The following is a 131,995-nucleotide window of genomic DNA, read 5'->3' as shown; positions in this document are numbered from 1 at the left end:
GTGGTAAGGGCTTCCTTACGCCCCTGGCCCACAGCTGCCTCGAGCTCTGCTTCCTCTTCCTCTGTGTCTTCTCGCCCTGCTCTACCCCTGAGCCCGGTGCTGCTCATGCTGCCCAGAGGGTGCCACACTGCCTTCAGCCTCTCTGCCCTTGAGCCCAGTGCTGCCCTCTCATGCCCATGAGGGGTGAGCTGTGGTGGTCTCGAGGGCCATTTGCTCTGGAGGAGGGCCCAGGGTGATGAAGCTGGCTCTCCAGGCTGGGAGCGACCCAGAGCTGCAGGGAGCCCTGAGTGGCCACAGCCGACCCCTTGGGCCTCAAAATAGGGGCCGGGGGCTCGGGCTTGTGGGCATGACAGGAAGCAGGGCCCTGGCTGTGCTGGCATAGTCACAAAGCAGAAGAGCCTTTCTCTCCAGGGTCTTTCATCCCCTGGGCCCCTCCAGGGCTAGGGTCTGACCAGCTCAGCACTGCTGCCAGCTGGCAGGGCCTGGATGTGTTTCTGTGGAGGTCAGGGGCACACTCAAATGGGCAGGGCAGGGGGATGAGAGCAAACCAAACTCGCCACATCAGCAAGAGCTGGCTCTTCCATAAACTGCACTGAACGAGCAGGCCAGACAGCCCAAGCCTGCTGTGTGCCAGGAACGGCACCTCATCACTGCAAATGGGAGCCCCGCGTGCCCAGCCCTGCACCAAAGCTGCCACGTTAGAGTCCTGTTGAGTGGAGCTCACTCCACAGGTGATCCTAGGGCCATACAGGCCCAACTGTCCCCATCCCAGCAACCTGTGGAGTGGACCCATGGGCAGGGCACATGGGCAGAGTCTCTGGGTGCCACTGACTGACTACAGACCTTGGGACAGTTCCTCACTTCATCTGGGCCTCAGCTTTTCACCTGCAGGAGGACCTCCTAGTCTTTTGTCTTTAGGTTCCTTCTAACCTTGCTAGGCTGTACTAGCTAGTATGACTTATTTTGCGCTGGGCACCTCAAAAACATACTCCTGTCTAAGGCCTCAGGGACTGTAGCCACCAGCTTCCACATATGAGCGTGGCAAGCAGGTGACAGTCATCCACAGTTTTGGGGGTGGACTCCATCCCAGGCCCAGTACCAGGCACAAGGATTCATCAGTTACCCCTTGTCAAACCTGATGGCCACATTGCCTAGAAGTTTCCTGCCAAATCAGGACCAAATAAGCCACTTCCAAAGTCAAGACAGACACTTTTGCACATGCAGAACGACAGAGGCAGAGGGACCCATGGCAAGGGAGGGCAGGGCTGGGTGGGAACACCATCGGTCCCCTGCAGAGGGCGCCATGCTGCCTTCAGGCCCTCCTTTATAGCTGAGACTCCAGTCAGAAGACTCCAGGTTTATTGCCAGACAAAGACCAGGGCTGGTGCTTCTGCATGGGCTCCTTTCCCTCACACCTGGCTGAGTCTCACAAGTGAAATTTCTTTTTTGATGAGACAATAAATATGAAAGAGTCAGAAAAATCTCTGCCAAAGTAGAGTCTTTCCACATGATGAAGTGTAAGGCAGTTCTTTAGGACAAGGAGCCTTTAAAGTGATGGGTGTCAGGCAGTGGGATGGGATGGGATGGGATAGGATGGGATGGGATGGGATGGGATGAGATGGGATGGATGGGATGGGATGGGATGGATGGAATGGGATGGGATGGGATGGATGGGATGGATGGGATGGGATGGGATGGGATGGATGAGATGGGATGTGGATGGATGGGATAGGATGGATGGGATGGGATGGGATGGGATGGGATGGGATGAGATGGATGGGATGGGATGGATGGGATGGGATGGGATGGGATGGGATGGGATGGGATGGGATGGGATGGATGGGATGGGATGTGGATGGATGGGATGGCATGGATGGGATGGGATGGGATGGGATGGGATGAGATGGATGGGATGGGATGGATGGGATGGGATGGGATGGGATGGGATGGGATGGGATGGGATGGATGGGATGGGATGTGGATGGATGGGATGGCATGGATGGGATAGGATGGATGGGATGGAATGGGATGGATGGGATGGGATGGGATGGGATGGGATGGGATGAGATGGATGGGATGGGATGGATGGGATGGGATGGGATGGGATGGGATGGGATGGATGGGATGGGATGTGGATGGATGGGATGGCATGGATGGGATGGGATGGGATGGGATGGGATGAGATAGGATGGGATGGATGGGATGGGATGGGATGGGATGGGATGGGGTGGGGTGGGGTGGGTGGGGTGGGCAAATGCAGTCGGAATCTACATCCCATCTACAGAGCTGACTCCTCCCTCCAATTTGCCCTGGTCTAGGCCACGATCCCTTGAGACCTCCTCCCTGGTCCCTGGCCTGCTGCCTTTATCTGCACCTCCTCCAGGCAACACTCATTGGTCTCTAATCCCACTTGGCCCACATCAGCCTTCAATTCTCAGTCAGCACCTGATGGTTCCACACTGTTTCTAAGACTGGGAGCAAAATCACCAGTCCCCTGAGCCAGCCTCTTTCCCCCCAGTGCCGACACTGTGCTCCAAGCAGACCATGTGCCTTGGAGTCCCTGGAAGGTAGCCCTGCCAAGTGAATGCCTGTGCCTTGGCTTATGCTGGTCCGCCCACCTGAAATGCCCTTCCAACTCCCGCCAAGCTAAGCCCTGCTTCTCCCTCAGGGCCCAGCACGTCGAGGCCAGCCCTGCTCCTACTGGGCGCTCCCCTCCCCTAACTCCCACAGCCAGGCACAGATCCGCAGACCCAAGTCTTCCCAGGCAAGCCCTGCTCCTCCCCCAACCTCAGCAAAGATCAAGCCCAGGCACCCTGTGACAGCCCAGCACACCCCACCAGGGAGTGATTGCCTGAAGCCACCTACCCCTGCTCGGACCCAGGTCTCCTCCCAGACCCCCTGTCCCCTCCCCTTGTCCAGCCCTTCACAGACAGCAGGGCAGAGTGGCCCTCCACTCAGTGACAGCCAGGAAGACCCTTGCTACAGATGTAGGCAGCCTTAAAGGATGGAATGTGGACCCCTCCAGAGGTGGCTTTCTGGTGGCTCTTGTGGGAAGGGAAACGAGGAATCTTTCGACAGGATAAGTTTCTGTATGTATCAAAAGGCTTAAGAGCAGGCCCGCTGGTCCAGTAATTCCCCTTGCAGCCAAGTAGCCTGAGGAAGAAATTGCACGAGTACAACAAAGATGTATACGAAACGGGTGTCATCACAGTGTTGAGTATGATGGCGAAAATGTGGCAATAATCTACATGCCCATCAATCATATTTAAACATATTATAATCTATCCATTCAAGCAAATACTATGCAGCTATTACAAATCATACTGAGACATGTAGTATTTAACATGCTTTATAAACCTGTATTGTGTACAGTTTCTATACATCACTCAGTGAAAAGCAGCCTGTAAAGCAGGATGTGTATGATGGTGTCATCTAAGTCAAAATATATTTACATAAAAATGCACAGGGGAAAACATCTGTAAAGATATACACGAAAATATTTTGCTCCTTTGTGTATTTCTAATCTTCCTGTCATGAACGTGTATCTTCTGTGTGCTAAAGATGAGACCAACAGTGGTTTACCCAAATGAAGTGGAAGTGGGGTATGTTTGGGCAGCCAAGAGATTGGTCTCAAGAGTTGATACCAGGGCCGGACGTGGTGGCTCATGCCTGTAATCCCAGCATTGTGGGAGGTCAAGGTGGGTGGATCACCTGAGGTCACGAGTTCAAGACCAGCCTAGCCAACATGGGGAAGCCCCATCTCTACTAAAAACACAAAAATTAACCAGGCATGGTGGCACGTGCCTGTAATCCCAGCTACTCGGGAGGCTGAGGTAGGAAAATTGCTTGCACCTGGGAGGCGGAGGTTCCCGCGAGCCGAGATCACATCACTACACTCCAGCCTGGGCAGCACAGTGAGACTCCATCTCAAAAAAAAAAAAAAAAAAAAAGGGTTGATGCCAGGCGAGCAGTGCCCAGGAAGGATGGGAGGTGAGGAGAGTGAACAGATGCAGGGACTTCTCTTGCTTGCTCACTCCGAGGAGGAAGTCCCCACAGCAGCAAGGGCAGGCCCTCAGCCTCTGGGGCCCAGCTGTGCTGTGCACCTCTTTGGGCCACGCGGTGTTGCAGCCTGGGCCTCTTCCCGGGGCCTCTTTCCTCTTTCCCCACAAGCTGGGGTGGAGAAGGAAGCGGAGAGCAGGCAGGGGTGTTTCGGGCCGGATGCCAGACAGAGGTTGCAGCGGCAGTGGCAGTGGCGGTGGCACCCCTGGAAGCAGGAGGCCGGCTTCTCCGTTCACACATGTATGGGGCCCAGGGGAGAGACGACAGGACAGGAGGGCGCATGAGGCCCACTGATGGCTCCTCTCCCACCCCATGCAATCCCGCCCTGGCTCCCCAGCCCATGGCAAGTCAGCCAGAGGGGCCTCCACAGAGAGCAAAGTACTCCAGGGGGCAAGGACAACTCCCTGCTCACGAGGCTCACGTCCAGAAGGTCTGAAGAGCCTGGCGCAGGGACTGGTTATGGCTCAGGTGTGGACATGGGATGCCTATGTCTGCTCTCATACGGGTGGCAGCAGGGGGTGGGGGGAAAGGCCCAGTCTACCCAGGGAAAGAGCACCTACCACAGAGGCTTGGCAGATAAACCCTCTGGCCACCATGGCTGCTGCCCCAGGACCACCCTCAGCTCTCCGCTCTCCTGGGACAGTCATTAGCGGATGTGAACCCCATTTTGGAAGCCAGTGAAGCCTCCAGAGCCTGTGTGCAGGACTCCCACCCTCCCCAGGGCTGCACCCAGGTCCCAGCAAAGCGGCCAGAAGACCCGGCCACTGGGACGGTGGCCTGGGCTCTGCTCTGCGATGAGAACCATGCCTTCCTCTGGGAAGCAATAACAACACTGGCTTCCCTTGCTGGAGCACCACTCCTGTGTCAGGTGGGCACCCTGCGCACACACTCCTGGGATCAGGTCTCAGAAAGCCAGCAGCACCGTGTGCAGCTCGCGCACAAGAACTGTGCTAATGCTCCTGCTTCCCCTTCAGCAGAGTCAGCCAGGAGTGCGGCCATGTCTGGCCCTGGCAACACTCCCAGGGCTCTGAGCCCCAGCCACGCAGTGGCCCAGGTAAGCCCATGCACGATGGCCTCGAGTGCTCCTGGGGCACACCCACTGCCACTCACCTCTATGGCTTCCTCCAAACCGCTGGGCCCCAGCAGCAATGCTCACCCGCTGGAGGGAGGAGACTCTTCAGACTCAGGCCAGCTGCACCATGCACGTCTGTGCAGCTTGGCCTGATGCAGCCACAGAGGACTGCCACATGTGACTCCAGGACCCCATGAAGCAGCCCACCCACTCCCGCAGCCCTACACTCTCACTCCCCATCTGAGTCCATTATGTCAAGCTCTCTCATGCCTCTGGGCTTGTGCCTGAGAAAGATTCAGAAAAAGGTCCTGAAGAAAAAGAAACGGCTGGAACTGGGGTTCCCTGCACCTACCCATTTGCCCTGCCAAGAAGATGGAGAGCAAATGTTCCTTCCTTAGCCACCTTTGAAAGTGGTGCCAGGGGCTTGCTACCTGCCCAAGTCTTCCAGTCTTCCTCTTCCTCTGGGAACTCAGGCTTCTTTCAAAGTCCATTAGCCCCGACACCCAGAGAGGCCACACAGCCCCAAAGCAAACACTGTCCCCATGGGCTGTGGCCTGTGCTTACATCTCTTCTCCTCTTCCCTAAGTGGCCTCACATGGCTGTGACATCCCACTCTCCGAGTCTAGGTCTCCTCATCTGTAAGGTGGCATCTGTGGGCCTGCTCACTGGGTCTCTTCCTGACAGGACACACTAAGCTAGAACACGTGCCTCTCTGGATTTCTCATGCCATGACACAGGTGTCTTGATGGCCTGTGTGGGCACATTTCTGGTCAGGACAGCCACTCTAGGCCTTTTCAGTACCATGGCCCTCATTTCTACCTTGATTGGGAGAAGACTTCTGGTTTTTGGAAATCTCCTTATCATCCCGCTTAGGACCTGGCCTGGGCCACCAAAGGAATGGTTGGCTTTTCTGACACCGTCTGCATGAACTGTCCCTCGTGGTGCACCCCTCTCTGTGCTGACTCTGAGCAAAGCCTTGTACTCAGGCAACACCAGCCTGTCCCAGGGCAGTTCAGGGCCAAATCCAACTCTTCGTGCACAGGCCGGGCCACCTCAGACACCACGCAGATGCCCCGGCCCACCCTTCATCCCCTTCTTTCTCCCTCTTCCTGCCTCGGGCCAAGTGGGCTGAGAGATGGCAATCCGGGGAAGTGTCCCTGCCAGGGCTGGGTGGGGGAGATGGGGACAGGCCTTCCCTGAATTCAGATGGCCTCCAAATGCCCATGGGCATGTTCCTGCTCTACCTTTCTCCCTGCTACTGTGGCCTCTGAAGGTTGCCCAGCAACCTCGAAGGAAGGGGCCCCTGGCCCTGATTGGATAGATAGGAGCGAGGAGCCAATGAGGTGGCTGAACAGAGCCTGTTATCCCGACCACAGCAAGCCTGGTGTCATCAGCGAGTGGAGTGAGAGGGGAGCTGACGCAGGGGGCTGATGCATGCAGATCCCCGTGCGCTGGAGGAGCGGGGGCGGCAGCAGGCAATGACGCAGGTGCTGGAGCGTGAGGAGATGAACACAGATGGGAGCGGCAGGAGAAAAGGCTCCCTCTCACACCACAGGACGTGCTCAGCCTCCAAGATGAGAGGACTAACTCAGAGAAAGTTTTGTAGAACTTCCCCGCTGCCTGACTCCCCGAGGGCGGCACCTCCCAGAGAAGCTGGCTCGCAGGGGATTAGGATGGCTCCCAAATTGTGCAGAAGGGAAGTAGGATGCTAGGCAGGGGCCTCCTAAGCAAACTGGGAGGGCAAGGGAGCAAAAAGCCTTCAGCCTTGCCTTCCCGGAGCACTGAATATTGCTGCTCATGGATGAGATGCAGCCAGATGGCACGGGTGTCAGGGCTTGTCTCAGTGCATGTGTGCTGGGCACTGGCGCCACGCACAAGCAGGAGCGGGTGTGCCACAGGCAGAGGTGCAAGCAGAAGGGCTTCTTTCCCAAAGGTGAATTGGGATGCTTTGCACCCAGGAGCTGAGCAGACACCCAGCTCTGCCACCCCACATGTGCCAACCTCAGCTAGGCTCACAGGGATCACTCACATCTCGGATCTGTGTGGACCCCTTTGGGGTGGGTCAGGAGTCAGCATAAAGAAACAGCTGGACAGGGCAAGAAGGGGGACACAGCCCAGAGTGCTGCCCTTGCAGTCGAGTACAGGGACCAAATATGGATCTGTCAAGTACAAGTGGATGAAGCCATCAAGACTTGGGCTGCCCACTGCAGAGGCTGATTGCTATGTTTTAGGAAACCTCTGGCTACGTTTCAGAAAAGCTCTGTCTGCAAGCACTTTCATGTGGCTCTGGGACAAGGAGCTTTAATGGAGGCAGAGGCCCAGCATATAGCTGGGAACCAGCACTTAGGCCTGCCCCCATCACTCCAGCAGAAACATAAGTACTCCCATCTGGTCATGAGGTAAGTGGTGAAGGGATAAGTCCCTTGTGTCCCAAGAACTTGTTCCTACAGCTGGGTGGACCCAGGCAGTGCTGATCCCTCGGCTTAGATGCCTGCCGGGGCTGATGCCTGCTGGAACCCTCAGAGAAGGTGGCTGCTCTCCGGGAAGGACACTCATCCCAGCTTTGCTGCCCTGGGCAAGTCGTTTTTCCCCTCCTGGTGTCTTGGTTCCCCACCACTCGATAAGGGCGGCAATGACCAAACCATGGAAAAACACACGTGGAAGGGTGACCCCAGCTGCTACACCTTTCCCCCCAGTCCTACAAGAGCCGGAGTTGGGCTTTACAAACCCAAGGCTCCAGGCTGCCCAAGCCCCAGAGCCCAGCCAGCCCAGGTAGCTCCCCTGGCCAGAGTCCCTCCACCCCTCCATTCTGGTCCAACTCAACCTGGGGACCACCACCACCAGCACCAAGGGGTGAGAGGGAGGCAGTTCCCTCCCAGGCTGTGACCGCCCCCTCCCCAAGCCTGTCTGACAGCTTCATTTGCTGGAGGACTTGCCTTGATAAAAGAGGGGTGGAGGTCGAATTCTGCATAGGGTGGGGATGTCGAGGCTTCTGTCCATTTCTCACTGTAAATGTTCCATTTGGGCAAAGAGCCTCCAGTGGACCTAGTGTCAGGAAAAGGACTCAAAGAAAAGTCCCCATGTCTGAGGTCCTCTTTTGCTGTCTTTCAAGCAAATGCCTGTGAGCTCAGAGTAAGGGCCCTCCAATGAAAGACCCTTCACAAACCCCTCGCAGTGTCAGGAGCTGCCCCAGGAACAGGGCGGTCTGGGTGACCAGGAGAAGGGCGACACTGAGATAGTCAGAGCTGGCTTGCTGGAGAATGCAGCCTGCTAAACAAGGGGCAGCAGGTGGCTTCTCGCAGCCCATTCTCCTTCCTTAGAGAGCTTCCCTCTCTGCGGCCAGACTGCAGCCCTGAGCCAGATGGGGCAGCAGAAACAGATGCTGAGCGGGTAGTAGGGGCACGACATGTTCAGAAGGCCCCAGCACAGAGCCAGCCATGCTTTATCATCTGTCATGTCATGAGACGGGCACAGTGGTGCCGTCAGAGATGTGGAGGGCTTGGTCAAGGCCACAAAGCCACACATCCATGCTGGCTCTTCCAACTCTGGAGCAAAAGAAGGAGTACTGACAAGGAGTCCAAGGACCTGGGTTTTAGTCACTGGACACGTCACTCACCCTCCCTGACCTTCACTTCTAAACTTTGAGGTAAAAGAGAATGCTCTGTGCCCATGGGAGGGGGAATGGGCTTAAGGAAGCCCCATTCTCAAAACGCTCCCTGGCCCCTGCACCTGGTCGTGTGAGGAAGGTGTAGGCTTCAGTGCAGCCCCTCCAGTCATCACCAAGGCCACAGGACCCCAAGCAATGATACTTCCCGGGGAGGGGGCTAAGGTCAAAGGCCTAGCGCAGTGGGAACAGACTTGGCTGTGGCACAGACTCCCCCTGGAGGCTGCCATGGGAAGTGCAAGGACAAGCCTGCACGCTCCAAGTGCCAGTCATGGCAAGGAGTGAGGGGGCTGAGGAATTATAAAGTCAGGAAACACGACCTCCACCCCCGCTCAGATGCCCTCACCCCGTCCTTTCTCAAGGCACGCACTTGGCTGACTCAGTTTGGACCCAGGCTGATTTCAGCCGGTGCGGGTGCTGATTTTCTGGACCAAAAGGGTTGGAATGATGAAACGTGGCCAGGTCTGGTGAATCAGAACATTCTGATTCCAGGTCTCCTGCGCTGGAGTCTCAGCAGCTGGCAAGGCAACAGTCAGCAGACAGGTTGCTTTCCTCTGGGAAGGGGATGGAGCAGGCACCGCCACAGGCACCGCTGCAGCGGCTGCAGCTGCTGTTCCAGGAGGTGCTGAGATCCAGGGGGATGGGGCCCTTCAAAGGTGATTTAGGGACCGTGGGCAGGGCTGGGCAGCTGGATCCCATCTGAGCCTCCTAGTCTGCTGCTCAGCGTGCAGCTCACAGGAGGCCTAGGCTGGGCCCCTCTTGCCAGAGCCAGAGTGCACGATCTGCCTGGGATGCTCCAGTCCCAGGGGCTCTCGCCTGGAGGCCAACAGGGTGGCAGGAAAAAGGCGCAGCAAGTGGAAAAAAAAGAGCTGAAAAAGACTGGAGTTGCAGAGGGGAAAAATAGAATATGGAAAAAGAACGCATGGGGGGGGTGGTATTTGTAAATGTGCTTTACAGGTAAATGACTTCTGCATGAAAGTCTGGAATTTCACCTCTCCCCATCCCACCCCTAACACCCCAGCATCTAGACTTCTCGGCGTCTGCGCTGGAGGGGCCCTGGGAGGCAGACTTTTAAGGCAGGCCAGCTCCTTCCCAAGGTGGTGGAGAGCTGGGGGTGAGGAGGAGGGGAGAAGGCAGCCCGGCCACCCACCACTCCTTGGGGCCTCCGGATTCCTCCTGGCTTTCATGCACCCATTTTCTCGTTCTCAGAGAGCCAGATACAAGCGACTGTTCAGGGAACTGGGCCATTTCAGTGCTGGCTTGGCTTCAAGGGCCCTCTGAGATGTCTCTGAGGAGAACAGAGGGCTGGGCAGGGACCCTCTTGTAGGGCCCTGGCTGCTTCTGCACCCCTCATCCTGCAGTTGTCTTTGCAGCCAGGGAACCAATGTGGTCTTAAGTCAAGCCCAGTCACGCAGAGATGCTAGTCCCATTTGCAGACAAGGCAGCCAGTGGGATCAGAGGAGGCTCAGAGGTCGTGGAGCCCACACTTCAATCTCCACAGCACCTCTCCCTCTCCCCCTACTTTCTTTTTCTTATTTTTTTTGAGACGAGTCTCGCTCTGTCACCCAGGCCGGAGTGCAGTGGCATGGTCTCGGCTCACTGCAACCTCCGCTTCCCAGGTTCAAGCAATTCTCCTACCTCAGCCTCCCTAGCGACCGGGATTACAGACGCCTGCCACCACACCTGGCTAATTTTTGTATTTTTGATAGAGACGGGGTTTCACCATGTTGGCCAGACTGGTCTCGAACTCCTGACCTCAAGTGATCCACCCGCCTCAGCCTCCCAAAGTGCTGGAATTACAGGCGTGAGCCACCGCACCCAGCCACTTTCTTTTACCCTCTTTCGCTCTCCCCTAGGAACACCCCCCCTACACACACACCATTGCTGCCATCCATTCAGTCTTTGCTGGAGCAGGGCCAGTGACAGGAAGTCACTCCTTCTTGCCCTTGACTAACATCAGCCAAAGCTAATTCCTTCTGTCCTAGATGCAGGTGATCACTAGTTAGGAGCAAAAGGAACAGAAAGAGCCCGCTGCCTCCCCACTTCCCCCAAAGCTCTGACTCCCTATCCTCCTTCTCCCCTCCCACAACCCTCTTTCTCATCTTTCTGCCCACTCTAGACCCAGAGTCCCCTCAACTCCACCCTTACCTCCAACACTGCCCCTATTTTTGGATAAGAATAAGGAAGTCCAGAGAGAAGAAAGCACTTGCCCAAATCACATTGCCGTGTATGCAACAAGCATTTTCAGAGCGCTAACCGCCAGGCTGGGTGCTGGGGGGATCGGCCTAGCGGAGTGTTGCCAGAGCACTGCATTTCCCAAGGAGGTGCCTAGGCTCAGGCCCAGAGGAATGAAAGTATGAGTAAGGGATCGCTGGCACAAGCGGTGAAGCAAGTCCTGGTTTGGGGTTTTGGTTTTTGTTTTTGTTTTTTTTTTTTTCAGTTTAAAGCAGGCACTGCCTGGTGTAAGCATTTTCACCAGGGATGCCGGTTCTTGTGATTAAAATCCTTGTGCTTGCTCTCTCCATAGCAACTCTTCGCCACATCAAGCTCTCTGGGAAACTGACCTAGTCATCAGAAAGTGGCGTGCTGAGTCAAAGATCACAGGGACCAGACCAAGGGGCCCGGACTGGGTGCCCGAGCTGGGCCTACAGATGGGGCCGAGGCCAGGGACCACCACCAGCAACCACCAGCAGCCTAGGGCTTGCCCACTGGCCCCAGAGGTTATGTCTCCTCTCTGCCCCAGGGCGTGGCTTCAGAGCTCTGCCGCCATCTCAGCAGCAGCAGCCCCAAGGGCAGCTCTGCGGGAAGAGGGATGGCTCAGCGGGCGTTAATGAGTGGGTGAGGAATTGCTCTCTTGGCTGGCCTGGACCCACCTCCCTGCTCCAGGCAGGCACCCTCCCAGTTCCTAGCTCCCTTTTGAGATGAGAAATGAGCATACTCCCAACAGGAAAAGCCTAGACCGTGTTTCTGAACGTGGCCTCTGGGAGCCTTTGGCAGTCAAATTCCCTGGGACACATGCTTAAGCTGCAGATTCCTTCCTGCATTCCGCCTCCGACATTGAGAGTGATACCCACAGGGCCTCTTGTCTTTTCCTTTTCCAGCCTCTTCTCCACTCAGACCTGTCCCTCCCACTTCGCTGTTAGTTCTCAGTCATTTCTGTGCCCCAGCGCCCAACACAGAAAGTGATCAAGAAAACACCTGCCAAATGCATCAATATGTGTCCCTGAGAGAAGTTAATCTGGCTCAGTTTCTAATCAATGGCACTTGAGCAAGCCCCCCTCTGTGCCTCAGTTTCCCTTTGGAAAAATGAACTGACACCAGCCCTGCCCACCCTCTGACCCATCCAAAGGCTACAAGTGAAGAAAGCTAATGAGAAATGTGGCAAAATGTTAACAGCGGGAATTCAGATAAGGCTTCAGGAGTTCTCTGCACGATTCTTACAACTTTTCTGTGAGTTTTAAATCAATTCAAGGTAAAAAAAAAATTAAAGATAAAAAGTAACAACAGTGCTGGCATGGTGGCACTCGCCTGTAGTGCCAGCTACTCCGGAGGCTGAGGCATGAGGATCGCTTGAGCCCAGGAGTTGGAGGCTGCGGTGTGCTATGATCATGCCTGTGGCTAGCCACTGTACACCAGCCTGGGTGACAAGGCGAGACCCCAGCTCTAACAAACAAACAAACAAAAAAAAAGTGAAAACAAAAAAGAAAGCGAGTCAGACTTTAGTAGGCATGAGAAATCACCCTAAGAATTAAGTGTTCTTTAGTGAGTCATTTTAAATGTGGGTAGATACTGTTTGCATCATCAGCAGTAATTTCTAAACTGTTTTCCTCAGGTAGGGGCCCACATCCCAGTCAGCGTCTCTCTCTCCACCTAGTCCCATTTCACTCCTTGCCACCACAGCCCTGAAGGAGGGCACCATAGTCCTGGCTCAGCTACCTTCCGTGACAGAGCACCTCTGTGCCAGGCACCCAGCACTTGCAGGTACCCAGTGCAGCAGGTGCTCCTGGCTTTAGCCACCCTTCAGTACTGGTGAGAAAACAGAGGCCTCAAGGGCTTGCATGAAGGGCCCAACTTTGCACAACTGGATGGTGGCTGAGATGGGGTTTGAACCCAGTCTGACCTCTGAGCCATTCTCTTAATCACTAGGCTATGAACATGCCACCCTCACCTGCCACACACCTGACCAGGTGTGGGACCGTTCAACCCCTCCTCCTCTTCCTGGTCTTTGGAAGCAATGATGGCAGCCTCTCCTGAGCATCTCTCAGGGACTGGTCCCCTGATGGCACTGCCCTTGTCTTGGCATCAGCCGGTTCACTATGGGCACAGTGGTAACGAATGCAAAGTCCCTGCACTGACGCTAAACATGAGAGCCCAAAGGCCAGGACTGCAAGGGGTTGCCGCTCAGGGTTCCAGGGCACTGGAAAGCAGCTCTCCTCTCTGGCACTGGTCCTGTCCCACATGCCGCCAGGGACTGGCAGTGGGGGCAGCCTCAGGGCTCAGCAACAGAAGGAAAGCTTGTGTTACATGTGACCTGGCACCTTATGAGTTGTGGCTTGAAGCAAAACCCACACCAAAGGGGTCAGTCACCTGTGGAAGCTTGAGTAGGGAAGGAGGAAGGCAGGCTTCCGGCTTCCAGAATGCACCGAGCCAGAACTGGGGGAGTTTGCTTGGCATGCAACTGAAGACAGTTCAGGGAACAGGTGCCGACGCCTACCATGGCCAGGTCCTGGGCCCAGTGCTGGGGACCCAGAGTCCCTGCCCTGCCAGATCTCAGGAGGCCTTGGGGCCACTGGGCAGGAAGACAAGGAGCAGAAGTCAGGCTAAGGGAGGCTGAGCTGAGGCGCTGGCTGCCCCTGGCCTCACTGGCCTCACGTGGGAACGGCTTTTTCTGGAGTCTGGACTCAAGCTGAGCAGGAAGTGAGGTGGACAATCACTGCTGCCATTTGGATTCAGATGGCAACTTCTTACTGACAGATGGCCTCTCTGTCACTCCTCAGGGCAAGGCATGGAGCTGATTTCTCTGTGGGCCCCCATATGCAGGAGCTCAGCAAGAAGTGGTTTACGATCTTTCAGGAGTAACGGGGAGGTTAGACTCGAGCAGCTCCAAAGGACGTGCGGGCCTTGACCTGGTGGCCACCGAGCTCCTCCTCCTGCTTCCAAGCCCTTCTCCTCCGGGAAGCCTTCCCTGATCTTCCCAGCCAGGGGTGCCTCGCTGCTCCAGGACTGAGGAACCCCTAATGTTTTCATGCTACTCGGAGCTGCAACATCCTAAGTGGTCCTGGGCCACCTCTGCTGCTTGACTCATGAGTGTCCAGAGGATGGAAATGAACAGATCTTGAGCACCTGCTGCGTGCCTGGCCCTGCACTGAGTGCCTTCCATCTGCTCCACGCAGCTGAATGTACAGCATCCAGCCAGGGGCTGGGAATTGCTGGAAGGAGGGGCAGGTGAGAGGAGTCTGTTCCTTCCCATCCTGAAGTGGCCTGGGAGTGATGAGGGGAACAGCGGAGGCACCAAGGCCTGCCAGAAGGCTGGCCCCTCATCTGTGCATCTGTGTCTTGGCCACTTGCTGGCCTCTGAGCTGCCCCTTGTTTTTCAGATGAGGAGCGGAGGTCCTGGGAAGGCAGGACCTCCCGCAGCCTACCTCTGCAGCTCTGTTCAGGCCTATCAGCCTGTGCACCCCTGCCTCCCGCCCCCAGCCAGGTACGACAGCCAGAAGTCTGAAGGGCCATGAGACCAAGGCAGGACTTAGTCCAGGTACTGAAGCCTCGAGCACTGCTGGACAGGGTGTGAGAGGTCCTCTCTCGGGGCTCACAGCTTTGGGTCCTGAGATGCTGCTGCACAGCCTTCCATGATGTCAAGGCTCCGTGCGGACGGCTCAGCAAGAACACAACTCCCACCATGCCTCAGATGTCCCAAAGCCCGGACACACCCACCACCTACCTTATCTGAGTCCCCAGCAGCCCTGGGTGGGAGGCAGCTTGACGTGTCACCCCCTTAAACCTACAGAGTACCCAGGTGTCCCCAGCTCAGAAGTGGCAGATCAGGCAGGAGCACCTGAGCTTTCGGCCTTTTTGTAAGGCCAGGTATCCCTCTGCCTTTCCAAAGAGGACAGACTCTTGGCTCCCTCTGCCCCCATCAAAACAATCCAGCCACAGAGCTGGTGCAGTGCCGATCCTGTCGATAGCACCCAGTGACACCTGATTCGGTGCCTTCTGTCTGAGTGTGAGCAGCCACCATCCTCATGGCCCTCCCCAAGATTGCCCCGTACCCAGCACATGCACATCACAGGCCCCAGGGCGATTGAGGGGATCCACTGGATGAGCCAGCCTCTGGGTCTCAGTTTCCTCATCTATAAAATGGACACAGGGGGACGGAGGGATATGAGATTGCCTGATTCTTAAAGGCCTGCAGTCAACTCTCAGAGCATCCTGGCCCCTCGCCATTTACTAGCAATCAAACCGTGTCTTTCCTAAAGGGCAAGACAGAGGGATCAGGCTGGCAAGGGGGACCCTGGCCTCCTCTGCCTGTCAGTCTTTTCACTCACAGCGAAAATCAGAAATCCACTGACTCCCGGGGGAAACCCGAAGAGAGATGCTTGGAGCCGGTAAGGGTTATGGATGGGGAAACTGAGGCCCTGACTTGACCTCAGCTGGGCACGGACTGGGTGCCCCCCACTGCCTCCCCGCGGGGCCGCGTCCGATGGCGACTCGACAGCCCTACCTGGCACAGGTGCCCGGCTCGTGGGGCGGGTGGAGGGTCGGGCAGTCGCAGGGCGCGGGCTCCCTCGGGTGGACAGCGCCCGGCCGGGCCGGGCCGGGGAGGCAGGCGCGGGGCGCGGGGCACAGCGGGGAGCGCGCAGGGAGGCGAGGAGGCGCGGACTGGGCTCCGCTCGCAGGAGAACAAACAGGTTTTCTCCGGCCGCCCGGAGCCTCGCCCCTCGCCCCTCCCCTCGGCCGGCCCCTTCCTCTGCCCCTCCTGGGGTAGGTAGAGGCGCCTGGCACATTCCGCACATTCTCCCGCCAGCGTCCTCCGCCCGCCCGCCCCTTCTCCGCCCCGCCTCGCGGGGCTGTTGGAGAAATCAAGTCTGGGGCTCCCCTTGCCGAGCACGGGGCGAACTCCAGAAGGCTCTGCCGTGATGGAAAACTTCCAGGCAAATTCCTCCGGGCCCGTGGCCCCCAGGCCGGGAAGCCTCCGCCACGTGAAGGGCCCCCGCTCCTAGTTGCGCGATCTGGCCCCGGCACAGGGCCAACGACTTCCACAGATGCTGTCGGGTTGATTCAGTGGAGAACTACCATTCCTAGATCCATTTTACAGATGGAGATCCCAGACAGGGGCGGGGAGGGGGGCGGGGGGCTGGCGGCTGAGATCATCCAGGAAGTCCCGCAGGCAGGAAAGGAGGAGAAGAGTGAGGGAGCCGCTCACCGTGGAAGGCCATCCTGGGACGGACCCGGGGCTCACAAGGCACAGCAAACGGGGCTATCTCCCAGGCTGGGCGACGAGATACAGCCAGACTCCCAGAGCCAATGCGGTTTGATGTACCTGTGTCACGCGTTGGTGCTCACCGAGTGCTTATCGTGTGCAAGGCCCTGGGCTGGGGCTAAGGATGGAGAGAGCATGGAGGAAAGACCCCTCACCCCACGGCCTCCCAAACAGGGAGACAATTAAGCCAGCCCAAGAAATGGCATGGACTTGGCCAGGAGTTGGCCTACCAGGATGGTAGGCTCAAAAGAATGGACCAGCTGCTTCTCCTTCATCAAGGCCTGCCAGTGTGGTGTTTCCATGGCCCTCCAGTCCACCCACTTCTCCCTGTGCCTGCTGCCACAACCCTAGTCCAGACCTGGCCCTGAAGACCAGCCTCCCTGCTGGTGTCCCCCTGCCTCTGGTCTTGCCTTCCTTCCCCTCAGTCTCTACACAGAGGTCTGGTTAAAAGTTCACATGTGTCAATATGATCAGGTGCTCTGCTGCTTGCAACTCCTCCATGGCTTCCCATTGCTCTCAGGGTGAAAGCCAGACTCCTTGAGACGACCTATCCCTGCAGGTCCAGCCACTCTTCCCTTTGTTCAATACATTACAGCCACACTGGCCTTCTTCCATTGTCTTCTGAATACATCACATGGCGCTCACCTTGGGGTGTTTGCTCCTGCTCCTTGGACTCCCTAGAATGCTCTTCATCCCCGTCGGGCTAGTGAGCGCTTAGTCATTCTTCAAGCCTCCACCCAGTGTCCAGAAAGCCTCCCCTGCCTGCCACCCAGTCAAGCTGATCACTTCCTTCTGTGCACCCCTTAGTTCCCTCAGATGACATCAGTCCAGCATAGTGGCTGTCACCCTCTATTGTTCTAGATCCTGAGCTCTGGGAGGGCAGGGCCCCTTCTGATTCATCACTGGGTCACGGAGACCAACACAGGGCATCTGAAGAATTTGCAGAAGGAAGTGATGGATGGGTGAGTGAGGCTGTGGAAGCTGTCCTCATCCTTTTCTTCTTGGGGTTCATGAGATAGGGAGGAGGCGACCCTGTGTGTGCTTAGGGGGGGTGTATATAAAGTCACTTCTGTTCATGTCCGTCTCTTGCCAACAAGCATTTTTCTGCTTCCCATATTGTATGCCCCGTCTGGTGGCCAGCAACTAACAGCTCCCCTCCTCCACTGTGGCTACCGGTGGCCATGGGTTTGGCTTGGCATCTTACCTCCTAAACGTGTTTACTGTATGATTTAGGCCGTATCATACTCTTTGTCTGGGCCCCAGTCCTCTTCAAGAGCCCCTAGTTTGAAGGGGCAGAAGGTAGAAGACATCATGGTGGGTGAGTTGTAGGGCAAGGAAGAGGGAAAAGCCAAACTCGTTCAAGAGCCCTGAGTCAGGGGTGGGGGGCCCAGCTGGAGGGCATGAGCAAATGTGGTGTCCAAGGGCACGGCCAGCAAGTGAGGACTGCCCCAGGCTGGGCCGCCCCAGGGCCTCAAGCTCTTCCCATGTCCCAGGTGATTCAGTCTCTGCCCAGGCCAGATCTGTCACGACTGCTCCAGCCAAAGAGATCAGCCTTCCCTGAACCCCTCCCTCCCTGCCAGGCTGCCAGGCCCTGCAGCTGATCTTGCCTGCAAACGGGTTTGACTTGAATGGTAACTGCCCTGCCCTGCCCTGCCCTGCCCACCTGTCCACTGCCCCAACAGTCTTCCACTTCCACGCCTGCCAGGGCACCTCTAGTCACCTCAGCCAGGCTTCAGGCACCTGCTGGCTTCTTCAGCCTCCTCAAGCACCAGACATGCCCAAATGACATGTACCCAGATAGACCAAGTGCTCAAACACCACCAGGACGCTGCACAAGATGCTCCCTTTGTTTGGAATGACATTTCCTCCCCAGGGACACCAGGTGGCCTCCACTTTCTCTCAGCAGTAACATTATCTCCTTCATGAACCTTCCCTTAGACCTCCCTCAAGTTCTAGGCCAAGGCTGTGGTGGCTGCTGGCTGCCTCCAGGCTGGGCTCTGTTCCTACCTGGCCTGAGCTCGGCCCTATCCTTTCCTATTCACATCTCCTCTTGCACTTTACCACCCATCTGCAGCTCCAAGACAGGCCAGCTCCCACCCCCTGGCTCTGGCAGAGTTCTCCTGAAGTCCCTCCAGCTTAGGCAGCAGTGCCACCTCCAGGGGACGGGACAGTCTCTTCCCACCAACAAGCAGGCCCTCAGCAAGGCTCTAAGTGAGAGGTAGGGGCTTGAGGGTGGGGCCAGCCTGGGCTGTCTGGGCATGCAAGAGGCTGAAAGGTAGAGGCAGGGAGTGGCAGGCGGTGAGCCCTGTGCTGGAGAAGCCATAGCTCACAAGCAGGCAGTGGGGGCAGCTTCTCTGGGAGGCTGCATCTAAGCAATGAGATGGGTAGCAGGACAGGTGGCTGCTGGGAAAGAACTGGCCAGCAGCACTCCTCAGCCCCAGGGGAGGCCCCATTCTGATCTCCAGGGCTGGGAACAGAACTCAAGCAAGGTGATCTAGCCCCAGAGTTGCCAGGCTAGGAGCTGGGCACAGTGGCTCACGCCTGTAATCCCAGCATTTCGGGAGGCCAAGGAGAGAGGACCGCTTGAGCTCAGGAGTTCAAGACCAGCCTGGGCAATATGGCGAGACCCCGTCTCTATAAAAAATACAGAAAACAAAAAGAGTTACCAGGCTAGACGGGGGGAAAGGGGGGTTGGGCCCTGAAAGCTGTCAGGCTGCAAAGCTGACCCAGGCAGTGTCCTCAGCTAGAGGGGACTAAAGACAGGCAACCAACCTCAACACTTCAGTTGTACAAATGGGGAAACAGAGGCCCACAGAGGGACAGGATGTTGCCAGGATTACACAGCTAGTCTGAGGCACAGCTGGGCTTAGAACCTGGGGTTCCAGCTGCTCTGGATGGAGCCCCTGCCCAGCTGGAGAGAAGCTGGGGTGCTCAGGTTCATGCGTGGGGAGGGCTGGGCTCCTGTTTGATCCCTAATCCCCTCCTTCCCGGGGCCCGCCCTGCCACCTCATCCTCTTAAGCTCTTCAACCGGTTTACACTTGCTGGGTGACTCTGCCGACTCCAAGCAGGGTGGATGCCCTGGAGGCAGGGGTCCCCAGGTGTGATTACAGGTAGGATGGGTCCTTTGAGCCCCGAACCTGTGAGGCCAGGCCCTTGTGTTTGTAACCAGCTCTCCTGCTAGGAGCTGGTCCAGCCTCTCAGCATATGGAGTGGCTGCTCCTCTGTCCCTGTTCTCAGCCTGCACTCCAAGCTACGGGGTTGTGGTCCCCCTCTCTGGAACACACACACATTCTTACTTGCCCCATTGCACTGCCACCCCAACCCTGGCCAAAGACCAGTCAGACCCTGTCCTGGCCTGTTGCGGCTCCCAGTTTGGGGGAGGAGGCAGCCCAGTTCTACTCCAAGGGACAGCAACCATGCCTGGGGATTGTTTGCTGTGTGAACAGTGGCCTCATTGGGAGCAGTGGCCTTGTCACAAAGCAAGGAGAGAGGTGGTCTGACATCTGCCACGCCCATAGCTTGGATCCCCACTGCCGTTTGAATCTACTGCTTCGAATGAGCCCAGGAAACTCGCAGCCATCAGTCTTGGTCTGTGTGACCTGATGCCCACGACACAGGCTCTGCCTTTTGTCTCCGGCTCTGAAGCAGCCCCAGGCCAGGCCTCCTGAGCACGAGTGCGCGAGTGAAGCCAAGGCCTCGCTGGCAGATACTCCCTGCATGCCCTGAAGAAAGGCTTTTTGCTGCTTTAAGAATCATCCACAGATCGGAAAAAGAATGTTCTAATTGGAAAACCTCCCCGCCATGGTTTTCCGGAGTTTTAGTACAGTTGGCCGGCAGGGAGGCTCCTGGGATAAGGAGGAAGGGAAGCCATGAGAAGAAGACAGTGGGCTCCCTGCCCAGCACCCCCTCATCCCCCCAAGCTCAGCTCAGCCACTGCCGGCAAAGGGCCGTGCTGAGGGCCCCCGCGGTCCTCAGCCTGGAGACTCTGGAGGCTGTCTGGCCTCAGCTGGGCGCTCCTCCCCCAGAGCTGGGCCCAACCCCACCCCGCAGAGGCCCTGCTGCTGCCCCAGAAGCAGCCCAGGCTCCTAGGACCCTCTGGCAGGGCTGATGCTCAGTGGGCGCTGTGAGTATGCGCCTGGAAGAGGAAAGGTGTGGAAGCTGCCACATGCTCAAGAAATGGGAAGGTCAGAGTCAGTGTTGGGGTCTGTGGGCACCCCCCAGACCTCTCTGGGGCCCCAGGCTGGGAGGTCTGGCAGAGAGATGCAGGCTGCAGGTGAACGCTAACTTCTGAGCAGCTAGATCTGTCCTGCGAGGGAGAGGGAGGGAGCTCCGACTCTGGGGCCCTGCTAAGCCTGGCCTGGCTAAACCACTGGCTGAGGGAGCCGAAACTACAGCAACCAGAGGGTATGTCTGGCTCTGAGAGTTGCAGATTTGTTTCTTTCTGTCTTTCTTTCTTTTTTTTTCAGTCTGTCACCCAGGCTGGAGTGCAGTGGCACAATTAAGGCACACTGCATCCTCAACATCCTGGGCTCAAGCAGTCCTCCCACCTCAGCCTGCCTAGTAGCTGGGACTACAGGCACGCACCATCATGCCTGGCTAATTTTTGGTAGAGATGAGGTTTCACCATCTTGCCCAGGCTGATCTTGAACTCCTGGTCTCAATCAACTCATCTGACTTGGCCCCCCAAAGTGCTGGGATTACAGGCATAAGCCACCATGCCCAGCCTTGTTCCTCTCGGTTGGGCACTGCCCTTGGCTTGGGAAATGCCCACCTGGGAAGAGGAAATGCAGTGGATCCCTAAGATACCATTGCAAATCCGAGTCCTCTTCACACAGGAGAGGGAAGGTTACTGGGTTTCACCTCTTAAAGCTTGTGTGCTTCTTTATGAGTTTTTCCCAGAAACCTCCCTGGGTGCTTAGCTGCCTTGATTTCCTCATGGAGAGCAGCCTTTGAGAGATTAGAGGGGAGAACAGCTCAGAGGGTGCCCCTTTGTTCAACTGAGCAGGACTGCGGTCCCTGACCTTTGGAGTCAGACCTGCTGCTTTTCTCCTTCTTCTGCCCACATTGATGCTGGTCAAAGCCTCACTTGGTGAAAACTCTAATTTTCTCCGCATGGGGGAAGGGGCTGGCTCTCATCAAAAAGGATTGGACCAGCCTGGCTGGGGGATGCATTTGGCTCCCGTTGATTGCATTTGGCCCAAGTAACCTGTACTTGGAGACCTTGAACTCGACCAAATAAATCTAGCCTTCCTGGCATTGTGCCATGTGTTCCTCCTCTCCTTCTTCCCCCACCTGTCCCTTCCCAGGCCTTGGGGACTGCAGCTCTGTAACCTGTAACCAGCACATGTCTCTAGAAATCCACTGGTTACTACAGGTGCCACTGGCCACATGTGGCTATTTAAATTTCAGTGAATTACAAAGGAATAAAATAGGAGATTCTGTCCCTCAGTCACACTGGCCACATTTCAAGTACTCAATAGCCCCATGTGGCCAGTGGCTACTGTGTTGGACGGCACAGATAGTGGACATGTCCATCATCACAGAAGGTTCTAGGATGGCACCACCCCATATGCTGCCCTTCTTGGAGGGAGCTATCCACTTCCTCCTAAACTGAAGCCAGGCACCCTCCCGGCAGCCCAATCCAGAGGAGGCTCTTCCTTCTCCCACACCCCCGCTACCTCAGAATAGACCAGTTTGCTGTTGGATGAAAACCTCCCCTCCTTTGAGGCTCAGGCCAACCAGCAACACCATCCCCCACCTGACATTCAGGCAGGTCTTTGCCCTGGATGTGAGAAAGTGACTGGGAGGGTGAGGGGGAGAGCAGTGAGGTATGGTAGTGAGTGTGTGACTTCAGCATCCATGCTTGTGGCTTAGCTATCCCCAACCCTCAGGCTCCCCAGGCATCTCCCAAGACCCTGTCAGCTCCACCACAGCCGCCTCTTCCCACAGGTGCAGCCTGCCTGCTGTTGCTCCCTCCAGAATAGAGAATGCAGGCTTTCCAACTTCTTGCCCCAACCTCCTCTCTTTCCAGCGGGCTTGTTCAACCACTTCTGTGACAACTATCTTTCAAGCTCCCAACTGTTGGCTGCTCCACTTTCTATCCATCCATTAGTCCTTTCCTCTCTTCATTTCCCTCCCTATCCAGCTTACTCAACCACTGTCTTGTGAACATCCTAATCTTCTCACCCTACTGTCTCTTTGTCACCTCCACCTGATGATAATGGCATCAAATCTGGACAGAGCTAAATGTCTATATTCTTCATGCTTGCCCCAAGGCAAAGAACCATGCTGGCAGACGTCACGCAACTATGCAGAATGGTGCCAATATAAACTTCTGGATTCCGCTCCTTCTCCCCTTCATAGGCTCTTCCCTCTTTATAATTATCCCTTTCTCTTCTACATCATAAAAATGTCCGTTTCATTTGGAGCTTTCCCATCAACATAAAAAAAAAAAAAAAAGAATCTCACCTGACCACACTCCCACCTCTAGTTACTGCCCCATCTCTCCACTTTGCTATTGAGCAAAACTCCTCAAAAGAGTTGTCTAGACTCACTGTCTCTACTTCTCCTCCCATTCTCTCATAAACTCACCCGGATCAGGACTTCAACCCTACCACTCCCTTCACATCATTCTTGTCACTAGTCATCTCCATGTTGCTAAACCCAGCGTTCACATTTCTGCCTTCACTTACCCCGTGGCCACAGTTGATCACTCCACTTTCCCCTTCTGGAAAAACTTGCTTCTCTTGGCTTCCCTGACACCCACTTATCTGGAGGCATGAAGGCTATGAGCACAGACTTTGGAACTGGACTGCGTGCAAATCACAGCTGTGCCAATTAATATCTGTGTGACCTTGGGAAAGTTGCTTGCCCTCTCTGAGTTTCAATTTCTTACCTGTACAATAGAGATGAGAGTGCCAGCATCTACCTTCATAGGTTGTTGTGAGATGACATGGGATGGCGTGCATAAAGTGCTTGGAATAGAGTTTGTTACATGGTGGTGCTCAGTGAATGTTTACTATTGCTACTTTTACTACTTAAAATCACCACATGAATGTCTGAGTCAATCCAAATGAAACATGTTCAAAACAAACTCTTGTTCCACCATCCTTCACCTTCCAAACCTCTCCTCCCTCAGTGTTCTTCATCGTCAAAGGCACCTCCCAAGGCCTAGGTGTTTAACTGATTTTCTTCTTTCCCCCGTCTCCCATGTCCAATCCAGCAGCAAGCCCTGACTGCAGCTCCAAAACATATCCACTGCCACTGCCACTATCCTGGGACACAGTAGTGTCCCCGATCACCTCCTCCCCAGTCTCCTGGCTTCCGCTCTTGACTCCTGCATCTACTTTCTGCAAAGCAGCCAGAGCCATCTTCCCCTCTGCCCTGCTTGGGTGATAAGGTGACTCCATGTCCAGCGGTCCAGGCTAGAAACAGGGGCACCATCTGAGACTCCTCATGCCCTCTGCCATCCAAGTCTAGTACCTGCTATGGCTCCAGCCTCTTCACGCTCCAAGCTCCTGTCATATGGAAGCCATACTGGACTTCCTGCTGATTGCCAACATAGGCCTCCATTCTGTCTCTAGAACTTACTGCTGACTGAGGTCCCTCGCACTGGTTAACTGCTACTATACTCATGTCTGTTTAGAGGTCATTGCTTTTACAAGAAGTCATCCCTAACCACCAAGACCCAGCTAAGTGCCTCTTCCACCGCCTTCCACCCTAGCACTTATTAACCTGCAGGGTCGCTATCTCCTGTGTCTCCTCTCCCTTCCTCCTGGATGTAGGAAACACACCTCATGCTAGTATGATGCCTGAGTAGGCACACAGGAAGCAGCTGCCAAATTAATGAACGGAGGGATAGAGGGTAGTTTCAAATGTAGTGTGTGATCAAGGTGGCATTTTGAATCAGTGGATTAAAAGTGTATCGTTCAAGAGATGATGTTGGAATAACTGGCCATTTGGAAAAAGAAGCTAGATTTCCTACCTCACTCTCCACACCAAAATAAACTCCAGATGGCTCAGAAATTTAATGTAAAAAAAATGAAACCATTAAAGTATGAGAAAGAATCCTGGGGTGGGGACGGCCTTTCTAAGTAAGTCATGAAAACCAGAAACCATAAAAGATGGAGAAATTAAAAACCTCTGTATGGCAAAACCCACCATAACTGTCATTAGACAAACGACAAATGAGGAAGAGTTATTTGAACTGCATATGACAGCGAAAGGCTTAATGTTCCGAAAATAAAAAAGGACTCCTTTTAAAGCAACCCAGTAGGAAAATCAGCAAAGGACCAAGGAAGGGAACAGATAATCACAACAGAAGATTTGCGGGTCACCAATTAGCATATGAAGGAAATGCAAAGAAAGTCAACTGCTTCCACCCCTGCCCCAGGTATGTAAAACTTAAAACTAATCTGCAAAACCCTGGGTTACCTAGCGTGTGGGAAATGGGCTCTAAGAGTGGGAGGATAAGTCAGGGCAACCTTCTGGGTGGTGATCTAAAAATATGTCACAAAATGAATGATGGGGTAGCCCTTGGACTCAACAATGCTAACATTTTAAAATTCTTTTTATTATCTGACATACAAAAATAGTACATATGTGTATTATATTAAATGAGATGCATATAAACATCTTTATCCCCTGCCTCCACAGCACCATTATCTATACATTCTGCCCCATCCTGGTACAAGAGGACGATGTGTCCTGAAGCAGATGAAAGGTCAGGTTTCCTGCTTGTGCCCTAAATCCCATGTGTTGCCTACTCAGGAACATCTTGCTAACATTTCTCCCTTTCTCCTGCACCATCAATTATTCCCTCTTGACCGGATCATTCTGCTCAGCATGCACACACGCTGGAATTCCTCCCACCATTTTAAAAAACCTTTCTCTTGACCCCATACACCTTTCTAGCTACTGTCCATTCATTCCCCTTCTTCCCTTTACAGCAACAATCCTTCAGAGAATTCTCTACACTTTCTCAGAGTCCTCTTCCTCCCTTCTCTTTCACTCCCATCACTACACAGAAATGGCTCTTGTCAAGGTCATCAACGCCCTCTATGTTACTAAATCCAATGATCAGTTTTCAGTTTGCATTTTACTGGACATGTCAGCAGCATTTAACATTCCCAGATGTGGAGTGGGTTTACTGGGATGTAACTCCATCATAAGTCCAGAATACCCTAAGTAGAAAATGCATTTAATACACTTAACCTACCAAACATAGCTTTGCCCGGCCTACTTTAAATGTGCTCAGAACGCTTACATTAGCCTATAGTTGGGCAAAATCATTTAACACAAAACCTATGTTATAATAAAGTGTTCAATATCTCATGTAACTTATTGAATACTGCACTGAAAGTGAAAAACAGAATAGTTGTATGGGACTCCAAGTTTGGTTTCTACTGAATGTGTATCACTTTCACATCATGGTAGAGTGGAAAAATCGTAAGTCGGGCCATTGTTAAGTCATGAACCATCTATATAATATATCCTGGGGCAGAATTGCTGGGTCACAGGGTATGTGCATGTTCAATCTGACAGCAGAACACTGACTTTCCTGCCTAAACAATTCCCAGTGCTACATATCCTTGCCAACACTTGGTGTTGTCAGATGTGTTCTATTTTCTCAATGCAGTGGATACAAAGTGTCAGCTCAGTGTGGTTTGGGGTTGTATTGCCAGTACCCTCGCATCTAGGCATTTATCCTCGGGTAGTAACTGCATCAGGGGGAGATAACTAAGTACATATATCCTCATTGCAACATTATTCATGATATTTTAAAAAAACTCGTTACAAGATAAGTTTCTATCAGAAGATCCATTCCAAAGTTATAACAGGATACTATGTGGCCAATCAAGGTGATGATTTTAGATCTCTAGTTAGGGGCATGAAAAATGCCAATAATATATTGTTGAATGAAAGAGAGAAATAGCAGTATGCATTAAAGCAAGTTACATGGCAGCGTAAATAGTGTGATTTCACTTCTGTCAAATTGCCCAAAGGCTTTGAGAAACACCTCCCAGAGTGTCAACACTTGCTATCTTCTAAGATATGGATTTTGAGAGCTGTCTTTTCCTTGTTTTTATTTTTTGTGTTTTATTTTGTGTTTTCTGTAATGTTTGACTTTTTAAAAAATGGGCATATACTTTTTTCCTTTAAAAAAAGCAATTTGCAAAAAATGCACTTACATTTGTTATATTTGCATATGTATAAAAATTATATTAAAGGTTTCACATGAAACTGATCATAACTGCTGCCTCTAGGAAGTGGGTTTGTGTGGGCTGAGTGGGAAGATGCTTTGAGCCTTCTCTTTATTCCTTTCTGTACTCTTTGAATTTTTATGGCAGTGTATTACTTTCGTAATAAAAAAGCACTAGTAAAAACAACAACAGAAAAGAGTTATTCTTAACACTTAAGCCAGCCCTGCAAGCCCCTGCTGCTGTGGGCCCAGCCCACTCAGCCATTCTGAGGCCCGCAAGTACTTCCCAACAAGCCCGTTCAATCTGTGCCAGACCTCCTCTGGCTGGGGAGCTTTCAAGCTGTTGAGCCCGTGCCAGTCACTGGGCTGCCCAGGAGAGAGTTCCTTCTGCTTCTGGGTGGTGCCTTGAGCCAAGAGCAATGTGTCTCCCCTATAAAGCATGTGGGAAGGAGAAGCCAGCCCCCCAGAAGGCCCAGAGAAAATTGAGGAGCACAACCAAGGAGCCAAAGGGGTGTCAGAGGCCAAAAAGCTCCAATAACAAACAACCTATGTTTCCAGTGGAGCATTTTTAGGTCTGTAAAGGTGAGAGCTAGAAGGAAATAAAGACTGCAAAATCAGAAAGGCGTAGCGACACTGAACGTGAACTTATCTACTGCACACTTGTATGGCAGAATCAGGGGCCACTCTGAACTGAGAAAGAATTAATTTTATCTAAAACAAACAAAGACTTCACTCAGGTGAAGGGACACAGGCAGGTGCTGCTGTACTTGGTGTCAGTGTAGAGAGGTTGTTTCTCAAAGACCACCAGAAGAAAATGCTTCCTCCCCATGGCAGCCCATCTGAGCTACTGGGGACTGCCAAGCCAACACACGTGGCTCAGTCCCTTCATGAGCACATCATGTGGTGGTGACTGGGTTTTCCTCTGTCTACCTGACAGCCCGTGAGCTCTGGAAGGCAGAAACCAGCTTATATTCCTCCCTTAGTCTTAGGTAACAGGTACGGGGTCTGGCACGCACCAAATGCTCAGTCAGCATTGGAGGGAACGGAAGATGATCATTTCCAGGACAGAAAGAAACCAGAGATGCCATTTTGCAAATGCCCGTGTTTCTAAACTCAAGGTAGACAGTCACACCTAGATGTCTCCCAGTATCACCACCCAATCTGCAATGGCCCAGTATGCCAGGCTCGGGGCCGGGGTGTGGGGTGGCAGGTGAAGCTTGCTCATGCTGTGTCTCCAAATTATGGAGGTGACAAAGTCCTTTGGGTTCTAGGCTAAGGCAGCCTCTTTGGACAAGTTTGTCTCCTCCAAGAGGGTAGCTTTGGAGGAGGGAACATGATGGCATTTAGCCATTCTTAAGGTTTGGATGAAGACAGTATTTGTTCACAAGTACGAACCTGGTAAATACCTGGTATATTTTAAAGACAGGTTAAATCGTGTTTTTACATGACATTTTAAAAAGGCACACATATTATTTGTTTTAAAATATCAGAATCGTAGTGGATTGTATGAAGTCACTCCTGCAGACAGTTCCTGAAGCCCTACTCCCTGCTCCCTCCCCACGATACAGGGCTTCCAGTGGCCCATACTTGTGTCCTGAGCACCTGCTTTGAGCCAGGCCTGGACCCTGAGGGGTTCAGTCTGGTAAAAAGCCACCTAGTACTGAGGCAAAAACTGGTAGCCAGAGGATGGAGGAGTAGCGGTGATGGGAGAGGGAGTCAGTGGAGGGCCAGAGGGTGTTGAGGGAAAAATAGAAAGAGATGGTCCTCAGAAAAATAGACTAGAAGGGGAGCCTGAATTCTGCAGAGACCATATCCATTTAGAGGCGGATTCCACGATCTGTTGAGCCTCAGTCCTCGCCTACAGCTTGCATCCTGGCATGGTGAAATGATGTCTACCTTGGGTGGCTGAGAGCTCCTCCAGTCACAGGTATTAGCCAGGGCTATGCCTACAGGGCAGTTAAGGAGGCTGCTAGATGTTTAGAAAAAGAGGGAAGGAGGGAGAGATGGAGATGGAGAGGAAAGGAGGAAATTTCTTGTCAGTGAAAGTCAACCATCAGATTGAAGTTGTTTGTAGTTTATTCTCTACTTGTAAAAGTTGGACTCGGTTTTTTTCCAGACAAATAAGTCTTTATTCCTTTCTTATATTTCCCCAGAGGAAAGGGCAGAGGAAGGAGAGAGTGTCATCATGTACTTCAAAAGACTAGAAGGAAGAGATAAGAATCTCAAATGCTATAAAGTCAACCCCAAGACCCAAGGGGGCTCCTGCTCAGCTTGGGAAAAAGGGGTGGGAGCAGGAGAATGGCACAGGCAGGCCCTTCCCTCCCTACACGGTCAAGATTCCACATAAAGTGCAGTAAATATGGACTCATATTTATCCATCTTCTATTAGCTCATCTTGTGGCCACTTTGATGTAGGTTTCTTGCACCAGCAGAAATGTTCCTACGTGGCTGGGATATACTTTCATCTCCCCGTTCCCTGGCCTCCACTCCCATCTTCGACAAGGGAGACCTCTCCTCCTAAGACTGGAGCGTTAAACTGTTTGCCCCAGCCCCAAATTGAAGGACAGGTGTTTGGTGTGCATAATAGCGAGGAATGAGCTTTGCCCAAAGGGAGTCTGGGCTGGGAAGGAGAGACAGAGGGACCTGCTGCCCTCAGTTACTTGCACAAATCTTTTATCCAGGAATTAGAGACTCCACGGGCAACAGTTGGGGGAAGGGAATAGAGTAGAGATCTGATTTTCACTTGGGAGACAGTGAGGCTGTGGGGCCCGTATGGCAACCAAGTGGATAAGATGAGCTGACACCAGGACATCACAGGGGAGGAGCTCAGAGGAACTGTCCAGGGTAGAGGCCAAGCTTGTGGGGCCAGAGGCAGCTAGCAATGGCCCCTTGAGGCCACGGGAGGGCACGACATCACCTAGGCAGTATGGGAATGGTTGAGTGTGTGTTGGATGATCACAGAAGGCCAGGAAGGAGCTCCAACCAGCTCCCCTCAAAGAGATCCCACACGCAAAAAGAGCCTACAGGAAGGTGTCAGGAGTCACCTTTGTTAAGATGCCTCTGAGGCAAGGAGCAGAAACCTACTCAAGTCTCAAAGAACCTTCAAAAGGGCTCATGTATTTCCCCCACTCCTCCCCCTTTCCCATGAGACAGCCAGTGTCCTTTCATTTTCCCAAACATGGTAGGGTGGCAGGGTAGGGTGGCAGCCAGGGGCTCAGGGAAGCTGCACTGCGTTGGGTAGGGAAGAGTGAAACTGAGTCTGAGATTGACATTTTAATCTGGTCTGAGTTTTAACAACTGCAAGACACCAGTAACTTCTGAAACTTGCTCAAGATTCTGTTAATAGATGGGCAAGGCCGATTTGAAAAAGCTCAGCTGACGGGGGTGATTTGAGGGTCCATGTTGACTTAATGTTTTTTATGTCAGGTGCTGTCCCAAGCGCTCTACTGAAAACATCTCATTCTATCCTTGCTACAGCCCTATGACATAAATACTATTATTATCCCCATTTTACAGATGAGGATGCTATGGCACGGCAGGGCTAGTGAGTGATGGAGCTGGGATTTGGACCTAGGCTGGCTTCCTCTAGAGCCCAGACTCTTAACTTCCAAGATTATTACCCCACTGGGTTCAAGTTGCTCAATTAAGCCACTTACATGTGGCATCGGGGACTGTTCATGGGAGCTGTGCTAACAGTACTAATAATGAAGCTACTATTTGTTGAGGGCTTACTACATGCTAGGCATGACGGCCAGTGCTTCTGTCAGTAGGTGTCCTGAGAAAACCCTCCTTGAGGTCTTGATCCTCTTCTTTCTGCCACTTTGTAAGGAGACTTTCTTCCTTTGGTCAACATTAAATTATTGGGATCCTGCAGGCCTTAGATATAAGAGAGGCTGATGCAACCTGCTGCTTATGCCAGAGTTTAAACATCTGTGCAAAATGACACATTTGAAAGAAAACATGTGATTGGCTTTTAGCAGGATATCTCTAGAAGGATCAGAGGATGACTTGAACTTGTCAGCCTCACTTTGAATGTTCGGCTGCTTGCAAGGAGAGCAAGGACTTCACTCCACCTCTCCCCAGCAGGAAATGCCCCCATGGTGGTCTTTCTTTCAGGGAGATGTGAGCTCAGCCTGGCTGCTCCTGTTGACCCTGCTGAGAGCCTGGCAGAAGTGCGGCTCCTCCTGGGGCTGAGCAAGGCAGAGCTGTGTTTCCTGGACTCAGGCTGCCCAAAGGATATCCTCCCTTGCTCCCCACTGGTTGCTGCCCTTACCAATGCGGCACCCTGCATGGTGGGCAAAGGAGCTGTGACTCTTCCCTCCCCTTTGGGCTAGGGAGGCTATGTGGTTCACAGGAGGATGCTGAGCCTCAGAGCAGGGAGGTCATTTGCCCAAGGCCATACAGCTGGAAAGTGGGTGAGCCTAGATACCAATGCAAGTCAGCTGGAACCTTTCAGAGACGTGAGTCCACTAGGTCAACTAACCTGCCCCAGGAGACAGTTCCCATTTTTCCCAGGTATCCCTGCAGACTCAGGTGTGCTCCAAGGATTGAGGACTACTGCTTCTCAGTGAGGTGGACACAGTGAGACAGGGAGTTTTAGGAGAGAGATGTGGGGGTGGAACCAAATCAGTTGTGGGCCCAGGATGCTTCCTCAAGCTGGTTTCTCAGCTTTGGGTCCTGGGGCAGGAAAGTACCAAGGGTAATAAAGATATGAAGACATTCAAGGAGAGGACATTGAATTAAAGTGCATTTCATTCAAAAGTTTCACTGTTGGTCTGCCACTGTTCTCAACTGAATTTCATCATTTCCATTAAGATGAGTTGGCCTGGCAAGGCTTGGTTTGCAATTGCAGTGTATACCAACATGAACTTGGTCGTGGCATAAGATCCTTTGAATACTTGGCTAAGATTTTGTAGAGTTTTTTTTTTTTTTAATCTATGTTCATGATTGAGATTAGACTCATTTTCCTCTTCCATTCCATTCCCATTAGTGAAGGTTCCCTCTTTGCCTAGTCTGTGGTGAATGGCTAGTGAATTTACTATTGAAACCATTTCGGTCTTGTTTGGGAGATGGAGGCATGTATCAGACAGGGTTCCACCAGAGAAAGAAAACCAGTAGGAGATACATATTAAGAGATCTATGACAAGGAATTGGCTTATGTGGTGGTGGGGGCTGACTGGGGAGGTCGAAAATCCGTAAGGCAGGTCATCGGGAAGGGCATGCAGGAATTCCTGGACGTGGGCCCAAGCTGCAATCCACAGACAGAATTTCTTCTTCCTCAGGGCAGCCTCAGCTTTGCTCCTAAATCCTTTCAATTGACTGGCTGAGGCTTGCACAGATGATCTAGGACAATCTCCATACTTAGAGTCAATTATGAAGGACTTTAATCACATCTGCAAACCACCTTCACAACACTACCTAGATAAGTGCTTGATTGATAACTGGGGTCTGAACTGTTTTAACTCATTAACACTTCCAACAGCAAATCAGAGAGTTAGCAAGTGCTTGAGAAGCTAAAGATACACTAGCACCACAGGGCAGGGCAGTAGGAATAGGATTGGCCTTTCAACAAAAAGCGCTGGGTTAATTGGGTTCCCATATGGAAAAAAAATGTCTATGAATCCTTACTACACATCATATAAAAAGATCAGTTCCACACAAACTGCAGACCTAAATGTGAAAGGTAAAACAATAAAGCTTTTAGAAGAAAAACACAGGAGACTGTCTTTGTGAACTTGCAACAGCCAAAGATTTCTTAAGTGTGACACAAAAAGTGCTGAATGTGACCAAAAATGTGATAAATTGAACCATATTAAAGTGAGAAACTTCTGTTCATCAAAACACACTGTTAAGAAAGTGAAAGGATACTCAACATGTGGGAGATCTTCACAATACACATCTTCAACAAAACCCTCATCCAGAATACATCAAACAAATAAACAACTCCAGGCCGGGCACAGTGGCGCTCACCTGTAATCCCAGCATTTTGGGAGGCCGAGGTGGGAGGATTGCTTGAGCGCAGGAGTTTGAGAACAGCCTGGGAAACATAGCGAGACCCTCCTCTCTACAAAAAACTAGAAAATAAAAAAGTAGCCGGGCATGGTGAAGCACGCCTGCTGTCCCAGCTACTCGGGAGGCAAAGGTGGGAGAATCGCTTGAGCCCAAGAGTTGGAGGCTGCAGTGACCTGAGATCGCACCACTGCACTGCTGCATGAGCAACAGAGTGAGACCCTGTCTCTAAAAATAAATAAATAAACACATACATACATACATACATAATAAAATAAAATTAAGAAGACAGAAACTACTAATTGTTGGCAACTAGAATACTCATATTTTACTGGTGGGGAGGGTACGTTGGTACAACCACTTGGGAAACTCAGCTTACCCACTGAAGCCAAATACACACATACTTTCTGACTTAGTAATCCCACTTTCAGGTTCCCACTCAACAGCCTATGGATGTTTTTAAAAACATATACCCAAGAAATACCTAGAGCAGAACTATTTGTTATAGCCAAAAGCAGCCCTAATGCCCATCAAGGTAGAAGGAACAAGTAATTTGCGGTGTCTTCACACAATGAATGCTCTACAGCAATGACAATGAGTGTAGAAACAAATGGATGCAGCTCACAAACATAATGTTGAGGGAAGAAAGCCAAACACCTAAGAGCACATATAGAGTGATTTCTTGTTTTTAGTTTTTATTTTTATTTTTTGAGACAGAGTTTTACTCTGTTGCCCAGGCTGGAGTACAGTGGCGCGACCTCTGCTCACTGCAACCTCCGCCTCCCAGGTTCAAGTGATTCTTGTGCCTTGACCTCCCAAGTAGCTGGGATTACAGGCACACACCACCACACCCAGCTAATTTTTATATTTTTAGTAGAGACACGGTTTTGCCATGTTGGCCAGGCTGGTCTTGAACTCCTGACCTCAGGTGATCCACCGTCCTCGGCCTCCCAGAGTGCTGGGATTACAGGTGTGAGCCACTGCGCCTGGCCGATTTCTTTTAAATAAAACAGAAAAACGGGTGAAACTAATTTCTGCTGCTAGATGTCAGGGTAGTGGCCATCTTGTTTCTTGGTTTGGGTGCTTTGACATGGATATGTTCTCCTTGTGAGCAGTCATCAAGCCTTATACTTATGTATGACATGCACTTTTCGAAGTGTATATTATGCTTCAATACAAAGTCAAAAAACACGAGAGCGTGGAACTCTGAGGTTTTGGGTTTTTTTTTTAGTTTTTTGATCTTTTTTCATGATCTGAAGGATTGAAAGATAACTGAGCAGGAATGGCCTTTCTTTCTTTCTTTGTTATTGAACAAAGACGGTCACTGTACTACCCATCATGTTCAAGTCCATCCCCTGGGACACATGGGTGAGGTTTTTAGTGGTCAGTGCCAGGAGCAGATCTGCCTGGTGCATGGATGGTGCTCCTGGCCACAGGGTGGAGGATGAAGGAGAGATCCCATGGAGTCAGGGAGACCTGGAATGGGCCTGTCACTGTTGTCCAGGTTAATGAGTGGCACAGTCAAAGGCAGGATTCTAACCCTCGTCTCCTGACCCTGTCCACTGCAGCATGCCTGCTGTCTGTCCGCCAAAGACCCTGCTGTGGTGGGGACAGCCCCAGCCCTGCGCCTCCTCCTCACGCCCTTCCGGCCTTCATTGGAATCTCTCTCAGCTCTGGCTCCTGGCTCAGACGGCCTCTGACTTGCAGGCTCTTGCCTCCAGGCCTTGCACGCAGCTACTTGCCCAGCTCAACTGATTCTCACCCCCTGGGGCCCTGGATGCAGGGGGATTCTTCTTGGTTCTACAAGGCAGGGGGTACACAGGCCCTCAGGATCACAGGGATGCATTCTGAGGAATATTCGAAAGTACACATGTATTTGTAAGCTTCTGTTTAGAACGGCCAATAAGACAATCTCAGTGATGTGCAGAGTGCAAAGGTGTGTGATTAACACACACGCACACACACACCCACACAAACTCTTAATCACAGAAACCGTTTGTGTTATGCGTGCTTGATTGGCCAAGTGTGCCCACAGCTGGCTGTTTTCTGAAGCCCATGGAGCTAAAGTGAGTAGAAGGCCATCCCCAGCCATGTTTTCATGGGCACAACATGTTCCCACATGACAAGGCTCATAGCCCAGCAGTCCCAGATTTCGCCTGTGGCTAGATCTGGGCACAGGATGGAGATGATGTCATCAGAGCTTCACATTCTTTCATCCAATTAGCTGAGAGTTAATTAGTATTTCCAAAGGGCTTTGAAGACGAGGAGCACTGTTTATTCACAGTTGGGGCGGTGGCAAGCCTGGAGAGGTAATGCAAGGAGTTGACATTAGAATGAGAAGACGGAGCCAATGCTGCCACCTCTGCCTGGCTGCGAGGCTGTTGTGAGACATTTGTGAAAGTGTCTGTATGAGTTTGCTAGGGTAGCTGGAACAAAGTACCACAAATTGGGTGGCTGGAAACAACAGAAATGAATGATCTCCCAGTTCTGGGGCCAGAAGTCTAAGAACAAGGTATGAGCAGGGCCACGCTCCTTCAGGAGCCTCTAGAGGAGGATCCTTGTCTCTTCCAGCTTCTGGTAGCCCCAGGTGTTCTTGGCTTGTGGCTGCATCACTCCAGTCTCTGCCTCCATCTCCATGTGACTGTCTTCCCACATGTGTCTGTGTCTCTGTCTCTCCTTATGAGGACACCATCATGTTGGATTAGTGCCCACTCTAATGATCTCATATTAACTTGATTATATCTACAGAGGTTCTCCTTCCCAATAAGGTCACATTCACAGGCACTGGGTGTTGGGACTTCAACATATTTTTTGGAGGAATACTATCCAACATATAATGGTGCCCATCTGATCTCCAGTGGCCAGTGGGTGCTTCGTTCCTGTGAGTTTCCCTTCCTCACTCCTGTTCTCAGCACAGGAACCTGAGAATGACTGAGCGGGCCATGCTTTTCTAGGAAGAGCTGGAAAGAAGACTCTGGGAAGAGATAGAAGTTGTAATAGCTCTTCTTTCATGAATGGGCATTCCTTCTTCAAAGACCTTGGCCAAATCTCAGCCCCTCTTGGAGTCTTGGCCCACTTGTGTAAGCAATGCAGGGCTGACCTACGTGCCCCGTAGCCTGCTCTCTCAGCTCTAAACACTGAAGGAAGAAGGCCAGGCTGAGGAGGTGCTGGAGGCTGGCTCCAAGAGGCCTCTGGGCAGGGCCTGCTCCATCCTCAGGCAGTCCCAGGCCAACTTGGATCCACAGAACTCGGATTCTGGAGGATTCCTTTAGCCCTGGGCCATTACTGTTTTCTCATTATTCCTGGGCTCTCAAGCCTCCTCTTGCTCACCCCCAGGAAGCTTCTCCCTTCTCTTCAGTTCTATTCAACTCATGGCACGAATGCCTGTGCTGGTACTGCAGGGTCACAGGGAGGCTCCCAGCAGGCCCTGCCTTTGAGGACTCCTTGGTCTAGAAAGAGGCAGGTCCAGAGCCCCTCGACACAATTGTTAGCTGGTGCCAAACTGGACAGGCACAGAAGGAGCCTCACTCGACCAGGCTACTAGCCCATAGACATACATGTGGGAGTCAGGCAGACAGACAGGGCAGAAGGCATTGCAGAGAGAGGCCCCCCAGTTCAGCAGGAGTCCCTCTAAAGCTCCTAAGCAGCCCATGCTCACCAAAGGCAGTGTCTCAGCACCCAGGGTTCTGAGCCGGAGCCGGCTTTGAAGAAGAGAGCAATCAGACACTCATGCTAACAGAACAGGGACCTTGGGAGCTCCTGGTTCCACAGTGGCATGACGTGCCCTCACCTGAACAGCCTGCAGTGCCCTGGGGCCTTGCCTTGCCTCTCTCACAGGGCCCAGTCTCTGCAGGCTTGGTCTCAGTGCCACCTAGGACCATGTTGGAAGCCCCTTTGTTTGGGCTGTGGCTAGGTGGCCTTTGGCTGGGAGGCCTTTGAGATTAGTCCCTGAACTTCACTCCCCTAAATTCTAATCCCAGCAGCAAACAAGGTACAAAGAGGATGTGTAAGTCTGAGTCCCTCCCCTGCAGGACCTGAAGTCCAGACCCAGGATTGGAAGCCCCAGTCCCGATCCTGGAGGCAGTGCTGCGACAGGCACTTGCTCACCTGGGCCGCTGGATTCTCGGGCCTTTTTGAATCTGCCCTGCCTATCCTCCCACATTTTCTAGCACTAAGTTGGCACCATCCTATTGGTGACTTCTGTTCAGTTTTCACAATCACTAGCTGGTGCCAAACCAGCCCAGTGAGCGATCTGGATAGTTCTGGCAGACAGGGCTGTAGGGATCTAGCAGAGTTTGCTCAAGGTCCTCAGCCTATTGAAGTCAAACAGGGTCTTTTGAGAGGTGGCGCTTTACCCAAGGGCTTGCCTGTCTTAGCCAGCTTCATGTCCACATTCTAACCCCTGAGACCTGTTACTCTTCTTACCTTATATGGCAAAAGGGACTTTGCAAATGCGATTAAGTTAAAGATCTTTAAATGGGGAGATTATCCTGGGTTATCTGGGTGGGCCCTAAGTGTAATCACAAGTGTCCTCATAAGAGAAAGTCAGAGGGAGATTTTACTACAGAAGAAGAGCAGGAAATGTGACCATAGAAGCAGAGATTGGAGTAACGTGCTTCAAAGATGGAAGAAGGGGCCACAAGCTAAGGAAAACAAGGGGCCACCAGAAGCTCAAAAGAGGAAAGAAAATGGAACTCCTCCCTTGGAGCCTCCAGAAGCCTCAGAGCTTCCAGCTCCTGGACTTTAGCCCAGTGAAGCTGATTTTGGGCTTCTGGCCCCCAGAACTACGAGATAATACATTTGCATTGTTTTAAGCCACTCAACTGGTGGTAATCTGATACAGCAGTCATAGGAAAGGAATACATCTAGTGTTCCCAGCCAGTACAGAGGCAAGGAGTTCAGGCCACTCAACATTATTCCAAGAGAGTAGAAGGCCATTGAGGAAAAGGATGCTGTCCCTAACTCGCTGTGCATCTTCAGAATGCCCCTTTCCCTGTCTGAAACTTTGGGCTTCCCTATACAAAGTGGGGATATTGGGAGACCTTGCTGGACTCAACAGGCTTGTTGAGGATCCAAGGAGAAAGTGCTTGACCACCTGGGAAGGCGCTGACCGGCTGAGGAGGCACTCTCCTTCCCTCAACCCTGCTCTTATCATCTTGCTCAGCATTCATCTTTTGTTTTTCCTCTGATCCGCTCCCATCAAAACCACTCAACAAACCTGTAGTGCCCACGGCCTGGCTAGCACTGTCTGGGTCAGAAGCTGGAGGGGCCCCCAAAAGGTCTAAGAAAATCTATGGTTGAGAAGAGCACCATCAAGGAAGAATATGGAAGGAAGGATGAAGAAAGGACACAAGTCCATGAGCAGGGTATGAAAATCCACGCTGGGCACAAGTGTACTGCCAAACAGGCTGTGCTCCAGCTGCCCTGGGGCCGCTTAGCTCAGCTGGAATCAATTGTGGTTCTTTCCCTTAGCTAGATCAGGAGTTCTGGAAAGGCTCTTGGATAGACTGTCTACCACGGTGGCTCTTACCCCCAGCACAAGGCCAGTTATAAAGTGGGTGTTCAGTGTTAGATCTCAGGGACATTTCCTTGCTCAGTCTTCAGCCTTTTTAACTTCCCAGCACCACCCACGCTGCTGACCATCCTCTCAAGCTTGATCCCTCCTCCCTAGCTTTCCTTGATGCCTGGGTATTTGGTTCACTTCTTAATTCTCAGGGTCCCATTTTTTCATCCTCCTGCTTTTCCTGTGGCTTTCGGTAGCAGCAATAAGCCAAGATGTCCGAAATAACTATCTCTTGCCTTCTAGACTTTTCTACCTGGAAACTGCAAGGTTCATTCAACTCATTATGGCCAGCATGGAATTCGGCTTCTTCCTTGCTGCTACCCAAATCTCATCCTCTCCCGGGTCCCTAGCTCAGCAGAAGGCATGGCTGGCCACCAATTCTTCTAAGCTTCAGCGTCCTAATTCTCTTTATCCCTTCCCCTCCCTTAGCCCCACATCCAATCAATCGCCATGGATGGTCCATTCTTGCACAGAATCATCTCTTCATTACGTCTGCACCATAGCCCCGTTGCCTGTTCCTCAGGACAGACACACTCTTATCGTCTCTCCCCTGGACTAGAGGTAGTTTCCCACTGGTGCCCCACCTCTGGTCCCTCTCCCTGCACTCTCCCCACCATCCAAACACAAATGTCACCATGTCACCCTCCAGGGAGTTATCAAGTCCAAGCTCTATCACCCAGGCTGGAATGCAGTGGTGTGATCTTGGCTGACTGCAACCTCTGCCTCCCAAGTAGCTGGGATTACAAGCACCTGTCACCACACCTGGCTAATTGTTTGTATTTTTAGTAGAGACAGGGTTTCACCATGTTGGCCAGGCTGGTCTCGAACTTCTGATCTCAAGTGATCTGCCCGCCTCAGCCTCCCAAAATGCTGGGATTATAGGCGTGAGCCATTGTGCCTGGCCCATTTTTTTGTTTTGATAGTAGCCATCCTAATGGGATGAGGCGATGTCGCATTGTGGTACTGACTTGCATGTCCTTAATGATTAGTGATGCTGAGCATCATGTGCTCATGGCCTCTCAGTCACTATTGAGCAGAGGTTGACAAACCTTTCCTTTTCTCCTTTTTTTCTCTGACTTCATTCTTCCACCACAAAACCTTTTTCTATGAAGGGCAAGAGAGTCAATATTTTGACTGGCTTTGTAGGCTAGATGGCCTCTGTCATAACTACTCAACTCTGCTATTGTAGTGAAAAGGCAGTCTTAGACAGTATGTAAATAAATGGATGTGGTTGTGTGACAGCGAAACTGTATTTACAAAAGCAGGTGGCAAGCGAGATTGGAGCCTGAGTTCATAGTTTGCTGACCTCTGCTCTTAAAGGAAGGAGCGCTTGGGTTATTAATTTCTGCATTTCATTTCTTCTATGGGACTGGGAGCTCTTTGAGGGCAAGGGCTCTATGTTGGTCACTTCTGCAACCCTTTGGAAATGGCAGGTGCCCAGTTAAAATTTTTTGAATTGATGTTCCCCCTGCCCACCATGGAGAACAAAGCCAGTGGTGTGCATGTCTCCCAGTACCTGCTACAAGAGGCATCCCAAAAGTGCTGCTGGGAGCCAGGCTGTGATACAGGACAAAAGAAGCTGAGAGGCCTCCATCCTCTTCCCTCCTTTTCTCCCCTACCCCAGTCACTCTAGAAAGTTCTTTGGGAAATTCTCTGGGCTGAATGAGTTAATATGAACAGACCTCCTGGAGCCAGTAAGAGGCAGAGCTGGCAAAGAGTCTCGACTTTGGGTCCACCATCCTTTGGAGCCTTCCACGATCAATGAGTAGGCAGTGCTGGTGAAAAGAGATGCTACTGGAATGGAAGGTTCTAGCGTCTGCCAACATATCTTCTTTCTCACAGTTCCTAATGATCCATTTGTGCTTTTTCAGCCCTTCATGTTAAGAGAACCTCAGGTTGGCGCCCATATCCTGACTGCCTCCTTCCCACATGGGCACCTATGTGGCATTAGGCTGCCTGGATCTGAATGGGTGACCTGGGGTGCGCTGGCCTGGGGGATCAGGAGCTAGTGGTCCAGCCTTGGCTCTGCTAACTGCCCTTGAGTGCCCTTGGCCATGGCCTCTTTTCTCTGGGGCTCCCCCAGCTGGCCAATGAGTTGGTGGCTTTCTCCTGTAAATGCCCTTGGAGTCTTGGCACACGAACTGGGCATGCTTACTTCCCTGGAACAGGTAACGAATCAAAAGCCCTTGAGGAGCAAAGCAATTCGTAGAGCTCTATCTGGGCAGCTAAGTGGATGGTTGCCCTGTGATGGAGGAAGTGCTTTGATGGAGATGTAGGCCAGCCATTGGATGAAGCCAGAGAGACCTGTGGGGGACAGCTGCAAAGAAAAAATGTTGGTGGAGATGGAGTTTGAAGAAGAGCGGCTGGCCCTGCAGGACCAGGTGCCCTGAGGCAGGTGAGCTGAGCAGAGGACGGTGCTGCTGATGAGCTGCGGGATACTGGAGGGAACAGCACCTGTGTAAGCTGCACTTGCTGGGGTTTGGTGAGGGAGGAAATGAGGGAGGACAAGGGAAGTCACATCCAGTGGTGTTTCAGTTCAGCAGAAGGTAGAGCTTTCTACCAGCAAGGGCTGTCTCATCCAGAAAGCTAAGAATCTTCCAGGGGCAATGGGCACCAGAGCCCAGAGGGGTGGGGCCAGAGGCCTCAACCATTGCCGTCCTGCCTGGCGAGCCCTCCTCCTCGTGGATTCCAGTGCTTGCCTGTTTTGAAGCCATGGACCCCATGATGGAACAGCCAGCCACACACACAGACAGGGGTGACGATGAGGCCTGGGAGCCTCACTCTGCCCTTGGCATGTCTCTCCTGGCCCCTCCCCCGACAGCTGCTGGCCCCCTCCACTCACTAGTTTTTATTAGGTCACAGTCCTCTTTGAGAAGCTGGTGAAAGCCATGTGCCCTTTCATGCCAACACACACACACCCACAAACACACACACACCCACACCCCCAAAGGCTGCATCGAATTTATGGAGTTCACAGACTTCTCAAGTCCCCATCTGAATGTCAGGTTGGGAACCTTTCTCTGCTTCAACCCAGTCTCATGTGCCTTTCCCCATTCCTGGGACCATTTTCTTTTGTTGCTACTGCAACTCCAGGATTCCAAGACAGGGAGGTTTCCTGAGCACCCACTATGCTGTGGGGACACTGGTTGCCTCTGTCCTTAAGAACTCCTGGCCTGGTGGGGGCGGGAAAAAGCACAAATAGGAAACACAAAATGAGGCACAGGTCAGGGGCCCCAGGCTGGGAATCCAGAGAAAAGAGGTGGTTTCCAACTGGGAGGATTAGGCATGGCTTTTTAGGGGAAGGGAACGGGCCATTCTGGAGCTGGGACACAGCGGGGAGAGGACATTGCATGCAGTCATGACAGGCTGAGCAGGGGATGCATGACAGGGTGTGAGCAGGAAACCGTGGTTCCATTTGGCTACAACACAGCAGGTGTGAAGACCAGTGGAAGGAGCTGGAAATGTGGGCTGGGGGAAAATCGGGCCCTACTTTAGTGTTTTTAGCAGAGAGACAGGATACCCTAGGTGTACACATGGCAGCTGGATGGGAGGAGGGGCGAGAGTAAGCAGACAGATCAGGTCAGCTGTCCCAGGACACCTGACCTAGGTGCAGATGGGGTCAGGTGCTGAACTAGGTCAGTGTCGATAGGGAAGGGAAGGAAGAGGGATTGAATGCGATCATCCCAAAGGACACGCAGCCCTTGGCAATAGGGCTTCTAGCTGTCCCCAGTCCGGGAGAGAACTGCCTTCCCTTGGCCTCGATTCTCCAGATGGGATGTGACATGAGGGACAGACATAGGCCTGGGTCTGCACTCCAGGGTGCCATCTTAGGGCGGTGTACTGCAAAGCCATCAGCTGTCGGGAAAGAAATGGGTGGGGGTGGCCCCCAGGTCCTGGGCCTGTGAGTAGGGCAAGTTCAGTCTTGCAGCGGCCAAGGGGAGGTTCTAGCTGGACTCAGTGATCTGCAGGAAGGCTCCTTCACTGGTCAGAAACCATCTGCAGGGCTTGTGAAGAGAGTGCTGGCCCAAGCCCAGGGTCTCGGTTCAGTAGGTCCGGGGTGGGGCCTGATGGTTTCTAACAAGCTCTCAGGGGGTACTGAGGTTATGGTTTCCTGGTGGTTAGACTTTCTCCAAACGGGTGGGTCGAGATGGGTCTGGGTCAGGAATGCAGGGAAATACAAGGAGCGGCCGGGAGGTCGTCAGCTTGGCCAGCGGGGGGCTCAGGGTCTCTGTGCACAGCCTCATCTTTCGGATCTGAGCAGACACTGTTTCTGCAACTGTTCTGCCGTGATCGCCGCCTGGGCCAGGCTTGCTTGCAGCCCTATGTCCCTCTCATAGCACCCTGCACTTTTCTTTTTTGGAAACTTCAGCAGTTTTGAATAACACATTGGTCTGTGGGCTGCGTGTTTTGTTCACCACTGAAGCGCGGGGCAGGGCCCAACGATTTTCTGTGGTCTGAATGAGTGAACAGAGAGGGCAGAGAAGAGGTTCCATGAGGGACGTCTTTGGTCTAGATGGCAGCTAGTATTTTTCTGAGCGAGTGGTTAGGTCGAAGCTGAGGGCAGTTTGGCCCTTGGTGCTCATCAGCAAGGTCTGCTGGCCTCACCCACTCTGGGCCCGACACCATCCTCCCACCAGCTTAGAGCTGCTCTGCGGCTTCATTCCAGCCTGAGTGGCCTCCTCCCCCTCTCACTCCCCACAGCAAATCCGGTGCTGAGCTCGGACCCCTTCCAGGCCACTTCTTGTAAGGATTCATCTCTACCCCCAACCCTACCGCCCCCGCCCAACTCCAGCATTGCGTGGGCCTTTGTTGCTTCTTGTCTGAAGGTGCCACGTAAGAGCCACGATGGTCTCCTCGATTCTTGGCCCCCACTGCCCAGGAGATAAAAGTACATCCCCTTCAGCTTTGCACCATCGGTCTGGCTGGCTTCCCCACCCCAAAGCAGGCTGGCATGTCTGTCCTTCACTGAATCTAAGACGCCGTTATCTCATGGACCCCTAAGAAACACAACGTGCTGCTAATTAAACTACGACATGCCATTGACTGTGACACTCTGACATCTTTAGCCTGAAATGCCAACTTCGACAGTTAAGTCTCACTGCTTATCCATTCTTCAACGTCCGACTCAAGGCATCACCTCCTCGACAGAAGCTGAACATTTACTACTGCGTCTTAAGTGTGTGTATCATGCCCTGCCTGGCATTACAGGGGCTTGTGAACATATCTTAAGACCATGATTCTAAGTGCCTTAGGGGCAAAGGCTGTCTTACTTATGTTTATATCCCCCTGCCCCATCAGCAGAGGGCAGCACAGTCTCTCCTCATTCCGAGGAATTATCCTCTACGCTATGCCCTTTGGAAACTGGCCTGAAGGGTTCTGAGGGTGAGCTGCAGGGAAGGAGCCCCTTCTGCTCCCTGGCTTACTGTCACCCAGCCCAGTGTCCCACATTAGGAGAGGAGCTGAACATATGAAACAGCGTGCCACTGGGCTGGATCACTGCCTTGTCTCTAAAAACAACAAAACTCTGTTGATAAGAGAAATGTTTTGTGAAAACAGTGCAAGCCTGGTGTGGCGGCGCACATTTGCTCTCAGGAGGCTGAGGTGGGAGGACTGCTTGAGCCCGAGAGTTCAAGGCTGCAGTGCTTTATGATTGGGCCTGTGATGAGCCAGTGCACTCTCGGCTGGGCAACAGAGACACACTCAGACTCTGTCTCTACAACGACAACAACAAAAAACAATGCAGGCAGGCACAGCAACGGACCTGAAAGACAATGTGGAAGCATGTAAGGAGCTGAACAAGCAACAGAGACTGGGGAGGAATTACAGTCATTTCAGCTTTCAGCTTTTGCTCTAAGCTCACTGTCAGTATGAAATGTATATGTAAAGTCTCACCCATGTGTTAACAACTTCTGTTTTTCTTCTGGGATATTCTGAAGATAGAGTATCTTGAACAAAGTCTAGAGGCTTCACTCTAGTATTGGTCTGCATGGAAACGGTTCTCCATCAGAACTAACAAATGGGTTGTAGCTTCCTACAGCTTCCTTCATTATGTATAAGGACACTGGAATGAAATGTATAACCCAGAAGAGGGGGCAAGGGAGGGGGTAAACAGAGAGACACAAAAAGACAGAGAACAAATCAGTATAATATGAAGCTGCCTGCTTCAAGAAATCCAAATCCAATTCCATGAAGGAAGAAATGCCTGTTTTTGCTGCCCTCATCGTCACGGAAAGAGTAGGGTGTGCTCTCTGCCTAGCAGGAGGAGTCCCAGGCTCAGAGCAAACTCATTCGAAGGATGTTATTTCATCAATCCACAGGGGAAGGCGTGACTGGCTGAGGAACGGGTCGAGAGAGCCCAGCCTCCAGTGTCCCTCACTTGACCCTCCGCAGGTGGCAAAAGCTCTGCACGGTCCTCTCCATAGCATCATCCATGGTCACTAGTGGCTGGTAGCCCATGGCCTTTTTGGCTCTCTCGCAGCTGTAGTAGTGGAATGTGCCAGCCAGTGCGACCCGCATGGGTGTGAAGGTGGGCTGCAGCTGGATGACAGGACTGACCACCATCACCAGCAGGGACAGCAGGAGGGCCAGGTAGTAGGCCACCCAGTAGGGGATGTGGTACTTGGGGGCCTCATAATTGAGGCCTGTCAGGATGCGAGACAGGAATGTCCAGAAAGGGATGGGCTCATCATTGGTGATGTGAAATGCCTGGCGGGAGAACAAGAACAAGAAGTGAGAAACACCACCCCCACTTGCCCAAAGTTGAAGCATCTATTAAGCCCGTGCAGATCGCATCCTCACTGCCTAACTGCTGCAGCTTTCCATGAGGCCTGCCCTCAACTGCACAACTGCTAAGGCGTAGAAAGGGCAGACGATGAAAGTTTCATCTATGGGCCAGGATTTTAAGTGAAGCATAGATTGCACTTGGAAAGGCACATTTGTTAATTTGATAATCGTTAATCATCATAAAACTCATCTACATATCTTTGGATGCAATGAATTGCTCATATTACATTTCTTGACGGTGTTGTGCTTGTTTTAAATCAAAAGCCACACCCGGGCCAGGCGTGGTGGCTCACGCCTGTAACCCCAGCACTTTGGGAGGCAGAGGCGGGCAGATCACCTGAGGTCAGGAGTTTGAGACCAGCCTGGCCAACATGGTGAAACCCCGTCTCTACTAAAAGTACAAAAAATTAGCTGAGCGTGGTGGCTCATGCCTGTAGTCCCAGCTACTTGGGAGGCTCAGGCATGAGAATCGCTTGAACCAGTGAGGCGGAGGTTGCAGTGAACTGAGATCGCACCACTGCACTCCAACCAGGGTGACAGTGAGACTGTCTCAAAAAAAAAAAAAAAAAAAAAAAAAAAAAGGCACACCCACCCTATTCCCAACTTATTTGAAGGTCATCAGTGGGAAAACGGCAGAGGTTCAGGAGAATAAAAGAGGACCAAACAGCAAGGGAGGGAGAGACCTGAGGAATGAGTGGGAGAAAGGGTGAGGAGCAAGCACCCTGCCCAATCTACGTGGGCTCCTGTCACAAGGAGCCATGCCAACAGGTGGGCAGCCAGGTCAGGGGACCATAGATGACCGTGACCTGAATGTCTGTTCAATCCCAGCTCATCAGCTCCCCAATTTTGGCTGCCCGAGTGATGTGACGCTGCAGTGACACCACATGCTCTATCAGAGGGGCTTGATCTTGGCACGGGGGGTCCTAAGGCAGATCATCCATGATACAGGATCACAGGAGCAACTTGCTAGCAAATCCAATGGCAAGGAGAAGAAACCCACAGAAAGGCACCTGTGCAGAGATGGGTGCAGCAGGCCTTACCTTCCCACCCAGTGTCGAGTCTCGGGAGAGCTGCTCTGCAGCCAGGATGTGTCCATGGACCACGTTCTCCACAAAGGTGAAGTCCACCAAGTTCTTCCCGTTTCTGCAGGTGCACAAGGGATGATGGAATACGTGCTGGGAGCCCCTGCACGAAGGCCAGGGCCACTCCCAAGTCCTGGCATTTGAGAGACTGTGACCTGCAGAATGGCTGCCACCTCACTTGGCAAGGCCAGCCCAGGCACTCATGGATGCCTGTACTGGTTAAAGATGTACACTGGGCCGGGACTCCTGGGTCTTCAGGGTTAGTGGAATCTGAAAGCTGGGGGACCTGCCCACCCATTCCAGCATGGCCAACACTGGTGCTGTCTCTCCTGCCCCGATTTGGGTAGCAGCTTTTCAGCCCCTTCCCAGGAGACACGGGGCCAACGCCTTGCTCTGGTCTCCCATTTATTGACCAGTCTCCTTGTAATCCTTCAAGGTGACAAGTCAGGGTAGCAGTGAGGCTGAGTGAGAAACAGGAAGGCAAGGCAGAGGGAAAAAGGAGGAAAGAGAGAGAGGAGAAAAGGAGGAAATGAAGGAAGAGAAGGCTTATTTGGGAGAGAGCCACACTGTTGTCCCCTGTGGAGGCCCCTCTACCTGCGCTTTCCCCGAGGAGAGATGTAACGCCCCCATCTGCCTTCCCAGATGCAAGCAGAGTCAAGCCCTGGCCTTTGACCCGGGGCCCATTGTTTTCCCTCTGAGTCTCAGTTTCTTCAGTTTCCAAACGGGGTCACAAATACCTTCCCAGCCTACCTGAGAGGGTACACTGGATTGAACAGTATCCTCCCAAAGCTTCTGTCCACTTGGACCTTGTGAATGTGACCTTATTTGGAAATAGGGGCTCGGCAGATGCAATTAGTTAAGCTGAGCTCATACTGGAGTAGGGTGGGCTTTAAATCCAGGGAATGATGTCCTTATAAGAGGGAAATTTGGACACAGAAAGCAAGGAAGACAGCCATGTGAAAGGGAGGCAGAGGCCAGAGTGATGCCTCTCCAAGCACAGAATGCTAAGGATGGCCGGAAGCCAGCAGAAGCTAGGGCAGAGGCCTGGAACAGACGCTCCCTGTGAACCTCCAGAAGACACTAGCCCTGCCAACATCTTAACTGCGGACTTCTGGCCTCCCAAACTGTGACAGAATCCATTTGTTGTTTTAAGCACCTACTTTGTGGCGAGTTGTTATGGCAACTACAAGAAATGAATACAGAGGACAGTAGACAAGGTCACTGCTATGCTATGGCCTGAATCTTTGTATCCCCGCAACATTCGTACGTTGAAACTTAACCTCCAATGCAATGGCACTGTGAAGAGGGACCTTTAGGGGGTGATTAGATCATGTGGGCTCTGCCCTCAGGAATGGGATTAGTGTCCTCATAAAAGAGGCCCAAGGGAGCCTGTTTGCCCCTTCCACCATGCGATGACATGGTGAAAAGCTGCCACTCATGAGGAACAGGGCCTCACCGGACACCCAATCTGGGAACGCCTTGATCTTGGACTTCCCAGCCTCCAACCTGTCTGTTGTTTGTTACCCAGTCTTAGGTATTTTGTTACAGCAGCCTGCACGGACCAAGACAGTCACATAAGAAAAGAGCTACGATGCCATTTGGCTCCTGCCAAGTGTTCTCTGAATGCGAGCATGGACCAGGAAGGACTAGGGAAGAGCCGCTGTGGGCTGACTCACCCAATCACAAACTTCATCTTGCCGTTCCTGGCTGCCTCGATGAGGATGGGTACCAACTGCGGGTCCCTTGGGCCGAAAATGCCATGAGGGCGGATGGCTGTGGTTAAGAAATTCTTCTCAGGATCGTTGGCGCCCAGGACTGCCTGGAGGAGAGTGGGAGAAGGGGCACGTCCATTGCAAATTCCTAGGCCCAGGCCAAGAGAGTGCCTCACTGGGTGAGAAGCACCACTCGTCGGGGACAGACAGATGACACACTCTGCTGGCATGTGGCCACTGAGCAGTGGTCTGCCTTGGGCTGACAACCTACATCAGTGGCTGGTATAATTCTGGGCTACCTCTCTACCCCATCCACTCTCACACCAAAATCTGAAAATGCAGGACAGACAGCTGGGCAAAAACTGGTAAGATCAAATCAGAAGGCCCTGGTTTGAGTTCAAAGGCTAAAATCCACCAACACTGCCAGAAGACATGCCTCGGCAGCAGTTTGTGGAAAACATCCGAAGGTTCTGGTGAACAAGTTAGCCGTGAGCCTCCAGTGACTTGAACTGCATGTGCCACCCACGTTTCCACCAGGCCGGGTCTGTTCCAGGCAATTCTGAGTACCACCTCCGAGGGAAGGGCTCTGAGAAACCCAAGTGGGCCCAGAAGAGGGTCAGAGAAGGTGAAGGGTCTGAAGACCATGCCTGGGGAGAAACAGGCCAGCAGCTGGGGGGCAAAGGAGGCCGAGACATGTAAAGTCCTCAGAGCAGTGCCTGGTCCAGAGCCAGTGCTCCTTTTGCCACCGTGAGGAAAAGGTGACTTCTGTGTGACTTCATGGACAAACTAGAACTCAAGAGCCTAAAGTACAGCGAAATGGGTTTCGCCTCAAAAGTAACAAAACTTTCCAGAGGATTTGTTTTATCGTGGGTAAAAGTGGTGATCATAAAGGTACCTACCCTGACGGGGCTGCATGCGAATTACACGAGATGGCCCATGTGAGTTGCTTCAGTGCGTGTCTGTACGCTTGGTAAGTACGGTTCCTGCTGTCATGTCACTTCGGGTTTCTACTCTATGGTAGCAAAGTGCTGGTCTATGTTTTGGCCCCAGTGATCTTAAGCAACTCAACAACGGAAAAGCTGCCTCTTTCAACAGATTCCCAGAGCTGGCCCTCCTCTTCCCGCCAGGCCTCTGGTCCCCACAGCGATGGAGGAAATGACTAAATAAACCCTCAAATGGCCTCCACCAAGGCTCATCTCTACTACTAAAGGGAAGAGAGGTGAAGGAGTCCTAGCTCCCCATCACATTTGGTTTATGATCAGTAGGAAGGTTATAAAGCCAATAGTGGATGTCAACCTCAGCTGAAAGGAGGCTTCAGGTGAGTTACTGCTGGAGTCATCTGCAGGCTTTGCTTATTTCTAGTTGAGAACCCAAAAGCTGATATAAGCGAGACACTGATGGTCTGGGCCAAGGCCATCATTTGAAGCTCCTGAGCCTAGACGGGCTCAGCTGTGGTGGCAATCAGTATCGGGCATACTGGGTTGAGAATACACAGGGTCTCCATGGTGACTGAACTGCCTGCAAGGCGCAGGGAGGCTTTAGTACTCCTTGGGCCAAGTTCGAGCACATGAGTGCTCCAAGGAGCGAGACAGCACAGTCTGGAGCCAGGACTGTGGCTTGCCAAAGGTCAAGCCTCCACCCCTGGTCTGGGTGGCCCTTGTGTCTCCCTGTGGACCAGCTCTGCCAGGACTTTGTGAGCTGAAGCAACAGCAAACAGGCTGGGCGCGGCGGCTCACGCCTGTAATCCCAGCACTTTGAGAGGCCAAGGCGGGCAGATCACCTGAGGTCAGGAGTTCAAGATCATCCGACCAACATGGTGAAACCCCGTCTCTACTAAAAATACAAAAATTAGCCGGGCATGGTGGCACGCACCTGTAATCCCAGCTACTGAGGAGGCTGAGGCGGGAGAATCGCTTGAACCTGGCAAGTGGAGGTTGCAGTGAGCCGAGATCATGCCACTGCACTCCAGCCTGGGCAACAGAGTGAGAATCCATTTCAAAAAAAAATACGGCAAACAGCCAGGAGGCAGCTGGCTCTCAGGTAGCCAGGTCAGTGTTCAGCTCCAGTTCAGTATGTACTGGCTTTGAAAGAAAACCTCAGTGGGTGTGACACACTGCACACACCTGGGAGGGGTACACTTACAGCTACCCAGCTAAGGCAAGCTATCCCAGGCTCAGGAGCACTCCTGGCCTGCAGCTTAGGATGGCCTCAGGGTGACAGTCCCCATCTGCAGCTAGCAGTTGTCAGGGGCCCCACAGTCCCAGCAGCCTAAAGGCTTGGTAGCGACAGTGGCTGAATCCAACCATACTAAAATCAGGTGCCCTTTGATGAAGCTGTTTTGCCAAGTGGAAAAGTACTTTTCCTTAAAATGAAGCAAGATCCTTCCGTTGTTTGTTTTTCTAAGTAAGGGAGGGGGGGTGAGAGTGCCACTAGGAAGGTGCCTCCAGCCTGATTCCTGTCTGCACGCTTGCAACTGCTGTAAATTCCCACAGCAAGCGAGGAAGCTCCCATGGCACTGAGGGTGGACTGTAGGCTCTGGAGACAGACTGCCTGGGGTCAACCACCTCCTAGCTGCACAGTTTTAGAAAGGTTCTGAGTCTCTCTGTGCATCTGTGCACCACAGTCTTCATCTATAATCTGGTGATGATGCGATAATTGTGACCTTTAAACAAGGAAAATACTCCTGGAAAACACTCAGAACAGTGTCTGGCCACATAAAGCTGTTCTCATAGTAATTTTTTTTTTTTTTTTTTTTTTTTTTTTTTTTGGGAGACAGTGTCTCTCTCTATCCCCCAGGCTGGAGTGCAATGGCACAATCTCGGCTCACTGCAACCTCCGCCTCCCAGGTTCAAGCGATTCTCATACCTCAGCCTCCCAACTGGCTAGGATTACAGGTGCCTGCCACCATGCTGGGCTAATTTTTGTATTTTTAGTAGAGATGGGGTTTCGCCATGTTGGCCAGGCTGGTCTCGAACTCCTGACCTCAGGTGATCCACTCACCTCGGCCTCCCAAAGTGCTGGGATTACAGGCGTGAGCCACCGTGCCCAGCCTCTCACAGTATTTTTAAATTTAATTTCACCCACAAATTTTACATCTCAAGTCAGGTACGTAGGCCTCAGAATACAAACTTCATGAGTTCATAAACATTTTTCTTAGGATTCTAAACCCTTCAGTCTGCTCACTCAACCAGTTCCAAGGTACATACCCTCTCCTGTAAGATCTTCGTCTCTGTGTAGTAGTCAATGGGTTTTATGGCATAGGGAAGGTCTTCAGTTCCATTCTTGATATCGACGCCCTCAAAGATGACACTGGCACTGCTGGTTAAAATGAGTTTCTGACAGAGGAAGGTTAGAAAAAATAAAAGTCAGAAATTATCACAATTCAAACAGTGCGATGATCCTGTATGAAACAGAATCAAGGGGCATCCCTTTGCTGACCTCGCATTCGAGGCACTGCAGAAATTATTTGCTGCAATGCCTTTGCTTTTCATGCCTTCTTAAAATAATCCAAAGATCACCATCTTCTGCAGCTATGTGGATTCCAGATACACCATGCATTACATTCTAACCAAGAATCAAGAGATCTTGGTTCCAAAACAAGGGATAACACATTTTTTTCTATCCCATCACACCTGAGAGATAGAATAGACTTTCATTCATGGTATCTCACTATGACGGTGATTCTCTGTTGTAAGTGAAGGGCAGCCCGCAAACTTCTAGGAAGATGTCTGTTTGAAAAAGATCACTGGCTATTCTGATAATGACCTGGCCATGTGAACACACATAGGAATACACACACCACACAACCTCTTAAGAAATGCTATTCTAAAGGAAGATGTTCTCTTATGAGGGTCCCCAGTGTCCAGCCTGCTGGTTAAGAGCAGCTCATCCAACACTGGACACCATTAGCATGAATCATGTCGTTCCCATTCTTATTCAACATTGTATGAGAAGCTCTAGCCAGAGTGATAGGGTAAGATAAACAAGAATTCATAATGATTTGAAAAGAAACTGAACTTCCATCACTTACGGAAGAGAGAAAAATCTACACAGAAAACACAGGCAAATATGTAGAAAATATTAGTGTTTGGCAAAGTTACTGAATTAAAAATCAATATACAAAAATTAACTAGTCTTATATATTAACAATAATTGAAAATGTAATATAAAGTTATTAAATAACAAAAAATGAAGTACATACAAATAAATTTAACGAGATATGCAAAATCTTTACGAAGTAAAGTATAAAACTCTATTGAAGACATTAAAGAGCGAGATAAACAGAAACATATCCCATATTTATGGACAGGAACACTCAATATGGGAAAGATGTCAATTCTCTCCAAAATTACCTACAAGTTCAACGCAATTACAACAGCAGTCTCAGCTGGCTTTAGCAAGGAACTGGTTAAGCCAAATATATGTAGAAGAACAAAGGGCTCAGAATAGCCAAGTGAAGTTTGAAGAAATTGGTTGGCGGGGGGTGATTTATCTACAGTACACTGAGACTTATCCTAAAAAGGCAGAGCCTCTCTGCATGGGCAGACAGGGAGGTCAATGGGGCAGAGGGGAGAGCCTGGGAACAGGCCCATGTAAGACACCAACACCTAAGACATGCTGCAGATGGTGTGCAGCAATGCAGAAAGGATGGATTATGCAATAAATGGCACTGAACTGCTTATACACATGGAAAAAAGTTAGATCTCTATCTCACACCATATGCAAACATAAATTCCTGGTGGATTAAAGACTTAAATGTGAAAAGCAACACTTAAAACCTTTGAGAAAAAAAAGTACATTAAATAATCTTTTGATCTCAGTGTTGGAAAATGTTCCTTCAATACAACACAGCAATCACTTTCTGCACTCTTACCCACTAAGCTACTCTGCCCCTTCAGTAAATAAACCAGAGTTACATATGCCAAGATGAATAAAGAAAAACATAACATTGGGGAAAAAAGCAAGTTGCAGGAGGATCTGTTCAGTAAGATATCATTTTATAAAATCTTATAACATGCAATCCAATACTTTATATTGGTTACACATGGAGCAAATGGAAATAAACCCAAATTCAGAATTGCTACCCATGGCTACAAGAAGAGAGCAATGGCATCGCGGATGGGCACACATTACACACGCCAGTAATGTTGTTTCTTAAATGCTGTGGTGAGTGGAGAGGTGCTGTTTTATTCTCAAATCTTGTTTTTTTTTTATTTTTTTGTAAGAGACAAGGTCTTGCTCTGTTGCCTAGGCTGGGGTGTAGTGTTGGGATCATAGCTCACTGCAGCCTGAAAATCCTGGGCTCAAGCGATCCTCCTGCCTCAGCGTCCCGAAACAGTTGAGGCTACACGTGCAGACCACCACACGTGGCTTTTAAGCATTGTGTAGAGGTGGGGTATTGCTATGTTGCTCAGGCTGGTCTTGAACTCCTTGGCTCAAGTGATCTTCCTGCCTTGGCTTCCCAAAGCACTGGGATTACATGTGTGAGCCGCCACACCTGGGACGCAAATCTTTTTTGTATGCCCCCAACCTCCCATTTAACAAAGAGCAGCAGGGCCCTTCCCAGGGCTCCAGTTACATCAGCATGGCTGAGTGCAGAGTCTGGGACTTGGAGAATCTGCTTTGACCCCACCTCTCCCATTTACTAGCAAACAGACATCGTTTAGCCCCTGGTCACCTAACAAGGAGCTAATTAGGTGAAAACTGCAGCAGGGCAAAGCATCTTCTCAACTACTAGGGGTCAGTTATAACTGACCTTTTCCAGGGCCCAAGCCCAGAAGAGCTCCAACCCTGCTGGGCCGGCTGAGGATGCTGCGGACCAGCCAACAGTGCCAGGAGAGGTTGTTGGGAGAGGAACCCCCGGCTTGCTTCAAGCTTTTCCCTTAATTTCTGCAGTACCTGTGGCTATGCATCCCTGTGAGGGTCAGGATGCTGAGCTGACACGGAGCTGTTTTAGCCAGTGGCTGGGGTCCTATATAAAGACAATTCTAAGAACCAGGATTGGTAACAATGCAGCAAGCTACAATGGGCAGAAAATTCGTATCCCCTCAGGCCTGAGTTATAGCAAGTTTCTATTGGCTAACGGTAAACACAGTTTGCTTTTCTTTTAAAATATAAGCAAGGTCTGGAAAACAATGTGGTGGTTCCTTAAAAGGTTAAACATAGAACTAGTATATGATCTAGCAACCCTACTTCTGGGTATATGCCCGAAAGAATTGAAAACAGGGACTTGAACAGATATTTGTACACTTGTGTTAATAACACTATTGTTTACAATTGCCAAAAGGTGAAGACAGTACAGATGTCCATCGATGGCTGAATGAATAAACGAAATGTGGTCCATCCATACAATGAAATATTGTTCTGCCTTAAAAAGGAAGGACATTCCAACACATGCTACAACATGGATGACCCCTGAGGACATCATGCTCGGTGAAAAGCCAGATACAAAAGGACAAATACTACATGAGTCCACTTCTGTGAGGTCCCTATAGTTGTCAAATCCATAGAGACAGAAAGTAGAAGGGTAGTTGCCAGGGGCTGGGTGGGGAAGGGCGATTGAGGAGTTGCTGTTTAATGGGTATAGAGTTTTTATTAGGGAAGAAGAAAAAGGTTTAGAGATGGATGGTGGTAATGGCCGTACAACATTGTGAGTGTACTTAATGCCACTGAACTCTGCACTTAAAAATGGTTAGGATGGTAAATTGTATGTGACATATATTTTATCACAATAAAAATATAAGCAATGTCTAAGTTCTGCAGCTCTTTAACTGAAGGCTAATAGCCTTGAGGTCCTCAGATGTTCTATTTGTGTGCAGTTAGAATATTACATCTCAAATCAGCCTTGGCAAGCAGACCTTCACGATCTCCAGTGACTCCAAGGGCTTCATTTCTAAGATCTTCCCAACACTTTAAGAAGCAACCCTGCCTAGTCCCAGGGAGACCGCAAGAACTACGGCCTTACACCCTTAGAAAGGGCCATCACGCGCTCCCGACAGCACTCACTCCAGCCTTCCCCTTACCTGAACCCCAGCCTCTTTGCAAGTTTCAATGACATTCTTGGTGCCAATGTAATTCACTCTATAAAAGAGTTCCTTGTTGTTACTGGATGGTGGGGGTGACGCACAGTGGAAAACTGTGTTTACACCTTTCAGAGCTGGGTACAGATCCTGGAAAAGCAAAGAAAGACAAAATAATCATTCCTGCTTTCACAGGTCAATGGCATTCTCCTGTTTTCACTCTCCAACCTGTGGCTTGTAGGTTCCTTGTCTTATAATTCTATAATCAATATGGAAATACATTCTCATAAAAGAATCAATGATACTGAAGTACATGGGATGGATGGAAATCAAGTTGTCCCTTTAATCACCTTCTCCCCACTAACTAGTCCCTAGTCAAAAGGGGTTTGGGGCATGAGAAGCCTGTGGGATCCACACAGAAGCAACATCCTCTTGGGTGGTTCAGAGCAGGCACCTAGGAGGTAAAACTCCCCAGGAAGGTGAACTCAGATAGAAATTACGAATCATATGAAAAAGTTCCACACCATTAAAGACGGTAAATAGCCAATACACAGGCATATTCCATCCTATGAAACTTGACACAATACGGCAACCTGAAAGGGATTTTTAAAACAGGTCTGTTTGATTTACTGCTAAAAGGAACAAGAGCTCCTGAGAGAAATGGCTGATTGCAGATCTGGGACAGGAAATACACAAGATGAACCAGGCACACCTTGTACCAGAGAGTGAGGATGCTAGCTAGCTAAGACTACTGGGGTCATGTTAAAAGCACTCAAGTGCCAACCTGAAGAGGTTCCCACTGGGCAAAGAAGGGACAGCTTGACCACAAGAAAGAATAAAAATTCAGGTAAATAAAGGGAAAGAATCAAATATTTATTCTGCATTAAGGTATAAAGACTGGAGCTACTAAATGGAGACTAATAGCATGTCACCATTTTGTCAAACCTTAATTAATATGATCTAAGTATGATTCATGCTTGTCACCAAAAGACAATTATGACAATTATGTGCCAGTTAATATTTTGCCATAATTTCCTCTCTCTACATACAATCACATGATATTTTTTTGAAACCCGTCAAGTAAGTTGCAGACATCATGCTGCCTCTAAACGCTTCACCAGGTATCTCCTAAGAACAAAAGCATTCTCCTAAATAACCATAAAACAATGATCACACTCAAGAAACTTAACAGATATGATGTTCTTATCCAATAATTAGTCTATATTCAAATTCCCCCAGTTGTCCCAATAATGTCTTTTATAGCCTTTTGTTTCGGGGTCCAGGATCCAATTGTGTATGACATGTAGTATTTAGTCCTCAGGTCTCTTCCATCTCTTTTAATCTGAAACAAATTCCCATCTTTTCTGCCTTATTTTAATGCTGCCATTTTTCAAGGGTTTGGGTTGGTTATTTTGTAGACTGTCCTTCAGTTTGGATTAGTCTGTTTCCTCAAGATTAGATTCAGGCTTAACGGTTTTGGCAAGAATACCACATCAGTGGTGGTGTGTCCTTCTCAGCGAATTACCTCAGGAGGTGCAAGTTTGTCCCGCTCTTGGTGATATTAAGTTGGAGCACGTGGTGATGACGATGGCTGCCAGATTCCAGCCATCAAAAAGGTACCTTTTCCTTTGCAATTGATAAGTAATCTGTAGCATGTTAATTCTACCAATTAACCTCAGCATTTATTGATAGTCCTTGCCTGGAACAATAATCAATGTACTGGGTATAAAATGGTGACATTCTAAGTCTAGCCTTTTAATTCATGGCCTTTACAAATTTATTAGTTGCTCTGTAGGGCTTCCCCTTCTCCCTGACCCCAATTGTTATTTTCAGTATTTCTGCGGACCCATGGATTCTTTTTTATTTTATTTTATTTTATTTTTTTTGAGACATTGTCTCGCTCTGTCAGCAAGGCTGGAATGCAGTGGCATGATCTTGGCCCACTGCAACCTCTGCCTCCCGGGCTCAAGTGATTCTCCCGCCTCAGCCTCCCGAGTCGCTGGGATTACAGGCATATGCTAATTTTTTTGTATTTTAGTAGAGATGGGGTTTCACCATGTTGGCAAGGCTGGTCTCGAACTTCTGACCTCAGGTGATCCACCCGCCTTGGCCTCCCAAAGTGCTGGCATTGCAGGTGCTAGCCCTGCACCCAGCCCACGGATTCTTTTTGAAATCAAAATGCATTGTTATCCGCTACTGTTATGTTTTGAGAGGCTCAAAATGTCCCAAATTTGGCCAGTGGAAGCCCTTCAAGTTGGCTCTTGTATCTTCTTGACAGGTCCTCATTCATTTTGTGCTAAGAAAATGTCCTAGACTCATTTTGTACTGCCCTTGCCCTAGGGTCCTAGAATGAGCAATTTTCCCAAGAAGCCCTAGTTCCTTTTATGGGAAATGGTATATAGAAACCCAAATCTGATTACTAGGCATGCTTATTATTATTGGAGTATCAGAAGTAATAATACCCCAGAGGGAAAAAGTGAACCAGAGTCCGATCAAGTCTTCAGTCCAGTAGAAACATAATAAAAGTCACAGTGACTTTAAAGTTTGTAGCAATGACATTAAAAAGTAAAAAGAAAAAGGTGAAATTAACTTTAATGAGACAGTTACATTCCTTTTTTCTGTAGGTAGTTTTTGAAATCTGGTGTGGACTTTACACTTACAGTGCTTCTCAATTCTGACTTGCCACATTTTAAGTGCCCAGTAGTTGCACGTGGCTAATGGCTGCCTTGATGGACAGCACCATCCCAGATCTACCAGTATACAGAAAATATTGGAGGACAGAAGGGCACGTTAAATGCAATGGGGATGTAATCGGCAAAACCCAAACTGTGGGAAACTACAGCACCATAAACATGGTTTCTACTAAACATCAGTTATTCAATAAATAGACTGAAGTTTAAAAAGATGAAGGGAATCGTAAATTAAAAGAGAGCTAAATATTTCAACCAAATCCAGAGTCTTGACCTTGCTTGGTTCCTTATTTGGAAAAACAATAATACAAAAACATTTATAAGACATTCAGGGATATCTGAACACTGGCTAGATACTAAGGAACTACTGTCAATGTTTTAAAAAATAATCCTTATCTTTTAGAGACAAAGACTGAAATATCTGCAGATAAAATGATATGATGTCTAGGATTGACTTCAACATAATCTGAGGAGGAATCTAGGTGAAACATGATTGGCCATGAGCAGAGGCGGGGAGGAGGAAATCTCCAATGAAATAGTACAAAAAGAGAAAGAGAAGGAATACAAGAAAGAGAGGATAAGAGACAGATAATACAATAAAGACCACCATATGTCCAGCACGGCTTCTAGAAAGAGAGAAAAGAGAGAAAAGGGGTAGAGTTAATCTTTGAAGAATGTTCCAGAAATGAGGAAAGACATTCATCTTCAGATTGCAAAGACCTACCACGTGTTGAGTAAGATTTAAAATCAAAACTAAGACTCAGGCCCAGATATATTCTCTATAGACTATAAATGATAAAAAATAAAATCCTAAAAACCATGAGAGGGAAAGCCAGACAACCTACAAAGGAACAACGACCGGCTTGAGAGTAGACTTCCTGTCAGCAACAGAAGATGCACAAGACCGGGGTGAGTTTAAAAAGTGTTATGGGCCGGGCGCAGCGGCAACAGTGGCTCACACCTGTAATCCCAGCACTTTGGGAGACCGAGGCGGGTGGATCACTTGAGGTCAGGAGTTCGAGACTAGCCTGGCCAACATGGTGAAACCCTGTCTCTACTAAGAATATAAAAATTAGTCGTGGGTGGTGGTGCGCGCCTGTAATCCCAGCTACTCGGGAGGCTGAGGCAGGAGAATTGCTTGAACCCAGGAGGCAGAGTTTGCAGTGAGCCAAGATCACACCACTGCACTACAGCCTGGGCGACAGAGTGAGACTCCGTCTCAAAAAAAAAAAAAAAAAAGTGTTATGTAATACATATTGTGTGTATAAAACTATATAACTATATATACATAAACTTTATCTATATGTATGTATATCTGTCTCTCTCCTCTCTCTACTGACTATAAAAACACATTTTTTTAAAAAAAGAAATGGGGGTCTTGTTATGTAGTCCAGGCTAGTCTTGAACTCCTGGCCTCAAGTGATTCTCCCACCTTGGCCTTCCAAATAGCTGGGGGACTACAAGTGCATACCACCACACCCAGCTGAAAGTACATTTTAAAAGTCCTTCCCGGCTGGGCACAGTGGCTCACACCTATAATCCCGGCACTTTGGGAGGCCGAGGCGGGCGGATCACCTGATATAAGGAGTTCAAGACCAGCCTGGCCAAGATGGTGAAACTCTATCTCTACTAAAAATACAAAAATTAGCCAGGCGTGGTGGTGGGCACCTATAATCCCAGCTATTAGGGAGGCTAAGGCAGGAGAATCGCTTGAACCTGGGAGGCAGAGGTTGCAGTGAGCTTAGATTGTGCCACAGTCTGGGCAACAGAGCAAGACTATGTCTAAAAAATGAAAAATAAAAATAAAATAAAATAAAATAAAATAAATGAAAAAAAGTCCTTTCCTGCCATGTCTTTCACCCACATCACATCCACCTTGGACTTAGCTTAGATTTCATGATCCACCAGCACCACCTTTGCCTTGTTCCCCTCTCCCTTTATTAAATTTGTCTAGTAAACTCCAACCCTAGTTAAATGCAACTTGCCCCTTCTCCATGCTTGCGGCTGAGCAGTTGAGTGTGGCTGGAGAACAACATGGCATGCTGGAGGGTCTCCCTTGAAATCTGTACTCAAGGAAAGCTGAAATAATATACTAGCAACAACAGCATGGCAGCTGGGGAGCCTTTTGGAGAGAAGTTAAGCTTGCTAAGGATTCTCATCTCCTTTGAGGGGACAAAGCAGTGATCGAAAAACAAAATTCCTGCTTTTGTGGAGTTTACATTCTATGGTAGAAAGGACAAATTTCAGAGATTTCCTCTGCTCTGTATCCGCTCATGGTCAATCATGTTTCAATCAGGACAAATAAGCGAACAAACAAGTAAATCTAGAGGACGCCCGTACTGGCAGGTGTAATGCAAAAACTAGAGCAGAGTAAGGGAGACCAGCGGGGGCTTGTTCCTTAGCACAGGGTGGTTGGAGATTTACAGGAAGTTAGGGAGCAAGCTCTGTGGTTCAGGAAGAGCATTCCTGCCAGAAAGGACACCAAGTGCAAAGGTCCTGAGGCAGAAACTTGGTTGGTGGCCAGTGTGCCTGGGGCAGAGCCATGAGGCGGGTATGGGAGGAAGTGGGCCGGACAGGTAGTGGGGACGTGCCGTGCAGGGCCTCATGGGCGATTACAGAGGCCTCTGTTTGCTTGACGTGGGACTGGACGCCACTGGAGGCTTCTGTACAGAGGGTGGTGTGATCTGACTTATCCATTAAGAGTCCCTGTAACATCTAGGTGAGAGAGTGATGGTGGCTTGGACCAGGGTGGCAGCAATGGAAGGGGTGAGAAGTTGCTGGATTGGGGATCTGTTCTGAGTAGAGTCAACAAGATTTCCTGATGGATGGGATGAAGGGCATGAGAGAGAAAGGAATCAGGCAGGGATGAATCTAAGGTTTTTGGTTGATGGAACTGGAAAAGCAGAGTAGGCCATTAATGGAGATAGAGAAGACTTAGCAGAAATAGGTTTGCTGTGGTGGGGGAGTGGCTTGCGTCAGGGAACCAGGAGCTTAATTTTGGATGTAGCAAGCTTGAAGTGTCCATGAGGTATCCAAACAGGGATGTCCAGCAGGCATACACACACACACACACACACACACACACACACACACACACACACACACGCCTGAGAGAGCTAGGGGTTGGAGATAACAAGCAGGGAGCACATCAGCTTCTGGACAGTAATTAATCCATGAGATGGGATGGAGTCACTGCGACACTGTCCAAACTTGGAGAAGAAAAGAGAGTAAGTCCTGGAGTCTGCAAAGTTTAGAAATGATAGTGATCAGGAGCCAATCAGCGAGGCAGGAGGAGAAATGAGTGAGGTGGTGGCTTAGGAGGCAAGCAAAGAAAGCATCAGATGCTGCTACAGGGTCAAGTCAGAGGAGGACTGAGATTCAACCACCAGATATGGTTGCCTCAAGGTCCCTGGTGGCAGTGACTGGGTAGGGAAGAGGAGGTGGCTTCCAGCTGGCACCAGGATGGGCGCTTTGGTGGGGATGAGGCGTCCTCGGGAACAGCAGGGGAGGCTGAGTAGAGACGTGGACGTGGGCAGGTTTGTGGAGATGGTGCTTGGTGGTACCAAGGGTCTGCTTGAGGGCCATGGCCATGCACAAGGCAAGATTTAACCAGGGTGGGGGTTACAATGTGAAGTACACTGTGGTGGCCACATTTATTTGCCACCTGGGCCAGGCTCTAGTCCCCGGTGACTCCATTAAACACGAGTGTAGGTGTTGCTGTAGAGGTATTTTGTAGCTGTGGTTGACATCTACAACCAGCTGACTTTAAGTAAGGAGATTACCCTTGATACTCTGGACAGGCAGTATATACTCAGTTTAAAGACCTTAAAAGTGAAACTGAGGTTTCTGTAAGAAGAAATTCTAACGTGGGACCACAGCATCAATTCCTGCCTGAGTTTCTGGTCTGCCCTACAAATTTCAGACTTGCCTAGTCAGCCCCCACAATCATGTAAACCAATTCCGTGAATTAAATCTCAATCTCTCTGTCTCCCTCTCACCCACCCGTCTCTCTCCTTGCCCTTCTCCACACATCCCCCTGCCGGGTGTTTCTCTGGAGAAACTTTATGGATACATACAACCAAAAGAGAAAGGGGAAGGGGGTGAAGACTATGCAAGCGAACAAGTGGACCAGGGAACTAAAGGCAGTGAGGCACGAATAGGCTGAGCCATAGTGGGCATGGCTGGATGTCTGGGTGGGGTTAAGGAATCAGGACAGCTGAGGCACTAGAGGGCATGAGCTGGACAGAGAGGAGCTGGTGCTCAGAGTAGAATGCCTGCAACTGAGAAGAAGGAGAGAACGTGCTTACTGGTGATGACAGGGGAGTGGAGGGCAACATCATTGGGTGAGAGGAGGCCAAGGATGAGAGAGGCGAGGGCATTGGTAGGGTCATCTACATGAACACTGAATCACCAGTAATAATGCCAGAAAGGAGCTGAAATCACTGAGAAATGAAGTGGAGTCACTGGGAAGGGGAGCAGGTGGCTGTGGGTGGCCACCACAAGGAAGGAAGGGTGTCGGGGTTTGTACAGTCTGAGGGTATCCTCTTCAAAGCTGGAGAGGCTTAGAGCAGCATGAGCGAGAATGGTTGAGAGGCAGCAATGATGAGCATGGAAGATGCCTACCCCATCTCCAGGCCTGCAGGTGTGAGCAGCACGGGACAGAAAACCACCATAACTTTGCAGCGGAAGCAATGGCCTTAATATTTCATCAACAAACCATACGGCGAATGACACCAAAGCCAAGAATAAGGGCCCAGTGACAGGCTGAGGGAAGCCATCCATAATAAGTACAACGGGCACAGGATTGGCATCCCAACAGATCAACAAGGAAGGAAAGGTAACCCCAAAGACAAAGGGGCAAAGGAGACAGACAAACATTTCACACAGGAGGAAGCCTGAAAGCCGATCACCCAGTAGCAGAGTGGCTGGTTACTTGGTCAGGGAGGACATGCGACTCTGAACATCAGTGAAGCACCACTTCATACTTCTCAGAATGGCAACACCAAAAAGTCTAGTTATGCCCAGTGTTGGCAAAGATGTGAAGCAATGGGGCTTCTGCCACACTGTGGATGTGGAGGTAAAATTGACATAGCAGCTTTGCTGAGCCATTTGGCACCATCTAATAAAATTCAAGATATTCATACCTGTACAACATGGATGAAGCTTGAAAACATCATGCTAAGTGAAAAAAGTCAGGCACAAAAGTACAAATATTACATGATTCCGTTTATATGAAATGTCCAGAAGAGGCCAATCCATAGATGGGAAGTAGATGAGTGGCTGCCAGGGGCTGGGAGGGGAAGAGAGGGAATGGCTACAAGATTTCATTTTGGGGTAATAAAAATATTCTGGAGTTAGATCGTGGGAGACAGTTGCACAGCTCTGTGGATGTACTAAAAATCACTGAATTGCACACTTTAAAAATGTGAAATTTGCGTCAATTAAAAAATCAAGACCCTGTGGCCCAGCACACACTTGTTTTGCAGTTGGAACAATACAGCCCATGGATGGCTTTTGAAGTCAAGTTTCACTGGCACACAGCCACATCCATTTGTTCATTGAAGTGCTGACCATGGCTGCTTTTGTGCTACCAGGACAGAGCTGAGTATCTGTGACAGAGATGATGGTTATTCATTCTAAGTAGTAAGAATGTGGTGTTCTTTCCTATAACTTTGAAAATTTTCACAATGAAACAATTGTTTTTCAAACAAATTGGCTGGCTTCTGAGCAAGGGAAGTATCCTGGTTTCCCTTCGTGGGCTTGTGGGAAGTCAGCAAGGCTGCATGGTCCATTACCTGTCGGCTGCAGAGGTCACCCAGAAAGAACTGCACCTGGGGATTATCAAACCCTTGCTGGATATCAAATACATTGACAGCATATCCTCTTGCCAGCAACTGCTCCACCATGTGCTGCCCCAGGAATCCAGAGCCCCCGATCACTGTGCATCTCTTGGCCTGTGGAAAGAGAGGAACGGTGGGGAAGACCAGGATAGTGAGAACTGGAAGCTACAGAGTCCAGACTTACGTATCATGAGCCACTGCAATGGCAGATATACTTGTTTGTTTGGAACTCTCCCTGAGCCAAGTTGGAAGCTTTATATCATCCTGGTGTTCCATCACTAGTGCAACCTTAACCTTCTCTCCTGGGATCAGTAAGGAGGGAAGGGAGATAGCGAATGACAGTGAGATGGACTTAGGTTGGGTCTGATGACAAGATCCATGCTTTGTATTCAGTGACAGGAAATCAAACCACCTATGACCAACACTGGACAATCTAAAAAATACCCCAAAAAAACAGTGATACCTTCTTGTTCCCGATAGCTGATCCCTGGGCGCTTCTCTAAGGACAAAACAAAACAAAACAAAACGGCAGCCATTTGGTAGCTGACAGCTTACACTGAAAACAACAGAAAGAAGAAAGCAGTCTCCATACTTGCAGGACAAAGTCAGTCCCTTTCCTTCTCTGGCCACAACAGGGCTGGGCTGTGTGGCTCTGGGCTCATCGCCCAACCCCTTCTTGCCTCAGCCTAGAAATCTAAGACCGCCTTGATGGGATCTCCTGGTGGGGCTGCAGTGAGGATGGATGAGCCCAGGGCTCTGCTTTCCCTCCTCCAAACTGCAAGGAAGTTGAAGAAATGGGGACAGCCATGGCGTTTATGTCTCAGCCGCCACAACGCACACGATTCCTTGGGTAATTCCAACTCTGGTGACTGGACATAATGAAAGGACAGAGTAGCACATGCAGGCACTTAAATACCCTCATTTCAGGATGTCGATGCCAAACTGTGGCTGCCGCATACCAGACAAGCTGGCTATGGGTATCTGTAAGGAGGACCTGTGATATCCCTCCTCCCTGGGGTCTTTCTTTTTTTTTTTTGAGACGGAGTCTCGCTCTGTCGCCCAGGCTGGAGTGCAATGGCGTGATCTGCGCTCACTGCAAGCTCTGCCTCCTGGGTTCACGCCATTCTCCTGCCTCAGCCTCCAAGTAGCTGGGACTACAGACGTCCGCCACCACACCCGGCTAATTTTTTTATTTTTTGGTAGAGACGGGGTTTCACTGTGTTAGCCAGGATGGTCTCGATCTTCTGACCTCATGATCCACCCGCCTCGGCCTCCCAAAGTGCTGGGATTACAGGCGTGAGCCACCGCGCCCAGCCCCTAGGGTCTTTCTAAAACTGTATCTGGGCCTCCTTAAGATGACAACCTCCGATTTCCTTAGCTCATATACAGTAAATCCGACTTGGGTTTGTGGAAATGAAAGATCTTAAAGAAATTATGTTCTAGATTTAAAAAACAAACAAATCTCCCTACTTATTCCTTAAACATCAACACAATTGAGCTATGCAAGAGACTCAAGGGATGCCAGGGCCAGACATCCTCTCCAGATCTACCTCCCTCCCAGTTGGGGTGTCCCATCTGAAATGGCACTCATACTGGATTCCACCAGGCCCACCTGGAGCTGGCACTGTACTTTACCTTCATCTGTCCATGTGCAATCTACTAACAAAATTGGCCTCACCGTTCTTCTACCACCCAAAACTAACTTCCCAACCTGTTCTTTTCTAGGCTTTATTCTGATTATTCCTAAACACAGGTAATCATGCCAGGTTACATGATTTGCACCCTGACTGAGATGTATATTTCGTCAAGTCATAGCCAAATTAAATACAAAACTCGCATCAATCCCTTTTCTAGCAATCCCTTTCTTCTCCCCTCCTCCCAAGTCAGCTGTACAGGCAAACTGTAGCTATTTAGAATAACTCTGAGCTGCCTGTTTCCCAACCTGGGTTTCCGCAGTTTACTAAAAGTCTGGCTGAGCCCAAAGACAGTCAGAACTAGATATGTTTCGAAAGCATCCTGAAGGATTTCAGACTGCCTTGTTTATTTCATTTGGCATCTCTAGTTACAGGTGTTTCAAAAGGTTGCTAATCTTTTCAAAAAACAACCTTGCTGTTATGTCCAGTGCGATTTCTTTCACGATTTTAATTGTGACTAATCAGTATGCTACTCTTGGACAATGTGACGTGGAGTATTTTATGATATTGAAATGTTCTATCAATAATGTTTGGGATGAGTAGGCCAACGACTGGTCCATGGAGACCCTTGTAGTGATAGGAATCAAACTGGCCTTTACCCCAGGGAAGTCAAATGTGTGATAATCATACCTATAATGCTATGTGATTAGCGGAGATCACATGAAACTTTTCATGACCACTTTTTACTTCTCACGGCCACAGTGGACAAGAATGAACATGTACTAACAATTAAGTATAAAACTCAAGACTGGAAATAGCAAGACTCCATAAGGGGTTACTGAGGTGAGTTATAAGATCAACCTCTTGGAGACAGTGTTAAGAATAGGGGCCAGGCACGGTTGCTCATGCCTGTAATCCCAGCATTTTGGGAGGCCGAGGTGGGTAGATCACCTGAGGTCAGGGGTTCGAGACCAGCCTGGCCAACATGGTAAAACCCTGTCTCTACTAAAAATACAAAAAATTAGCCAGGTGTGGTGGTAGGCGCCTGTAGTCCCAGATACTCAGGAGGCTGAGGAGGGAGAATTGCTTGAACCCAGGAGGCAGAGGTTGCAGTGACCTGAAATCACGCTACTGCACTCCAGCCTGGGTAACAGAGCCAGACTCCATCTCAAAAAAAAAAAAAAGAAAAGAAAAGAAACAAAACCATTTAGGCAAATTAATCTAATTGCAATAGAATCCTGAGATAACAGAATAGTCTAGGGCATTGGGTTTTTCCAACCCTTCTTGTTTTGCTTTGTTGTCAGCAGTGGGACCCTTTTCTCAGAGAGGTCTTATGCAGAATGTATACTAAGTTAAGACAAATGTGTTCTTTTTATTTTAGTAGTTTAAATTTAGAACTTTTACTTCTTATAAAATCAGTCCACTAATGAGAGAAAAAAATGTTATTTCGAAGGACACAAAAATTTGAAACTAGCTGAAAATGGCAGTTTGCTATAACCATTGGAATCCACATTTGTTTGCTGGCTGCCAAGTAGCAATCAAACCCAAATTTACATAAATGAGGAACTGCAGATGGCAAGTGGCTTCAACCACAGAGGCCCAGAGGAGGCTTGACTCCGAGTTCTACACCAAATACAGGGTGCTTTCATGGCCCACGATAACCTCTTAGGGATCTTGAACCTATTAACATTTGATAGAAACACATTTTGTCTTGATGTAATTACGTTGTTTGTTTTGTTTTGTGTGTTTGTTTGTTTTGAGACACAGTCTCGCTCTGTCGCCCAGGCTGGAGTGCAATGGTGTGATCTCAGCTCACTGCAACCTCCACCTCCTGGGTTCAAGTGATTCTCCTGCCTCAGCCTCCTGAGTAGCTGGGATTATAGGTGTCTGCTACCATGCCTGGCTAATTTTTTGTATTTTCAGTAGAGACGGGATTTCACCATGTTGGCCTGGCTGGTCTCAAACTCCTGACCTCTGGTGATCCACCTGTCTCGGCCTCCCAAAGTGCTGGGATTACAGGTGTGAGACACCGTGCCCAGCCACATTTTTGAAGTGCAACACTGATTAAGAATCAATCAAAGCAAACCTTTGCAGACTTATGTGAAGAATCTCCAAGAAGCCTGACAACGACCAGGCTCAACAATTTCTTCAAGTCCTCTCTGAGACTGAGACTTGCGACACTAGGTCTCAGGCCTAATAAATACTGCTGCCGCCCCCCGGGAGAGCTGCTGCCATTCCACTAGGAATCCCAGCCTGGTCTACGGGAGGCCACACGAAGGCAAACCAAGGTGCCCAGTTGACAGCCACCAGTTACTACCAGAGGTGTGAGCAAGGCCACCTGGGAGCATATGCTTCAAGGGGTCCCCATGTGATTGCAACTACATGCAAGAGCCCAGGGGAGACCATCCAAGAACACCCCAGCTGGGCTCAGCCGAAACCACAGACATAAGCAAAGAAATGGTTGTTCTTTCAAGCCACTGTGTTCTGATGTTGTTACACAGCAATAAGTAACCGATACATCTTAAACAAAGCTATATATCTTACATAAAAAATACCCAACATTGATTAATACGTGTACAAATACAATTTTTCACCCACAGGTAAATAGTATCAGCCTGTTGGTATGTACGTGTCAACTTTCTCCTTACCTGATTCTGGTTAACCTTTCCTATGTGAGCATTCGCTTTGGGAGCGTCCTCTGTCAAATGAGTCCGTGCGACTTGGTCTCTCATTGGCTTGCTAACTGCTGGTTCCATTTCGAAGCAAAATCTGGTCCTGTTTGTAATCAACCTTTCTTTTCTTAAAGGCATAGTTAGAGATAGACATTACTGTTGCCTAAGTCAAAACATCTTTAGTTAGTGTTTTGGGCAGATGCCATCCCCCCGTTAATGTTTTCACAAATAGCTGAACCATAGCGACAGCTGTTCGACGAGACACTAGGCTCCTGAGGCTGGGATTACAGGTGTCTGCCACCATGCTCGGCTAGCGGGCCCACGACTCACCGTACTGTTAGATTAGAGGCAGCACAGGAGGCCAGTTACATCAGCTCACTTACCAGTTACAACATGAAAAGCGTCTCTGGCACTGTAGCTTTTCCCATGGCTCTCCCATGCTTCAGCCAGCCTGGATTTCCCCTGTGCTGCTCATTAGGGTGTGGCAGTGCCCACACCTAGGGAGTCCTGGTCTGGGCCCATCATGAAGTGTACGGATCTGCTCCAGTCACTTCCCTTTGCTGCAGCTCAGTTTTCCCATCAATGAAATGGGCACAAGGGCTCATGTCTAGGAGCTCAGGAGATGGGGTGCTGGGATGGGGGATGAGCGGAGTGCAATAGGAGACGGAGCTCTCCTGCTTGGCTAAGTTAAAGCCACCCTGACGATGCGTGGAGGAACTTAGTATCTTGGGCCATCAGAAACCCTTGAGAAGTGGTCAGAGTACGGTGGGCACCCAGCAGTTCACAGCAGGGAGACGGTAGCAACAAAATCCGACAATGTTACCAAACAGAGGAGTATGGCTTTAGTGACAGCCCTTAGGGTGCTCCTCTCCTCAGTCACCCATGATACTGAACTGCAAACACAAAGATGCCGCTTGACTATGATGTATTTGGTCTTGCATCTATGTTTTCTTGGTAGTTGCCAATTTACTTAGTCATGGATCCCCTAACATCTGGAGATGGCAAAACCCATGACAAGACAAGAGTCTAACTTTGATCCTGAAAGGCTAGATTCACAGAGCACTTCAGTGAGGAGGTGACAGGCAGGCAGCACTGGGGTTCCACCTGCTGTGATTGCTCCAATCCAACCCCATACCTCGAATTTTACACTCCTTGCCACTTTTAACGAATGGGCATGATCATGTGTCCCAGTGGGGACTGATTTTACGGGCATGTAGAAGGCCAAAATGGCCTTGAAATGGATGCAGGACCCTCAATGTCTGGAGGGGCCATTTGGGGGAACATTTTTCTGAACTCATAATGAAAGTTATCAAGAAACTATATGTCAAAACTTGACTTGTCATGGCCATTTTTAGAATGCATCGAAGTCAATCTGTAGCTGTGTGCCTGCCCTGTCCCTCCCTTTATCCCGGAATCCCCTTCACATTGGTAGGGGCCCTGTCAACTGTTCATTCGAAAGACATGTGGCTGATATTGAACTCACTGGGACTCAGTGTGCATCTAGACCAAAGCAGCTAGAGAACAAGGATTTTGGCACCTTGCACCAAAGCCTTGCCCACTGTTGCAACTTGGGCATGAAACATACTGTCCAGCACAAAGTGGGCACTCACATACCGGCCGGGGGTCATGAGACTACTATGTATGGGCACACCCACCAGAGCTCCCACACTGCTCTCCATCGCATGCACGCATATCCCATCTCAGGTGCAGGGGCTTCAGTGGGGCAAGTGACTGTTATTTAGTGATGATACAATCACGAATGCCCACTGCTGGCTTCTTATCCAGATTCCCCAGATATTCAGGGAAACGTGAGCAAATGAAAAGGCACATGGCATCTACAGGGGCAAGGAGATTGCCCACATCTGGCCTCTGACCCCACCAAGGCCTATTGACCTCTGCTGGCAGGGGATCTGAGGGGTGTGTGCCTGGGGCAATGACAGGACCGCATGACAGGCTAACGAGGCCAGCCGGGCTAAGCAAGCCCACCCCCTGTGGAGTTCTGCTCTTGTAAGCCTCTGCTCACCCTCTACGCATGAGAAATCATAAATCACACCACTCCTCAGTGCAGCTGGCAACAAATGAACCCAGAGTCGGCTGCCCGGGCTCAAATCCCAGCTACTATTCCTTACCAGCAGGTAGCCCTCGGGGGAGTTATTTAAAAGAACTGAGCCTGCCTTTCCTCATCTGTAAAGTAAATGGCCTCATAATGTGTCAAATACCTGTCAACACGCCATTCAAGGCAGCTAATTTTATTATCATTGTAACACAGCTTCCTGTGCAGGAGTCTCCCTGCCCATGCCTCCTCTTGGGCTGCCTTTGGACTCTCTCCACCACTTTAGTTCTCCCCTATTTAATCTGCTGCCATGCGGTATAAGCTTGGGCAGGCAGGGGCTGTCCTGTCTGCCCTGGAAACGGCTCCCAGGTCCTGCCTAAAGACTAACTCCTGGGGTTGTCACAACAACTAGATGCTGGCTAACAAATAAACAACCAAGGACATGCTTTGTAAAGTATGTGTACAGCGACAGCATGGGGCAGGGGTGTAAAGAAAGACAGATTGGGACTCGCAAGCAAACTTGGGTGGAAAGAATTATTTCCTCTTTGGCCTCATTCAACGAACAGCATAATGACTAACACCAAACGCTTCATTCAGTTCTTGAACCAAAGAGTAAGTTTAACTGCTCCCGTAGCCTTACGTTTTGCATGAAAAGTAGGAAAAGAATGGGCCAATAGAGGTCCTTGGAGGCCTGGTAGGCCCTAAATCCAATGACAAGTGTTCTTATAAGAGACATACAGAGGGGAAAGGCAGGGAGAAGAGGAGGAGGCCATGTGAAGATGGAGGCAGAGGTTAGAGTGATGTGGCTACAAGCCAAGGAACACCTGGAGCCACTAGAAGGTGGAAAAAATGAAGAACGAGTCTCCCCTGGATCCTTCGGAGGGAACACAGCCTTGTCGACACCTTGATTTTGGACTTGTGGCCTCCAGAACTGTGAGAGACACATTTCTGTTTTTCCAAGTCACCCAGTTTGTGGTCATCTGTTACAGCAGACCCAGCAAACTATACAAGTATCCTTTGCAGTGCCGAAATCCAAATAGCAGAGCTGCCAATTCCACAGGTCCCCTTGTATGACTAGCAAAAGCAAGAAGCCTTAGAGCCTATTCCTCTCCTCGTTTGCTAGAGGAGGATGTAGGAGGTGAAAGAAGAAACATGTCTCGCCCCAACGGAGCTGTACTGCTGAAACAATAATCACACAATTCTTTGCAAACCAGCCTCTTGTCAAAACAAAATCTCCTTTGTCTCAAATTATATACCAATTATTTTAAAGTTTGTAAATACTATGACTCAGATAAGAATTTTGGTGACAGCTTAGCTGTTTCTATGGGTTGGAGTACCCAGAGCTAGCCGTGCAAATGAGTCAGATCCCATAGGCAACCCCCGTCCCCCGCCTACTCACCTAAATTCACCATGTGATATATGCTTGGGTTAAAATGTACATTGAGAATAGCTCTGACTGAATAGACATTTCTCCAAAGAAGATCTACTTTAAAGATGGCTAAAAAGCACATGAAAAGATGTTCAACAGGCTGGGCGTGGTGGATCACGCATGTAATCTCAGCACTTTGGGAGGCTGAGGCAGGTGGAACACTTGAGGTCAGGAGTTCGAGACCAGCCTGGCCAACATGGTGAAACCCTGTCTCTACTAAAAATACAAAAATTAGCTGGGCGTGGTGGCACATGCCTGTAATCCCGACTACTCAGGAGGCTGAGGCAGGAGAATCACTTGAACCCGGGAGGCAGAGGTTGCAGTGAGCCAAGATGGCGCCGCCATTGTACTCCAGCCTGGGCGACAGAGCAAGACTCTGTCTCAAAAAAACAAAAAACAAAAAACGATGCTCAACATCACTAATCAATAGGGCAATGCAAATCAAAACCACAGTGAGGTGTCACCTGACACCCATTATTAGGATGGCTATTATCAAAAGCCAGAAAAGAGAAAATAACAAGTGTCAGTGAGGATGTGGAGAACATGGAACCCTCATATATTGTTCATGGGCATGTAAAAGGGTGCCACACTGTGGAAAATAGTATGGCAGCTCCTCAAAAAAATTTAACAGAGGATTACTATAGGATCCAGCAATTTCATGTCTGGGCATATACCCCCAAAAACTAAAAGCAGGGACTTGAACAGAAATTTGTACATCCATGTTCACAGCAGCATTAATCACTACAGCCAAAAGGTAGGAGCAGCAATGTGTCCACTGACAGATGAACAGATAAACAAAATATGGTCTAGCCACACACGGGCATATTTTTCAGCCATAAAAAGGAATGAAGTTCTGAGACATGCGACAACATGCGTGAACCTTGAGAACATTATGGTCAGTGAAATAAGCTAGACACAAAAGGACAAATGCTCTGTGAGTGGGGAGTGACTGCTGATGGCGACAGACTCTCAGTGCTGCAGGAGGAAAAGTTCTGAAAGCGGATGGGGTGATGGTCACTCAACAATGGGAATGCATGTAATGCCACTCAACTGTCCACCTAAATATGGTGAAGACGGTACATTTTCTGTTATGTCTACTTTAGCACACAGACACACAGAAGAACAGCACTGAACTACTGAAAACAAGACTCCAAAGAGCAATGTTTTAGGGGCTGGTGGATTGTTATGGTTCATACATCAGAAGCCTCAAGTCTTTTCCTTTAAAACGTTAGTTATTTGAATCCATTAAAAACCAATACGTGCACCCACGATGTACACTGGGACAAAATCTTAAGCTAAAAATAATCTAGGAAAACAGAGATATGTTGTACTGGTGAAATCCAACCACTTTGCCCCACACCACAGGCCCATGGAAGGACAAAGTTGAGCTGAGTTGCCCCAGCAAAATAAAGGCTAAACTGAAACCTCTAAAGAGATGTGACCTCAGTTCATTTCAAGAGGGCCGAATAGGAACAGCTCCGGTCTGCAGCTCCCAGCGTGATCGACACAGAAGATAGGTGATTTCTGCATTTCCAACGGAGGTACCTGGTTCATCTCATTGGGACTGGTTGGACAGTGGGTGCAGCCCATGGAGGGTGAGCCAAAGCAGGGCACGGCATTGCCTTACCCAGGAAGCACAAGGGGTCAGGGGATTTCCCTTTCCTAGCCAAGGGAAGCTGTGACAGACTGTACCTGGAAAAACGGGACACTCTCGTTCAAATACTGCACTTTTCCCACGGTCTTAGCAACTGGCAGACCAGGAGATTCTCTCCTGTGCCTGGCTCGGTGGGTCCCATGGCCACGGAGCCTTGCTCACTGCTAGTGCAACAGTCTGAGATCCACCTGTGGGGCTGCAGCCTGGCAGGGGGAGGGGCGTCCGCCATTGCTGAGGCTTGAGTAGGTCAACAAAGCGGCTGAGAAGCTAGAACTGGGCAGAGCCCACCACAGCTCAGCAAGGCCTACTGCCTCTACAGACTCCACCTCTGTGGGCAGGGCATAGCTGAACAAAAGGCAGCAGAAACTTCGGCAGACTTAAACGTCCTTGTCTCATAGCTCTTAAGAGAGCAGTAGTTCTCCCAGCATGGCATTTGAGCTCTGAGAAAGGACAGACTGCTCCTCAAGTGGGTCCTTGACCCTCGTGTAGCCTAATTGGAGACACCTCCCAGTAGGGGCTGACAGACACCTTATACAGGCGGGTGCCCCTCTGGCACGAAGCTCCCAGAGGAAGGAGCAGGCAGCAATATTTGCTGTTCTGCAGCCTCCACTGGTGATATCCAGGCAAACAGGGTCTGGAGTGGACCTCCAGCAAACTCCAAAAGACCTGCAGCTGAGGGACGTGACTGTTAGAAGCAAAACTAACAAACAGAAAGGAATAGTATCAACATCAACAAAAAGGACATCCACACCAAAACCCCATCTGTAGGTCACCAACATCAAAGACCAAAGGTAGATAAAAACACAAAGATGGGGAGAAACCAGAGCAGAAAAGCTGAAAATTCTAAAAACCGAGTGCCTCTTCTCCTCCAAAGGATCACAGCTCCTCGCCAGCAACGGAACAAAGCCGGATGGAGAATGACTTTGACAAGTTGACAGAAGTAGGCTTCAGAAGGTCGGTAATAAAAAACTTCTCTGAGCTAAAGGAACATGTTCTAACCCATCGCAAGGAAGCTAAAAACCTTGAAAAAAGGTTAGATGAATGACTAACCAGAATAAACAGTGTAGAGAAGACCTTAAATGACCTGATGGAGCTGAAAAACCATGGCACGAGAACTTCGTGACATATGCACAAGCTTCAATAGCCAATTCAATCAGTTGGAAGAAAGGATATCAGTGATTGAAGATCAAATTAATGAAATAAAGTGAGAAGACAAGGTTAGAGAAAAAAGAGTAAAAAGAAATGAACAAAGCCTCCAAATAACATGGGACTATGTGAAAAGACCACATCTACATTTGATTGGAGTACCTGAAAGTGACAGGGAGAATGGAACCAAGTTGGAAAACACGCTGCAGGATATTATCCAGGAGAACTTCCCCAACCTAGCAAGGCAGGCCAACATTCAAATTTAGGAAATACAGAGAATGCCACAAACATACTCCTCGAGAAGAGCAACTCCAAGACACATAATTGTCAGATTCACCAAAGTTGAAATGAAGGAAAAAATGTAAAGGGCAGCCAGAGAGAAAGGTCGGGTTACCCACAAAGGGAAGCCCATCAGACTAACAGCAGATCCCTCGGCAGAAACCCTACAAGCCAGAAGAGAGTGGGAGCCAATATTCAACACTGTTAAAGAAAAGAATTTTCAACCCAGAATTTCATATCCAGCCAAACTAAGCTTCATAAGTGAAGGAGAAATACAATCCTTTACAGACAAACAAATGCTGAGAGATTTTGTCACCACCAGGCCTGCCTTATAAGAGCTCCTGAAGGAAGCACTAAACATGGAAAGGAACAACTGGTACCAGCCACTGCAAAACCATGCCAAATTGTAAAGACCGTCAATGCTAGGAAGAAACTGCGTCAATTAATGGGCAAAATAACCAGCTAACATCATAATGACAGGATCAAATTCACACTTAACAATATTAACCTTAAATGTAAATGGGCTAAATGCCCCAATTAAAAGACACAGACTGACAAATTGAATAAAGAGTCAAGACCCATCAGTGTGCTGTATTCAGGAGACCCATCTCACATGCAGTGACACACATAGGCTCAAAATAAAGGGATGAAGGAAGATCTACCAAGCAAATGGAAAGCAAAAAAAAAAAAAGAAGAAGTTGCAATCCTAGTCTTTGATAAAACAGACTTTAAACCAACAAAGATCAAAAGAGACAAAGAAGGCCATTACATAATGGTAAAGGGATCAATTCAACAAGAAGAGCTAACTATCCTAAATATATATGCACCCAATACAGGAGCACCCAGATTCATAAAGCAAGTCCTTAGAGACCTACAAAGAGACTTACACTCCCACTCAATAATAATGGGAGACTTTAACACCCCACTGTCAACATTAGACAGATCAACAAGACAGAAGGTTAACAAGGATATCCAGGACTTGAACTCAGCTCTGCACCAAGAGGACCTAATAGACAACTACAGAACTCTCCACCCCAAATCAACAGAACATACACTCTTCTCAGCACCGCGTTGCACTTATTCCAAAATTGACCACATAGTTGGAAGTAAAGCACTCCTCAGTAAATGTAAAAGAACAGAAAGCACAACAAACTGTCTCTCAGACACAGGGCAATCAAATTAGAACTCAGGATTAAGAAACTCACTCAAAACCACACAACTACATGAAAACTGAAAAACCTGCTCCTGAATGACTACTGGGTAAATATCAAAATGAAGGCAGAAATAAAGACGTTCTTTGAAACCAATGAGAACAAACACACAACATACCAGAATCTCTGGAACACATTTAAAGCAGTGTGTAGAGGGAAATTTATAGCATTAAATGCCTACAAGAGAAAGCAGGAAAGATCTAAAATTGACACCCTAACATCACAATTAAAAGAACTAGAGAAGCAGGAGCAAACAAATTCAAAAGCTAGCAGAAGGTAAGAAATAACTAAGATCAGAGCAGAACTGAAGGAGGTAGACACACAAAAAAACCTTCAAAAAAAATCAATGAATCCAGGAGCTGGTTTTTTGAAAAGATCAACAAAACTGATAGACCGCTAGCAAGACTAATAAAGAAGAAAAGAGAGAAGAATCCAATAGACGCAATAAAATATGATAAAGGAGATATCACCACCGATCCCACAGAAATACAAACTACCATCAGAGAATACTATAAACACCTCTATGCAAATAAACTAGAAAATCTAGAAGAAATGGATAAATTCCTGGACACATACATCCTCCCAAGACTAAACCAGGAAGAGGTTGAATCCCTGAACAGACCAGTAACAGGCTCTGAAATTGAGGGAATAATTAATACCCTACCAACTAAAAAAAGTCCAGGACCAGACGGATTCACAGCCGAATTCTGCCAGAGGTACAAGGAGGAGCTGGTACCATTCCTTCTGAAACTATTCCAATGAATAGAAAAAGAGGGAATCCTCCCTAACTCATTTTATGAGGCCAGCATCATCCTGATACCAAAGCCTGGCAGAGACACAACAAAAAAAGAGAATTTTAGACCAATATCCCTGATGACCATCGATGCAAAAATCCTCAATAAAATACTGGCAAACCAAATCCAGCAGCATGCCAAAAAGCTTATCCACCACGATCAAGTCGGCTTCATCCATAGGATGCAAGGCTGGTTCAACATACGCAAATCAATAAACGTAATCCATCACATAAACAGAACCAACGACAAAAACCATATGATCATCTCAATAGATGCAGAAAAGGTCTTCAACAAAATTCAACAGCCCTTCATGCTAAAAACTCTCAATAGACTAGGTACTAATGGGACATATCTCAAAATAATAAGAGCTATTTATGACAAACCCACAGCCAATATAATACTGAATGGGCAAAAGCTAGAAGCATTCCCTTTGAAAACTGGCACAAGACAAGGATGCCCTCTCTCACCACTCCTATTCAAACATAGTGTTGGAAGTTCTGGCCAGGGCAATCAGGCAAGAGAAAGAAATAAAGGGTATTCAATTAGGAAAAGAGGAAGTCAAATTGTCCCTGTTTGCGGATGACATGATTGTATATTTAGAAAACCCTATCGTTTCAGCCCCAAATCTCCTTAAGCAACTTCAGCAAAATCTCAGGATACAAAATTGATGTACAAAAATCACAAGCATTCCTAAATACCAGTAACAGACAAAGAGAGAGCCAAATCATGAGTGAACTCCCATTCACAATTGCTTCAAAGAGAATAAAATACCTAAGAATCCAACTTACAAGGGATGTGAAGGACCTCTTCAAGGAGAACTACAAACCACTGCTCAACGAAATAAAAGAGGACACAAACAAATGGAAGAACATTCCATGCTCATGAATAGGAAGAATCAATATTGTGAAAATGGCCATAATGTCCAAGGTAAATTATAGATTCAATGCCATCACCATCAAGCTACCAATGACTTTCTTCACAGAATTGGAAAAAACTACTTTAAAGTTCATATGGAACCAAAAAAGAGCCCGCATCGCCAAGTCAATCCTAAGCCAAAAGAACAAAGCTGGAGGCATCACACTACCTGACTTCAAACTATACTACAAGGCTACAGTAACCAAAACAGCATGGTACTGGTACCAAAACAGAGATATAGACCAATGGAACAGAACAGAGCCCTCAGAAATAATGCCACATATCTACAACCATCTGATCTTTGACAAACCTGACAAAAACAAGAAATGGGGAAAGGATTCCATATTTAACAAATGGTGCTGGGAAAACTAGCTAGCCATATGTAGAAAGCTGCAACTGGATCCCTTCCTTACACCTTATACAAAAATTAATTCAAGATGGATTAAAGACTTACATGTTAGACCTAAAACCATAAAAACCCTACAAGAAAACCTAGGCAATACCATTGAGGACACAGGCATGGGCAAGGACTTCATGACTAAAACACCAGAAGCAATGGCAACAAAAGCCAAAATAAACAAATGGGATGTAATTAAACTAAAGAGCTTCTGCACATCAAAAGAAACTACCATCAGAGTGAACAGGCAACCTACAGGATGGGAGAAAATTTTTGCAATCTACCCATCTGACAAAGGGCTACTATCCAGAATCTACAAAGAACTGAAGCAAATTTACAAGAAAAACACAAACAACCCCATCAAAAGTGGGCGAAGGATATGAACAGACACTTCTCATAAGAAGACATTTATGCAGCCAACAGACACATGAAAAAATGCTGATCATCACTGGTCATCAGAGAATCGCAAATCAAAACCACAATGAGATACCATCTCACACCAGTTAGAATGGCGATCTTTAAAAAGTCAGGAAACAACAGATACTGGAGAGGATGTGGAGAAATAGGAACACTTTTACACTGTTGGTGGGAGTGCAAATTAGTTCAACCATTGTGGAAGACAGTGTGGCCATTCCTCAAGGATCTAGAACTAGAAATACCATATGAGCCAGCCATCCCATTACTGGGTATATATACCCAAAGGATTATAAATCATGCTACTATAAAGACTCATGCACACATATGTTTATTGCGGCACTATTCACAATAGCAAAGACTTGGAACCAACCCAAATGTCCATCAATGATAGACTAGATTAAGAAAATGTAGCACATATACACCATGGAATACTATGCAGCCATAAAAAAGGATGAGTTCATGTCCTTTGCTGGGATATGGATGAAGCTGGAAACCCTCATTCTCAGCAAACTATCACAAGGACAGAAAACCAAACACCACATGTTCTCACTCATAGGTAGGAACTGAACAATAAGAACACTTGGACACAGGGCAGGGAACATCACACACTGAGGCCTAGGGGGTGGGAGCCTGGGGGAGGGATAGCATTAGGAGAAATACCTAATGTAAATGACGAGTTGATGGGTGCAGCAAACCAAGATGGCACATGTATACCTATGTAACAAACCTGCAGGTTGTGCACATATATCCTAGAACTTAAAGTATAATAATAATTAAAAAAAAAAAAAAAAGAGGTGTGATCTTGTAGCCGCTGGCCTCACTAATCCTAATCTGGGTATTTTCTTCGCCATATCACATCTTGAAAGGGAGGCCTTATGTTTGCTCCTACAGGACTCCTGCTTTGCTGTATTTTCTCTAAGAAACACATCCATAATGAAGTTGTGTGCCGCCTCAGGTGAAGCGAGAAGAGAGAAGTGAGTTAGGCCAACCTCCTCCTTCCTGCTGGGGAACATTCCAACCACTGACTCCTGGAGGGAAAAGGAGAGAACATTCTGTTTCAAACTAGAGAGAGAGATGAGAGCGTCCCCTCCTTCTAAAAAGAAGTGTGACATCTTTGTAAAGGGGAAAGGTTGTCGGAGCCCCACCCTTGCACAAGGTCCAGTGCAGGAAGCTAGAATGTGGCCACTGAGAGCTCATTGCTTCAGTCCATGGGCAGACAATGCCAGGCAAAGTGCCCTTCCCCAAACACCTCAGTAGAGTTTGGCTATCCAAGGAATGCCAAGTAATGTTTCTTAGAACTTTCTTTGGCATCCTGAAATGGGGGCCTAAGCCTTGGGTTATAAAAGAGGATTCCCCTATTTCCCATCACCTCATGCCTCATGCTTGGCCTCCTCTGCAGGACTGGGCCAGATGATCAGATGCAGAGAGAAGGATTGACCTGAGGCGGCACACACCTTCATTATGGATATATTTCTTAGAGAAAATACAGCAAAGCAGGAGTCCTGCAGGAACAACAATAAAGCCTCCTTTTCAGAATTCAAAGATGTGATATGGGAAAGAAAAAACCCAGATTAGGATTAGTGAGGCCAATAGCTTGGAGGTCATTTCTCTTTAGAGGTGTCACTTTAGCCTTGATTATGCTGGGGCAACCAAGCTTGACCTTGTCCTTCCATGGACCTGCGGTGTCCATGTTTCCACCAGTTGTTTGTTTCTCTATTTACTTTTAGGACAAAAAAAAGTTGCCAACTTTTATTTTGTGGTAGACCTCTCAGAAACCCATCAGCATGCTTGTGAGCTTAGCTTACGCTGTTCCTCTGCATGGAATACCTTCTCTGTCCTCTCCACGGTGAGTGCCTCCTCTTCCTTCAAGGCCTAGCTGAACTGCCCCCTCTGTGAAACTTCCTCCCCCTCCCCAGGGAAGGTGAGTCGCTTCCACAGCACCTGTTTCTGCTCTCATCCTCACACTCAGCACCCTGTAGGACACCACGAGCCCCTGGAGGCCCAGCAGACAGCCTGGAATGGAAGATGGGTTTGAGTGAATTATCGTGCTGCTGCTGGCCATGAGGCCTTATCTGTAAAACAGCATCCTTCTTGCCTACCTCAGAGCTACTGTGAGGCTCAAACAAACCCCCAGGGTTAAAGTGGGAGCTGTAACTTGTAAAAGAACCCCCAGGTGTCACCTCATTCATTGATTTCCTCATTCACAAGTTATCAAATGCCAGCCACTACCAGGCAGAAGCTGACAAAGACACACTGCCAACCCTCAAGGAGCCCGCCATCTAGGGTGGGAGACAGGAGCAAGCAAAGAGTCACAGAAGTGCGTTTCCACTCTGATGAGGGCAAGCCCAGAGCACCAATGCAGCCTGCTGGCTCAGCGAAGCCTGCCCCAACTAGGAGATCCCTAAGCTGACTTCAAAAGGCCCCAGAAGAGTGAGTAAAACAGAGGGCATGGTGTCCTGAAAGACATTTCATGGCCAGGGGTGGGAAGGACAAAGTGATGGCACAGAGCCAGCACGTTCTTATAACTGTGACAGGTTGTGTCACAGCAAGTGTGAAGCGAGATCGGGAGCAAAGTTGAGAACATGTGGGGGCTGTGTGCCAAGCTAGGGAGTTACAAGGGGGGAAAGATGGTGGAGCCCCTAGAAGTTGGAAGCAGGAGTGAGTGTTGCGACTGGAAAGATCACCTTGGCTGCAGTGTGGGGAAGAGATTTTGGACAAGTCTAAGGCTCCAGGCATGGTGGGTAGGAGGAATGACAAGAGCAAGTCAGAGACAAGAACTACATTTGACTCTTGAACAATGTGGGGGTTAGGGGCATGGAGCCCCGAAGTCAAAAATCCACATATAACTTTTGACTCACCTAAAACTTCACTAATATAGCTTACTGTTGGCTGGAAGCCTTACCAATAATGTAAACAGTTGATGAACAAATATTTTGTACATTACATGCATTACATACTGTGTCCCAGCAATAAATTAAGCTAGAGAAAAGAAAATGTTACTATGAAATCATAAGGAAGAGAAAATATATTTACTATTCACTGAGTGAAAGTGGATCATCATGGTCTCCATCCTCATGGTCTTCCTGATGAGTAGGCTGAGAAGGAAGATGAGGAGGAGTTGATCTTGCTGCTCAGAGGTGGGAGAGATGAGAAAAAATCTGCCTGTAAGTGGACTCACAGGGTTCAAACCCATGTTGTTCAGGGGTCAACTGTAATATTGCCTGAAGACCTGCTCAACATCAGGCCACTTGACATATAAGTAACTCATCCCATTGACACGCAAAAGTATCCCATCAGGTAGACAGTACTGGTCTCACTCAACAAATGAGAAACAGGCTTAGAGAGGTTAAGCCACTTGCCCAAGGTCACTCAGCCTGCGCAGAACTTGTGTTTGTCCCTTGTACTCTGTCAGGCTTCCGATCTGCAGGCTGACGGAGTGGGAAGCAAGGTATGGAGGGACATTAAGCTAGAAGGGTTAGCAGGGGCAAAACTGGGCAGAGGGCTCACAGGCCAGGCTAAGGAGCCCTTTACAGTCCAGGCTCTGAAGGTTTAAGAGCAGGGACATGCCCTGACCAGGGCCTTCACTACGAAGATTAACCTGGTAGAGCAGGGAGGACTAGCTAGGTGAGAGGTGGGAAAACAGGGGAGCTACTCATCAGTTGTCTGATATGTGCCCCTTCTGTTCTAGGTCCTGGAGTACCAGTAGTGAATACAACAAACATGCCTGCCCTCAGACAGCCTGGCTTCTAGTGGAGGGACTACAAAGAGCAAAATAAACAAGCAAAATATACAGTAGGTCAGAAGGTGATAAGAACTATTGGAAAAAAAAAGTAGAGCAAGGTGAGTGGCTTGTTTGTACTGGGGGCTGCAATACTTAAATAGGGTGCTTAAGAGGAGGCAGGCGGAGAGGACAACTGGGACAAAGATGAGAGGCAGGAGTGTGGCTAGCACATGAGGTTCAACCACAAAGCCAGTGTTCTGGGGCTGGAGTGAGCCAGACGAGAGAAGAGTTGTGGAGCGATGGGAGGGGACACGTCATGCCAAGCTTTGGAGACCATGGTGAGAACTCTGGCTCGTACTACTTGGGGGGATGATGATGACCCAAAAGTTAGGAATCTGTTCACTGCTGAAGAGAGAAGAGGGCAAAGGGCAGCAGCTCCATTTAAAAGGTTCTAATAAGCCTCGGGCCTTTCTCTGGCTGAGAAACTTACTCTCTGCCCTCTGCCTCCCTAGATTACTGCCCCAATGCCTGGAGGAAAAACAGGTGAAGGCTAAAAGCCACGGGGATAGCTAAAGAGGGCAAACTGGACCTCCAGCTCCACTTCTGCAGGTCTATCTCAGTCCACAGCCCTTGCACATGCTCCCTTTTAATTCTCCAAGCATACCTCTCACTTCCAAAACTCCTGTGACACTGCTGATGAGGGCGTCTCGGCCTGGAGTGCTCCTCCTTATCTGCATTGTGTGGGTGTCAAAAAGAGTATATTTTGATGACCTCTCCCCGCCCCTCATGCTCGCTCACATCCCCCTCACTCCTTTCAAATTCCGTTCCCAAAGGCCCCAGTTCACCGTCCTGGGCTGCTTTTAGCCAGGTAAGATCTAAAGTGATCTTCTCTTGGAACCTGGTGTGCGGCCTATACATCTGGGTCAGTCTAGGGGTGCTCTCGAAGGACCACCCTCAAAGAGCGAGCCTCGGCTGGATTCAGTTCCTAGGTCCTAGCCGTCCGACCTCTGCGACAACGCTCAGCACACCCCTTCCCCTCTCCGGGTCTCAGTTGCCCCGTGAGTACAGTTCCTGCTCCAACACGCAAGGTAATCGTCTCTGGCTGCTCTGATGCACTCGGTCCCTAACTCAGCCTTAGGTCAGCCCAGAATGCACCCGACCCGGGCGGCCCCGCAGCTCCTCACCCTCCCGCACTGCCCAGTCGCTGACACAGGGTGGCCTCCAAGGGCAAGGCCACGACTCTTACCCGTCCGTAGGCGCCCCCCTGGCTGGCCTCAGCTCGCAAGCAGGATGCACCCACTGAACTCCAACCCCGGACGGCCACCCTTTACTCCCCTCCCGCGTGAGCCGAGAATCAGCCGAGCTTCCTCCACCTAGAGGATTGGCCCAGCTCGGCGACGGCTCAGCCAATTGGCGCTCACGGCGTGATCTTGCCCAATAAAGACAGGTCTCTGTCGCCAGCATGCCCCTCCCCGCGCTTGGCCTGGGCTTTGCCAAGTTAGTCCCACCCTCTTCGGCCCTGCACCAATAGGGAGAGGCGGCGACGAGCGGACGGCCAATGGGGAGCGGGGCTGTGCGCGCGGCGCAGTGGGAACGGCGCCGAGTCAGTGTACACGTCGGTTGCCTAACAACCGGCAGCGGACTCCTTTGGCTATGGTGAGTGCTGCCGCTCTGTCGCGCCCCACGCCCAGCGGCTGAGCCCTTCCCAGGCCCCAGCTCGGCCACGCCGCCTCTCCTGCGCCTTTCTCGGCTTTAGCGCAGCAGTCCTTCCTTGGAGCTCTTTCTGGGGAGAGTAGGGTACAGACGCTAACCAACCTATTGGGCCTGCGCTTCGCTGCTGCCTCCCCTTCACCCACAACAGGCCCACACCCGCCCCTCGGGCTCCCCTGGCCTTCCCTGATCCCCTCGGTGAACCTCCCTGGGCAAAAAAGACTCGAATCCCTCACAGGCCCCTGACTCTCTCAGACCTTGGCCCCCTGGCCGCCTCATTCTGCCAAAATTTCCACACAGACCTGGGAAAAGGTGTATTGTGTTCTATTAAAATGTTTTTTACAATTTAGGGGCATTCAGGGGATGCTTTAGCTTCTTGGAGAAGGCACGAAGGTGCCAGATGGATTGAGTTTTATTACTCGATACTGACACAATATACATCTTAACAACTTATTAATATTTGGCCAAATCTAGAAGTAACTGGGAAGTCGGAGTACTGGGAGGGGGCATCGTAAGACTGTTTTCGGAACCAGGATCCCCATATTCGGGAAGAGCTGATTATCTCTAGTTATTCACAGTCATCTTCTTGACTAGCTCTCTTTTGGGATGATTTTCAGTTAAGAGGTATCCTTACTGAACAAGTGATCTCCCTGCTTCTAGAAACAACAGTAAAGAAAAGGGAGGGGTAGAAGTTCATGGAAAGATTCATTGTTCTTGCCAGTAAACCCTGTTATCTTTCTTGCTAAGCAAAGCTTTGGAATTGGTTACTATAAATGACTTTAAAAATACATATGGGTGTCTGTAACTATGTTGTGTAAATATGGCCTGTAGGATACATTATTGTGCTTGTGTATTGCATAACATATAAAGGCCTCCAACTTTAAGAAAGCAAACATGGCATCAAGTTCTCAGCGAAAAAGAATGAGCCCTAAGCCTGAGCTTACTGAAGAGCAAAAGCAGGAGATCCGGGAAGCTTTTGATCTTTTCGATGCGGATGGAACTGGCACCATAGATGTTAAAGAACTTAAGGCAAGCTCTGCGCATTCCTGCCGTACTGCCCTTCCTTTCCTCTGCCTCTTCCTTGTCATCTCCCTATCACCTCTCTACCCCTTTTGCCCTCTTCTCCCTGCAGTAAGTAATAGGGGAGATTGTACTGTGCTGTTTTCCTGTCTTTACTTACCTTGAGTATTATTAAATAAAATTGATTGCAAATATCAATTAGATCAATGTTATAGTGTTCCCCAATCATATTAACATGACCACATCAGATGCTGGCTTAATGCTCTCAACACTGTTATTTTTGCTCCTGCTAGTTTAGATGTGCTTATTGAGACGATCCTGTTTTCATTATAGGTGGCAATGAGGGCCCTGGGCTTTGAACCCAAGAAAGAAGAAATTAAGAAAATGATAAGTGAAATTGATAAGGAAGGGACAGGAAAAATGAACTTTGGTGACTTTTTAACTGTGATGACCCAGAAAATGGTAAGTAGCTAAGACAATTAGCATGGTATGGAGCCCCGGTCATCTGCAGAGGCCCATGGCGTCTTCCTGTTAAAACAGGCATGTGACCACAGAGCAGTCCAGGTAGCAGCTGCATCAGGAGGCCTGCCCTCCCATCATGTTACTTTGGGCTCCCAAAACAAGCCCTTGTGCTTCTTTCTCAAGACTTCCAAGCAGATACCTCTTCCCACAGAATTCCAAATCAGTTAGGAAATAGATATGGGATAGGGAGAGATATAGGGATAGGTAGCAAACGTCACCTTGGATGGAGTGCCTGGCTTGCCTGGTGTTTCTTTGAGGCCAAAATGGGCTTCCTGACACTTGTTGCAAGTCTAGACTCGAGTTACATTGTTAAAAAGGAAAGGGTGACCTGACCAGGCAGTGGCAGGGCTACAGGACACGAGTAACCATGGTGTCCCCCTACTCATGTGTTTTATGTTCTACTTGTTAAGTCTGAGAAAGATACCAAAGAAGAAATCCTGAAAGCTTTCAAGCTCTTTGATGATGATGAAACTGGGAAGATTTCGTTCAAAAATCTGAAACGCGTGGCCAAGGAGTTGGGTGAGAACCTGACTGATGAGGAGCTGCAGGTTTGTAATGCATCATACTGGAACTTAAAATTCCCACCTTTGAGCCCTCTGTGACTTTTCCGTTACATTTTCCCTAGTGTGAGCACCTCTTTGAAGGAAAGCCAGTGTACTTTGTCCCTCTGCAGACAACTTAATTCTCCTTTAATAGTCAGACAAACCTATGAACGCTGCTTCCAGAAAAATACACATATGCACAACTTTGCTTACTATTTTAGATTCCAGGAATCCCTCTAATCAAGGTAATCTTCAAGGTCCCTCCCAGGTGATATGTTTGACAAAGTATGAGTTGGTTTTCAAATAACTTTTCAGAAACCAAGCTATTATCAGGAGTAGCATACTGGCATTGGGTGGACTACAATTATCTATTCACATAGATTAAAAGTCTATTGCTTGCCAGGCATAGTGGCTCATGCATATAATCCCAGTACTTTGGGAGGCTGAGGCAGGAGGATCGCTTGTGGCCAGGAATTTGAGACCAGTGTGGGCAGCATAGAGACCCCGTCTCTAAAAAAAAAAAGTCTATTACTTAGTCATCTTTTGGCATTAGTTTATAAATTAACCTGAATCTTTACTGTCATATAGGAAATGATTGATGAAGCCGATCGAGATGGAGATGGAGAGGTCAGTGAGCAAGAGTTCCTGCGCATCATGAAAAAGACCAGCCTCTATTAAGATGAGTGTCTTCTTTTTCTACTGCAAGCACATGTAACTAGATATAGTGCCTGTCATGGTGTGAAATCTGGCTTTTGAGAACACAAACTTTTCCCCCACGGACCTCCCTTTATCACTTTAATAGTGACCTTGAGCCTATTTTAGCCATTTGGAAGTGTTCTTTGATATTACAGTTCTTTGTAAAATGACCTGCGAATTACCCTAATTCTCAAAAACAAGAGCACACTAGCATGAAGAAAAGGATCTTAAAGCTTTGAGCACCTGCCATTTTGCCTTGCGTTGTTTCCCTCTTGTTATGCATTTCCACATATCCACAAACACAGAACGACTTTAGACAAGCACATGTTACACCTGTGTTGCCACAAGCAGTCATTCTTGATGGCTCCAGTTTTTATTTGACACTTGAGTTTAGTTTTCTCTTTTATAAAACCCAGCGAACTCTTGCACTGGCATTTGGATGTGTCTTAATGCTACTTGTTTTGTCTTAAAAATAAAACTTTTCTCAGTTTGAACTTGTGTTCTCTAAGGATGAGTTCTTTAGCTTTGCTTATGAGTTCCTCTTCTCAATTATTGTGTTGAAGGCAGCCTATTAGATACAAAACTCCTTACCACCCTATGGACAGGGAATGAATAATCCTTTGCTACTTTCCTGGTGTGAATTGCATTTTGCCTTGGGAACCTGCTGGTTTGTAAAACTAGCAGAATTTTTATATCACCTAAGCCTAAATGATGCTCTAAAAATAGTTTTGGCAAAGTGTAAGACTGGAAAAGAGTCTTGTTAGTAATTTGTGCTTGAATAAAATGGGGAGAGCCAGGCTAATCCAACACTAGGATGGATTCAGCCAACCTCTCATGAATTTATTTGCTTATGGTGTCTCATCGACTCTTGGAGGTGGGTTGGGCTGAGTGACCCTAGCCAACCATCTTCCTGGCCTTGCAAGGGATTACCTGTGAGAGAAATCCTGGTAGATGACATTAAAGTCTCTGCTCCAGGGTGACAGTGGGGAGACAGAAGGGGTGAGGGAGAATAGAAAATGAACAATGATGGAATGCTCATTTGTTCACATGGAGAGGGAGAAAATAGATTTTCAAACTTCTGGGGGTAGGCTAGTCCTCTGGGGATAGGGTTGCCTGATTTAGCTAATAAAAAGAAAGTCTAGGTAAATTTGCATTTCAGATCAACAATGCACTTTTTTTTAGTATGACTATATCCCATTTGGCTTTTTTGTTTATTCATTGTTGATCTTAAATGCAAATTTACCTAAGCATCCTGTATTGCCCCTGGTCACCCTACCTGGGGAGCACGCTACAGAGGCCGGAAGCCTGGTACTCGGTCTCATGCCTGGACCCTGACATCCTGTAGGACTTGGGGGCCCAGGAATATGAACTTTACCATATCCGCCAGATGAGTCTCATGCTGAGGGACTGCTCCTTAAGAAAAACTTGGGGGAAGAGCCCAGACTAGCCCAAACCCTGGATTCTCATACACATACCCACTTCCTCGTCGGGCAATTTGGGGCAAGCCACTTCTCTAGGTGCCTGGAGTTTCATGTCTGTGTGATGGGGAGAAGAGTTGTGCCTAATCAGAATCACTGGAGGTGAAATACAAACTTACAGAGAGGACCTGGCTTGAAGGTATTCGAGAACAAGAGGATTCAGAAGGGTTCAGTCTTACTCCCATTCTTTTGCTATAGTTAGCACATAAGCTTTGTTGTTAAATGTGGGTCCATGAAGCTTCTATCATTACTGTCCCCAAAGTCTGTTGATAGCATTTCCTAGGAGGATTTGACCTTTGTTGTGTTGTGATTTTCTAATAAGAGGCATATGATTGGATAAAAGACATAATATTGGAAAGGAGTGAAAAGACTGGGCCCTGTCTCCAATTTTACTGTTAACTGTAACCCTGGAAAGACTCTTTTGAAAAAAAGTTAATTAAGCGAGATCATGTCCTTTGCAGGGACATGGATGGAGCTGGAAGCCATTATCCTCAGCAAACTAACCCAGGAACAGAAAACCAAACACCACATGTTCTCACTCGTGAGCGGGAGCAGAACAAAGAGAACACGTAGATACAGGGCACGGAACAATACACACAGGGGCCTGTCAGTGGCAGCAGGGGTGGGGGTGTGGGGGGAGGGAGAGCATCAGGATAAATAGCTAATGCATGTGGGGCTTAACACCTAGGTGATGGGTTGATAGGTGCAGCAAACCACCATGGCACACGTTTACCTACGCAACCAGCACGTCCTGCACATGTATCCCGGAAATTAAATTTAAAAAAGAAAACAGTTTCAGGGATAAGGAAAAAAAAAGTTAATTAAAAAGTTTTGAAATTGACAACATTGTATATATTTATGGTGTACAATATGATGTTTTGAAATATGCATACATTGTTGAATGGCTAAATTAAGCTAATGGACTATCCTGGAGACATTCTTATCTCCTCCTGCTTAATAGTCCCATAAATGAAATCTCTCAGGAATGTCTTGAGACAGGACGGAGAGTGGCAAGTAATAGGTTATCCCTGAGGATAAAAGCACACATAAGGTCTTTACCTGGCAGCCATTCTAACATAGGTGTGCAGTTGTTCAGTGGAAGGGATGGGGAGTCAGTGGGGATGGACCAGACAGCTGTAAAGGGATCAGGAAGATGGGGAAGGAGAGGGAGCTGGGCTCGGTTCATGTGGAGGCAGAAAAGAGTCCTGAAGGCGGGGGAGGATGTGGATGGAGAAGTAACTGAGGTCAGTTCACGTGGGGCTGGACCAAGAGATGAAGGGAAATTGCAGAGGATAGGGACAGGGAAGTAGAAGAGATCTGTGCATGGGGTGTCCCGGAGAGGTGCAGGGGAGCAGGGGTAGGGGGAAGGGGGTGAGAGGGAGCAGAGATCAGTTCAAGTGAGGATGCAGTTGAGTTTTCAAGGGAGTGTCAATGGGAGGGTTTGTAGAGTTAGTGGCTTATTCACGTGGACAATAGAGTTGGGGAGTGAAGGGAAATGACAGTTCATGTGGGGCTGGCCCAGGGAGCTGGAGGGGGATGAAGTGGCGATGTACACTTAGAGGGAGCAGATGTCAGTTCGTGTAGGGTGTACCAAGAGATGCAGAAGGCTGAATGGGATGGCATGGGAGAGGCATTTGAGGCCAGCTCCTGTGCAGCTGCACTGGAGAGATGCAGAGGGTCAGAGGGGGAAAAGGAAAAGCCACTGAGGACAGCTTATGTGTGGCTGTATCTGCAGAGGTAGCCGGAGTGTGGGGCAAGGGAAAGGAGAGGGAATGGAGCTTAGTTCATGTGTGGCTGGACCAGAGATGTATGATGGGGAAGGGGAAGGAAAGGAGATGGAGCTGAGTTCATGTCATGGAAGGCTGGACCAGAGAGATGTAGGGAGAGGGACTGGGTAAGTTCTAAGGGGTGTGAAAGTGGCGTATGATTGGATAAAGACATGTACTATCGGAGAGGAGTGAAAAGACTGGGCCCTGCCTCCCATTTTGTTGTTAGGGAGGGAGAGGCAGGGTAAGTGGGTTCAAATACCAGTCATGTACAGAGCTGCAGAAGACAGGCAGGGAGACAGAGGTAGCAGGGGTCAGCCCTTGTGGGTGGACCAGAGAGATGTAGGAGGAGTGGGGTAGGTTTGGAATGGAGAGGTAACAGAGGTCAGTTCATGTGGGACTGGACCAGAAGGACACTGGGGAGTGGGAGAATATCAGAAGTAAAGGGGCTGAGGTCAGTTCATGGAGCGTGGGACGGAGCAATGTAGGGAGGTGGTGGGGAAGGGGCAGGAGAGAAAGCAGAGGGCAGTTCATGTGGGGCTGGACCAGAGAAATGTCGGTTGCATGTGGGGATTGGGCTGGAGAGAGGGCAAAGGTTCATTCATGTGCAGCTGCAGCAGAGAGCAGTAGTGCAATGTGGGGAAGACAGGGCACAGGAGAGAGCAGAGAGCAGTTCATGCGGGGTTGGACTGGAGAGCTGCAGGAGGGTAGGGGTGGAATTTTGAACTAGAGAGGTCAGAGATTGCTTCACGTGAGGTTGAACTAAAAAGTTCAATCAGAGTTGGAGAAAAAGGGGAGGAAGAGGGAGCAGGGGTTCCTTCATGTGGGGCTGGACCAGAGGGATGTCAGAGGAGTTGAGGGGAATGGAAAAGTAGAGGGAGCAGAGATTAGTTAATGTGAAGATGGAGCAGAGAGGTGCAAAGGCTTAGAGGCACAGGGAGCAAGAGAGGTCATCTCACAATGGACTGGGTACTGGGAAGGAGATTGAGCCCAGAGTTAGTTCATGTGGGGCTGGAGCAGAGAGGTAGAGGGGGATGGGAGGGATAAGGGGATGGGAATGGGGATGGGGATGGGGATGGGGATGGGGATGGAGAGAGAGCAGAGGTCAGTTGATATGGGGTTGGACTAGAGAGATCTGGTGGGATGGTGGAGAGGGCTAGGGAATGCAGGCCAGTTCCCTGAGGATGGACCAGAGAGCTGGAGGGGAGGAAGGGTAGGGGGATGGAGAGGGAGAATACTCAGTTTGTGTTTGGTCTTGTGGGCCTCCTTAATAACTTAGGGTTGTGCTAAATTTCCTTGAAAAACCTGTCCAGCAGATTCGTCTTTTCTTTGCTCCCAAGCGTTAGAACTACTGTGAACAGCAGAATTTGTTGGTAGACATGCTCAAGCTTGATATAATGAAATGATTTAAGAAAGGAGGTGGTTCAGTTTCTGTCTCTGTAAGACATGGAACAGCTGCTGGGACTGAGATTTTTTTTAAGTTCTGTGATGACCGGGAAGAGAAGAAAGAACACATGTTTTACCATTTTTCTTGTTTAACCACCTCTTTAGGAAGCCTAGGAGTTAGACTGTGAGGTTAGACCCAGGTGTCTCAGGGACCACATGGCTCCCTACCATCCACTGGGGGAACTTTCCTTAAAGTTCAGTCTGGCTGTTGAGAATGCTGACCTTTCAAATGCAACCTCAAGCGCCAGGATGTCTGACTGTCATTGGGCCAACCTCAAAACTTGATCTTAGAGCAGTTCTTCCCTCGAGGGACTCCTGCTGTCAAGGATAACTGTATTCCAGGGCTGTTCAACTTTATTTTATGTTTTTGTCACACCTTTGAATACTAGAATTTTGACTACACTAGAAGGAAATAATACACTCAAAACAGCAGTTTAACGAGAATTGCAACTTAGTCACTACTCTAGGCCAGTAGGCAGCCACTATACACTTAGTCACCCTTCAGTTGGACTGGAACGGCTTGCTGTCCAGATGGTGTCAAGTTCCTGCACAGTGCAGGAGCTACCCCTTTTTGAGCTCCTCCATCACCATTAGTGAGAAGTATCTTACAGCAGGTTGCTCCTTTCTCCACTCCATGTCTCATGACCTGCTTAGTTCATCGTCCTACCTGCTGGAAGCTGCTGGAATGGCCACATCTTCAGTTGTAGCAAAAACAGTGCATCTGCATCAACTGCAGCTGTGAAGCTGAGACATCATCCTTGTGTGCCATGCTGGGACATATCGAACCCATTTGCTGACCCAAATCTCTGTCAGTAGCCCCCCAAATTCTTATGTGGGTTTGTGGACCCATTTCGAAGAACATCGCCATCAGCACTTGCTGTATCTGGAGCTAAAGTTACCCTCATTTCTAGCTTTTCCCTGCAGCCTCCCAGTCATCTGGTTCTCCAAGCCTCTCCTTAACCACCACCTTTTGCCTTTATCTTTCTGATTGCAGCGGTTTAGAGGATTGATGTGATTTTCATTTTCTTTTTTGTCTTTGCCTCATATGTCACCCAGACTTTCCCTACAGTATTCACACTCATCCACCCCTTCCTTTTTCATTTCTGAAGCCACCACCTCAACTCAAATTCAGATTGCTGAAATGTCCTCCTAGCTGATTTCCCTGTCCTGTCTTTTCCCAAGACAATCTGCAGTACTGTCTTTGTCATGCCATTATTTTGCTCAGGGAAGAGACCTAGCCTTTCGATTCAGCCACCCCTGGTTCAAATCCCAACTCTTCAACCCAGCAGCTGTGGTTTTGGGGGAAAGGATTCAACCCGCTCAAGCCTCAGTTTGCTCATCTAGAAAACAAGGGTGCAGTGAGGTCAAAGACAGCGAACAAAGGCTAGCGTAGAGCCTGATGCCTCTTTGCCACAGATGATGGCTGTTCATTAATTAGCCTGTTTTTCTTTTTCCCCCTGACTTGGACACCGTGTCCTTAATACATGTCTATGTGTGTTTCCCTTCATATAAAGTTAGTTGCTATATATATATGTACTCATGTCTCTGTCATTGTCCCTACTGAAATATTGTCCCCCAATCTTATCACAAATCTGTGTTCTTCTCCTTGTGAAACTCCTCCTCAGAGCTCCCTCCTTCCAGAAAACTTGTTTTCGAATAGAGGACTGCTTCCCAGCTGGAATTCTGGAAGACAGCAGTCTTGCAGATATGTCCCTTGCCACTAGGTGGGGTGCCAGGACAGAGAGGTTCTGAGGCAGTGCCACTAAATCACCTTGAATTCAGCAGTGGTTTAAGCTGGATCTTCCTAGTGCCCCAAGAGGGCTGTGGTCTCATCTAGCCTTGGAGTGTGATGGAGATAATGCCACAGTGGGGAGAATCCTGGTGGGGCTGTGGACCCCTTGAAAAAAGCTACCAGGTGTGGGCACTGATGGAATGACAGGTCATTTGAATGGATACCCTATTAAGTCTAGTTATAAGTGAACAAAATGATACATTTGCATTTTTGAGTGTGAGCGATCAAGATTGCTTACCTGCTACATGGGCTCATTGAGACTCCCTAACTACATCGAACACTTCTCAACAGAAGAGCGCAGGGTGCCTTCGATGTCATCATAGCCGGGCTTTGTGCCTGGTACAATGCTCCATCCATCCATCATCAGGTTTATTCATTTACTAAGTTTGTTGATCCTATAGCAAGGATTTATTAACTCATTAAAAATGTCTAGCATTCTCAGGCTCTTTTTCTTCCTGACCATTATCCCTTGTTATGGGTTGAATGGTGACCCCTAAAATTCATATGTTGGTGTCTCAACTGCTAGGACGTCAGAAGGTGAAGTTATTTGGGGGTAGGGTCTTTGTGGAGGTAATCAAGTTAGAGTGAGTTTACAACAGTAGGCCTTGATCCAATACAACCAGTATTTCCTTATATTGAATAAATAAATAAGTAAATACTGGAAATATATACATATGTGAATAAATACTGGGAATATACATATATAAATAAACACTAGGAATATATAAATATTTCCAGTATTATAGTGCAAAATATATAAATATTTACAGTATTTATTTCCTTATAAAAGGAGAAATTTGGACACAGACACAGACACGTGTAAAGGGAAGGTGATGTGAAGGGACACAGGGCAAAGACAGTCATCTTCATGCCAAGGAGACAGGCCTGGAACACATCCTTTCTTCACAGCCCTCAGAAGGAACTCACCCTGCTGACATCTTGATCTTTGACTTCCAGCCTCCAGAACTGCAAGACCATGCAGTTGTGTTGTTTAACTCCTCAGTCTGTGGTACTTTGTTACAGAAGCCACAGGAAGCTCATACATCCTCTCTTTTACTGAAGAACTTTCTCTGTTCCCCTAAGTGTCTCAACCAGAAGTGCACACAGTAGTGCTGATGAAACAAAACCTGAACTTGGAATCTATGCTGCAGAACTCATGACTTCATGGACACTGGATGTGGCCTCTCCCGAGAGATCCATGAGCCCCTGGGTGTGTGCAGCATTGCTACCAGAAAGCTTTCTTCTCAACTTGGAGACTGAACTTGAACATGCACGTGAGGCCATCTCCTTGTGAGATGTTGGATGTGGGGAAATATTTGTGCAATCCCTCATATAAATAGATCCAGAAGGTAAACCAATGATTAAAACGGAGTCAGCAAACCATGGGAGCGATGAATAAGCAGAGGCAGGGTGACAGAGCCTCCGGATGTCATTGCTGGTGGGATTTTCATTTCTAACCTACTATATGTAGTCTAAGAGACGTGTTTTCAGGGTGAACGGGGCTATCTGAAAGACAGACACCAACCTCGTAAGAGGCATCGTGGGGTAGCAGTAAAATGTCTCTAAAGCTGAATTTCTGGGGTTCCATCACTGGCTCCGCCCCTACTAGTGACTAGTGCGAAATGAGTGACCTCTAGCAAGTTACCCAAAGCCCTAGTATCTCGTTTGTTTCATCTGTCAAGAGTGAGGGTGGTATTAATATAATCTACTTCAAGGGCAGTTGTGAGGATTAAATAAGCTACATGACAGTCATTCAATACATATTTGTTGAATGAATACACTAAGAATTTGGCTGCAATCTTCAACTCTAGGGTTAAGGAGTTACATCATTAATCCAAGTGCTGCAATTGAGGGGTATACCCTTAGAACAGGGGTTTCTAACCTGGGGCACTTGGATTTCAGGTGTCCATGAATCGCCTGGAGGAGAATTCCTGAAATTTCCTTAAATTCCCTGAAATAATGCACATGTGGCAATTTTCACCAGATTTGTTCAAAGAGTGCACGAGCCAAAAAAGATTCAGACCCACTGCTCTAGATTTGGACATCATTCTGGGGGGCATGGAGAAAAACATGCAAACCCATAGCATTGTGCCATAGCTGTGTGTGTGTGTGTGTGTGTGTGTTTGGGGGTGGAGGCTGGTTTAGAGATCCTCTGTCCATACAGACATTGCCTGAGATCAGCCTGCTTCCTGGCCCTTCGGGATTTTTTTCAGTGAGGCAGCTGTAGCATTATTTTTATGCCATGCCTGAGGGCATGAGGCTGCTGCTTCCTTGCTGCATTGGGGCCTGGGGAGCTCTATGACGCTTTGTCTGTCACTATCTGGACATCCCCTGCAATCAATCGCTCCTTGGAGCCTCTGGGATCTAGCAACTTCACCAGCCGTCTGGATTTCCCGCTCTCTCTCCTCTCTCTCCTCCAACTTTTCTTTAGCTTGAAGATCAATCTTCTGGAAGGAAAAATGCCAACAAAAGAGGATTTATTTTCTTCCAAGAAATTGCTCTCACACTTCCTTACACTGACTAAAAGGCATTTTACTTATCTGTCTTCAGCATTTTCTTAAAGCCTCAATTCATTTTCAGCTTTAGCTTTCCCTAAATTAATTATTCGTTAGGATCCGCACCATTTCGTATGTGCTTTTTATCCATCACTAGATCTGTCCCCGCCTTCTATCTTTTGCATTTCTTCATTTATCCACTCACTCAGCAAATACTTAGCACCTATTCCGATCCAGGCCTTCCAGAGAGAAAAAAATAAAGTCCCTGGCCTCGTGGAATTTACATTTTAGTGAAGAAGACAGGAAACAAGCTCAAACAAATAAAGGGAGGTAAGGAGGCGGAAAGGGATGGAGGGGGTGCTATTTTGGGGAGGGTGGTCAGGGAAGGCCTTGCCATGAAGCCCTATAAGGATCTGGGAAAGAGTGCCCAGGCAGATGGAACAGCAAGTGCAAAGGCCCTGAAACAGCAACAGGCTTGGCACAAGTGAGGAACAGTGAAGAAGCATGTGTGGTGGCAGCAGGAGGCAGGCGGTGAGTCAGGCCTCACAAACCCCATAAGGTAAGGGTATGTTCTATGGGGGATGAGGAGTCATCACGGGGTTCTGAGCAGGAAAGAAACCAGAATAGCATTGCCACTGCATTCTCTTTCTCTCTAGTTTGGCCTACACGCTTTTGTTTTTTTTCTTAATCTTTCTTGCTTAGAATTTCAACTGCCTATAATGCCCATCAGGACAATTGCTCAAGGCACCAGAGCTTCCTGCTATGGGTTCAGGCTCCCTAAAAGGCCCATATGGCTAGTGTGATGGTTAATTTTATGTGTCAACTGGACTGGGCCACAGAGTGCCCAGACATTTGGTCAGGCATCATTCCCAGTGTGTCTGTGAGGGTGTTTCTGGATGAGATTAGCATTTGAGTTAGGAGACTGGGTAAAGATTGCCCCCCATTATGTGGGTGGGCCTCATCCAGGTAGTTACAGGCCTGAATAGAAAAAAACGGCCAACTCTCCCCCAAGTAAGAGAGAATCCCTCCTGCCTGAAGGCCTTCCAACTGGGACATTGGCTTTTTCCTGCCTTTGGACTCAAACTGCAGCATCGGCTTTTCTTGAGTCTCGAGCCTGCTGGGATTTGGACTGGAACTACGTCATCAGCTCTTCTGGGTCTCAGGCCTTCGAACTCTGACTGGAACTACATTATCAGCTCTCCTGGATCTCCAGCTTGCAAGCTCACCCTGCAGATCTTGAAACTTGCCAGCCTCCAGAACAGCGTTAGTTCCTTATAACCAACCTGTATATATTTATATATAATATAGACATAGATTGATATTTATAATCTAAATATATATGTTTAAATATGTATATTTATATGTATTCTGTTACTCCTTACAAATGTACCTATCTTTCCTATTGGCTGCTGCTCTGGAGAACCCTAACACAGGCAGCAGAGGGCGATCTCTCACCAAACACTGGCTGTTTCCCACGTTCGTCCTGTTGGATAGTTGTTTTCTCCGAAGGGGTGAAAAATCTTCCTCAGTCCTTTTTTTTTCCAGACAAAAGAAGGTAATTTCGGAGAAAGAGAGAAGCATAAAGAGTTGTTGGCATATGTGATAGGAGAAGTTCAGCTCAGATCAGGCCGGAGACGACCTAGGCAATGTATTCTACGTGAGGCAAACACCAGTTCTTCTGCTAGTGACTTCACCCAACACAGCACACTCTTCCTGGAAATCAAAGACCACGTTATAACCAGCAGTACAAGCTAAAGAGCAAAATTTTAGAAGTGGAACTTCTCTAACAGAAAAAAACAACAACAGTGGAACAGTTGGAAAGAAGTAGGAAAACTGACAGTGACAGAATGGCTATGTTTCCATTATGCATAATCTTGCATTCACGCACACATAAGAATACAAATGCAAAACAAAACAAAAAAAAACCAGAATGATACAATGGACTTTGGGGACTTGGGGGGATGAGTGGGAGGGGGTCAAGGGATAAAAGACAACAAATACGGTGCAGCGTATACTGCTTGGGTGATGGGTGCACCAGGTTCTCACAAATCTCCACTAAAGAACTTACTCATGAAACCAAATACCACCTGCACCCCAATAACTTACGGAAAAATAAAATTAAAAAAAAGAAATCTGTGTTTGCCCATGTATAATGAAGATATTTTCCTGTGTTTTCTTCTGTAAGTTTTATAGTTTTGTTTTCCATGTTTAGTGTGTATTTCATCTTAATTTTTTGGTGGGTGGCAAAATTTTCCTTCTTAACCCATATGGAGACTCACTTGTTCCAGCATCACTTATTGAATAGTTTACCTTTTCCCAACTGATTTATAAATATATAAAAATTCTGCCATACAAAAATCCATATATGCAAAACAAAAAAAAGAACACAAATGCAGAGAACAAGGTCAGGAAAGATGCACACCAAACTTTTAACAGTGATTTTCTCTGGAGAGGGGAAGGAGGTTGGACATGGCTACAGTGAAGTGGATTTTTAAATTCTATTCTGGGTTTGAATTTGTCAGAACAAAATTGTATTCATATATAACAGTTATACTTAAAAATGTTCTTAGATACAGCTTCACACATGCTAGGACACGCTAGGACGGTTATAATAAAAAAATAAGGAAAATAACAAGTGTTGGCAAGTATGTGGAATAATTGGAACCCGGATTTATTGCTGATGGGAATGTAAAATGGTGCAGCCACCTTGGGAAACAGTGTGGCAGTTCCTCAGAAGGTTAAGCATAGAATTATGATATGATCTAGCAATCACACTTCAAGATATAGATGCAAAAGAATTGAAAACAGGGACTTGAAAAGATATCTGTACACCAATGTTCATAGCAACATTATTCATTATAGCCAAAAGTAGAAAACCAAGTGCATCCCAACAGATGAGTGGATAAACAAGATATGGTCTAGCCATACAATGGAATATTATTGAGCCATGAAAAGGGATGAAACTCTCATACATGCGATAACATGGATGTACTATTAAAAACTATGCTTCCTGATAAAAACCAGACACAGAGGACAAATATTATATGATTCCACTTATATGAGGTGCCTAGAATAGGCAAATTCTAGAGACAGAAAGTAGAACAGAGGTCACTGGAGGCTGGGGTGAAGGGGAAAGAGGAGTTACTGTTGAATGGGCGTAGAGTTTTTGTTGATAGTGAAAATTCTGGGGTATAGATAGTAGTAAAAGTTACACAACATTGTAAATATATTTAATGCCACTGAATTAGCAACAAATTGTTACATTGAAAAAGATTGTGTTATATATATTTTACTACAATAAAAAATGACAAAATACTTAAGAGAAAGGGGTGTTATACTATTATATCCAGTTGTACCCTTTCATAGAGGAGAGAACAGTGGATTCCAGGATCTAGAGAGGGGAAGCCTCAGTTTTATGGGTAGCGGGCTTGCATGAAGCAGCAAATGCTACAGAAGTTTCTCGCAGCTGGAATATAATGAGACATGAGGATCAGCTGTCATCAGGCTCACAGTAAACTTTGTGAGTGAATGGGCTGGTTTTATCTTTGCTCATCATTGCAACCTTAGTTTCTAGCACGGTGTCTGGTGCCTGTAGGCACTCGATAAACATTTGTTGAATGAATGAATGCGTGCATGAATCTCTGTGACTTCCTAGTAATCTATTAAAAAAAACTACCTGTCCCATCAGTTTGGGCTGCATTGTCAATCATTTGATGCATAATTAGAAGAACAAGCCCAGAATGCAAATATTTGTTTGTCATTAGCATAGAGATAGTGTATTAGTTGGGCCAGGTTAATTGCTTCATCAAACAATTTCTGTACTTCAGTGAGCTGACTCAATAAAGGATTATTTTTCACTCATGTTCAAAGTCATTGGGGGTGGACTGGGGTGGAGGCTGGGCTCTGTTTTATTCAGGGTATTAGACATCCAGCTTCCTCTTGTCCAGTAGTTCCAGGGGCCCCTAGGCACTCAGAGATCTCTACCGGCATTTTTTCTTTTTTGGCACCGGGCTGGCAGATGAATGAAAAGAGAGAACATGGAAGATCACGTGTGAGATTTGAGTGGCCAGACCTGCAAGTGTTAAACATCTCTTCTTCCTACATCCCATTGGTCAGAAGCTAGTGGCACATAATCAAAAGGGATTCCAGGAAATGTGGTCTAGCTGCATGTAAAGCAGGAAAAGGAAACGGTGTTTGGTGAACATGCAGCGTGGTCCATGTTGCAGGTAATGTTGGAAGCCATAGATGAGGCGGAGTGCTCCTAGGTAAACTGTGATGAGCCTGTTAAGAGAATGTAACCCAGCCCCGAAATCCTAGGAGCTTCCGTGTTTAAGAAGTGGGAAGAGGAGGAGAGGCAAAGAAGGGGGATGGAAAATAAGGAAAGCGACTGCACGAAACCCAAGAGGATGGAAGGGCACAGAAGCAAAGGGAGAGGAAGTGGTCACCTGGGTCAAGCTAGTGAAGGCTGGAGTTTGCCCTCTGGATTTAGCAACATAAGCTCACTGACCTTAGCAAGGGCAGTTTGTGTGGTGTGGTGGGAGTAGAAGTAAGATTGCAGTGGCTTAGGATTGAAAAGTGGCTGAGGAAACAGAGGGCCACATGGAAAGACTTTTTGAAAAATGCGACTGTAAAAGGGTGGAAAGAGAGTGAGCATGGTAGCTAGTGGCCATGTGGGGGTGGCAGTGGGAGAATTTTCTTTTTTTAAGGGGAAAGACTTGAGAATGTTTGACTGTTTAAATGAAAGAAAATACAGTAAGTAGAGAGTGTGGTATACTACCCGGAACGAATAAATGGACTATTGGAACAGAAGAAATAGTCTTGAAACAGGCTCAAGTGCATATGGCAATCTGGTTTATGGTAGGGGTGGTATTAAAAATTGACGTGAAATGATAGACCATTTCTGAGACAGATAGGCATGCACCTATGTATGTGGTAATCTGTGTATATTGTATACTTTCCTTTCTCCAGGAAGGATTTAAAACAGCTTAAAAAGATGAATTCTATGCAATAGAGTAAGACAAACGTTTAAAGAGGGAGAAAATGACATGTAGGGACAATGAGGGGAAACATGCATTTAGATTTTACAACTTTAAGTATCTCTTTGATGCTGACTGCTTGAAACGTTGGTGCTAAGCTGATGTTAAGTATTTTGATCAATTAGTGCTGTGATCTATTAGATAGATAATTCCTTATGTAACTTGCTCTGCAATGTCCCATTTAAGGCAGAGATTCATATTTATTCTGGACGTCGTTCTGAAAAATCATGCAGTTTCTGCTCTTTGCTCCGTGTACTGTGCGACAGCCTTTGACCACAAGCAATAAGACCTGACATGAACGTTAGACAGGCACTGACTGTTCTGGTAGCAGAAATAGCTTCTAAATCAAATAGCAAGCTTGGTTTCATTTTTATATAATCATATCTGTTCCTGACCCCAGATGGCACCCCATGAGCCATCTTCTGCTGTATTTACTCTGAACTCTTTCTCCTAAGCTGTTGGAAACCCCTAAGCCTTTGCTTATCCTTAGGTCTACAATGTCCCTTTATTCCCTGTCTCCTCTTAGCAGACTCTTTACAAGATCTAGCTTACCTGTCTGTCACACGCTCGAGGGGATGCTTTCAGGATTCCTCTGTGCTGGATTTGTACTCTTCTCTGTGCTTTCCCAGCCCTTGTTCTCTTCATCATGGCACGGAAGCCTCGCAGCAGAGAGATGGGATTTTCTTTTTCTTTTTGTAAATAAAGGTGGGAGTCTTGCTCTGTCACCCAGCCTGGAGTGCAGTGGCGTGACCTTAGCTCACTGCAGCCTCAAACTCCTGGGCTCAAGCAATCCTCCCACCTCAGCCTCCTGAGTAGCTCAAACTACAGTCACATGTCACCACGCCTGGCTGAAGAAGGTGGGATTTCTATTTAAAAATACAACTGCCATATCAACAAGACTGATGGTTCCATGGGAGTGTACATTTGTTAAATTTTTCATTAAGTTGGACACTTAATATCTGGGTAATTTATTGTATGTATGTTATACCCCAATAAAGCACCATTAACCTAAAATTGTTTCAACAAAAGAAGAAAGAAGAAAAATCTCCTTAACTATCTGCAGTTGCTTTTGCTTTCCAGGCGAGTAACATGGTTGTCCCTGGGTAGACAGCTCTTTGTTTAGGAAGATACCTGGCTGCCTCTGGGTTGAAATGAGAGCGTCCCAGAGAGAGCTGAATTGCTCCTCCACATAAAGGCAACAGAATCTGTGATTTCCTGATGTAGCCACTTTAATAGTAAAGGAAGAATGCTCCCCCTAGTGCTGAAGTGTTCATGAACCCCATGCACCTGGAACTCTGGTGTGTGACACTTTTAAAGGCTTGTCATATTCACTCTTTTGTTTGGTCCTTAGTGTTAGGGTAAATGTTGATATGGCTCCAGAGTCCTTCTGTCAAAAGGATCCAGCCACGGCAGTCCTCTTAGTCTAGGGCAGGAATGCAAACCACAGGGAAGCTTTGAGTCTGGGGTTGGGAGACCTGTGCCAGGAAGTCCCTGAGCCCACAGGGCAGCAGAGGGATGGGCATGCCTAGGAAAGGGATTCAGATGTTCTGAATTGGGCGAATTGGGGTGCAATTCTCCCTAGGCTGGCAGAGTGGAAAACACAGGCTAGGGGACAGATCAAGCTGCGTTCAAGTCCTGGCATGGCTGCCTACTAGTTTGACCCTGAGCAAGATAGTTAACCCCTTAAAGTCTTGGGCCCCTACTCTGTGAAATAGTCATAGGCTTTATTTCACAGGAGTGGGAGGAATGAAGGATATTATACTAGTCTGCTCCAGCTGCTATGACAAAGCATCACAGACTGGGAGGCTTAAACCATAGAAATGCATCGTCTCCCAGATCTGGAGGCTGGAAGTTGGAGACCAAGGTGTGGGCAGGGTTGGTTCATTCTGAGGCCTCTGTCCTTGGCTTGTAGATGGCCCACTTCTCCCTATGTCCTCACGTGGTTCTCCCTCTGCACAAGTCTGTGCCTGAATCTCCTTTTTTTATATGGGCACCGGTCATATTGGATCAGGGACCATCCTAACGGCCTCATCCTATCTTAATTACCTATTTAAAGGCCCCATGTCTAAACAGTCACATTCTGAGGTACTAGGGGTTAGGATTTCAACATATGAATTTTGGGGGACACCAGATAGCCCCTAACAGGTGTTGTCCTGCTGTCACCTCCTCAGCTCCTATTCCAATTGTATTTTCTTAATGCTTTCTGCTTCCCTATGAGCCTGAGAGCCCCCTAAAGCCTTGATTTCTCCAGTTCTGAGTTGGATCCTTGGAACAAGTGAGGGAGCTGTGATTCCGGCTACCCCTACCTTTCTGCCACGGGAACCCCAGGAATGCCTTCCCACACTGAAGGCCTGTTTCAGCCTAGTTGCTGGTGCCTGAAAGCAGCTAAGCGCAAATGCATTAGCCCCTGAGGTGCACTTTCAGTCACGTGAACTTAGACTAAGCACATCTTCTCCCTAAGGGTCAGCTTTCTGTCTTATAAAATAAAGGTTTTAGCTAGGACTGGCTATATAATTTGTGCGGCCTAGTGCAAAATAAAAATTCAGGGCCCCTTGTTGAAAAATTATTAAGCATTTCAAGTCAGTGGCAGTAGAGCATTAATTCAAGCATGCAGAGCCCTTCTAAGTGTGGGACCCTGTGTGACTGCTTAGGCTGCACACTCCTGAGACTGGCCTTGGTTCTAATTTTGGACCTTCTCTTGAAACCGAGCAGGTGTATACTGTGTGATAATCTTGGGAAAAGTGCTTTAGAAACAGCCAAGTGCTGGACTTGAAGGTTGCAAGCTTCCCAAAGTCTACTGTCTTCCTCTTCCTGGCATCCGTTGAGCTCATTTGGACTTTTCTAATCAGTTTGCTCACCCAGAGTACTCCCCCTTCATCCCCCTCTCAAGATCTCCTCATTCAGTGTGCAGTATCCTTTCACTTGGCTATGGGGCTGGGTGCCCCAAAGGATCAGAGTCAAAGGGGACCATCCATCCCCTAGGGGTCAGACCCACATCTCTGCCAGCACCTCTGCCCTGGGGCTAGAGCTGTCTTGCTCATCTGGCAGCCTGGGAAATCCCAGCGTTCCCTAGCAACAAGACCCATCTGGAGCTGTTGCTAGGGAAACCCTGGGATTTCCATAGCTACCGAGAGCACACCAAGCATCTCTGCTCCCACAGCTGAATATATCTGGTGCCAGCAGAAGACAGGGGAAGGGAGGTGATCTGCTGCTGCCAGGAGGGCAGAGCTGGTTTCTCTGAATCTCATTACCTGCACAAAGAGGGGTAAACAGGTCACCAGGGACAGGACCACTCCTCCAGGCTGATGAGTGGACAGTCCTTCCTCACACAAAAACCTCCAAGAAATGGCTAGTCAATTTGGAACTGTGTAGTCCACTGGGGTCCCACAGTACCTGCTGCCCTGTGGGATAGAAATCCCCAGACTGTGTTGTATTTATATATCTGTGTGCCCTCCCACTCTAAGTGGCTGGGATCTTTCCAAAGCCAGTGACCAAAGTCTGTATCATGGGCTGCTGTGTCCTCAGTGCCCAGCACAGGGAACCTTCTCCTTGGTTGTCCGGGGAAATCTGTGTGTTCCTTCTCAGAATAATGTTTTTGAATGCATGAAATAAAATTGATGGAATACAAAGAAAGCAATTTTATTGAGAGACAGTTATCAAAATATTTTTTTAAGCCACAATTGTGATACCATAAAATATATGTGCATCTTTATTAATGTGTTAAATAATAAAATTGAGGAAAGGTCTAATAACTGCTGTAATTTGGAAGTAGTGACAAGTATAAAGCATATTTGAAGAGCTGCTGCCACAGTTAATGTAATATGAAAATATCAGGGATTTCACTCGGTGACTGTTATAAGTACTGATAATCTTCCTGTGGTTGATTGCCTGCATTCATTATCCATGATGGTAATTTCAACTAGAGGTTAGTAAAAATAAAAAAAAAAAGTATTCTTCCACGATCTAATTGCATCGACTCCCTAAATTTTATGGAGGCTGTGAACTCTGGGTTTGGATATTGCCCAATGCGTGAATGAATAAATAAATTCATGCCCAGGGTCCTCAATCAAGTGAGTGACTCAGCAAGAGAAAGGGAGGTCTTGTCACCCTCAGTCACCATGCTCCTTGTCCTCTCTTCCATTAAGAGCTGAGGAGAATCTCAACCAATGATGTTGGGACAACTTGTTATCCACATGCAAACTAATGAAATTGGACCCTCACTTTACATCATATACTAAAATTAACTCAAATGGATGAAAGACCTAAACACAAGTGCCAAAACTGTAAACTGAAGAAAACAGAGGGGAGAAGCTTCATGACATTGGATGTGGCAATGCTTTCTTGGATACAATGACAAAAATACAGGCAGCAAAAGAACAAATAGGCAAATGAAACTACATGTTTTCTTTTTTTTTTCTTTTTTCTTTTCTTCTTTTTTTTTTTTTTTTGTAAACGGGATCTCACTCTGTTGCATAGGCTGGAGTGCACTGGTGCAATCATGGCTTACTGCAGCCTCGAACTCCTAGGCTCAAGTGGTACTCCTGCCTCAGCCTCCTGGGTAATTGGGACTACTGGCAAGCACCAACACTCCTGGCTAAAAATTTTAAAAAATTCTTTTAAAAATAAAAACAGGGTCTCCCTATGTTGTCCAGGCTGGTCTTGAACTCCTGGGCTGAAGTGATTCCCTTGCCGTTGCCTCCCAAAGTGCCAGGATTACAGGCATAACCCACCACGCTGGCCTACATCAAAATTAAAAACTTCTGCACATCAAAGGAACAATCAACAATATTAAAAGGCAATCAATGGAATGGGAGAAAATATTTGCAATTCACACATCTGATAAGGGGTTAACTATCAAGAATATATAAAGAACTTTTACAACCAAACAACAACAAGAAACAAGCAAGATTTAAAAATGGGCAAAAGACTTGAATAGATGATACTTCAAAGAAGATATACAAATGACCAATAAGTATATGAAAAGATGTTCAACATCACCAGTTAGGGAAATGCAAATCAAAACTATTGTGAGATACCACCTCACACCCAGTGGGATGGCTAGTATCACAAAAACAGAAAACAAATGTTGGTGAGGATGTGGAGAAATTGGAACCCTTGTGCACCCTTATACACCATATGTGGGAATGTAAAATGGTGGAAGATAGAATTGATGTTCCTTGAAATATTAAACACAGAATTACCATATGATCTAGCAATCTCATTTCTGGGTATATATCCAAAAGAACTGAAAGCAGATTGAAGAGATATTTGTGTACTCATGTTCAGAGCAGCATTATTCATAATATCCAGCTGGTGGATCAAGACAAATGTCCATCAATGGATGAATAGATAAGCCAAATGTTGTCCATCCATTCAATGGACTATTATTCAGTCTTAAAAAGGAATGACATTCTGACACATGCTACGCGTGGATGACCCTAAAGAGCATTACGCTCAGTGAGGTAAGCCACCCACAAAAGGACAATTAGTGTAGGATTCCACTGATACGAGGTCCCTAGAATGGTCAAATCCATAGTGACAGACAGTAGAATGGTCAGTGCCAGAGGGTAGGGGGAGGGAGAATGGGGAGTTAGTGTTTAATGGGGACAGAGTTTTAGTTTGACAAGTCTGTGGATGGATGGTGGTGATGGTTGCACAACACTGTGAATGTGCTTAATGTACCACTGAACTGTACACTTAAAAATCATTAAGATGGTACATTTTATATGATGCGTATTTTACCACAGTTAAAAGTAAAAAGAGGTGAGGAAAGGAGCAGCAGCCTTGAAAATGCCTTGTCAGGAAAGAAGCTGCCCATGAATCCTAGCAGTGGCCTAGCAGGGAACCAATAGCCTCCCTGCTGGGTTCTGCAACCTGAGGACGAATGAGCTAGTATTTGGGACAAATGACCCCCTACTCCCACACTGCCTTCTGGGCTGTTGGAGAAAGATGCCTGCTACAAGACGCTGGACTGCAGGCCCTAGGGGATCTGCCAACAGCTCTCAGCTCTCAGCCCTGCCAGCCTTCTGCTTTACACCTCCTCATGTCCTACAGGCTGGCCTGAGACCCATGCAGACATAGTGGCTTCTTAGCCAACCACCTGGGGAAGCAAAGCCAGATAGGGAATTGCCCCACAATCTCACAAAAGGATCATCATAGGGCATGGGATCTTGGTAAGCGTGAGCCTCTGGACAGGGTGAGCCTCACAGGCCACAGAAGCTCAAGGGCAGAGAGGCAGTATCCACAGGGACCCCAGCACAGCAAAAAGGAGTTTTGCTTGAGGGGGCGAAGGAACCTTGGGCTTCAGATTTTAGCTAAGCAGGGAGAGTGGCAGGAGCCCAGGCTGGACAGGAGGCCAATGTCCCCACCATGCAGGACCCCATGGACCATGGAAAGGGGTCTGGACTTTATTCCAAGGAAAGTGGGGAGTCCCTAGAAGGTTCTCTTATTTTATTGTTGTTTTTTTTTAAGACGGAGTTTTGCTCTTGTTGCCCAGGCTGGAGTGCAATAGCGTGATCTCGGCTCACCGCAACCTCCGCCTCCCAGGTTCAGGCTATTCTCCTGCCTCAGCCTCCCAAGTAGCTAGGATTACAGGCATGTGCCACGATGCCCAGCTAATTTCTGTATTTTTAGTAGAGACGGGGTTTCTCCATGTTGGTCAGGCTGGTCTCAAACTCCCGACCTCAGGTGATCCGCCCACCTCGACCTCCCAAAGCGCTGGGATTACAGGCATGAGCCACCGTGCCCAGGCTATTTTATTGTGTTTTTTTAAAATTCTGTGTTTTAAGTCTTCAAATATGTTTAGCGCATTCATTTTATAGTCGCTATCTCATCATGCTATAACATAAGGCCCCCGAGCAATCCTTTGGCATCTTAAGGTCTGGCTTCTGATTGGGCCAGTAGTTTCAGGAGCTTCCACAGTAAAACGTCTTTGGTGAACTCATCATCATTGCTGTGCAGGGAACTGCTGGCAGTGGCAGTGGTGAGGAACTGCCCTCACCTGACTTCCCTGGACCTAGAAATGAACAGTGGGAGCAGAAACGACAAAGGATACTTTGTGTTTCAGGCTAAGTGTAGATGAGCGACTTGTTTGTCAGCCTAGGTGCATCACTCTCTAGAAATTTCAGAGATCCTCTGGGCAAAGATTTGATGCCACGGACAGATTTGTGATAATAGCTATAAGCCAATTGAGGGGTATGGACTCAGTGAAACATACCTCTGTGGACAGATTCTACGTGTCCTAAATTATTTACCAAGATCTGGATGCAAAAACCCAGAATGTTTTTTCAGTCCAAACCAATCAATTCACAAAAGAAAACCAGGTCCAGAAGTGGGCAGTAGCCTGATCAGAGTTACACAGGAAATTCAGGACTATGACTCAGTTTTTCTACTTTCTATATACGTGTTCTTTTCACTACAAGAAGTCATTCTACTTCCAGTCATTTGTATCTCCCAATCTGTTCTGCCTCCAACGTTCTATGGCTCTGTTATTGACATCAACAACTGCTGAATGGCCCAAACCGGAAATCTGGAAGTCATCATGACACATCCCTCTCCATCAGTCCCCACATCCTATCCATTTCCAGGTCCCACCTATTCCTCACGTCGATTCAGTTTTCTCCATCTCCACTGCCTTCATTCCAGTCAACTAACAAACATTCATTAAGGACCTACAATTCTGAGGCACCATTCTAGATATTAGGACACAGCAAGTGAAGAAGATAAAGTCCCTGCCCTCAAGGATTCTACATTCTGGCATGTGTGTGTGTGTGTGTGTGTGTGTGTGTGTGAGAGAGAGAGAGAGAGAGAGAGAGAGAGGAAGAGAGTAAGAATGAGCAGTGATGGACAACTAATAGGAAAAGGTAATTAAATGCATGACTGAAACCATTGAGTCATACAGTTTAAATGGATGGCCTATATGAGATGTAAATTATATCTCAATATAGCTGTTTAAAAGTGCCTATTACTTATTGGCTGGGTGTGGTAGTTTATGCCTGTAATCCCAGAACTTTGGGAGGCTGAGACAGGAGGACTGCTTGAGCCCAGGAATTTGAGGCCCCACCTGGGCAACACAGCGAGACCCCATCCCTATGCAAAAGATAAATAAAATAAAAATGTCTATGATACATTTGTGCTTCTTTTTCTGTTAAACTCCTGTTTACTTATTTTGCCCATTTTTTTTCTAGCAGGTTATTTGTCATCTTCTTGTTAGTTATATGAGTTTCTTACATATTTTGTGTACTAATCCTTAGTTACATATATTTGTTTAAGTATTTTTCTAAGTGTGAAATATACAAAAAACCTGCAAATACATACAGTTTAGCAGTGATTATGAAGTCAACACTCATATATTCACTACACAAGTCTAGATATAGAACATTATCAGCAATGCAGAAGCTCACCTATGTAAATTATGGTCAACTTTCTCCACAGTAAAGGGGGAGTTTTGCAGTAATCATCTTATTTTTTCCTTTTGTTGTATTACTTTGCAATATATTTATTAACAATATTGTTTAGTGTCACTTGAGTTTTAAACTTTTTATTCAGGTTTAATTTTCAATAGTTACTGACATAGATTTTGAGCCCATGGTTATATGTTTTGACAAATGTGAATACTTATGTATCCATCACCAAAATTAAGATGTAGAAATTTTCCATGACCTCAGAAAGCTCTCCATTTCATTTTATATTCAATCTTTCCTCATCCAAGGCACCCTCCATTCTGTTTGCCATCATCATAAATTAATTTTGCATATAATTAGAATCATATAGTATGCACTCCGTTGTGTCAGGATTCTTTCCCTCAACATAATGTTTTTGAGATTCATTCATTGTGTTGCATGAATCAATATTTTATTCATTCTTATTGCTGGATTCCATTGTATGGATATATCACAATTTTTTAAACCGTTTACCTGTTAACAGACATTTGGGTTGTTTTCATGTTTGGCTGTTATTACCCTCCTATGAGCATCTTATACAAATATTTCTGTAGACCTATGGTTTCATTTATTTTGAGAAAAATACTTAGAAGTAGAATTTCTAGGAAAGGGCTAGTGTGTGCTTAACCATTTTAAAACTGCCTGTGTTTGGTCAGATTCCCAAGAGGTTTGTATGAAGAAACTTATTATTGGAAAGTACCTTCAGGAACAACATCTGTGAGGAAGTGAAGGAAGTAGGGAGGAAGAAGTGGCAGAGAAAGCATTCAGCTATAACTCAGTTATGATGGAGACTTCATCCTATCCCATGGGGATCCTTGTAGCTGACAAGTCCCTTCAGAGTTGTCTTAAATTGAGTCAAAGGGACCCAGTCTTTATACTCTTGCACTTGACAAGTCATTGGATGTAGATTTTTCCTAGGCAGATTACATAATCTTTGGTTAGGTTAAACCCTCCAATTAAAAAGAAAAGATTGTCATATTTGATAAAAAGAACGATTCAATTATATTTTTCTATAAAACCCTACTTTAAATATGAAGAAACAGATAAATCAGAAATAAAAGAATGCTAAATGATAGAACATGAATTAACTATACTAACACCAGATGAAATAGATTTCAGAGCAAGGAATATTATCAGCGATTAAAAATAGATATTTCATAATGACAAAGGAGCCAGTCTACCCAGAAGACACACCAATTCTAAATGTGTATGCACCTAATAATAGAGCTTCAAAATAAATGAAGCAAAAAATTTATAGGAGAAATAGACAAATCCACAACTGTATTTAGAAATGTCAATACCTTTCTTTCAATAATCGATAGAACTAGTGCACAAACATCAATAAAAATATGGAAGACTTGAACAGTATCATCTGTGTTCATAACATAATCGACATCTACACAGCATTCCATCCAACAACATCAATATACACACTCATGTCACATTTTTTAAAGGTGCACATAGAACATTTACCAAGATAGCCTATGTCCTGGGCCATAAAATAAGTCTAAGTAAATAAAAAGGATTGAAGTGATAAAGGTATGAGCAAGAGCTCAGTAGCAGAATTAAGTTAGAAGTGAACAACAGAATTATATTTGGGAAATTAAAAAATATTTGGAAATTTAAAATTATACTTCTAAATAATTCATATATCAAAGATAATTTGTCTCAAGGGAACTTTAAAAACTTTTGGAACTGAATTAAAATGAAACTGGATAAAGAAAATGTGGTATATATACCCCATGGAATATTATGCAGCCATAAAAGGAAGCAGATCATGTCCTTTGCAGGGACATGTATGGAGTTGAAGACCATTATCCTTAGCAAACTAACACAGGAACAGAAAACGAAATATTGCATGTTCTCATTTATAAGTGGGAGCTACATGATGAGAATACATGAACACTAGAGAGGAACAACACACCCTGGGGCCTATTGGAGGCTGGAGAGTGGGAGGAGGGAGAGGAGCAGAAAAAACAACTATTGGGTACTAGGCTTAATACCTGGGTGATGAAATAATCTGTACAACAAACCACCATGACGCAACTTTACCTATGTAACAAACCTGCTCATGTACCTCAAACTTAAAATAAAAGTTAAAAAAAGAAAATGCAACACCTCAAAAATTGTGGCATGCAATTAAAGTAGTACTTAGAAGGATACCTAAGTGCTTATATTAGAAAACCTTATGAAACTAGAAAAAGAAGAGCAAATTAAAGTCAATACAGGGTAATAAACAAACAGAAAAACCGTGAAGAAAGCAATCATACTAAAAACTTGTTCCTTGAAAAGATAAATAAAATCAGTAAATTTCTAAACAGACAGCTCAGAACAAAATGAGAGAAGACACACATTACCAATATCAGCAATGAGATAGGTAACATAACCACAGATCCTAGAGCCATTAAAAAATAATGAAAATATTGGCCCAGCACGGTAGCTCATTCCTGTAACCCCAACACCTTGGGAAGCCGAGGCTGGTGGATTGCCTGAGGTCAGGAGTTCGGGACCAGTCTGGCCAATTGGTGAAACCCCGTCTCTACTCAAAATAACAAAAAATTAGCCAGGCAAGGTGGTGTGTGCCCATAATCCCACTTGGGAGGCTGAGGCAGGGGAATTGCTTGAACCAGGGAGGTGGAGGTTGCAGTAAGCCGAGATCGCGCCCCTGCACTCCAGCCTGGGCGACGCAGCAAGACTGTCTCAAAAAAAAAAAAAAAAAGAGAGAGAGAGAGAGAGAATATTACAAACAAGCTTGCGCCAAAAATTTCAACAACTTACCACAAATAGGCAAATTTGAGACAGAAACAATAACTGGACAGAATTCAACATCCATTTATGATTTTAAAACTCTCAGCAAATTAGTAATAGTCAGAAATTACTGCAAGTTGATAAGGAGCATGTACAAAAAAAAACCTACAGATAACATCATTACTTAAAGATGAAAGACTGAATGCTTTCCCTGTAAAATTAGGCAAGGATGATTGCTCTCAGATCTTTTCACTCTTATTCAACATAGTACTAGAAGCTTTAGACACTGTAAAAAGGCGGAGAATCCACAGATGGCAGAAAAGCACATGAAAAGATGTTCAACATCATTGCCCATTGGGAAATGCAAATCAAAACCTTAATGAAATATCACTATAATCTCTCATAACAGCTACAATAAAAAATAGTCACAATACCAAACATTGGCAAGGATGTGGAGAAATTGCATCACTCGTATATTGATAGCGAATGTAAAATGGTACAGTCACTCTGAAAAGGAGTTTAACAGTTTCTAATAAAACTAAATATGCAATTAGCATATGAACATAAAATTAGGCTATTGGCCATTTATTACGATAAATAAAAACTGAAGGAGATTTGTCTTCAGTGTTCAACCTTGATGCAACCCTTATCTTGCATGTCTGGCTAATTGTGGACAGTTTTTATTTATCTGTAATTAATGGCCAATAGCCTAATTTTATGTTCATATGCTAATTGCGTATTTAGTTTTACTAGAAACTGTTAAACTCCTTTTCAGAGTGACTGCACCATTTTACATTCACATCCTTGCCAACATCTCAACCCAGGCCCAGAAGCCCTATCAAGGTGAGTGGCCCACTCAAGCTCCGACTCCTACCCTGTCCTGTCCTAGCCATAACCCCCACCCCAGCCTGCACCCATTCTCATGAAGCTTCTGTTGCCACCCCTCTTCCATCCTCTTCCTCAAAACCAATTCCCTTCTGTGATCTCCCTGCTGTCCTTCCAGGTTCCCAAGACAACCTGAAAGGGAAAAAGAACCCTTTGAGGGAGTTCCAGGAAAAAAGCTTTTCCCTAAAAGACCACCGCTTCAAGCAAACCTGAGGAAGGGCATGGGCCAACACTATCTAGCCACTGCGACCAGCTGAGTAAGGAACTCAATAAAAATAGCCACAGCGGGACCAAGTACGCCAGAAGACCTCCACCATCTCCAGCATTTCTCTGCACAGCCTGTAATTTCAGGGCAAGGCCAGAGACCTCAAATCTATCTGAGAAGTCCCCAAAGGTCTGATCTGTCCCCGACACCCCCGCCAAAGAAATAGCCAACAAGGTCTAGGGTACATTTTGCGCCCCACAGGGTGATGAAAATAAAATGAACCTGTTGTAAAATGATGTGTGGGTCTGCATATTCTCAGATGGTGGGGAGGGAGGAAGGAAGGAAGAGGCAGTGGTGTGGGAAGGGAGGGAGGTGGATATTCTGGGTTTGGGGCCAGAGTATATATATCAAGTATATCTCAATAAAACTATTTTTAGGAATTATATTCTGTGAAAGTTGTCAGAATCAAAATGGAGTCACTAATGTTAAAAAACCACTGACAAATATAGCTGCAAAAGGTTATGAAGGAAGGGTTATCATGTAAGAATGCCTGATAACAAAAGAGTCTGCAAAAGCTACAACCTTGTACAAAGGCCATTACAACCTTGTGCAAAAAATACTTCTGTGAGGGCATCCGCCTAGCAACTGCTTGTCCAACCTCGGCCTGGCATCACCCTTGTTGTTGATCTTTGTAGTCAATGATAATTATTTCCTTCTTTTTTTTTTTTTTTTTTGAGACGGATTCTCACTCTGTCACCCAGGTTGAAGTGCAGTGGCGTGATCTCAGCTCACTACAACCTCTGCCTCCTGGGCTCAAGCCATCCTCCCGCCTCAGCCTCCAAGTAGCTGGGACCACAGGCCTGCGCCACCATGTCTGGCTAATATTTTGTATTTTTTGTAGAGATGGGATTTTGCCAGGTTGGCCAGGCTGTTCTTGAACTCCTGAGCTCAGGCCATCTGCCCTCCTCGGCCTCCCAAAGTGCTAGGATTACAGGTGCGAACTGTCACGACTGGCCTAAGGATAATTATTTTAAAGGAATTACGTAAGTCTCCTCATTTTTTCCTTTTAAAATCTTTGTCTTCCTTTACCTCTCTGAATACACATCATTTACTATGGCACGTGTAATCCCACTGCATTGCTCTATTCCCAGATTTTCTTTTGGAGAGCCTCTCTCCATATAATTAGGTTGACAATTCCCTGAAGAGAAAAATAACTTCTGAAAAAATAAGGATAAAAGATTGGGGGGAGAGCATTTTATCACAGAAATTATATAGACATACTGGAGTATGGTGGTGATAAAAATCAAGATTGGCTTTTATTAATTTTATTGTTTTAAAATTATCTGTAGGGATTCAACTTCCACTTCTGGGAAGATGGAGTAGTCTCCTATTTCACCTGCTAAGCACAACTAAATGCCTAGAATGTTATACACAAAACAAGCAGTAAGATGTGTCTGAATGGTAGAGAAAAGAGGGAGACTGGCTAGGGACCTTGGAATCCAAGGAACAACATAGCGGTGAGTTCCCTGTGTTTTCTTTTCTTTCTTTCTTTCTTCTTTCTTTCTTCTTTCTTTCTTTCTTTCTTTCTTCTTTCTTCTTTCTTTCTTTCTTTCTTTCTTCTTTCTTTCTTTCTTCTTTCTTTCTTTTTTTCTTTCTTCTTTTTTTTTGAGACGGAGTCTCGCTCTGTCACCCAGGTTGGAGTGCAGTGGCACGATCTTGGCTGACTGCAACCTCCCCCTCCAGGGTTCAAGCAATTCTTCTGCCTCAGCCTCCCGAGTAGCTGGGATTACAGGCGCACGCCACCAAGCCCAGCTAATTTTTGTATTTTTAGTAGAGATGGGGTTTCACCATGTTGGCCAGGCTGGTCTCGAACACCTGACCTCGTGATCCGCCCACCTCGGCCTCCCAAAGTGCTGGGATTCCCTGTGTTTTCTTTATGCCTTATATATCCCAGAAATGGAGCTAAATAAGCCAACAGGCACAGGGAGTTGAGGGGAGAAGCCCCAACAAAAGCCTTTTCTCTCTAACCAAAAAATAAAAACAGGAAAAGGGTAACCTAGCAAGACAGAAAACTTTTAGACACTAACTGCTCTACTCTCACCAAATATCAACACATACAAAAAATCTATGGCCCCACTCACATCCACACCAGCAAAGGCTAAGAGGGGAGCCTGGATTGCCATCCTCACTAGGCTATATCAAGGGCTCCAAGTACACCCTCACCAGCACTAGAGTGGTGTCAGAGGTGACTGAGTAGAGAGCTTGGGCTTTTATTCCCAGCATGTAGTAATGAAGCATTTCCCTCCCCACAGCATGTTGTTTATATAGCTCATGTGGGGAACTTGCACTTCCACTCAAAGATAAAAGTCGCCCTTTCCTCTTCTGACTGGGGTGTCATCAGAGGAGGCCTCGTAAAAAGTGAGGACTTTCACCACTGTCCAGGAACAATGAGACCATCCCTACAACTTGTGGTGTCAGCAGAGGCCACATGGGGAACAGTAATGAGAAACACCCACCCCTCCCAAACAAGGAGGTATCAGTAGAGCCCTAGTATGGGGCCAGAACTCCCACCTAAACCCAGCAGTATTGAGTGGGTTCCCACTTGGGTGTCAATGGAGGCCAAGTGAGGAACTTGGTCTTCCATTTCCACATGTCAGTAATGAAGTAGTGCCCTATCTCTTTTGCTAGAGTGATGTCTGAGAAAGCCAGCTAAAACACAAGGTTTAAATAAGATCCATAACAATATGACATAACAACCAAAATATCAATAGCTCAATCAAAAACCATTCACATAACAGAAACAGGAAGATCTTGAACTGAATAAAAACACACAGCCAGTACACGTCAACACTAAGATGATGGACACTGAGAACTATCTGACAAAGATTTTAAATCAGCCATTATAAAAATGCTTCAACATGCAATTATAAACACACCTGAAACAATTGGAAAAAATAGAATATCTCAGCAAAGAAGTAGCATATATAAAGAAAAATCAATTGACATTTTTAGAACTGAAAAAAGCAATAACTGAAATGAAAAACTTAATGGATGGGCTAAAAAGCAGAATGGAGATGACGGAGGAAAGAATCAGTGAACTGAAAGAACAATAGAAATTTCTCAGTCTGAACAACAGGGAAAAAATACATCAATATAAAAATGAGCAGAGCCTCAGAGACCTGAGGGACCATAATGAAAGATTGAACATTCACGTCACTAGAATACCAGAAAGAGAAGAGAAAGAGAATAGAGCTGAAGAGGTACTCAAAGAAATAACGGCTTAATGCTGTCCAAGTTTAGCAACACTCATAAACCTATAAATTCAAGAAGCTGAGTGAATTCAAGAAGAATAAATCCAAGTCAAGATACGTCATAGTCAAACTTCTGAAAGTTAAAGACAAAAAAAAAAATCTTGAAAGCAGCGAGAGAGAAATGACATCTCAGTTTAGAGGGAAAATAATTCAAATGACAGTGAGGTTTGCAACAGAAACCATGAAGCCCAGAAGAAAGAAGCACAACATCTCTCAAGAGCTGAAAGAAAAGAACAGTCAACACAACCCTACATATAGCAAAAATATCCTTCAGGAATGAAGGGAAAATCAAGATATTCCCAAATTAAGGAAAACTAATAGACTTTGTCACCAGGAGATCTACCCTAGAAGAATGGCTAGAGGAAGTTCCCTAAACAGAAGGGAAATGATAACAAGGGTAATGGAGAATTGGAACATCGGGAAGGAAGAAAGAACATGGTAAACAAAATGTGGATAAATACAATAGACTTTCTTTCTTCTTTGAGTTTTCTAAGTTATGTTTGACAGTAGAAGCAAAAATTATAGAATGGTCTAATATGTCTTTAAATGTATGTATAAGAAATACTTAAGACAACCACATCATAAATGGAGAAGGGTAAAGGGATATGAAGGGAGGTGAGGTTTCTACACTTTACTTGAACTGGTAAAATGTTGACAACAGTGGAGTGAGATAAGCTAGGTATATATAATAACAAAAGCAACCACTAAAAAGGATATACAGTTGTAAGTTGGCACTCCCATTCTTACAAGAAAATGCTTGACAAACTGAAAACTTTTTCTTACACCCATCAGAGAACTGAGATTGCAAGGCAAACCACTGACTGAAAATGGGGAGCGACTGGTGCACACAAAGAGGAGCAGGTAAGATCTGCTTACCTGTAGCAGAAGCTGCTGGAGCCGTAAACTGGTAAGAACATCTAAATGGTGATTTTGATGACTTTCTGAAAGCTGAGTGTGGGGCAATGTAAGTGATAAACTACCTGGGGCTGCAGTCTTAAGGGGCAAACATTATAGGCTTTATCTCCAGGAACCCCACCGTATTCTCACGGTGAAGATCTGAGAAAAGTTGGCCTTGTGGATTTGACACTGGGAGGCAAAGATGAATCATTGTAAAAGAAATGCCCAAGATTTTCCACCTTCACCTCTGAGGTTATATACCCCATTCTGGCTACAAGATAGGCTAACTGCACCTGAGACACTGAAGCCAAAGCTGAGGAAGAAAGCAAACTCTGCAACATTTGAGTTGGGCCTGGGCACAGTAAATCTGGAGATGACTCATACCTTCAGTGAACTCGTTCACAAGAATACAAATCAACCTCTTTTAGAACCTCAGGGTTCCTGAATACTGCTGAGGGCCCTGTCAAGAGTGAGGGCAGCTAAAAGAAAGTACATGGAGCAGAGGTGGGGCAGGCATTGATCTGGGTGGGTGTTGATCATGGGTAGATGAGATGATCAAGACGGTGCCCTTCCTCCTATAAGGCCCTCTTAGTCCATCACCTTGGGGCTCATTTTGGGTGACCCTATTCTCATTCAGAGGCTGTCTGTCAGCCTGAAGCATTTCCAACCAGAAGCTCCAAATCCCATTTTGATGGTGGAGAGTCTTCATTAAGACTCTTCCATGACCCAACTCCCCAGACTAGTGGTAGTTCACATGCTGAAGGAAAGGCCCTCCAACCAGCATCACTGGTGGCTCCCCATCCATGGAAGAAAATCGAGGTGAACTTGGGTTTAGCTATGACCTCTTAGACACAGCAGCAAAAGCACGACTCATGAAAGAAAAAATGGATAACTTACACATTATTGAAATTAATAACTACTCTCTAAAAAACACTGTTAGGAAAATCCTGCCCATATCCATGGTAGTTCATGTGCTGATGGGGAAAGCCCTTCATTCCTGGAGGCCCTCTGGCCACTGTGTAATTAGCTCAGGCTCATCCCATGATACCTGTCTTCTCCACACTTAGAGTACCTCTGATCTCAGGAAGGAGAGAGACCCCCTCCCTTGCTCCATTAAGTACTCCAAGTCCCACTAGAGGGGGTCTACAGCGAGGGTTTTCTGTCAAGGAACAGGATCTGGGGGACACCTTGCAATGAGCAAAAAAGGAGAGAGGCCAAGGCCCCCCAACCCCTCTTCCCACCAATGGCTCTCACCCAGATAAGGAGGAGGTAGCACTTTACTCCCATCACGTGTGGACAACGTGGCACTGCCTCTAAGTTGACAGAGGCCTCCTGGGCCTGGTCAGGGTGTTAGCCCCACAAGCCTCGTCAGGAGTCTCAGGAATCATACTGTCAGGTCACACTTCTCCGAGCTCCAGGACTCTAGAGATCAGCAGGGGCTGTGGTGAGAGACGGAATGAACAAATCACTGGTCCAGGCAGCATTCTCCTAAGCCTCCTCCTGTCTAGCCACCAGGTCTAGCTCTTTGAAAACGAAGACCTCTGAGGGTAGGAAGGTCATCTGCGTCGGAGACAAGGGGCAGAAGGAGCTGCCATTTCCCCCTTCCTCCTTGACTTGTATCATCTCCATCCCTTCTGGTACTGACCAATGTCCCCAGCCTCTTTCAGTCCTTTCCCCTCCAGCATTATCGATGCCCTCCCTGACCCATACTGCTTGCTCTCTAGATGACAGAAACATATGAAGGCTCATTTTTACCATTCCATGTATTTTACGCATATTTGAAAGAAGTTACAGGAAACCTTTAAAAAGTAGTTCTTTAATCCTCCTGGAATTAATTTTTGTGTGTAATTCCAAGGAGGGTTCCTGTTACATTTTGTTTTCTACATGGATATTTAGTTGTTTCACTGTCATTTATTAAAAGTTATAGCTTTATTATTGCCCTGTCTCTCCTGCTCTTTTTAAATATATAAATCAAAAGTCCATGTATTAAGTGGGTGTGTTTCAGGAATCTCTATTCAGCTCCGTTGTTCTATTTGTTACACCTTGTACCCATACTACAAATTCTTTATCACTAGAGCTTTCTAGTCATTCTTACTATCTGGTGGAGGAACTCCTTTTATCTTCTTTTATCTCAAGAATGTCTTGGCCATGTTTGCCTATTGCATGCTGTGTTAATCTGTTCTCACATTGCTATAAAGAAATATTTGAGACTGGATAATTGATAAAGAAGCTTAATTGGCTCACAGTTCTATAGGCTGTACAGGAAACATGATGCTGGCATCTACTCAGCTTCTGGGGAGGCCTCAGGAAACAATCATAGCAGAAGGTGAAGCGGAAGCAGGTAGGTCACATGGCCAGAGCAGGAATAAGAGAGAGGCAGGGGAGATGCCACACACTTTTAAACAACCAGATCTCACAAGAACTGACTCACTATCACGATCACAGCACCAAGGGGGTGGTGCTAAACCATTCATGAGAAATCCAGCCCCATAATCCAATCACTTCCCACCAGGCCCCACCTCCAACAATGGAGATTACAATTCAAAATGCGATTTGGGCAGGGACACATATAGAAACTATATCACATGTCAGTTTAAATTTCAGAGTCATCTTGCAATATTTTACACACACATGTATGTAAGCACACACGTTCACACATAAAGACTTTAATTTTTAAATTGGGATTGCAATCATCTGTACATTACTTCTGGAAATAATTAACATGTCTACAATATTGAATACTCACATCCATTTATTTTACATTTAAAGCCTTAATTAGTTCCTTAATTTAATTTCCATGAAGTTCTTAAGCTTTCTTTGGTTAGATTCATTTCACAAGGTATATTTTGTTTATTCTCATTTTCATACTGTTACTGCAGAAACTTAATTTTTTTGTAAATTGATCATATTTGTCCTGCAACTTTTATATCTATTTTATTAAATGAATAATTCACTCTTATTTTGAATTTTCTTTATACACAGTCTAAAACCATCTGTTAATTAGGCAAAGTTTGTTTATTTTGTATCTCTAGCCCTTTTATTTCATCTGCTTAGCGTTACTGCACTGGCTAGTACCTCTATTACGGTATTGAATAGAAATGGTGATAGCAGGAATCATTGTCTTTTACAATTTCAAAGTAAAAGTAACTTTCAACTTTTTGATGTTTGCTGTAGTTTTTTTTGTAAATACTCTTTTAAGTAGTTTGCTAACAGTTTTTCATTGTTAATAAGCTTGTAGCTTTAGACTTAGAGAAAAATAGAAAACCTAGTATGGAGTGCCCCATGCTCCACACCCAGTTTCCTCTATTATTAACATTTTCCATTAGTATGGTACATTTGTTACAACTAGTGAACCTATATTAACACATTGCTATTAACCAAAGCACATACTTTATTCAGATTTCCTTTGTTTTTACCTAATGCATTTTTTTTTCTGTTCCAGAGTTTCATCTAGGACCATCGTTTCACATTTACTCATCATGTCTCCATAGGCTCCTCTTAGCTGTGGCAGATCTTAGACTTTCCCTATGTTTGATGACTTTGATCTCAACAGTTTTGAGGAGCACTGGTCAGCTATTTTGCATAAAGCCCTTCTACTGGGATTTGTCTTATATTTCTGTCATGATTCGAATGAGAGTATGAAATTCCAGGGGGAAGATCTCAGAGGTAAAATGCCATTCTCTTCACATCATGTAAAAGGAACCCACTAGAAATATGATTTCTCATGGTTGATGTGAGCTTGTTCTGTAAAGGTACAGCAATCTACAAAGTATGGTATTGCCAAAAGAATGGACACACATCAATGGAACAAAATAGAAATAGATCCATACAAATATAGTTTACTGATTTTTTGACAAAGATGCAAAGATAATCCTATAGAGAAATGATAGTCTTTTCAACAAAGGGCACCTGAACAAATGGATCTCAATATGCAAAGAAATGAACCTAGATAAAACTTTGTATCTTTCACAAAAATAAACTCAAAGTATATTATAGACTCAAATTTAAAATGCAATATTATAAAACTTCTTGAAGAAAATAGGGGAAGATCTACATGACCTGGGTTTTGGTGATAAATTTTTTTAGATACAACATCAAAAGGATGGTCTATGAATAAGTTAGACTTTCTAAAAATAAAAAAGAAACCTCGAATGCTCTTTGAAAGATATTGTCAGGAAAAAGAAAAGAGAAGCCACAGACTATGACAAAGTGTTTGCAAAACATATATCTGATAGAGGATCTGTACCCAAAATCTACAAAGGAGGCTTAAAACTGAACAATAAGAAAACAAATTTATAAAAACTCAGTCAATGGGCAGAAACTCTGAACAGACGCATCGCCAAAGAAGATATACAGATGGGAAACAAGCATAAGACAAGACCGTCAACATCATTCTTCATTAGTGAATTGTGAATTAAATAACAATGAGATACACAGCTATTAGAATGTCTAACAATACCACTTGCTGGCAACACTAAGGAGCAACAGACACTCTTACTCATTGCTTCTGGGAATGCAAACTGGTACAGCCACTTTCAAAGATGGTTTGTCAGTTTTTTGTTTGTTTGTTTGTTTTTAACAAAGCTGAACACAGTCTTGCTATTCCTAGATATGTATCCAACTAGTTTGCAAACTTGCTTCCACACAAAAAACTTGCATACAAGTGTGTATGGCAACTTATTTCATAATTACTAAAAACTGGAAACAACCAGGATGTTCTTCAATAGGTGAACAGATAAACTGTGGTTCAACAATAATAGAACATTATTCGTGAAAAAAAGAAATGAGCTATCAAGCAACAGAAAAACATGAGCTTAGTGTTAAGTGAAAGAAGCACTATAGTGAAAAGCACTACAGTCTAGTTGATAAGTCTGTTTCCCACAAGGACGGGGGTTAACAATTGTGGTTCTACTGTGCATATATATATATATACATACACACACACATACATATACGTATTTATATGTATGTATATATCTACCCATGGATCAACTAGTTATTTATTTATTTATTTTTATTTTTTATTTCATTTTTTTGAGATGGAGTCTTGCTCTGTTGCTCAGGCTGGAGTGCAGTCGTACGATCTCGGCTCACTGCAAGCTCCACCTCCCAGGTTCACGCCATTCTCCTGCCTCAGCATCCCGAGTAGCTGGGACTACAGGCACCCGCCACCATGCCTGGCTAATTTTTTGTATTTTTATTAGAGACGGGGTTTCACCGTGTTAGCTAGGATGGTCTCGATCTCCTGACCTCGCGATCCACCCGCCTCGGCCTCCCAAAGTGCTGGGATTACAGGCGTGAGCCACTGCGCCCAGCTGGACCAACTACTTTTATAGATGAAGAATGGTAGAAGCCAGATCTCTCACTGTTGAAGTGGATACTTACAGAAAAACAAAGGAAGTAGGCTAGAAGCTCCTTGTGGTAAAGGAGTAGTGTTGGAGACATCAGTAAGAACTCCTGTTCAGCTTAATATACATACAGAGGGTTGCACACACACACACACACACACACACACATAGATAAGCGTATATGCACAGGTTAATAAACACACATACATTTCCTTACTCTGTGAGATGAGACAGCTAGGAGCAACAACTCCCCAGGAACAATGAACATACCTAGCACCCACATCTAGGATTCTAATACTCTTCTCCAATAAAAAGGAAGCAGAAATCCATGGGAAAACGAATTCTTCTATGACTGGAACAGGAAATATACAAGTGAGCCTGAAGTATTTTGTCATGACAGAAAGTAAGGCAAAGCAAAAAACATGTATAATGATGGAAGTATGTGAAAGGAACACCACAGCCAACTGAAAGAGCTTCCAATGGACAAAGATGGAACAATTTGAGCAACAAAATAAAGTGGTATTGGATTATAACCCAAAACATATGATAAATAGCCATGAGTTCATCCGAGGTAAATCCATGGGTGAATAAATACATAAATAGGGGAGAATAGACAAATCTCCCACTGAAAAAAATTCCAAATCATTCGTGTCAGTGCCACCCTTTCCCTACTCCTTAAATGTGGCATGCTCCTAATGATTTCCTTTTTAAAAGTGTAATATGGAAAGGGGGGAAATAATAACCTTACAGAGGGAAAGCCTGACAAACACCATCTTAGCCAGGTGATCAAAGTCAACATCAACAGTGATAAATCATGGTGGTAGAATATTGTGTGATGAGAATGGCAATTCATCTTTCTGCTCTTCCTGCCCCAAACCTTTACCCCAGTTTAATTAAGAGAAAAAACTCAGACAAATCCCAATTGAGGGTCATTCCACAAACTGCCTGACCAGTACTCATCAAAACTGTTAAAGTCATCAAAAATAAGGAAAGCCTGAGAAACTATCACAGCCAAGAGAATTCTAAGGAGACATGATGACTAAAATAATGTGGTATCCTATATGGGATCCTGGAACAATAAAAAGTCACTGAGGATGAATATTGGCTTGTAAGTTGTGACAAATGCATCATATTCGTGTATGATGTTAATAATACAGAAAACTGGGTGTGACGTATATGGATCCTCACTGAACCATCTTTGCAATTGCTGACGGTTTCCCACATGCTGTTCTTGTGATAGTGAGTGAGTTCTCATGAGATCTGATGGTTTAAAAGTGTGACATTTCCCCTCTCTCTTGCTCTCTCCTGCCGCCTTGTTAAGAAGGTGCTTACTTCTCTTTTGCCTTCTACCATGATTATAAGTTTCCTGAGGCTTCCCCAGCCATGTGGAACTGTGAGTCAATTAAACCTCCTTTCTTCATAAATTACCCAGTTTCAGGTAGTTCTTTATAGCAGTGTGAAAACGAACTAATACAGCTACAGATTGGGAGAAAATATTTGTAAATCCTGTGTCTGATAAAGGACTCATATCCTGAGTAAAGAAGTTTTAACACTCAACAACATGAAAACAAGCAATCCAATAAAAATATGTTAATGATTTGAAGACACTTCACCAATGAAGATACACAGATCACAAAAAGAGCATAAGAAAAGATGCTTACCATAATTATTCAATAAAAATGCAGATATAGACAACAGCAAGGTTCCACTACACACCTATTAGAATTGCTAAAATCCAAAAACCTGAAAATACGAAATTCTGGAGGAGGATGTGGAATTCTCATTCATGGCTGGTAGGGAAGAAAAATGTTACAGTCATTCTACAAGTCCATTGGGACAGTTCTTATATAGTTAAACATAGACTTACCATTAGACCCTGCAATCATACTCCCAGCTTTTACCTACGTGAATTGAAAATTTCGCTTCACATATGCAAAATCACGTACACAAATGTATATAGTAGCTTATACATAAATCACCAACCAAGATTTCCTTCAAGAGGTGAATGGATAAATGGTGGTTTATCCATAAACTGAAAGTCAATTCAAAGCTCAAGCCACCCTCAAATGTTCCAGGACATGCCGTTTTGGAGGCCAGGTCTACCAAATAGGGAAAACAAATCACCATCTCAACTATTCCAAAGAATCCAAAAGGACAGGCAATTTTTCAACACATTCTCCCAGGCTCCCTCTTCTGGATTCAAAAAACCAGATGACGACACCTGAATCCCCATGCAACACTTGAGCCAAGTTCACTCATATTGCAGCAAATACCCCAAATAGATAATTGCATATTCAACACTGCAGCGGATTAAATAAGCAAGAAGCCTGTATCCAAGGAATACAAATGTTATTATTTTCAAATTTTTAATGTTTGTGGATACATAGTAGGTGTATATATTTATGGGGTACATGAGATTTTGATACAGGCATACAATGTGTAATAATCACATCAGGATAAATAGGGTATCCGTCAACTTAAGCACTTATCTTTTCTTTGTGTTACAAACAATCCAATTATACTCTTAGATATTTTAAAATGTAAATAAATTATTATTGACTGTAGTCAAACTGTCGTGCTATCAAATACTAGATCTTATTAATTCTATCTAACTATACTTTTGTACCTGTTAACCATCCCCTCTCCTCCCACAACTACCCTTCCTAGGTTCTGATAACCATTGTTCTACTCTCTGTCTCCATGAGTTCAATTGTTAATTTTTAGCTCCCACAAATAAGTGAGAACATGCAATGTTTGTCTTTCTGTGCCTGGCTTATTTCACTTAACATAATCACCTCCAGTTCCATCCATATTGTTGCAAACGACAGGATCTCATTCTTTTTTATAGTTGAATAGTACTCCACCTTGTATATGTACCACATTTTCTTTATCCATTTTTTTGTTCATAGACACTTAGGTTGCTTCCAAATCTTGGCTATTGTGAATAGTGCAGCAATAAACATAGGAATGCAGATATCTCTTTGATATACTGATTTCCTGTCTTTTGAGTATATACCCAGAAGTGGGACCACCAACAGTGTGGAAGTGCTCCATTTTCTCCACATCCTTGCCAGTATTTGTTACTGCCTGTCTTTTGGATAAAAGCCCTTTTAACCGGGGTGAGATGAATATGTCACTGTAGTTTTGACTTGCATTTCTCCGATGATCAATAATGTTGGCCACTTTTTCATATACCTGTTTGACATCTGTATGTCTTCTTTGGAGAAATGTCTATTCAGATCTTTTGCCCATTTTAAAATTGAAATACTAGCTTTTTTTCTTATAGAGTTGTTTGAGCTCCTTATATATTCTGGTTATGAATCCCTTCTCAGATGAGTAGTTTGCAAATAGTTTCTCCCATTCTGTGGGTTGACCCTTGACTTTGGTGATTGTTTCCTTTGCTGTGAAGAAGCTTTTTAACTTGATGTGATTCCATTTGTCCATTTTTGCTTTGGTTGCCTGTGCTGGTGGGGTATTTCTCAAGAAATCATTGCCCACTCCAATATCCTGGAGAGTTGTCCTAATGTTTCCTTTTAGTAGTTTCAAAGTTTGAGGTCTTAGATTTAAGTCTTTAATCCATTTAGATTTGATTTTTGTGTATGGTGAGAGATAAGGGTCTAGTTTCATTCTTCTGCATATGGATATCCAGTTCTCCCAGCAGCATTTATAGAAGAGATTATCCTTTCCCCGGTGTATATTCTTGACACCTTTGCCAAAAACGAGTTCACTGTAGATGTATGGATTTGTTTCTGGATTCTCTATTCTCTTCCATTGGTCTGTGTGTCTGTCTTTATGGCAGTACCAAGCTGTTTTTGTTACTATTGCTTTGTAGTATAATTCGAAGTCAGGTAATGTGATTCCTCCAGTTTTGTTGTCTTTGCTCAGGATAGCTTTGCCTATTCTGGGTCTTTTGCGGTGCCATGTAAATTTTAGAATTTTTTTCTATTCTGGAAAAGAATATCACGGGTATTTTGATAGGGATTGTGTTGAATCTGTAGCTTGCTTTAGGTAGTATGTATATTTTGACAATATTGATTCTTCCAATCCATGAACATGGAATATCTTTCCATATTTTTGTGTCCTCTTCAATTTCTTTCATTAATGTTTTATAGTTTTCATTGTAGAGATCTTTCACTTCTTTAGGTAAGCTAATTCCTAGGTATTTAATTTTATTTGTAGCGATGGTAAATGGGATTACTTTCTTCATTTGTTTTACAGATTGTTCACCATTGGCATATAGAAATGCTAATTTTTGTATGCTGATTTTGCATCCCGCAACTTAACTGAATGTTTTTCAGTTCTAATAATTTTTTTGGTGAAGTCTTTAGGTTTTTCCAAATACAAGAACATATCGTCTGCAAACAAGGATATTTGACTTCCTTTCCAGTTTGGATGCGCTTTATTTCTTTCTCTTGTCTGATTGCACTAGCTGAGAATTCCAGTATTATGTTAAATAACAATGATGAAAGTGGGCATCCTTGTCATATTCCAGATCTTAGAGGAAAGGCTTTCGGTTTTTCCCCATTCAGTCTGATACTAGCTGTGCGTCTGTCATATATGGCTTTTATTGTATTGAGGTATGTTCCTTCTATACTTAGTTTTTTTAGGGATTTTATCATGAAAGATGTTGAATTTTATTGAATGCTTTTTCAGCACTAATTAAAATGATCATATGGTTTTTGTCCTTCATTCTGTTGATATGATGTATCACATTGATTGATTTGTGTATGTTGAATCATACTGGCATCCCTGGGATAAATCCCACTTGGTCATGGTGCCTAAGCTGCGATATAAAATCCCCTTTACTCTTCTCTCTGCTTTTCTCAAGCAGAAAGAGTCTCTCCCTGTAGCCACTACAGCTGGGAAATTGCTGGGTCACACCTGAAGCCAGCACATCTCTGAGTGTCACCCAAGGTCCACAGCAAGTACTGTCTGGGTACCCCTGCTGACTATTCAAGGCCCAAGGGATCTTTAGTCAGCGGGCGATGAATCCTGCCAGGACTGGTTCCTTCCTTTCAAGGCAGTGGGTTCCCTTCTAGCCCAAGAGGTGTCCAGAAATGTCATCTGTTAGCTAGGGTCTGGAATGGGATCCTCAGGACTCTGCCTGGTGCCCTATCCTGCTGTGGCTGAACTGGTATCCAAGTTGCAAGGCAAAGTCCTCTTTACTCTTCCGTCTCCTGAGTTTCCTGTAGCTGCAAGCTGCACTACCTGCGGTTGGGGGAGGGGTGGTGGGAGCACCCTCTTGGCCACCCCAGTTGGTGTCTTACTAGGTTGCAAGCCCCCTAAGTCCACCGGCTGTGAGCTTAGCCCAGCACCAGGACTTGCCCAAGAATTGTAATCCTTGTGGCCTAGACTGCCTTTCATTTAGCACCATGGACCACTTTAGTCCACAGTGGTGAGGCCTGTGGAACTCAGGTTCTGACCACTGGTTAGGGCTGGTCTAAATGCTCCCTCTGTGGGTACCGGCTGAGTTGTGCCTGGTGTTGCTTTCTGCTGTAACAGGACAGTAGTGAGTTCCAACGCAAAGTCCCACAATCACTGCCCTCTCTCTCCCTTAAGCACACAGATTCTCTTTCCGTGCCACACAGCAACTACTGGGAGATAGGGCAGGGATGGTGTTAGCAATTCAAGATTCTTTCCTACCATCTTCAGTGCCCCTTTCAGTGGTATGAAGTTAGAACCAGGTACTATGATCATTCACCTGATTTTTCATTCTCATTAAAGTGCTTCTTTGTGTGGATAGTCGTTCAATTTGATCTTCCTGCAGGGAGGACAATTGGTGGAGGCTTCTGTTTGGCCTTCTTGTTCTGCCTCCAAGCCAAAAGTATTATTTAACATTAGAAAAAATTCAATTGTAATTCTGTACGTAGAAGATAGAGTAGAAAAAACATTTGGTCATTTTGATGAGTACAGAAAAAGCCTCTGAAAGAAATACTATGTGATTTCAAATTAACAACTTTTAGCAAACTAAGATGAAAAGGAACTTCCCTTTCCTAAAATTGGCAGCAACCATACTTAAATATGAACTGTTAGAAGAAGCATTCACGTTCATGTCAGGCACAAGTCATTGACATATGCTGTCATGGCTACCGTCCATAGCTGCAGTGGTAGCAAAAATGCAAAAGAGTCAGAGCTATGGATATCAAAATGAAAAAGAGGTATGAAGATTGAAAAGAAACAGATAATATTTGTTGAGAATATGATTATCTATCAAGAAAAATCAAAGGAAAAGACACATGGAATATTCAAATAAATAAGAGGCTTCAGAAACCAGCAAATAGATCACTATAGCAAAATCAAGAGGCTTGCCACACAAAAGCAACTTAGGACATATAAAACAGAAAATATAGCCTTCAAAAAAGCAATAAAATCCAAAATTAAACAGAAGCCTAACAAAAATATATAAGATCTTCACGGAGGCAACTGTATAAGTTTACTGATAGATTCTGGAAAAAATTTTCCAAATAAATGGAGGAGTGTCACATATTCATTGATGGAAAACAGAATATTGCAAGGATGTCAATTCTGCTTAAATTATATACAGATCTAGTGCCTTACCCGCAGCTGCCAAAATAACAATCAAGTTCAGGCTGCTGTGCTCTGTTTCTAAAATCAATTCTGGAAAACTATAGAATGGAAAAAGAAAAAAAAGGATTAACAATAAAATCTAAACAACAAAACAGAGAAATCCCTGAGGAGACTAAGACTGTGTTGAACTGGTACTTGTGTTTGGGGCATGGGGTAGCGGCAGAGAAGTTGGGGAGGTCTGTAGCCTGCACTGACAGCACACTACAGAATGGGTAGAAGGAAAAATTTTAAACTCCCACCGCATATTATTGCCTAATATGAGGCAGCATCTCACAATGTGATGCCAGTAGCCCTGGGGTAATATCAGGACACCAGGAATCTTGGTGTGATTGAGACACGATGGCTCCAGAGTTCTGTTAATACCCACTTAAGACCAACTTAGTAGGTGAGGCCTGGCCTTCCAAAAATATAATTTAAATAGAATATAAAGAATGAACTAGAAATGGAATAGCATGAGTGAATCATACATAGTATGAGTAGATATTGTTTAATGAAATATGTATATGTAATATATGTACATATATATATCTGTAAAGATATATACGTGAATACATAAAATTATTCATATATAACGAACATATATACATACATGTTTATGTATATATGCTTTGTATATGTATTTATGTATCTGTATTTATGTATATATGTACATATGTATTTATGTATATATGCTTATGTATCTAAACATAAGCATAGTCTACATATATGACATATAATGTACACATACAATTAGCAGAAATGTAAAATTTATTTCTTACTGTATGAATGCGGATTAAAATATGCAAGTCACTAAACTGTAAAATGAAATGTCAGATAAATTCAAAATGCAGGACTCCTCAATTCTCTTGCTGCTGCTCAGCCTCTTCAGTGTAAAAATAAACGCTTTAGGACAAAAGGTTTGACAAGTTGACTTCTGGCTGGGGAGGAGCCCCCGTGGGAAGGTGTGTGTCTTCTCCCAGAGGCCACAATCACAGGCGCTGCAGCTCCCCAGGGAGCACCTGGCCTGGGACCCGCAGCCATTCTCTACAAGGGGTACAGCTGGGCGAATACTCAGAGGTGACAGAAACAGAGCATACCCCACCCATCACTTCATCAACGAGCCAGGAGCCAGGAGGAGGGCCCTCCTGAGTAAGGATTGAGGGTCCACTCACCCAACATAGAGGGACCACAGAATCCAGTTCAGCCCCTCCTGTCAGCCCTAGAAGACCCTGACAATGTTGTCGCCCCGACCATATCCCTCCCTCCACTGCCACCTCAGGGGACTTGGAGTCAGTGCTTTGGTCTGAGGGGCGCAGACACCATCCACACAGGATGGGATCCAGGCTCTGCCAGGCATCAAGGTCAGGACCCTGAGGATGACTGAGAGTCCCCACCCCCTCGACCTCGACCCCCACCCCCATCCCCATTTCCACCCCCATTCATAGCAGAATCCCGTACGACACCTGCAGTCAACCCAAGGAAGCCCCAGGCTTGGTGGCCGGATGTGACGCCTAGGGGGTCAGAGAAGCGAGGGTCTCGGTCCGAGGGGCGGCTTGAGATGGGCAGAGGGAAGTGGACCCAGGCTCTGTGAGGAGGGAAGGTGAGAGGCTGAGGGAGGACTGAGGACGCCTCCACCCCAGATAGACGGCCCCAAATAATTCAGCGTCGCCCCTGCTGCCAGCCCTGGACCATCTAGGGGAGTACTTTTCAGTCTGGGCCACCCCCTGGCACCCTGCCAACCCCCGCCGCTTGTGCCACAGGGGACTCTGGAGTCAGAGCTTGGTATGACCAAGGCAGAGGTGGTTAGGAGAGGGCAGGGCCCAGGTTCTGCCAGGCTTCAAGGTGAGGACCCTGAAGAACGACTGAGGGCCTCCCTCACCCCCAAGCCCACCATCACCGCCACGACCTACAGCCTCAGGATCCCCATCTTCACCCCCATCCTCGCCCCCACCCCTCCTGCATTCCCATTCCCATCCCCACCCCCACCCCGACAGAATCAGGTTTTGCCCCTGCTGTCAACGCAGGGAAGCCCCGGGTGCCCGGTTGTGACGCCACTGATTCGTGCCTCAGGGATCAGAAGGGAAGCGAGGGCCTGGTTTCGAGGGGCAGCTTAAGATCGGTGGAGGAAAGCGGGCCCAGGCTGTGTGTGAAGGAAAGGTGAGGCGTTGAGGGAGGACTAGGGACGCCCCGTTGCAACCCAAGATAGAGGACCCTAAATAATCCAGCACCACCCCTGCTGCCAACCCAGGACCACCCGGGGGCAGACTTCTCAGGCTGGGCCGCCCCCAACTCTCTGCCACTTAAGCCTCAGGGGACTCTGGAGTCAGAGGTTGGTGTGATCAGGGCAGGGCTGCCTAGGAGAGGACAGCAGCCAGGCTCTGCCAGCCATCACGTTCAGGACCGTCAGAGAGGGTTGAGGGCTCCACAGAGCGGGGCTCTGTCCTTGCTGTCAGCCCTGGGAATTTCTGGGCATAGTGGCCAGGCATGTGGATCCTGGTATCCGCATCCAGGGCTGACGGAGGGAAGGGGCTTCATATCATGAGCACTGCTTGTGGGGAGCAGAGGGAGGGCCCAGGCCCTGCTGGGAGACAAGGGAGGCCTGAGAGAGGCCGGAGGGCACCCAGGACCCCAGGACAGGGGGCCCACCCACCCCCTGTTTGAGACTAAGGTGCCTCCTCATTTGGCCTTGGGAATCTGAGGGATGAAGACTCAGGTCAGCAGGCTGGGGTGGGGCCCAAGCCTGCCAGGAGTCAAGGGCAGGAAGAAGAGGGAGGACTGACGGGAACTTGGAGTCCAGATCAGTGGGGACCTCGACCCTGGGAGGTGCCAGGCACAGTGGCCACATGTGGCCTGGACTCGCTGTGCCTTTGGGGTGTCAGGGAGGAGAGGACTGTGGTCTGGGGAGTGGGGCCTCCGGTCAGCAGAGAGAGGAGTCCCAGAGCTCTGAAGGGTGACTCAGAAGACCATTCTTCCCAGACTTAGGAAACCTGCCCCTACTGTCAGTCCTGGGAGGCCTGGGCAGGACTGTGGGGAAGGGATGCTGTCCCACCACTTTCTCCCTGAGGGTTTCAGGGACATGGTGGCCCTGGCAGACAGTTCAGCAGGAGGGAAAGAGCCGGGCCCTGTCGGGACTCAATCTGAACACCTGGACGACACCCAGACAGCGGAGGCCCCCCCTGAAACCTGCACCATCAGGTGCAGCTTTGGGAATCCCACGCAGGGGTGACCATGTGGTGCCCCCTCACATCTACCTCCCGGGTCTCAGTGAGGTGGGGGCCTTGGTCTGAGGGGCGTCCTCCGCTCAGCAGAGGTAGCCACACCTGGTCAGCACAGGATAGAGTCCAGGGTCTTCCAGGAGTGAAGGGGAGGAAGTTTGGTAAGGACTGAAGGTAAGAAGTTACCTCCACATCATAAAGAAGAAGGGAACTTGCAGAGCCGCCCAGCTTCCCCTGTTCTCAGGTGACTCTTGGCTGTCCCACTGGAAGTAGGGCACAGGCTTTAAAGGATGCAACCATGAAGAGCTTAGCAGCAAGCTAGATTCCAGAATTGGACAGGCAGGCACGTGGGGCAAGACCATTGTGGAAGGGTGCTAT

At 47.1% G+C, this 131,995-nt stretch overlaps 2 protein-coding genes across 6 annotated transcripts; one reads left to right on the top strand and one right to left on the bottom strand.

Annotated features, from left to right (window-relative positions):
- Positions 1 to 44,174: 44,174 nt before the first annotated feature.
- NSDHL (NAD(P) dependent steroid dehydrogenase-like) lies at positions 44,175 to 82,888 on the bottom strand. 5 transcript variants are annotated; one of them, XM_030807107.1, is made up of 10 exons: positions 82,744 to 82,829; positions 82,162 to 82,228; positions 80,810 to 80,903; positions 67,458 to 67,608; positions 63,131 to 63,289; positions 54,649 to 54,795; positions 50,833 to 50,961; positions 47,591 to 47,733; positions 45,873 to 45,975; positions 44,175 to 44,754 (listed from the first exon to the last, which is right to left on the bottom strand). In XM_030807107.1, exons 4-10 carry the CDS (start codon positions 67,563 to 67,565, stop codon positions 44,422 to 44,424), a joined length of 1,122 nt encoding a protein of 373 aa, XP_030662967.1. In that variant the 5' UTR covers positions 67,566 to 67,608; positions 80,810 to 80,903; positions 82,162 to 82,228; positions 82,744 to 82,829; the 3' UTR covers positions 44,175 to 44,421. The 5 variants fall into 5 exon arrangements, with proteins under 5 accessions (XP_030662967.1, XP_030662969.1, XP_003271913.1 ...); XM_030807109.1 differs by lacking the exons at positions 80,810 to 80,903; positions 82,162 to 82,228 and adding an exon at positions 55,430 to 55,463; XM_003271865.3 differs by lacking the exons at positions 80,810 to 80,903; positions 82,162 to 82,228 and having other exon boundaries at positions 82,744 to 82,888.
- Positions 82,889 to 83,090: 202 nt separating this feature from the next.
- On the top strand, positions 83,091 to 86,485 carry CETN2 (centrin 2). The gene is made up of 5 exons (XM_003271887.4): positions 83,091 to 83,153; positions 84,078 to 84,236; positions 84,561 to 84,689; positions 85,160 to 85,297; positions 85,880 to 86,485. The coding sequence occupies exons 1-5, from the start codon at positions 83,151 to 83,153 to the stop codon at positions 85,967 to 85,969; spliced, it is 519 nt and encodes a 172-aa protein (XP_003271935.2). The 5' UTR covers positions 83,091 to 83,150; the 3' UTR covers positions 85,970 to 86,485.
- The last annotated feature ends 45,510 nt before the right edge of the window (positions 86,486 to 131,995 follow it).

Source organism: Nomascus leucogenys, chromosome X (genome assembly GCF_006542625.1).
Source record: "Nomascus leucogenys isolate Asia chromosome X, Asia_NLE_v1, whole genome shotgun sequence".
Taxonomy (NCBI): domain Eukaryota; kingdom Metazoa; phylum Chordata; class Mammalia; order Primates; family Hylobatidae; genus Nomascus; species Nomascus leucogenys.
This window is presented reverse-complemented; position numbering and strand designations above follow the sequence as displayed.

Coding starts and splice junctions, on each gene's coding strand:
- NSDHL (XM_030807105.1), bottom strand. CDS start 67,619: ATGCCTTTAAGAAAAGAAAGGTTGATTACAAACAGGACCAGATTTTGC. Junction 63,290..67,457: donor GAAAGGTTAACCAGAATCAG/GTAAGGAGAAAG, acceptor CTCTTTCCACAG/GCCAAGAGATGCACAGTGAT. Junction 50,962..54,648: donor GCAAAGAGGCTGGGGTTCAG/GTAAGGGGAAGG, acceptor TTCCTCTGTCAG/AAACTCATTTTAACCAGCAG.
- CETN2 (XM_003271887.4), top strand. Junction 84,237..84,560: donor TAGATGTTAAAGAACTTAAG/GCAAGCTCTGCG, acceptor TTTTCATTATAG/GTGGCAATGAGGGCCCTGGG. Junction 84,690..85,159: donor CTGTGATGACCCAGAAAATG/GTAAGTAGCTAA, acceptor CTACTTGTTAAG/TCTGAGAAAGATACCAAAGA.